The following is a 144179-nucleotide window of genomic DNA, read 5'->3' as shown; positions in this document are numbered from 1 at the left end:
ATCTCACCCTCTTTATCGTTGTTATCATACCGTTGATATGGACGGGATGACTGAGGTTGGTTCTTCGCAGTGTTGCCTTGAATGTTTTTGCCTTCTAGGTTTTCAATGATGGGATCCATGTCAAAGAACGCGTCTAACATCTTCTCCATCTCTACTTCTTGAAATGTGGAATCAGGTATTGGTGGGGTGGACTTTGTTTATGGTTGTTTCTTTGATAATCATCTTCTTTGGGATGAAGTTGGAGCAATATCTACTTGCAGAGGTTGATCTACTGCCTCCAAACCATGAGGTTGATAATGCAAGTCTTGCGGTTGCTCTATAGGAAAGAGGACATTATTGCGTATATGTTGATCATAGATTTTTGTTTTTGAAAGATCTGATGCTTGCAATGCGCACAAGGACACGCCATCCTATTGTCCATACTTTATCTACCAATGATGCAGCAAATAAATAAATCACTCTTGTTATAAGTACAACAAAAAATCTGATGTTTTTGAAAGATCTGATGCTTGCAATGCGCACAAGGACACGCCATCCTATTGTCCATACTTTATCTACCAATGATGCAGCAAATAAATAAATCACTCTTGTTATAAGTACAACAAAAAATAATGTTAGAGCACTCACATGCGGCCTATTTTGTGAGCAAGAAACAATTGAAAAAATTTCCTCAAACCTGCAAAAACACATAGACACTATGTTACACACACACACACAAGTGAACAAATCTACTAGAAAACTTGAAAAGAAGCTTACCTTGTTGAAGGGGAGCAACATATGAGTGAAAATCTCAACTTCGGCAAGTCGTGAGGCAACAATCTGTAGTAAGTGAGGAGGGGAGGATGACAAGACAGGAAGAGAAGAAAGGAGCAAAATGCGCAGGAGAAACCCGCAGGTTCTATTTTTGCAAAATCCATCGATACAGGCACCGGCATGTGCGTTAGTATAGACATCAACTTGCACGTCGGTATGTGCACTAGTATACGTGTCAAAAATTAAAAAATTAAAATTTTTAAAACTCGATCTTCCTCCAAATTTACCTACACACCCGCCATTGACGTCGGTAATTTGACGTCGGAATTAAGTGATCTCTTGTAGAATGAATCTCCTAAGGAGGCTTGGGACACTGTGTTGTCATTGGATGTGACCAACACAAAGGCAAGGAAGTTGCAACTGAAGATTGAGTTGAATACTGTGCAGAAGAAAAACTTGTCCATCAATGACTTTTCATTGAAGATAAAGAACATATGTGAGTCACTTGCATCAATTGGTGTTACAACCAATAATGATGATAAAGTAGAAGTCTGTTTGTTTGCAAGGTTTGGCTCGTGAGTAAAAATAGTTGAAACTAGGATCCATCTTTGAGAGAAAATTCCCTTGTTCGCAGATTTAGTGTCCTTATTGATTGTGGAAGAGAAGGAACTTGAGGAAGTGTCCTTTACACAAGGTGGAAACAATTTTGAATAGGTCCTTTTCAACAACAGAGGAAGAGGAAGAGGACATGGTACAGGTCATGGACGAGGCCAAGGAAGAGGCAACCACCAAGCACAACAGCAGAACAACAATCATGGTTAGAACACAGGTGGTGGTTGAGGAAACTTTTGAGGCAGGGGGATTCCAAGAGGTCATCAAAATGCGCAACACAATAATGCAGGTCAACATGGAAATGTAGTATGTTGGGGCTATGGAAGACATGATCACTTTGAATGTGACTGTCCAATAGGAGGTAGCCAAACAATTATGCAACCACTAGCAAGAATGCAGATAATCCCAAGAGACTATTTGTGGTGTAGCACATGCTAAATACTATGTCTAAAAATGTGGCAAAATCTAGTGACAATGTATGGTATGTGGATTCTGGTGTATCAAATCACATGAGCAGCCATGGTGAATGGTTGAAGGAAATGCAAACTTTACAAAGTTCTAATTATGTAGAAACTAGGAATGATATTGCACATCCTATTATGCATACAGGAAATCTTTCATGTCTATAGAAGATGGTAAAGTGAAGTACCACGCTAATGTACTACATGTACCCAACATTACAAAGAACCTAGTATTTGTTGGGCAAATGGTTGAGCAGGGTTTACAAGTCAGGTTTAACTCCAATGGTATCTTTGTCAAAGAGCATGAGAAGAAGCAGATGCAAGCTCATGTATGGTTGGTCAAGCTGGTTGGTCAAGCTCCATTCGTGTGTGCTAGAGATCAAAGAGTGTAGTTTGTAGATGACGTTGAAGCGGTAAAGGTGGAGCAAATCCCAAAGCTTGAGACAGAAGAAGAAGTGGAAACGGAGGATAGCAATTTTAAGGATGCTGATATGACATGGAAAACTAATTCATCCCACTCAAGGTATGATGAATTTGACCTTCTGCATGTGCATAAAGATGTGAAAGATGCATTTGAGGAGTAGGAGAAGTGTAAACCGGTGTTCTTGATGGTCCAAGTGGAGAGGTTGAGGCCTGCAGAGGTGGTTATGTAGTTTAAGATGTTATGCGGTGCTATGTTATTGACTATGCTGGTGAAAGTTGTAGTGGAATGTGCTACATTGAGTGTGAAGCAAGTACGAAGTCGTGCTGTGAAGATAAAGCAAGCTTGGCTTTGGAAGAAAATGAGGGCAGTGCAGTAGAGGATGATTATCTATCTCCTTTGGCTGAGGATGAAGTGGAAGAGCAGGTAGATGAAGATGATCAGGCAAAGGTGTTGGTTGATCTTGAAGGGCCTATTGAAGAAGAAGGGATTGATGATGCTAGAATTGACCTTGAAGTGGAGGTGAAAGAGATCATGGAGCCAATGATGGAACCAATTCAGTAGCTATGCTCTATGGCAGGTGAAGGAGATTCCCAGGTTGTGTCCAAGATTTCTAAAGAGGTATGCAATTCATGGTTGAAAAATATGTTTGTGAGTGCAGTAGTGCAGTATGTTATCCATCAGATATGGGGTTCCCTTGAGAGGAGCTCTACTTTACATGGTTGGGAGGGAGGTTCACATGTGTTTGCTAGATCAGATGATGTCCTGGAAGAGCTAGATATGTTGATGAGACAAGATGAATTTCAAAGAGGTGCAAAAGTGCTATGGGTCTATTGTGTACATGGATGGTTACGTGCTTGGGTAAATCACTGTTGGATATTGTTGCAGATGGAAGGAGGAGAACAGAGACGAGTGTTTGATCTAGGAGGTCATGCTATGTGGGGGTAGGGCAACCCATTTGAGGTCTGCTAGGAAGTAGGATTAAGGCCTTTGTACATATGGTTTATTTTTTTGTTTGCTCAGGGTGTCGTGTAGGTTTGCGGTTTTTTTGCAAATAAAACAAGTTTTTGGTTGAGCATGAATGTTCAACAAGAGGGTTGACAATGCTGGTGCATCCAAAGGTGGTCAATGCTACAAAGACTGCAAAGCAAAATTCTACAGGCTCTCAAGGGCTTTCCAAAGTGATCGGGCAGTTGTTGCAAAGGTGAAGAGCACGCAAGGAGCAGTAGATATGGTTCCTATCAAAGGTGCATGATGTTGTAACTAGTCGAACACATCCTTTAGGAAATAGATTTATAATTGACCATTGATCTAACACCACCATTTACTCATGCCCATTGCAGTATTGTTACATGTGTAAAAAGGAAACTTATGTTGGGGAAGATTCCCCTTATATGGATGTTCTACCTGGAATGGCTAAGTCTAACAACATGGATTGCGTCCACCTAGTGGCAATCATAGACATGTGGGGAAATGGAGGGACAAGACCTGTGTAACACCTGAGAGAAAAGAAATTCCATAAATCATACCTTTAAATATGATAAGATCAATGCCTATAGCTCCCGATGATATACAAGATGAAGGCTTGACTGACATTGAAACCAGTATTGTCTCAAAAGACTGCAACCCTTATGATTTATATTTGGAGCAGAATTATCAGTTGAAATTGACTCTAAGGATAGAGAATTTGAGTTTAATATTGGCACAAATATGGAGATGAACCATTCAGTGCCCAATAGTACCCTATATGACAATCTAACCTGGAGAGTAGAAGACACGAGTAGTGATTCATCTAGTGACTCTGCACTAGAGATAGACCATAATAAAAAAAATAGACAAGAGGATTAAGATATATAAGAGGCAACAATATTGAGCAAATGTATGTGCTAGGATAAATGAAAAGAAATCCATTGCACAATGGCTTAGTTATGTGGGCATGTGATGTTTATCAAAAGTTGGTATATAATTAAGGTAAATACCTTCAAAGTGTCATGTGGTGTAGTCCACACCCTTTAGAAATTGCACAATTAGAGATTACAACTTTAAGCCAAAGTTAAGGTGTATTGTAAGGAGACGCCAAAACCAAGAGTTAGCTCAACAACAAAGGGATCTCCGGGGGGTCACTATGTATAAAGTGTGTATATCACGTGCGTCCAAGGACTATTTCTAAAATTCCTTACCTGTGATTTTTTTACAAATAAAATACAGCCTTTTTCTATTCAATCCATATATTTTTTTCCAAATTAATATTAGAGTATCCTTCTATATGTGAAAATGTGAGAAAAATTGAAATTAATAACCCCTTCTAATGCACTCACTTGATAGACACATAATTATTAAGTGACCCTCTCGAGAAAGGGAAGGAAAAGTGAAATCACAGTCCACCACACAACAAGATCCCATGGACTTACACCTCACACCTAAGCATTTCAAATCCTACACCACGGAGGAGCGTAAGGTCAAAGGCCCAAAGAATGCCTACCAATGGAAGTAATGGATTCTATGATGGTCTAGTGATAGTTAAGGAAATAGAGTTAGCAGACCCAAGTGAGGACTACAAACCTATTTTAATTTCTCAATACCTGATAGAGACTGGGGAATTTGTACTTAGGAGCTCCTCAAGGAATTCAATGATATATTTGCTTGGAAATATTACAACATGAAGGGTGTTCCACCTTCCATAGTGCAATATACAATTCCAATGATTAGCACTGCTAAACCAGTCCAGCAAAGACCCTACCAATGAATCCTAAGTATGCAAATATTGCTCAGGAAGAGCTTAGAAAGCTTATTTAATGTGGATTCATATACACTATTAAGCTTTCAAAATTGGTGTCTTTAATATGTATTGTACCAAAAAAGAACAAGAAACTTAGAGTATGCATGGATCTCAACAAGGTTAATGCAGCCACTAGGAGAACCATTACCCCTTTCCATATTTGAAACATGTGCTTGAAATAATTGTAGACAAGGAACCTTATATCGTTTCAGATGGGTACTCTGGTTACAATCAAATCATGATTGCACTGGAGGACCAAGCTAAAACCACTTTTATAACAAAATCCGGAGTGTTCACATTTTGTGTGATGGTTTTTGGCTTAACTATTGCGCCTGCTACATTCCAAAGATTAATAACCAGTGCTTTTAGGGAATATTTAAGGGAGTTTTGTGAAGCCCTTTCAGATGACCTTTGTGTTTATTCTTCTTAGAAGGAACATCTATCACGTTTACAAAAAGTTTTCAAAAGGTGTAGATTGTATTGCATCTCATTTAAACCCTTTCAAGCACCAATTTTGGGTTAAACATGGAAACATTTTAGGGCATATAGCGTCCAATAATGGGATTTTCCATAGACAAGAGAAAAAAGAATCCATTTTCAATTTTCCACCACCTACAAACTATAAAGGAGTTTAAAGGTTCATGGGCCATGTTGGTTATTATCGGTGTTTTATTTTAAACTTTGTCGAGATAGCCCGCCCATTGTACAAGCTTCTTATTGAGTTTCACTCAAGCGCGGAGTGTGACCATGCTTATGAGTTATTAAAAATCACCTTCACAAGTGACCCAATCCTCTGAGTTCCAGATTGGAATGTAATTTTTCATGTGCATATTGATGCATCAAACTTTGATGTGTTCTAGCTCAACCAGGAGAACACAAATTCTATTAGCTTTGCAAGTCACCATTTGAATGATGCTGAGAGAAACTAAACCACTATAGAGCGAGAAGGTTTAGATATAATTTATATAGTAGAGAAATTTCACTGTTATCTTCTTGCCAACAAGTTTGTATTTTATGTGGATCATCCGGTGTTGTTGTATCCAGTAAACAAACCATGTTCCACGAGAAGAATTACACGATGGTTGTTGATTCTTCTTGAGTTTGATTTCACTATTGTGGTGAGACCCATTAAGAGACAAGTCATGGCTGATCATCTATCTCGCATACCCAACCCCTACTGGAATTGATGATAATTTCATAATACTTCCCTGAGATCATGCCTGAATGGAGTGAGAGAATGGTAAAATTTTTAGCTAATGGATTTTATCCAAGGAGCTTTGTAAGGATATAGCTCAAAAGCTACTAAAGGAATGTGAAACTTATTCTCTACAGGTAGGGAAGGCCCAATATTCTTAGATGTTGTGCTTATGAGGATGAGTATCTGTACATACTGCAAGAATCACATATAGGCATAGCTGAAGGGCATTTTTCAAGAGAACTAACTACTAGAAATGTGTTGTAATCAGGCTATTGGTGGCCCACCTTATTCAAGGATGCATCACTTTTTGCAAAGGGGTGTGATGAATGCCAACATTATAAAGCCACATAGAGGAAGGATAAGATACCCTTATATCCTATTAAAGTAACTCAACCATTTGAAAAATGGGGTTCAGACTTTGTAGTTCCAGTTAGTCCGATAGCTCGTAACACTGAATCTCGATACATTATTGTTGCCATTGACTATGTGACAAAGTGGGCAAAAGCTAAGGAGACACGCAAGGTTGATGCAAGAACAACCACTCAGTTTATCTTTGAGAACATTATTACACGATTTGGTTGTCCCTTTGAAATTGTGAGTGACAATGGTATGCATTTTATAAATGAAGTAGTAAGGGAACTCTCGACAAGCTTCGTGATATCCCACCATAACTCTATACCTTATTATCCACAAGAAAATGGCCAAGGTAAGAGTACTAACAAGACTCTAATCTCTATCTTGACCAAGACGATAGAGGCTCATCACACGGATGGGATTTTGAAGGTGACATTAGCTCTAAGGGCTTATTGTAATGCTTATAAAGTGGATGTTAATTGTACACCATTCAAAATGGTATATGGTCAAGAAGCAGTTATGCCATGGGAATTTGTCATTCCTAGTCTTCGAGTAGCTTCACAAGAAGGTTGGAATGATAACCTTTTAGTTGAGCATGTATATATCCTAGAGAGATTGATGAAGAGAGGCAATTGGCTGTGCAAAATTCACTTGTATAGAAAGATAGGTGAAAGAAATGGTTTGATCAGAATTTAAAGAACAAGGATATCAAGGTTGGGGATAAAGTCCTTATGTATGGAGTGTGTAACAAGAAGAAAAAGTTGACATGTACAAGAAAATGACCATATAGAATATGCAAAATTACCCCACAAGGTACCATTTGTGTGGAAATGCTTGATGGAGTTTAAACCATTGGATTCCTCAATGGGAGTAAATTTAAAATAAATTATGATCCTTTAAGCCAAGAATAAGGCAGCCAAGGCATAAGCAAAATTGAAAAAGATACAAGCTCAAGTTGAGGGTCAGGAGAAACAACAACGTATTAGGCACCAACAAGAGATCAAACTTGGAGTTACACATGCATTTCAACTTGACTCTAATCCACCTCTACAGTACCCCATTGAGTTAAATAGATTATATTGGAAAGTGCTATCCCTCCCTGTCACCTATAGAGCCATATAAGCCAAATTTTGTAACTCTAAAGTCAATTGAAGACCGTGGAAAGGCAAAACTCATGGAGTACTCCACACACGTTCTAGAGCTGTATCACGTAGCTCATGAACAGGGAAGTCAAATGAAGCTTCTAGCTCTTTATGTAGTTCATCCACATGAATACAAGCTTGTACACAACCTCCACCTACCAATGTAAATATCCATAAAAACAAGAAAGAATTAGCACCTCCGTTGCAAGTAAGATCATGAGAGAGTACCTTACCACCCTTGCAACTTGATGAAGCACCTAGGGTGCTGGAAAAACATTGGTCAAAGTCTTTTTTGTTACAACTTGGAACAAGTAGTTTCAAAAGGCGATGACATCTTTCCAAAAGATACAATCTACCCAAGGAAGGGGGGAGGATTTATTGACATCCATCATTTTCTTGCTTCCCTCTTAACTTTCCTCCCTGACCCCTTAACTCCCCAATCTTAGGGAATATATATATATATATATAACTTTATACTCAAACAAATCCCCCCAAAAAAAGTAAAAGAGCAAGAGCCACCAAACAGCAAGATTGAAACCTACAAGATCTGGTTCCTAAAAAAAAACTGACAATGACACATTATGCACAATGATACAACCCTTACGTTATTTGCAAACTAACCAAAATATATCTATGTGTATAGATATGGCTAGTTCACCAAAGTCATTCACTCCTACCTTGAGTGAGAGCCCAAGGCGTCCACTAGGAAATATGTAAGATAGCACACGTGAACAAAATAAGCTTTCACAAAAATGCATACATAAGGTCTACATATAATATTTGAAAATATACAAGTAAGGGATTATTTAAATACCTCTTGTTCACACGTTTATATACAATTTTTACATAGTGGACTCCCTGGGGGTGAGAGGTACCCTCTTTACTTTTCTCAAGTGTTTCACATGGTCTACTTTGTGCTTACCTCTGAATGAGATTTGGTACATAACTAGCACGTGAGAAAAATTTTGAGAAATAAGAATGGTTGATATGTATATTAACCATGAGTGATCCCTATTCAGTAGAGAACATATCTTTGATTCCACAAGCTTATCCTTTTGAGCAAGATGAATATCCATGCCTAGTGAAATTCTTAGTGAACCTATGTGCATTTGATGATGAGGACAATTTATCTAATTTCACAGATGGGACCCATGATCTCATTGCGGATGACTTTAGTTATCTTGAAGATGATGAAGATAGAGGTGTACCCTTAGGGCTACTAGATAATCTATAAATTATCTTGTTTCCTTGGCCATATAGGGTGTTGCAAATAGATATGTTAGGGTTCTTTATGTTGTTTTGATTCTGTTCAATAAGGGTTGGGGCATCTTGTCACCGATGTGCCTCCTAGAGGTATGCCATATTTTTTTCTAGCATGTACATGAACGTATTGCAGTAGCTGGGCTTTCAAAAATCATGCAATCTTTGTCAAATCCACTCATCAAATCGAGCATGATGATCATCACAAATAGGTGTTTCTTATCCATTATCATTGCTTGTTGTCCTTTTGAGCATCCATGTTTTTCTACCTTAATTGTGATTGGTAGCAAAGTATTCAACACATTTGTTTAGTATTATATAGTAGATTCAATATATTTTTATGTCATAGTCCCTTGTCTAGGTTTATTAATCAAGAATTTTGACTAAGCTAATTTTCCAAGGTAGAGCGCTAGAGATCTTCTCTTAATATCGTAGGAGATGCCTGCCTAATTTTCAATGGTTATTTTAGGATCCCAACCCGATATTATGAAGCATCATGCAGTGTGTCAATGCTTTCTAGTGGGCTTAATCCCTCTTGACCTTACACCTAAGTATTATAAAGGGAGTTTGACTATTGTGATGAGCCTAGGGAGGGTGATAGTGTCAAAATGACCCCCCAAAGTTACACAATTGAGCTGAATGAAAGAAAAATCCACTTTAAAAAGAAGAAAAAAAGAAAATAAAACAAAACAAAGAGTCTAGAAGATCAATTAAGTCTCTACGTTGAAACAAAGTATATATCATAAACACTTTGGGGGGTCAAACAAAGGGAACAATTGAAGTGATGATTTCATGTGTAATTTTCTTTATCGTATCTTAACTGATGGCACTCTAGGTATAGCCTCTAGTTAGTTCTCGGATATAAACACTATGTCCTTGTGAATTAAATAGTTTAATTGACTATGGAGGATTGTAGCTTGCCCATGGGATTAATAGTTGACCTTTAGTGCCTATGGGCAATTAAATCAGCAATGCTGACTTTATGATTCGTTGACCTTAGTGATTATGAGATTAATTATATTTCATTTTAATGTTCATTGCTCAAAAAATTCTATTACCAATCATTATGTGTTCTTATTCACTACATATGATTTTTAATTATCCATGTTCTTGTGAGAATGCAGTTATTGTGGTATTTTTGGTTGCTTTTGCAACGTTCGAGTGAAGCTAAGGAGTCAAGCTCTTACAAAGGACAAGTGCAGCCTCTTAGAGTAATAAACGTCTTGATTGAGATCACTTCCATGGGCCACTACTCTCATCAAGATGTTTAACTACTACAAGACTCATACAAGTGGACCCACCAGATTCCTACTTTTCAAACACACCTTCTTAAGTTCCGAGGGTGGCATTTATATCAGTAAGGGGGGCATGTTATTGTTAGTCATTCTTGTTATTATTATTTATATTGAGTTATGGGCCAGACTTGTCGGCTCCACATGGGTAGTCACTCGGTGATCAATCGCTGATGATAGGCGCACACTAGATTTAGTAGAGAGAGAGAGAGAGAGAGAGAGAGAGAGAGGGAGACAGAGAGAGAACGTGGCCTGTAACCCTAATTTTTGCACATCCTTGAATGTATGGTTTTGCTTTGCTCTCCCTCTCTCTTGTGTGATCTCTTGTGGTGTGTGATCATGAAAGAGAGTGTGTGTGTGAGCAAGCGATGATATGGAAATGATGAGGTGGTTGAGCAACAATGGTGAGATCCCTCTTCACAATGGCTTGAGTTTCTTGCATAAACAACTACACAGAGGGTAGTGACACACTTGTCTTAATCCATGAGCTTACCTGCACATAGGTTGTGTGTTTGTAGCCTCAGTGGCTCACACATGATGCACATCAACAAGTCCCCTACAATCAGAGAGAGAGAGAGAGAGAGAGAGAGAGAGAGAACATGTTCCCTTGTCAACTAAGTGTGGGTGCGCATGTGTATGGGACGACCCACCTAACGGGCCTGTAACCCTAATTTTTACTCATTATCAAATGATGGTTTTTCTTTGCTTTGGACCTTCTCTCTTGCATGATCTCTTGTGGTCTGTGAGAATGAAAGAGTGTGTGTGTGTGTGTGTGTGTGTGTGTGTGTGTGTGTGTGTGTGTGTGTGTGTGTGTGTGTGTGTGTGTGTGTGTGTGTGTGTGTGTGTGTGTGTGTGTGTGTGTGTGTGTGTGTGTGTGTGTGTGCGTGCGTGCATGAAAGAGTGTGTGTGCACGAGCAAGCAACAATACGGCAGTGGCAGGGAGCTCCCTCTTCATGATGGCAAGAGTTTCCTGCATTGATGGCTACACAGAGGTGAGTGACACACCTATCTACATCCTGAGCTTACTCTCACATAGGTTGTGTGTTTGTAGCCTCAGTGGCTCACACATGACACACAACAAGTCCCGTGAAATCTGACACCACTATTCACCTTGTTGCTTTTGTTGCTATCTTTTGTTAGATTGTTTTCCAAATTGATGTAGTGTCCACCTTTTTTATGAAGAGTGTGAAAATGCGGTGCATGTGCAGAGAGGGAGAAGGATGGTGTCATCTTTGAGGGTTTGTCAACTTGTAGATATGGTGCCAATAATTGAAGCTATGTTGGGAAAGAAGATACAAGTACAAGCCTATGTGAATGGTGGTGCCCAAGTGTGTGTCATGACCAAGGTTATCATGAAAGAAGAAAGTATCAAGATATCAATTAATGGTTCAATCCTTATAAGGATGGCCAACCACAAAAAATCAAGGTGTCTTGGAATAGATGAAGATGTCAAGATAATATTCTTGGGGATTGAATGCTTGGTTGACTTCTCAAGCGGTTGAAAATGCATACCCGATAATTTTAGGGATGCCATGTCTTATAACCCTTGGTGTGAAGCAGGATTGGGGCATGCACTTGATCACCATCCTTGACCAAAATAAAGGAAGAACCGTATTCTAAAATTACACACAAATGTTGCAATTTTATTTATTACCACCCCATACTCAAGCGATCAAAACACAAATCATAATGGAAACACACTAAAAACTCCCTCATTTTGGCCTAAAATCAATTAGGACATATATTAAGTCACACATTGTATATGAAACCGATGATCATAGTACATGCGAGCTTCAATTTTGATTTCAAAGGTGATTCTTGGCCAAAACTTTGTACACACACTATGTAGTTCAAAAAATTTGCAAAACCATATCCAACTATCATTCATTGCAAATTTGATTGCTATCCCATGTCAAAAAATCATCCAAATCCAATTGGATTTGTCATTTAGGTTTGCAAGGCTACAAAATGAGTGAATTCTAGGTACAAATTACACACACATCAATGCCTCTTTTCCATGTTCATCACATTGATCAATCATTAGAATAGCAATACAAACAAACTTCCCAATTGAATGATCTATCTCAACCTTCAAGCCAATTTGTAACACACACATCAACTATTTGGTCAATCCATCATCATAATTGGTTGAAAATACCAATTATTCATTCACACATTAGATTGCACATGCCATTGATTGGCACACCCAAATTTAGACCAACATTTCATGCATCCAATCAATTTATCCATCATAGCACTACTTTTAGTTCACACTTGATCAAGCATGTGTGAATGCATGCATGGTTATAACATTTATTTCAATCAACAATTGATCCAAATGCTACTCAATCAATCAATGCACACACTCAAAGATTAGGTACACAAGTTCAATTTTGGCTTAATTAACAATGCAATTAGGCCTATTCTTCATGCTTTCACGCACATTTGATACAAAATTATCCATCCAAATCCATCTAGGTGTCCCATTTTACCACAAATCATCAAATCAAGGTGGCCTTAGTATGAGCAGACACACTCAATATTTATCCAATTTCTTGGCAAATAGGCATAACCAATGATTGGGATTACCTTGCACACCCATTTGCAATCAATTTCTTGATTTGTAAGCATACACACTTGCAATCAATTTCTTGATTTGTAAGCATACACAACTGCAATCAATTTCTTGATTTGTAAGCATGCACACATAAGAATTTTGGTGTACGTACGCACTTTAATTCATTGCCAATTTCCATTGCACTTAGTCAATTTTCCTCTTAATTAAGCTTTAATTATGACACACACACACACACACACACATGAATCTTTGTCAAAAGTAAGCATAATTTTAGCACACACAAGATTCAAAGACCAAAATTAACTATTAATTTCATTCCAAAACAATCAAATTAGGCACACAAAGCATGTCGATTGATTTACTCACATACTTTTAGCAATAAATTAGCATCACATTGGAACCAAATTACGCACTCAAGAATTGAATGGAGTGGGTTAATGCACTTTCAATTGATTGAAAATGCAATGGTGGTGTATATTTGACCTGATTTTGATCACATTATTTGCAATAATGTGTATGGCATTGATTTCTCACACACAGACACAAGTTTTGTACGCAAGGATTGAGACACAACATAGGTTTTTCATCATTGTCTCAATGTATACTTATGTGCACTATACATGCTCTATGTGAGAGTGATGTAGTCATTATTTATATCATAGGAGGTTACATATACAGGTTCTACTTGATATCTATCTGTGATATGTCCTACGAGCTTGGAATTTATGTTTGACATTGTGTTAAGCTCTATGATTGATAGAAGCTAGCATGTGTTGACCATAAAATTTTCCACTCCTAAATTGAATTCCCGATGTGAGTATCAATTATTGCTTGCACTTTGATTGGTGCCTATTTGAGCACTTATTCTAGAGATTATCATATGTATGTTTATTGTGGATACTACCTTTGTATACATGTGTGGAGCCATCTTGTGGGGCTAGTACAGAAGTCCCAGTCATTTCTAAGACTTGGTCCAAAAGATAGTAATTTCTAAGACTTGACTATAATTGTGTCATTGCTTATCCTTTTGTGAGGCCATGTGTGAGGCTTTTTTAATTCAAAAACTAGGGGTCAGGTTACCAAGTGCAAGGTGGATTAGGTTGCTAGAGATCCCCATAGTGTATCCTCATCATAGGCCATGTATAGAGAGGACTAAATGCTTTGATGTCATGTTAACAGTCATTCGTCAATTTGACAATGTGCACATATACTTTGCTACACTCTATTTTATGCCTACTTCTCAAAGAGAATTTCTATGCATTTTTTATCTATGCATATTGCACTTTAACAGTCATTTTGGTTGAGATTTTCTTCCAATTCAAACACGACTATTAAAATTTTTCAATTTTTTGTGCTAGAAATCTTGTCCTTATTGCAAATTTCAAGGACAAAAATATTTAGTTTGATGGAGCAAACTTTACATTTTGGAAAGAGCACATTCTTAATTTCTTAGTATAAAAGATCAAAAACTTCCCATTTCATATGCTGAAAGGACTAACGAGATGAACATAACTTAGTTTTGATGGGAAGAGTTAGATGAACTTTGCAAATCTACAATTAGATTGCATCTTGTTGAGTTGGTTTATTTCACTATTTTGGAGTGTTCTAAAGAGCATTAAGTATGGTTGAAGTTATGCAGCATGTATGAGAAACTCTACTGGCAACAAGGCGTTCTTGATGTAAAAGTTGTATAGTCTTCATGTGAAAGAGTCAGCTAGTGTTTCCAGCCATATCAATGAGTTTGACTCTTTGTTTGCTCAAATTCATACTCAGTAGATGAAGATAGATGATGATATAAAAGATATTCACTTTCTTTGCTTGTTGCCTTCATTCTGAAATACATTTTGTTTTGCTATTAGTAATTCTCCACCAAATTGTATGCTAGTGTACAACGATATCACTTGTTCTCTTCTTTTAGAAGACGTGCATCATAAGACTATGGGTATCTCGCATCATGGAAAAGCTCACTAAGTGTAGAAACAAATCAAACAAAGGCATGCTTGTTCTTGGTAACATGAATCTTGAAAATATGGAAACAAGAGAGATACATCTCCTGATAGATCAAAGTCTCAATGCAAAAAGGACATTTAGTGTCATTTTTGTGAGAAGTATGGTCACATAAAGAAATATTTTCATGTATGGAAATGTGAGAAGGAAAAAGAAAAAGTAGTGATAATGATGCAAAATACAAAGAGTAAAATTTTAGTGAATATCAAAGAGATCAACTTGGTCACTGATTGTGATGATGCACAGGACATCAACTTGCTGATGGAGTCTATAGATGTGTTTTATGATGAACAAGAGACTCTATGCTTATAGAGTTTGTTGCTAGTCAAATTGTTCATTAGTGGTGAAGTGTCACATACATGGGTCGTAGATTCAAGTGCCACTCTTCATGTGACCTCAGACAGGTAGTGGTTCACTCATTATGAAGAGATTGTTGGTTTTGTCACATTGGGTGAAAACTATGCTTGTGACATAGTTGGCATTGGTGACATTACTATGGCCTTGTTGAATGGCATCAAATTTGCATTCACAACATTCATCAAGTGCCATGTTTGAATCAAAATTTGATTTCAATTGGCAGAATTTATGAGTTGGGCTATAAAGTCACTTTTTATAAGCAATCCTGGCATATATATATAAAGGAAGCTTGTTGATTGCTAGCTGTTATACGGCTGGCTCATTTATATAGTCTTTATGTGTCTAAAAAATAGTGTTCTTTCAGTAACTAGTGTAGAAGGCGAAGAAATTCCCAGTAGGTGGGAACTGTCTCTTGGGAATCCAAACAATGGATCAGTCACACGTCAGTAATTATTACGGCAGTTACTACAGTAACTTCTAGAAGGCTATAAATAGGACCCACTACATTGTAATCGGGCTTCTTGCTTTCTAGTTATCTTGGCTTAGCACTTATCTCTTCACCTTTAACTTCACTTTGTAATCATTACTGCTATAATCATTTGAGCTTCAACTTGTTACACCTTGTATTGGTTGTCCCTGAACTATGAATCTAAACCTGCAAACACTTTTCCAGTAGTCCAGTATGTCTCTCATTTTAGTTTACTATTTTAGTTCAGATAACTATTTTAGTTCAGTCTGAGTTCTCTATTCCAGTTTCATTAACTAAATTGACAACTTACCAGTATCCTCAAATTCTAATAGTGGAATCAGCTATCTAAAGAGATCAGCTCCAATTCCATTTTGGTGATCACGGTGGTTAAAGTTGTTTGCTTGTTGACCAGGAAACTCTTATCTCCTAGTTAGAATTTTTTGTTGTAGTGATGGCGCCCAAAACCAGTCGTGGTCGTAAACCGTCACACCATGTTGACCTTGTTCCGGAGGAATCAAAAAGAGACTCTGATCATAAGAAGGACCCGGTGATTGAGACTGAGGCTCAGGAGGAGCACAGTCATGCTGATGAGGCCAAGGACTCTGAGCACTCTAATCAGTCCAGAAGGAGAAGGGATGAGTGGGAAGAACGCAAGTCCAGGAGTTCTTGGACCACACATAGGGATGTTGGGGCCAAAGGCAGCAAGGGTAGTCGTCACAGTTCCAGTAGAAAATCCAGAGAAGAGACAGAAAATGAGACTGACAAAGAAATTGATTGGGATGCTGATAAAGACCATCATAAGAAGTCTTTAAGACGGAGTCAGGTTCTTAAGGTCAAAAGAGACAAAGACGATGTTGACCGGCATGTTATGCCACTTCAATGAAAATTTCTTTTCCAGTGTTCAAAGGTGGGAAGAAAGATGATCTTGATGTTCATATCTAGGCTTTTGAACAGTATACTGAGTTGAAGAATATTGATGAAGATGACTGGGGGGAATACTTTCCTCAGACACTAAAGGATGCAGCAAGGAAATGATACTACCATTACCCAGCTTGCCAACTCAGATCATACAACAAATATCTCAAGGCTTTCAGACTGGAATATTCAGACAATAGAGGTGATGAGGACATCCTTTGCAAACTGGATAAGATAAAGCAAGGGAAGTTATCAATCAAAAGTTATGTTGAGAAAATCAAGGAGCTAACCAGGCAGCTACAGGAGCCACCATCAGAAAAGAGGTTGCGAGCATGGGTTCCACAGTAAAAATCTTAGGGAACAGAGGTGCCCGCATCAACAAAGAAATTCAATAATTTGGTGAAGTAAGCCTTGAAGCTCAAATAGTAGGCAAAGAAGGACAAGAGTCACAAGAAGACGAGGTCTAGTAGTAGAAGTTCTTCCACTGAGAATTCTGATTCCAATAGGACCTCCAGTAGCTCTGAAAGCAGCTCAGATGAAAAGAGCAAAGACAAGGCCAAGAAAGGGTCTTGGTCCAGAAAGATTGATGAAATGGCTTGGAAGATTGTTGAAATCAATCGAAACAGAAAACCAGTTAGAAGAATGGAAACCTGATGTTCAAAGTGTAAATCTAAAGATCATGTTTCCAATGAATGTTCACAGTGTACCTATTGCAAAGCATATGGTCATTTATGGAACAATTGTGGCATTCGCATTCATCACTTCAAGAAGGGAAAAGATTTTCCTGTAGTGGCATTCACCAATGCTGACCCAGTCAGAGTGGAGACAACCAGTGTACCCCAAGAGGAGAAATCAGGTACCGATGGTATTGGTACTGGCACGGTAGATACCAAGGAGGTACTGGCCGGGGCCGAGGTTGTGGTAATTTCCAGAACCGAAGCCTAAACTGTTATACTTGTGGTAAGTATGGGCATTTGGCGGCTCAGTGTCTAGAAATACCTACTACTACAGCTACTAAGGCAAAGGCCCCATAGCCAGTTCTTGTACGAGCAGTTACATGCAACAAAGGGGTGGTCATTAAGGAAATTCCAGATGAGCCAGCAAAACCAGTCAGTCCATAAGTAGCCAATGGGCTCAGCAGAGAGAGGTGTGGAAAGCAAAGGGTAAAGAAAAGGTAGTTGATGAATGGAAGGAGCAAAGATAACTGGCAGCTAAGATCATAGAAGATTTAGCCAAGAAACTACCAAAGGGTAAAGAAAAGGTAGTTGATGAATGGCAGGAGCAAAGATAACTGGCAGCTAAGATCACAGAAGATTTAGCCAAGAAACTACCAGAGCAGTCAAAAAGCTCTCATGTCTGGGTCAGTCAAAAGATACGAGCCTAGTCTTCTGAGAAAGCACAACCAGATTAGTCAAGGTCTGGAATTCCTGAGACCATGTTGGTTGCAGTTCTCAGGGACTGGTAGAATAACTATCGAATGTTAAATCAGATACAACTACAACAGGAAACACTGAAAAAGGCACAAGAGGTACTAGAACAGAGGAATGGCATTGTGGAGATAGTCCCAATTCTTCAAGTTCTGATAATAACTCTGATCAAGAGAGAGAGAGAAGAAATTCATGTCAAAATTTGTGATAGAATTCAAAAACTCAGAGTTGAACTAGATAAAATTAGAAAAACTTTGCTTGAAGCAGCGAAATTCATCAGACAGTGAAGGAAGGTTGAAGCGGAAGCCAAAGCAGTTGACTTGGCTGTTGACAGAGATTATGAAGTGTTGGTGATCCAGGTAGACTATAAGGTTAGGAAACGGTGGAAGCCACTATCTGGGTGTCATACTGGATGGAGGAGCGAGAGTAAATGTCCTGGGGGCACACCTTCAGCAAAGAATGGGTATCACAAATCTGAAACCAGCGCCTTTTAAAGTCTGAATGGTGGATCATCGACTTGTGCAGGCAACTAAGATGATAGAGAGTATGCAGATAAGGGTGGGCAAAGAAAAGTTCAAGACCAGATTTCTAGTATTAGATGTGCAAGGCGCATATGGGATGCTATTGGGGCGGCCATGATTGCGAACAACACAAGCTGTTCACGACTATGCCAATCAGACTTTGACAATACAAGGTGCCAGTAACAGAATTCAAATACAAATGAACAACACTAGGAGCTAGAGAAAGGATCTGCAACCAAAAGAGCTTTTCCAAAAGTATAGGGTGAAGAAAATTGAGAGGATGCTGGCGGCAATGAATATTTTTCCCCTGGACAAAATAGATCTAAATACAGTATTATTGGACAAAGATCAGGCTGAAAAGCAAAAGAAATAATTTCCAGATCAGTTCACTGAACTGAATTCTGGGGAACGACCAGTTCAGCTAACTAGAAGGCCAAAAGAACCAGTTGATTCTAGTACGCCAGAGGCCTCTGAACAAGCACAATCTAGAGAAGTTACTGAAAATTAGAATAGCAGTTTAAGGCTTAGAGGTCCATCTTGGGATTATGTTGAGGAGTCAACCAAAAGAAAGGGTGGTGGGCCTAATTGGTTGCTTCCAGATGATCAAGAAATAGAGGAATGGAATCTAGGTTTTGAGGAAAATCCTAGAATGATCAAAGTCAACAAGCATCTGAATCTAGTAATGAAAGAGAAGGCTCGACACATGTTCCAGTAGTACAAAGATGTTTTCGCATGGGAACATACTGATCTCAAGGGAGTAGATCCAAAGGTATGTCAACATTGAATACCATAACAACCGGATGCCAAACCAGTGCGGTTGCAATGATACAGAATGAATCCAAATTATGCTAAGAACGTCAAGGAAGAGATTGATAACCTTCTGAAGTCTGGGTTCATTACTGAAGTAGCTAGTAGTGACCGCTTATTTCCCATTGTGGTGGTACCCAAGAAGAATGGAAAGCTTAGATTTTGTGTGGATTATCGGAAGCTGAATGCTCAAACCATCAAGGATCCCTTTCCATTACCCTTTACGGACATGCTGCTTGACGAAATTGCAGGTTATGAGATGTATAGATTTATGGATGGTTATAGTGGTTATAACCAGTTACAGATTGCTCCTGAGGACCGAAGTAAAACTACTTTTATTACTGAATGGGGAGCATTCATATATCTGGTTATGCCGTTTGGTCTTTGCAATGTTCCAGCAACTTTCCAACAATGTATGATGGAAATATTCAGTGAATTTCTCCATCGATTCCTTGCCATATTTATGGATAACTTCACTGTATATTCAGCAGAGGATAAATATTTACTTTTTTTGGAAATGATTTTCCAGCATTGTCATGAAAAGCAAATCTATTTAATCCATTCAAATGTGTTTTCTTGGTCTAGAAAGGACAACTACTGGGACATGTAGTGTCCAAAAATGGTATAGAAATGCCAATGACAAGATTCAGTGTGTCCAACAGGCCAAGGCACCCCGCAATGCATCAAAGTTGAGTTCTTTCTTAGGATATATCAATTTCTATAGAAGATTTGTGCACAAGTTTGCTTCCCAGGCATTACCTTTGTATGATCTCACAAAGAAGAACAACAAGTTCATTCGGACTGTTGAATGTGAGGAAAGCTTTTAGAGGTTGAAGAATGCTATTATGAGTAAGCCAATACATCGACAACCGAATTGGGAGGTCATTTTTCATGTACATGTAGACACTTCAGGACTAGCAATAGGAGCAATATTAGCTCGGCCAGAAGGGAGGACTGATTATCCAGTGTATTTTGCCACCCGGAGATTCAGTCAAGCTGAACAAGGATATACAACTACTGAAAGAGAAGCCCTATGAATGGTTTTTAGTGCTACTAAATTTCGACACTATTTGCTGGGCAATCTATTTCATTTTTATGTGGATCATCACGCATTATTATTTTTTATCAACAAAGTCATTATTCAAGGCAGATTGATAAGATGGATGATGTTCCTAATGGAGTTTGAATTTTGCATTCTTCATAAGCCCGGTAAAACCCATTGTGGTGTTGATTTCCTATCCAAGAGTTTAGATGGCTACTCTGAGACATCATTGAGAGATGAGCCAATGGATGCAAAACTATTTCAAATGACAGCTGAGGAAACAACTGGTCCAGAGTTGTATGATGTATATTAGTTCCTTTCTAAGGGAGGATTCCCAGAAAACTGGACTCAGAATCAGAAGAAGTCTCTGATTACTAAGAGTCTGCAGTTCACCATCATTGGCGGATTACTTTACGCATTGGGAGTAGATGGGGTTCTTCAAAGATGTGTGCCTATGGAAGGGAGAATGCAAGTTATTTCAGAGGCACATGATGGGGGTTCTAGAGGACTTTTTGCCACTGATATTACTTACAAGAAGATTCTACAGGCTAGATTGTGGTGGCAAACTTTAATATCTGATGTTAGAAGCTTTTGTAAAACATGTGATATATGCCAGAGGATGGGCAGACCCACAGTACCAAATATGATTCCTCTAACTCCAGTGCATCCACTGGGAGTATCTATGAAATGGGGTCTGAATTTCATGGGTCATTTAAGAAAATTACTCCAAGGAAGAATCGGTATATATTGATGGCCACTTGTTATGTCACGAAATGGGTGGAAGCTAAGTCTCTTCCTGACAACACCGCGAAGTCCACTGTTGTATTCTTATTTGAAAATATTATCTGTTGATATGGATGTCTTGTGGAGATTGTGTTTGATCAAGGAACACACTTTATAAATGATACTATGGACATTCTAATGGAAATGCTCTCAGTAAAGCATAGGAAATCAACACCATATTATCCTAGATGCAATGGGCAAACAGAGAGCACTAACAAAACTGTCAAGACTATTCTCACTAAGATGTGCAGAAGGAGCCACACCAGTGGGATTTGAAGCTCCAGACTACTCTCTGGGCATATAGGACAGCTTATAAGGTCAACACTGGACTAACATCGTTTAGAATGGTGTATGGTACTGAAGCTGTCGAATTTGTAATTCCCATTCTCAGGATGGCAGTAGAGTATGGATTGGATTTTAATCACAATCTTAAACAGAGACTGAAGGAGATAACACAGTTGGATGAGTTAAGACAGAGGGCTATGCTGGAATAAGAAATTGTTCAGCAAAGAAGGAACACTGGCATGATAGATGAATCAAGGTTAGGGAGTTTCAAAAAGGAGATTTGGTTCTACTCTATCAATCTAAACTGGGTCCTAAGAAACCAAACTTAAAGATAGCTTGGTATGGTCCATATGAAGTCGATTGGGTGTTTTCCAATGGCACAGTAAGGTTGAAAAATTTATTTGGATTACTGTTGCCAGGTGTTTATGATGGGGCCAAAGTCAAGCTATATTATTTTAATGACAAAGAGACTTCCAGGGATAATGATATTGGTATTCTGGAAATTGAAGTTCACAAAAATTCAGAATTAGTTATTTTAAGCCTTTTTCATGTACAACCAATACCAGAGCTAGTCAAAGGGTCAGAAAAGTATCAGCACGACAAAACCATGTCAGTAACAGAACAAGTAAAGTCTCAGAGCCAGTCTCAGAGCCAGTCAAAGGGTCAGAAAAGTATCAGCATGACAAAACCATGGCAGGAATCGAACCAGTAAAGTCTCAAAGCGAGTACCAGTTTTTATTGGAAAAAGGGACAGTGGGATTGTCTGTGGTAATCATTTTAAGGAACATGGAGAGTATTAGCCAATGCATGTATGCCACATCATTGGCGATGCACAAAACTCTAGGAACAATAAGTAGTGGAGCTTTTATGGCACGAACGCGTATAACAGTAAGGCGAGTAGGCATTTTTCTTCATAAGTCTCCTGTACGACGTCTGCTTGTTGTTGCACATTCGCCATCTCCAAGCTTTGAAGCTCCTTCACTACAACCACAAACTTCTTCATCCGAAGCATCTGTTGATTACTATCTATTTTAACCAGAGATGCCTGGATACGGATTTGAATTTTCAAGTAAGTCTTCCTCTTCTACAGATTCATTGTCCTCACTATGCATGGGTAGGAAGAAAATGTCAGAGATGCAGGAAAGCTTAGACGAAACCTCCGCACTTGTTGTTGCTGCTAAAGCTTCTCTACCACTAATTCCTCATAGCAAGATACAGTTGTATGTGTTTACTGAGCAAGCAGAAGCATTGCTACGACTGTGGGATTTGCATGTGGTTGTGCAAGCCAATCAAGTTTGACACGGCTATAATCAAGCAGGTTCTTGATTCCTTCAATGTCGATGAAGGCAACGTTGTTGTGTATGGTAGGAAAGTGTCAGCAACTCCAGATGACATTGCTTATGCTTTCAAGATGCCAAATGAGCCAAAGCCAACCATTGCAACTGCAGATTAGATAAGTGCGGCTCTTAAAGAGGATGATGCAGCCAAGAAAAAATGCAAGGCCAGTGCCCAAGGGGTTCCAATAGCAGTTCTGTACATCCCAGTTGCTTATCGGTTTATGGCTGAAGCTATGAGTCTAAAAAATAATGCCACATATGTCTCATAAAAATTGTTTGCTATGTTGCTTGCAAGGAAACTAGATGCCATGGCTTCGATCAACTTATGTCAGACTCTGTTTCATAATGTGCGTTTCTTTAAACTGCCAAATTTAAGTCTCAGACTGTTTTTAAAGCATGGTATGTCAGGCAGTTTCTTTATTGGGAAACTTCTCCTGATGCTCATGACCAGGTATGGATGGCATGGAGTCAGAAACCCATTTGACTTATCTTCAGATGAAGAAGCCCCAGGTGCTCAGTTGGCTCTTATTGGATAGAAGAGAAAGGCCACAAAGGTGGAGGTTGGTAGTTCAAATAAATCAAAAACTACATTCTCTAAGAGCAGCGCTTTCTTGAAGCAATTAGAAAGCCAGGTTGAGTCTGTGCCTACTGCAAAATTTTCGGCTAACTAGACTTCAGTAGCTAAGACTTCAGCAACATCTGAAGAACAAGCTCCAGCATGGATTACTGATGGGACTAGTCAGCAGAGCAAAATCCAGCAAACACCAGTGCTGCAAAAGACCAGCCAGAAACAACAAGTGTTGAGAAACTGGTAGTTCATACTGATAAAGAAAAAGGTCCAGAACATGTCAGTCCAAGCCAGTAAAGTTCCTGTCCCTTTTAGCGAATTGGCTTTAGTTTTAACCAAAAAGGATAGATTAGAACACCTACAGACTCACCCTCTCACAGGACGATTAGTTCTACAGAAACCTGACTTTACCACATTACCATATATGGCCCCTGTCACAGTTTATGAGTCAGTTGCCTCTGACCCAGTGACAGTAATGTATGGTTGCTCAGTGCTTATCTAGTCATCTTGGAATATGATTGTCAATGCTTTGGAACAAATGATGGATGCCTCAGCATCCACTGATGAAGTGAACAAGTTGAAAGAAGAATTGAGGATCGGTGTAACAGCAAGTTCAAAAGTTGAAACGGGATATAGGGGAACAACCCTTGCGGCATAGTGTTCTTGAAAATCAGTTAGCCAGGACAATTCAGAAAATGGGAAGTAAGATGTCAAAGCTTGAATTTGAAAATAGGTAATTAAATGAAAACAAGGCAGCCTAAGAGAGCTGCTGACAGATTTGAGACTATGCTAAGGTTAAAGAGGGTTGATTTCAACACATTGCTGACGAGCAACACTACATTAAAATCCTCTTTAACAAAAAGATACATATACATAACTTGGCTGATATTCTGAATTCAGAAGGCAATGCCATTTTCAATAAGGATAATCTGAAGGCACTTATAGAAACTATACATAGTGATTTGCCGGATAAGCTTTCTGAATATAACAGTGCTTTGGCAAATCAAGCTATTCTAGGCTACCTTGATAAGCAGAATAACCTCGATGAGGATTCTAACAAAGCAGAAGAGAAGGATAAAGAGAGGGAGGGCAAACCAACAGATAAACATGATGATGATGATGATGACTCTCTTCTATCTCCACCTTCAGCATCTGGTGTTGTGGATCAGCTACCACAGGAGGCAGTCAGCCCAACACAGACTAGCCAGCCCAGTACAAGGATCGACAGTTGGGAGATGAGGGGGCTGATGATTAGCAACCAGGTAACACTAAAGACTCCCCAGTACACCATTCCACAACACAGTTCAGATGTAAAAGGAAAAGCTAAAGCAATGATTGAGACTTTGAAAGGTGATGAGCAACACTCATTACAGCTCATCACACTGAACAAGAGGCTAAGACATCAGCAAGCTCCTATTACGAGGGTTTATCTGGAGGATGATGTTCTTCTTTCTAATCTGGAATGCTTTCAAAGACTATATGACGGTGCCAAAAGAAATGATCCAGCATTGGAAATCAGCTGCTTCAAGAGTGTACCAACTACCTGTACATCCCAGCAGCGTCTAGCTGCTGGACAGGGTACCTGAATAGGTACTAACCTCTGATGATAAGCTAGTCAATCCACACTGGCAACGACAGTCTACTGCAGACTTTCATTCCCTAGCCATTGAATTAGAGCTCTTGCTTGGGAACAGGCCTACATATAAATGCATGAAGGAGGTCAGGAATCAACTGAAATAAGTTCTACTGCAAATACAAATTGCCAGAGGAGTCTTAGAATAGAGAGTGCAGGCTATCATAGAAAATCATGCTTCTAGCAGCAAAGGACCTTGGGTTAGAATGATAGTAGGAGAACATGCAACTGCTCTCCAAAAACTTTTTCAGCTGGTTCAAGTCACCAGGAAGATAATGCAACAGGAGAACCAGGCTGTCCTCAAGTTTCTAGAGTTTGTCCATGATTTCCCATTTCTCCTGTATGCATTGCCTGCTAGAGAGACTAAGCTGCCTAGGTTTTTCCTCGCGATGTATCCTCAACATTTAGAAACAGTGGATCGGCTCACATACTTTAATATCACTATCTACTGACCTTCAGGACTGGTATGAGCGAGCCACTGTAGAATGGAAAACTTGGCAAACATTGATCAATGATGCTCTCCACTGAATGATGTTAGGGAATTGCAAGAAGCAATGAAGAGAGTCAGAATCTGTATCTGACAATGGAAGATTCAGCTCAAAGGTCTCACCAAGATCACAAATCAGCTACTTCAACTTACTGTGGAGTCCTTTAAGATTCTTGAAAAGGATATTACGGCTAAACCAGGGCTGGGACCACAGTACAGAGAAATGGCTGAGATCCTTTTTGAGGCCAGGATCAAACATTAGCCTCTTCCAAAGGGATGGATCCACACAACTTCACATTGTCATAAATTGGTTAGAACATGTCTGACAAAGGGTAGACGCACGCTGTATGATCCCGACACCAAAACATATAATCCTCTCACGCCGTATGAATTAGAGATGTTTGGACCACAACCGGAAACTCAGATGCATTCCTCAACACCAATTCAAAATCAGGCGGTGGACTTTTTTTCCAAAAATTTTGGAGTTATACCAAAATTCAAGAAAGGAGGGAAGTATGTAGAAGGCAAAGATAGTGCCAGTAGGCGGGAACTGTCTCTTGGCAAGCCGAATAGTGGATCACTCACACGTCAGTAATTACTACGGCAGTTACTACAGTAACTTTTGAAAGGCTATAAATAGGACCCATTACATTGTAATCGGGCTTCTTGCTTCTTAGTTCTCTTGGCTTATCACTTATCTCTTCACCTTTAACTTCACTTTGTAATCATTACTGCTGTAATCATTTGAGCTTCAACCCATTACACCTTGTACTGGTTGTCCCTAAACTATGAATCTGAACCTACAAACACTTTTCCAATAGTCCAGTATGTCTCTCATTTCAGTATACTATTTCAATTCAGATAACTATTTCAGTTCAGTCTCCATTCTCTATTCCAATTTCACTAAATGAACTGACGACTTACCAGTAGACTTAAATTCTAACACTGGAATCAGTTATCTAATATTAGCTCCAATTCCAACTAGCTACCAAATGTTGCTTTGTGGCATTGCTGATTGGGATAAATATCCAAGAAAAAAAGGAATGGAAACTCTTTCTTGTTTGGGTTATTTCCTTGCTTTATATTTTTCTAAATTTCCTTTCAATGAGCACTACCAGTATGGGAAGCAAATGCGTGCTTCTCATAGTGTTTTATTTGAGTGATGTATGTGGCCACATGGTGACTCAATCTCTTGGTGGCACATTGTATTTTGTGACGTTCATAGACTATTCCACACGCAAATTTTGGGCTTATGCATTGAAGTCAAAGGACGAGACATTCTCTTGCTTTAAGAGATTCTTTTCAAGTGTTGAGAAAACGCTAAAGGCTGTACATTCAGACAATGGTGGAGAATATATTTCCAAAGAGTTTGTTGACTTCTATGCATGAAATGTCCCATCCCAAACAATGTTTCCGAGAGAATGGATAGGATGATTCAAGAGACAATCATGTCTATGTTATCACAAGCAAGCCTAACGCAAGGTTTTTGGGTAGAAGTGGTTTACATAGTGGTCTATTTGATCAATAGATCACCACATGTATCATTGCAGTTTTGTGTGTTTGAGGAGTTATGGTCAAGACATAAGAAGTTGTATGACAAACTCGAGACATTTGGTTTTGAAGCTTATGCACATGTTTCTCAAGAACTGGCATTCTAAGCTAGATTCACAATCTTGAAACTGTATCTTTATTGGCTATGGATTGGATGGCCAATTTTTATATCGTTTGAGTCAATCCGTTATCAACAGTGATGATGTCTTCAAGGAGACTAAGATGTACATGCAATCAGTAAAAGAGTTTAAATCTAGAAGGTTACATTACTCAATGTATCACCTCCTATGTAGACAACTCAAGAGCCTATCATTCCGCAAGTCAATGCTCTAGATGATAGAGTTATTGAGAAAAAGAGCTACTGAGAAAACTAGTACCAGTCAGCCAGGAGACCTCAGAGAGCCTCACATTTGCCAGAGCAATTCATTCATGGAGTGGATTTTGTGTTGTTGATAGATAATAGTGGTGAGACTTCCTATTACAAACAGGCCATGGTAGCCAAGGATAAGACTCAATGGGAACTTGCAATGAAAATTGATTTGTCTAGGATTGAAAAGAACTAACTTGGATTTGGTTCCATTGTCAAAAGGTAAGAAAGCATTACCTTGTAAATGGGTCTACAAACAAAGATTGCATCCAATGTTGGGAGATACAAAGCTCGGTTAGTAGTTGAGAGATTCAATCAAGAATATGGCATAGATTTTGATGAAATATTTTCTCCAATGGTCAAGATGGAAACACTGAGATTTTTGCTTAGATTAGTTCTATAGAGGAGTCTTACCATGTCCTGAGCGATATTTTTCAAGCAAATACAAATCCGAGAAAATAATTAAGAAAGCACATAGGTTTTTTTCATGAGTGTGCACATGAATTGATGAAGCACTACTCTTAAGTGGTTAGAAGGGATTACAGGAATTATATCCAATAATCTATCCTTCTTGGATGAAACCATATCAAGGATACACGTTGACCAAACACTATCTGCTTCCTTCTATTTGCCTCTATCTCTACTTTGCTTTGTTGACTCTGACTCCTCTAATATCTATAATGATGTCTGGAAGCATCCTACTCTTAGGGAAATATTTGCTTGGTCTATTGTGACTGAGAAAACCTTGATCTCCTACGATTGATATGTCTCTCATCATCCTATAGGGTAATCCCTCTTGATGGCCCATCATATGAAATCTAAACCACAATCCTTTGCAGGTATAGCACTTCTACCATAGTTGAGAAGAATTATCTTTATTGCAATCAGTCTATCTTTGATGATCCTCCCCTAGCACAATCCCTCGAGAGATGGCCATCATATATCACCTATTTGTCTCCTATTTGTCTCCAAGACAAATGAACCCACATCTTCCTTGAGGACTTCAATGGTGTCAAGGAAGCTAATAAGTTTTAGTCATTGCACTATCCGATGTTGGTGGACGATTAATTAGGATGATTGAGGTTGCTAGAGATCAAAGATTTTTCCAAGAAAAAACTATCCAAAAACTGATCGTGTGACCATCCCTTTAACTAGCATTTCAAGATTCTTACAAACAACTACTACTAAGTGGGATCAACATTGTAGGTTGACTAACAAATTTCAAAAAGTTGTAGGCCATAAAAAACCGATACCTCAACAAATCCAACAACATGTAGCTTTGATGCCACCAATGGAGAGCTCCCTCCAGACCCACCTACCCCTCGCTTGATCTTAGACCCTGCGGGGAGAGAGAGAGAGAGAGAGAGAGAGAGAGAGAGAGAGAGAGAGAGAGAGAGAGAGAGAGAGAGAGAGAGAGAGAGAGATTCTTTTATCGTCCTCAGAGGTCAAATATGACCCATGGGACCAAAAAATGGGCATACAAAAGCATTCCTCTAACAAAGACGGTGTCAAATTTACGACAAGCAAGGCAAGTGTGGCAAGAAAGAAAAGTGAGGGGAAGAAAAATTATTGGGGGTGTTTACAGAAAAATTGCAACACATGTCGCTTATGTGATAAAGGTGGCCATGGAAACAAAAAAGGGGGGGGGGGGGGGGAGTATCCAAGAGGATTCTATGGGGCATTTTGTGCTCAAAACTCCTCAATGATGGCTCTACCACCACGGTAGATGGCCCATTTACCGGCAGCCCGTGCTTCTCTTACTTTTTGCAACTCTTGTTTTTTCATCTTGAGTTGCATGGGCGTTAGAGCTTCACTAATCTGGATGGTTGTACCCTTCAAAAGGTGAGCTTGTTTTAGGAGTGTCTACGGTCCTCTTTGGTTTTGAAGACAAGGCTCCCTTGGTTGGTGTGGTGGTCACAGTGTACGCACTCAATGGTCAAGGTATTGAACTTGATGGGTTGGATGGCCTTGTTGAGCTTGACTAGTGTGTCAGGAAAGTTGTCGCCCTCTTCCCAACAAGTGGAGGGCAAGCCACCAATGCGAACGGTCAATGCAAGACCTTTACAACGGCGGCACTCCTGCAAGCACTCCTCCACTTTGAAGGAGACAGCGGCAGCATTCTCTTGGATTTGAATGGCTAATGAGGCCACATTCTGGGTAAATGTGTGCTCTACCTCCTTGGCCTTGGCTTAAATGCTATATGTGTCTACTTGTTTTGAGATTCGAGGGACTGGAGTCGGGCTTCGAGGGCAGTGAGGTGCATTTTGAGCTCAGCATTCTCTACCTTCAACTCCTTGAGTTCAGCTTGGATGCAGTCTAGTGGATCCACCCGAGGGGGGACCACAAAGGATCGAGTGCGTCTTGGTGTCGAGGGTGCTCCTCTGCGTTCTGCCATGGAACCTACAATAGTGCAGATTTGACTGTGCGATCCCTTTGATTATCCCTTCACTACGCGGGAAACATCCTTTGTGATGTAAACATGGCTGGCGGGATGTGTCGATTGCAGAGTTGGGATCTTCCGTCTGCATAGCACAGAGGGTTGCTGCTATCGGGTACACAGAGCGGGCTCATAGGGCTACAGGGTCGCAAGGCGATGGGGTTGCAGGGCTACGAGGTTGCCTCAACGAGGTGGGTGGGCGTGGCTATGGAGCAGCCATGGGAAGCCAGGTGAAACCCTTGCACCCAGCAGCTGCTGCAAACAAGGTTAGGGTTTGACAAGAGGAAGCTGCAGGGTTTTAATGTTAGGGTTGAGAGAGAGAGAGAGAGAGAGAGAGAGAGAGAGAGAGAGAGATGAAATGAAATGATATATTAACGTCTTTAAGAGGCCAAAGTGACCTATGAGACAAAAGAGTTTACAAATGGTGAATCTGATACAATGTCTGTGTAAAAGATTGAAAATTGAAAAGTGAAAAATTAAAACTGAACTGAGCCAAAGTGAAATGGAATGGAATGAAATGAAATGAATTGGAAATTAAATGAAAGGCTGAGATGCTAGAATTAATATACTATCCTATGATATCCATCATCGATCTTTGGTGGAGCTCATCAATGTCCTCCTCGGTGAGTACTCTTAATGGGCGTCTCCCATGTCGTGCCAGAATAGTCCGAATTCTCTGGTGTAGCTTCCATTGATGTCTCAATGACCCTCGCAATTGTGGGTGTCTAGATTTCCCCAGCTCAGTGGCACTATCAATCAATGTACCTCTGGTATAGGTGGACTTCGAAGTCTATTGTGATGCATGCTCATCTGAATTTCACGCATGTAGTTTGAAAGAATCAGTGATCTCCCTCTGTGAGTGTCTCCTATTGTCTGGTCTCCTCAAGAAGCTTTGGGCCTATGTCTGCTCAGTGTTGGGGGATATGTGTTCAAAACATAAGACGAGAAGGCACCGGGCCTCTAGCTGTGGGAGGTGAGAGAGAGAACAAGAAAAACAGATACATATGGCTTTGGCAATCACCATAGTCTTCAATTAATCAATTCAAGCTTTTAGTACAATGTAATTGGTAGCCAAGGTGGGCTGTTAGTAGTACCGTCACTCGGATCAGCTGAAAATTAAGAGTTTAAGCTCCCTTTTTACAAAATTAACCGGGCCGTTAACAACATTGGGAATTAAGATGATGATTAATCAACCTTCGGACTAATGTCAGTGAAGAAATTTTTTGCTTGCCGCTTTACCGTAGCTCCGACTGCTCTTGGATTTTGCAAACTTAAATTTTGCTCACTGCCTCAATCATCATCCTTTAATTATTGTCAACTGTTCTGTAGCTTCTTGCTCTGTGTGCTTTGCACTGCAGTAATTATCACTTACAAGTACAACCCCTTCGTGCATTCTCCTCGCTTCCCACTTCAAGCTTTCCCTTGTTTATGTAACCTTTGAGTCCTTCTCCTCCATGCTTTGGCTTGAGAGAGAGAGCCCTTATTCGAATCGGTAACCCTCCTTGCTCTCCTCTTGATTACTTTTTTTTGCTCCCTTCCTTTGCTAACCGAGAACGACGAGAGAGAGAGCTTCTCCCTTTTCTCCTAACTGAGGATGAGAGAGAGTGAGAGAAAGCTTGAGAGAGATTTTCTTCCTTTGCTCCAGTAATACCCTTCTTCTGCTTCTCTTTGTTACCCTACTCCTCTCCCCTCATTCACTTGTTCCCCCTTTTAATAGCCCTCCCTAAGCAATGATGGTGCCGTCATTGCTAGGGGCATAAAAAACCTCCCATGATGACGTGGCAAGGCGGAGTCGACCTGCATGATTTTTGCCAAGAGAAGCATCAAACGGAGCTCGAGGGCCTACTGGGTGTTTTTCATCTCTTGGTCGTGCTCAGCTGAGCTCCTTGTTGCCCAGTGCGAGCCCTTCTCCTTACTCTTGCGCTACTCAGTCTCACTGCTCTCGCCATCACCCATGCTTTTCTTCCCCTTGGCTTATGATTTGGTGGACGGCCACTTGGTTGGCACCCCATTTGGTCTTAAGCTTGGTTAGGGCACCACATTTGGCATACATATCGGCCAATGCAATGCCAATCTCAACAACTTCCTCCAGCAGCCCCGTCTAACAATCTCATCAGGAATTCTCTCACCTTGGATAAATCCGGTAATCAATTCGCTCCATGAGAGGACATTTTGGACAAAGAGCTCATCAAGAACTTTTTGTGCTTCGTAACTAACGGCATACATAACCACATTTGGCATACATGCCGGCGTCAAGGCTCTCATTAGCCCTAAACTGACAATATCATCATGATTTCGTTTTCCCATTAGTGTCTCCTGCCCTCGAGATGTAAGTACAAGTGATTGGCTTTGGAGAAAGGCATTCCCCTCGCATCTGGTTAAATTTCCTAGAGCTTCCTTACTGCAACTAGGCTAGGTATATCTTGCAATCATTGTTCTTCATAAGATGAAATTCCCCAAATTGGTCAAAGTCAAAAACTCCTAGATGGCACTCCGACCAAGCGGGCCAGTCTGGTATAGAACCGGCCCCCGGTGAATCTTTAACTGCCCATATCTTGGCAACCATAACTCCGATCACTGATATGAAAAGATCAACGCACTCCACAAAGTGAGCACTTCAGGCCCATGCATTCATTTCATTTCTGTCCCCTTAGCTGTAGTTGCCCAATCAGGTACGGATCTGTAGTTTCCATGCCCTAGCCGGGTAGCTCATCCCTCCGGATTGATAATTTTGTTGGTCATTGGAGCTATTGCAACGATGGGACCCCCAACATTTGGCACCGTTGCCGGGGACGATGGCTTACGCTAGTGTAATTGTGTCATAAACGAATGCGTTTCCTCACTAATTTCACTTGTGCGTTTATGTCTTTGTGGATTTTGAATGTGTGTGCATGAAGCATTGTGTTCATAATTCCCTAATGTGTGACCATATCTTGCCAATTGTGTGTTTACACACTCTAATTTCTCACTAACCCCTTGCTACTTTGACTAATTTTTGCTAATTTACTAATGTGCTATGAAGGATTGGAGCATTCGACCATTCAATTGATCTTCAACGGAAAGGTAATTAAGGTGGTATTCTGAACCTCCCTAGAATCTAGAGATGTGTAGAATTGAGTAGAGATCCCACCATATTGATGCAATGTAATGCAATGCAATGTGGATTGAAAATTTTATGATTTTTCGTTTTCACGCCGTCATAATGCCAAAAAAATTTAGAATTGGTGGCGCATGAATTTGATAAGTTTCAATTGCTAATTGGTGAATGTGTATTGCTAATTGGGTGCCTAATTGAGTTAATTGCATGTTTGGATGGTCAATTTCAAGTGTGTGCACTAAAATCAAGTGTGTGTGCATTCTAATTGAGTGTGTGTATGCTAATTTTAGGTGTGTGTGCATTATTTTACCCATGTTTGAGCACCTAGAAATCAATGTGTGCGTTATGATTTTTGAATTGTGATGATTGATGTGTGTTGTGCTGATGCCCAACTAATGATTTGTGAAATCACATTGCAAATCTGACAAGTTTAACCCTTTTGTATGCGCACTTAAAGATTGGTAAAAACTGCCAATTTTTTAGTGTGTATGTGTGTGCTTAAAAAGTGTTAAATTTGCATGATTGATTCATATTTTGATTGCATAATTGATGTGTGTAATGATTAAATGTTGTATTTTGGTGCTTAAAATGGGGATTTACACACTCTAATTACGTCAAGTTTTTACCTAACTTTGTCGGTAATTTTACCGGTTTAATTGCTTAGTCTTGATTTTATTGATGAAATTAATTGGCAATTGAATTGATGTGATTTTAGCAATTTTATTTGGCTGCACTATTCCTCAATATGTGGAGAATTTGTATAATTTTTTTGGATATTTTTTGGATAATTTTTATAATTTTTCGGATTTTTGGGTGATTTTTTATGCGTTTCGGCTAATTTTTAACATAAATTCGGTTTTTTTCGATTCCCGAGCGTGCCTTTCGGTGCATGGACTTTCCTCATCGGATAGAGCTTTGCGTCTTTTGGGATAGTTTCCTACAATGCTAAAGTAATCTTCCTCTTCTTTCTTCTTCCGCTTTCGTCGTCGTTCTTATGCTTCGTGACGTGTGAACCCACCCTTACACACACAACACACAAGCTACAAGAAGACATTATAAATTTTTGGGAAAAAAAAAGGGACCTACTTGTCTTCTTTCTCTCTTTCCTTAACGGTTGTGGAGCCTGGCCTTTTGTCTTTACCCTTTTATCTTTTTGCTTTTTTTTTGTGTCATTGACTTTTGTATTGATTCATTTCATTTTGTTTCAATTTCATTTCGTTTTCTTTTCCTTTATATTTCATTTCAATTTCATTTTCTTTTTTTCCTCACTTTCATTTCATTAATTTGTATATTAGTTTAAAATATAATTTTTTTAATTAAAAAAACACAAAAAAAACCCATTAAAAATCATAAAAACAATAAAATTTTCAAAAACCCAATAAAAAATCAAAAAAAGAGTTAGAAATTTATTATAAAATAGAAAATTCGTTAAAAAAGGAAAGTAAAAAAAAAACACAAAAAAACACGTAGAAAATCACAAAAAATTTAGAAAAATTCACAAAAAAAAATAAAAAGCATTTAAAAAATCTTAGAAAATCCAAAAATCTCACAGATAAATCATAAAAATAGTAAAAAATTCACAAAAAGTCCAAAATCATCCAAAAAAAACAAAAAATTACCAAAAGTGCCAGTAAAGATAGAAAAAGCAAGAATGAGCCCGAAAAAAGTCAAAAATAGCCACAAACCGAGCAAACACCACACATCGAGCAAACTGTGCCGAAGCAAATCCGAATAGCTGGAAAAAGCTGAAAACAATCAATCCAAAGCCGTGAGGGACAGACAAATTTTTAAATTTGTCAAAATCAAGCTGAAAATCGATAAATCACGGGGGATTGTAGATTAATCTATTAAAGGCCCAGTTTTTCATCGTTTCAAAAGGTTGCAATCAATTTTGAAACTTTCAAGTTAGAGTTAATCAACTCTTGTGAGATTGAAGAGCAGTCAACTGCAAAAGTGCTTTGACACAAGCAGTTTTATCAAGCCGTGCAGGAAACTGAAAGGTTTTGTACATGGACTCAAATCAAACCGAGAATTTAAGTACAGCAGAGCATGCTAGTAGCAGTGGCAACACATGCACAACTACAATAGAGCAAATTTTGCAGTTATATGGCTACAATGGAGACAAAGTGTTGTACACAGATTCAGAAGGTCATAGATATCTAATGAGCAGTAAAAGAAGCACAGAAGCCAAGATCCTATTGATCAGAGTAAAGCCAGATTCAGAGAACTCCCAGATGTTCACTGACTTCAGTGGAGCCAGGTATTGCAAGCTCAAAAATGAAGTGCAGATAGAAGTGCAAAAGATTGATCCAAGTGGTTATCCAAAAATCTGCACAAGCCAGCAAAGCATCCATTTAGTGCATATACAATTAGGGTCATTGTACATGGATTACAATGGTCAAATCTATAGTCACGAGCTAGAATTTCAAGATCCAACAGATCAACCAATTGAAGCCAATCTAATTGGAGAACCGAGCCAAAGACAGTACAAAGGCCGAGATGGAGCAGTCTACAGCTTGATGCTCAGTGTTCTGAAAGAAGATGCCGACAACTTGGCAAGCATAGAAGCAGAAGCTTCTCAGCAAGAGCTTGACATGACAGAACCAGCTGAAATATCACCAGTCATGGCGTATTGCTCAGATTGTGGACGAAAAGGTGGACATTTTGTTGAAGATTGTCCAAGAAATCCTGACAATAGGGATACATCAACTGCCAAGCAAGGTACAGAGAAAATTGGAAATGCAAATCTCGACGTAAGTGCATCTAACTTGTCACTTTTAATGCAATCATATGATTCTGCATTACCATTAGAAGCACCACTAAAAGCACTGCAAGTTCAAAATGAGCATAAGGATGCACATGCACCTGAAAAGCTTAAAATTGATTCTTTGAACAACAAATTCTTGCATGAATTTAGTAAAGGTATCGGAGATATCACCAACGGTTGAAAAGACTGTTAGGTTTGCAAATGATTTTGCATCCACTGCCACAAGTGTGCAATCATTTACAAGTCTAAGGGACACATCAAACAGAATGATGTTAGCTTTGTATGGTACACATAATGCACACTACGTAGACCAAAAAGGATCAACCAGTGTTTGAATGGCCGACATACCATCTCATAGAAGTACGTCCAATGATAGATCAAAAAGCATGGTTCATTTCAGAAGAAAGAATCTATTATAGCCCATCCTCTTTAGAGTTGAAGGATATTACCCGAGTGAACTCAAAAATTTGTTCAGATCCAAACTCTCCTCCATTGGAAATCAAGCTTCGATGTTGTGACCAAACGAGCATATACTTTGACCAAAATAGTCGTAGATATAGACGGGAGTCTAGCATCTATGATGCCTTGGGTCCTGAAACCACAGAAGCTCATATCATAGGAGACCCATGGGATAGAAAGTATCAGGACAAAGATAATGCTATTTATAGCTTGACTTGGGGAATAATTTGTCATGTTTAAAGGAGATACATAGAAACTATGTAGAAGGTTTGCAGATGCCAAACATCAACAGTGCTATCCAAAGTGTACCTTCACAATCCCAAAAGGTGAGATTGTACCAGAGCGAAACAATTTTGAGCTCTTACAATGAAGCAGGCTATAGTAATCACCCTAGGAAGGGGGGAGTTGTAAATACATCAAGCTCAGCTTATGCACTAGGAAATGCTACACCAGTTAGAATCCCTAGAGCCTCTAGCCAACAGACCCCTTCAAGGCAAAAATCATTGAAAGACCATATGGTTGTTGGAAGTTTCCAATTGACCGAGGTTTCCTCAGAATCTACAGACAAATGCGTATATGAAGATCATCAAGGACGGAAGATTCAGTTGATCTCCACAAGTCAAAGCCAAAAGCCGACAAATCCAATAGTGTTCAAACAGTTACATGTGCCCAAGCTCACATATGCATATCAAGATGCACAGGGTAACAAATATCAACAAGGTCATTATCTTGTACAAACCCACACGGATGGCCCGACTGAAGTCAAAGACTATTCGAAGATGATGCAAAGCCTTAAGCTGCCAGAACAGGTGACAAAAAAGTCAAAGTCAATGGGAGCTAAAGTTCAAAAAATTGCACAAAGGTCACCACCAAAATCTCCTTCGAAGAGACAAATTCTGCCAAAAAAGTACCATGGATCTATTAAGATTAAAGGTTACTCAGATGCAGGTAGACAATGCTCAACAGTTGCAAAAAGGTGCAATGTTACAGCCAATGGAGTCAACATCAATTGAAGCAGGTGATCAAAGCAAAGAAAATGCAGATAAGGTCCAACCAAAGGATGTTTCCATAGCAAAAGTAGTCAATCCAGACACAAATCTCGAGAAGATCAAGTGCAACATAGTTGGTGAAAACGAAGAAAAGCTGTCAAGCGAAGTAAAGCTAGATTTTCAGTTAGACAAGAACCTCATGTCTTTTTGCACTTGGAAAAGATGTGGCCAACCACAGCTAGAAGATGCTCTTGAATTTGTGAGCATATCAGGAAATAAACGAGAAGAATGCTGGGGAATCATCTCCACCACCATTGAAGTAAGTTCACAGATCATCATAGTTCAATTTCATGTGACCACCGCAAAAGATATGCCAGATGACATCATAATGGGAATGCCAATGGCTCAGAAGATGTCAGAGATACATAATGAAAACATGAAGAATTCATCACAGACATCAAAGAATGAAGACCAAGACTGGTCACCCGCGAACGACAGCACAAAGTCCTCAAGCACAGTTAAAATGGAGACTGGTATTAAAGTAGATCTTATTGAAGATGATTCATCTCCATCAACCAGACCTTCAGAAGAGCTTGAAGAAAATCAAGCAATATCAAGTGCGGATCAAAGAGAGCACAGAGCAACCACAATAGCTATTAAGCAACAAATGCCACCAAAGCCAGAAGAAACGAAGATCAAAATTGTAGACAAAGGTAAAGCTAAAGTGGACCTTCCACCGACTAGCAAAGAAGTTGTGACAGCATATGCCTCTACATCAAAGAACCCTCATGGATCAGCTTCTTCAAGCAAGTCAGGCTTTCAAAACTTCAAGTCAATTGCTAAACCAACTAAAAACTTTAAGGAGACACCTAGAAAAGCAAAGATAATTCAGCCAAAGTACTCAAGAAAGCAAAGGAAAGTCAAGCAAGTGTTTGTTCCAAGAAGTTTCGTCAAAGTCAATGATCCGGTTTGGATTAAAGACAAGAAATCAACAAAGAAAGACAAACACATGGGATGGATAGCATCACAATGGAGCTTAAAAGAATAGGAGTACTATGAATGTAACAGACACATATGGGTACCAAAACCGAAGGTAATAGCATATGAAGTAACTTCAAGTCCCTCTCAAGAAAGAAGTCCCACAAGGTATCAGCCTCGACAATGTCCTAGAATACCTAAGCAGCAGGTATACGACAAAGCAACATCGAAAGATGCTAAAGTCAACCACAACTCTCAAGAGGATACAGAAAAAAGATGGATCACAGTCAAAGAAGGACAACCCAACCAACATGAATGCATATTCAAAGATGATAAAATAGGTATGGCAAAAGAAACCTTCAATGTCAACTTGGTCCTTCACTAATCCTCTCTTTGTGGCTTCAAGCTTACTTTTACTTGAGGAAATGTTTGTGGTAAGCACAAGAATGTAAAAAGTCGAGTCGCCAGGGTGCAAAAAACACTCTTTGGCATAGTTAAAGTCGGGTTGCGAAGCCATAAAATGAGCAAATCATTAGTCTAAAATCTTCAAGTCATATTAAACTATGTGCTAAGAGTTGTAGTTATTAGACTTACGCTCAAGCTGGAAGAGTTGAGCATATCTAAAGTCATATTGCTCATGCTGGATGAGATGAGCATAAGATTCAAAGTCTATTAACTTACAATTGGTGGAGTGTCATAGAGTCCAACACTCACGCACAGTGCACAGTAAGATGAGAGCACATATCCTCGTCAACGAACACCATTCTTAAAGGGGTGCCATCTTGCAAAGCCATGTCAAATGCTTTTATAGCTACACCATCTTTCTGAATAACCCCTCAAAATCTTTATTGCACAGCATATTGTTTCCCATGCATTTTTGTGTATGCATAAATAGGATGTCCCATCATTGGACATATGCATTAGACACTCTTTTTTGCTTCCACCTATGCACCTTGAGTGGACTACAATAGGCAAACCAATGTTCCATCATGCTACCCTCTCATATTTGCTGCCCTTTTGATTCCATATCTATCAGCAAATAATCCCTTGCGTACTTTATTAATATTTCCCATGCTAAAGTACTCCAATAATGCGCATATCCCAAAGGCACTTTTTTCCCACTAGGTTTTTTCCCTTTGGTCATCCAGGTATTAGACCCTAATTTAGAACCACATCATTCTACTTCCCTTGTACATACTTTTCATAAATAAACATCAGCCTCATCATTATGCTATTACAACGGACAAAGTCAACATCATCTCTCACAAACCAGACACATTTAGACCAATGAAAATGCTGCAAAAAAAATCAACCTCATCAACAAATTCAAAGACAAATGCAGACAACCAGCCCATCAACAACCAATCAAAACCTTCCACAGCCTCCAAGCACTTTTCAACGGTGCCCGAGGACGGACACTAAAATAGGAAAGGGGGAATGTTAACTGAGTCAACGTCAATTAACAGAAGCTACTAAAGACCAAAGACGTACGAATGCACATTGAGGATGAATGCAAAGAAGCAGTAAAGATTGGAGTTACACATTTTTCACGTTTTTCCAAAATGGTCACGTATTGTAAATTCCCGAATTATTTCAAGCCATTGTAATATTTTAATGTGTTACGGGCTCAATGGGAGTTCCAAGTTGTAAGGAATAGGTCACTTACTGTGCATAGGTTGCAAATTCAATAAGTGGTGAGCCCTAAAGGCCTTGGGTGCCCGGACATTGCATATTTTTAACCTAGGTATATAAGGCAGTGTGTAAAAGAAATTAGGGTTCTCAAGTCATTGGTTGAGAGCACTCTTTGGTGAGAGCTCTTGAGGTGTGTGGCTATGGATTCCTTGAGCTTCTCCTTGCTCATGAGACTTGATTAACACTAATCAATGATTCATTCTCTCTCACTATGCCTCTCTCTTTCCTCTTATGATTGCCTATGATGCTTAGATTAACTAAATCTTAACTAATTAGTGTTAATTCCTCTCTAATCTTGTGTGATTGCCCTCTTTTGCTTGTGTGTGCATGTAGGTTTGATTGGAGTGTGGTGCTCGATAGATCTATGTGTATGTGCTTGCGATTAGTGTGTTGCATAATAGGATTGTGTGTCTTACAATCATAGTGTGTGTGATTGGGTTGATTGGAGGTGAAGAGAAGTGGATATGGAGATTGCCCTTCATTGCGGCTTAGCTCCTCCATAGGCCGAGAAGCTCACCTCGTGGAGTTAACCATTTTTGTTGCCACGATTAGCTCACTAACCGTATGAGTGTTTCCATGCCCTAGCCGGGTAGCTCATCCCTCTAGATTGATAATTTTGTTGTTCATTGGAGCTATTGCAACGATGGGACCCCCAACATCTCTTGAAACATGCATGTCCTGATGCTTGCATGCCTACTCTCTTTGCCCATCAACTCAATTGTTGCTCAAGAAGAAGAGAACCATATAACATGGCCAGTGTGTGCCCAATCATAATGGTGCCATAATTCCTAGGCATCATTGGATCTCCTGCCTTGAAAATAGGCAAAACAATTGACATACTCCAAGTATCAGGAAAACCCTCACACGTGGCTCGATTGAACATCAAAGTTCTACAAGCATATCTCGGGCACGTATAAAAATAGCTGCCACTAATCCATCATGATCATATGCTCTCCTAGTCCTCATCCTGTCAATTGCTTTCTTCACCATCTCAACAGTATAAAAAAATGCATGTCTCCAAACATGGCATTGGGGGATCTGGTAGAGGCAACTGTCCTGGAACTATGTAAAGAGATGTTGCATACTCACCCCAAGTCTCAGTGGATGTGATAGCCGGTGGAGGGGGGTGCTCATGAAATAATCTCCATGCCTCACCTGAGTACTGGCTCAAAAATAGCTCATACAACTCCTTCTCTAGTTGAGCAAGATAAGCCCTTTTCTTCAATCGCACAAGCCATCAAAAGGAAATATGTGATTGCCTATGAGTAATGACTCAAAGACACCTCTCTCTGAAGTGTGTCTCTCGTTTCTCTACACTCCTCATCATACCAATTGTTCTGGGGCATGATCCTAGAACATCATCTATGCTTAGGATGGTTGTGTGGGTATGCCTCTACTGCTGCATCATGTAGTGTCTCTGTTAGTATCTAGGTAATCTCCTCTAATGGAAGTCCCAATTGTATGTGTGGATGTTTGTGTCAACAATCGAGTTGTGCTGGATTGAAAAGAGACGATAAACGTGAGAAGGGCATGATCGACTTCTAGACCGATAGGCCTGGGCCTGACTGTAAAATCCTAAATAGGGTATAAAACTAGGTCAAGCCAAAACATAATCCGTGCTAGCCCCATGTCTGTGAGGAAAAAAATTGAACCCACTTGATGCTGGAAATCTCTATAGACCGTTCAAAATGGACAGTCTGTGTGCAGTCCCCATGTCTATAAAATATCCCCCATAACCAGTGTTCTCCTCATCCTACAAACACCTGGACAAACCCATATCACTGACATCCAATTCTCTCAACATCTCCTCTGAGGTATTGTAGAAGACTGTCTGAGAGTGGCCCATCCTGGCATTGAAGTTCCCTAGAAAGATAACATCCCCATCTCTAGAGAACTCCCATATACCCTCATCCAAATCATATAAGGTGACTGTCCCTTGGGGGATGCATGGTGACTATGCCTCTTTGTCTTGTTTGCCATGGATGCACAACACAATGCTTGATCGCCTCTAGTAGGTGCTTAAGAAGCTTGTGCCCTAGTTGCTCTTTGATTCAAGGGATCTTGAGGTTGGTTGAAGGACTCTTGAGAGCTACAGTTGAAAGCCAACTTATTAAGGGCTATTGGAGAATGTATGCGAGGTAATTCGTTTGATACGAGGAGAAGTAAGATGGGGATGAGAAGCAATGGTGGTGGAAATTGGTATGGGAGACCATAGGCTAGGGACCTTAGGGGGGACCTCAGCGTAGGAAAAGAATCTTGTTAACAATATTTTTTTTTTGCAATTAGAGCGCACGATTTTGAAAAAAGGTCCAATTTGAAGAATCTTTTTGGATGCTCTCTTTTCTCTCTGTTTTTTCTCAATTGCGACGGCCTAAAGCCAGCATCTCTCTCTCTCTCTCTCTCTCTCTCTCTCTCTCTCTCTCTCTCTCTCTCTCTCTCTCTCTCTCTCTCTCTCTCTCTCTCTCTCTCTCTCTCTCTCTCTCTCTCTCTCTCTCTCTCTCTCTCTCCCCTACGCGAGCAGCTACGGTGCAAGAGGCAATGGGCAATGGAGGCATGGAGCAAGTGTTTGATCGTGAGGTGAGGATGAGAGAGGAGTCAAGAGACAATGCTGAGGTCAGGGGCAATTAGTTTTGTAGGTGGGTTGGGGGATTGGGGGAATTTGGAAAAGCAAATCTTCTTTGACGGCACATGTCTACAAATCTCTCGATCTTTCTTCTCGCGTAGTCATAGCCGCCATAGGCATGGAAAGCATGCAGAGATAAAGAAGAGGCAAGATATTAATCTCTCCAAACATGGTTACACTCGTCACATTAGACGAGGCCCACAACGCTTATTTTTGGTGTTGTGGTGCAAACCATGGTTACACTCGTCACGGTACTAGATGAGGCCCACAACACCTATCTTTAGCCACCGCCCAGGTTTGTCGAGCAATAGGGCTGCAACTACAAAGCTTGAGATCAGCAAGAGGCCTTGTAGCATGATGAAGCCGCACCAAGGGAGCATCATCCAGCTCGCAAAATTAGGATGTACGGCCATATCGCCAGGGCTTGACCCCCACTGTAGTACTACTCAACAAGCTGCCATTATATTTATATATCATTAACACTAGGTTGGTAACCTAATAGGACATAAAAGTGTCCTTTCAAGGTTTTGAAAAAAACCTCCAAAACCATAGTAGATCCACTCATTTTGTAAAATCCTTTCATGAGGTTATAGTTCAAGGCCTACTACACAAGGAAAAAATAAGAAACTTGTAAAATTTCTCATCTTTTGGTCACACCAAGCCTCCAAAGTTGATGGACCAGTACATTTTCATCAAAACAGTCATTTATTATGTTTTGTTGCATAAAAATAAGATTAGGGATTTTTGTAGGACTTGAGATAAATTCCCTAGTTAACTTCAATGGGTTGGTGATCAGAACATATGATTGCTTCTCACTCACTATTTTTTGTTTTGCCAAAAGAAATAGGTACAAAAAAGTTGAATTTTTACCATTCTGCAAACCTATCATCAAAGTTTCTATAGCCACGCTCAATACAAATAATATATGCATATTTTCTTAGTTCCCTATTGTCCTTTAGGTTCATAAGGAGCCATGGAGCATGTCAAAAGAATAATACATCTCTTACCAAGGGGAATCTTGGGGACAAAGATGAAGTGCTAAATACAGCAAACATGAAAAAACTGGGTTCAACATTATGAGTTGTAGAATCCCATAGAAACTATTCAATATCTAGCCAAATTTGATCCTTATGACTAGATATGGTTACTACCTACAAAATGCATGTAGTTGTCACAAGAAACTAACAATATTGGAAAAGATATACTTGATATACTAGAATGTTTCGTTTTCTTCTATAATTGAAAAAATCAACCACCGTTGTCTACTATGAAAAATAGGGTATTAGGTGCCCCAAAACTCAAGGAATATTAGCTTTAAGTTACATTATGCGACATAGAAAATCAAAACTGCATTTGGATATCATGAAAGCCACCATAAAAATCATAGAAGAGCTAAAATTGGCTAAAAAACAGGATTTGACAATTTTTGTAATTTGGTCATAACTTACAACTTTAACATTTATTTCTCCCTAGAAGCATCAGGACATGTTGACGACTACTAAAGATAGTTCTCTAGCATTATAGACCTCACAAACATGAATTCTAGAGTGGTATAGTTGCAAAAAGTTGAAAAAAGCCAAAAACAGGACCCGTTTTTTCACACAGTTTAGGTTGTGAAATATTGTGCAAGGACAAGGTTAAAGATGGAATTGATATTCCAAAAAAATGTCGAGTTTTTTTCAGCTCATGAGACAACTTTCTAGACCGATAGCACCTCAAAATCCATTTTGAAACTCTTGACATAATTCAAGGAAAATCGTCACTTAACGGGACATAAAAGTGTCCCAGGACATAATAGCTTCCCATTACCAACCTAGTGTTAAGGATGAACACGCTGCTCACAAGCCTTGCAGGCAATTTCAAGTACGTCCATGGCGGCCCTGACCGATCTAAAGCCTCACCATGCATTCTACAAGCGAGACGTTGCAAAGTGCTTGCATGATGGAGCCACCCCTCTTTTTCTTTGAAAATTGTTCTCTCTCTCTCTCTCTCTCTCTCTCTCTCTCTCTCTCTCTCTCTCTCTCTCTCTCTCTCTCTCTCTCTCTCTCACACACACACACACACACACACACACACACACACACACACACACCTATTTTTGTTAGCATTTAAATTTATAAGAAGATCTCCTTCAAGGACTTTGTAGGATGGAGGTTTGAATCTTTTGGCTTTGCCTTATAGGAAACACATTAATTTGCAAAGTATTCAATTAGGTCTCCCAAATCTTAGAAAAATAAAAATTCTTTCAAAAGATGTTAAGTGCATGAGAGAAGGGTGAGTTAAGGAAATGAAAAGGCAGATGAAAGTGGAAAGTCAAAAGATATATAAAGGTGGAAAGTCAAAAGACATGAAGATGGAAAGTCAAAAGACCTTGTGTGCCCATATAAAGAGGTGTTTCTCTTCTCCTTTATTTTTCTTTTAACGTTTTCTTTTCTTTTAAGTGTCCTCTCTCTCTCTCTCTCTCTCTCTCTCTCTCTCTCTCTCTCTCAATGTTGTATCCATTCTTCCTAGCTAATACTATTGTGAATCTACGTGCTTCGTCATTGCATGTTGTTACGTGATATAGACTAGCACATCGTTTTTGTTGTTGTTGAGGGAATCATTGAATTAGGAATACCTTTCAATTTTTTTTGAAGCCATTAGGAGTACCTTTTAATTTATGGTTGAGTCACATTTACATTTATTAGAAACTTCCATCCTAGGACTATGTAGGATGGAGTTATGATTCTGTTGGCTTTGCCTCATAAGCAACACATTAACTTACAAAGTATTTTGCATACGATTGACTATATTTTTTGTAAACTATTGATCAAAGCCAACAACAATGGGTTTGATTGTTTTCATTCTATTTGAATTAGTTCGCTCGGTTTAGTGCTCGCATGGATATGATCGCTCGGAGATTGGGATTCTTCCTATAGAGGACTTGGAGATTGTTCAGTGAGAAAACTAAAGAAGAGTCTTTATGGTCTAAAGCAAGCATCTAAGCAATAGTATCATAAGTTTGATACTTTTATGTGATCCCAAGGATTTATACATAGTACTAAGGTCTAAGGATCCATGTCTTTATGTAAAGACCATGGAATGGACAACTTATTTTGCTTATTCTTTATGTGGATCGCATGCTCATTGCTAGTCATTCTAAAAATGACATTGTTGACATAAAACAAAATCTACATAGTCAGTTTGACATGAAAGACTTGGGTAATTCCAATCATATTTTGGGTAGGCACATTACTGGAAATTGTAAGAACATATTGTTATGTTGTCTTAGAAGGAGTATGTGCAAAAAGTACTTGAGCATTTCAATATGTAAAACAGGAAGTCATTGAGTACTCCATTGCCTACATATTTGAAACTCAAGAATAATTATCCTAGATTTGTTGAGGAAAAAGCCACGATGGTTAAGGTTCCTTATGCTTTATCTTGTGCCAGTCTCATCTATGCCATGTGGCTACAAGACCTGATATTGCATATGCACTGGGAGTTATCATGTATATATCCAATCCTGGAAAGAAGCATTGGAATGCTATCAAATTAGATACTTGAGTGGCACAATGGATAGATAGTTTCGCTATGGTTTTGGAGAGTTATACATTAGGGAATATGTTGACAATGATTATGTAGGATATGTTGATAATGGCAAATCAACGATTGGTTGGATATACACCTTTGCTAGTTCTATAGTTTCTTGGAGATCCATTCTTCAAGGTTGTACGTCAATTTCTAATACATAGGTAGAGTATGCTGCTTTGAGTGAAGCATGCAAAGAAGCTATATGGATTATCCAGTAAGTGGAAGATCTTGGACTAGAGTAGAAGATACCAATCCTTAAATGCGATAGTTAGAGTGTTATTGCCTTGGCTAAGAATCTGGTGTTTCATGCAAGGGAAAAAAACATTGATGTGTGTTATCACTTTACTTGAAATTTCCTGGAAAACAAGAAGCTTGAATTGGTGAAGATATATACGTCAGAGAACGCAGTGGATGCACTCACTAAGAATCTCTCTAGCAATTAGTTTCAACACTATTGTCATTTTTTATGGGCATCGACTGAAGATGAGATATTCTTCACCAACTAACAGGTTGTATAGTTTTATGCCGTCCCACATTGGCCATCTGTGGGAGAACATTGGGTTGTTGACCATGTAGGTCGAGTGCTTATCACTAACTTATGTCCACTAACCTTTAACGATATAGATATACTTATGAACTACACAAAAACTAATGTGCTATTGTGTGCTACTATGAAACTCTTCCTCACCATATGTGTGTGTCTTGTTCTCTCACTCTCTCTCACTCTCTCTCTCTCTCTCTCTCTCTCTCACACACACACACACACACACATATCCAACTCCGTTCTTCTCTCTCTCTCTCTCTCTCTCTCTCTCTCTCTCTCACACACACACACACACACACACACACACACACACACACACACACACACATATGAAGCAAGTCAAAAGGTCCAAAAGACATGCAAGAGCAAAATACTAAGTTCGGGGTGGATGCTTGACATCAAGAAATGGTTTGGAAGAAGGGATGCATGTCACTTGGTCAAGGATGCATCGATCGACTCCCAAGTTAATAAGGCCTTCTTGTTGGTATTAAAGCCCAAGTGGCCTCTTTTACGGATATGGCCAGTCGCCCGCCTAACTCGCTTATCACTAACTCTTTGTATATACTCACTTCTACTTTTGTGAATAATAAGATTTGGGTGATAACCCTTCAACGAATTCTATGTGTACTGTGTAAGCTCTCTATCTGTGTGTGTGTGTGTGTGTGTGTGTGTGTGTGTGTGTGTGTGTGTGTGTGTGTGTGTGTGTGTGTGTGTGTGTGTGTGTGTGTGTGTGTGTGTGTGTAAGTCGATCTAAGATCCGCTCCGTGACTTCAATTGGTATCAGAGCAAGGTTCAGTACGTTTTCGCATAATCACGCACGTGCACACTTTTCAAGCAGATTCTGGATCCGGAGCTTGGAAATTCACACTCGACGTTCCGGGAGTATTTCCAGCAAGTGACCTGCAGTTTTACCCCCTTTCGAAGCTGTTTATGCCCTCAGAATTTCGTTCTGAGCACTACATCAAAAGATAGGTTTCAGCCGCAAAGAAACCCGTCTTGTGTAGATTGGCAAGCAGGAGGTCGTCGGCATCAATATCGGCATCGACATACATCACTCATTAGTTTTCAAAGCATCATCTATAGACCAAGTACACATATATATCATCAGATATATATATTGCAGTCTGCATTGCTACTTCTTGTGCTTGCCAGGTTCCAGGGGAGGTGTGGCCATACGACGGCTTGACACCACTGGCATGTATTGCAGATTGATGTACTGTGATTGTGAGTCTGCTAGTTGTGAATCACACTAGCAGACAGACCGCCGCAGCGGTCATAGGACAATGATTGGTCTATTGTAGGATGTATGCTAGTTCTGGGCAGTTTGTTGAGCCATCTGAGAGGGTCGTTGTGAGGTTTTTTGAAGCCAAGCACTGGGGGCTGGGTTACCCAGTGTGAGGTGGATTAGGTTGTTGGACTTCCCCTCTACACGCATCCTCTTTGGCGACTTTTATCCCATAGGATATATGACTTTGTGTAGACACTGGATTGCATCTTATGCGTCAGGCCGTTGAGGCATTGTTCAGGGTTCAGTCTTGAGACAGATACAAGTTCTGTGATTGCCCAGACATGAGAAAGTGTATGCTAACAAGATAGCATATTACATAGATTTTTAGATTTGTCACTGGTAAGCTATTTATGGTTGTTTTTGAGCTATCTTTTGGTTTCTAGAGCTCAGTTTACAAGGGAAACTCTGTCAAAAAATTTCAAAATACTGACAGTTCTTGAGGAGAGGTGTTCATCTTGTTGTTTACAGGCTGTTTAGGGGAAGCTCTGCTGGATTTTTCCCAGGAGTAAACAGTTTGGCAGACACGGCATCTTCTCAAAGTGAGACTCTTTACAACATAAAGAAGCTGGATGGCACAAACTTTCCATTCTGGAAGAAGCAGATTTGGCAGGTTTTGGTGCACAAAAAACAAGTGAAGCCACTGAAGCTCAAAGGGGACAGACCAAAAGGTATGGCCGAAGATGAGTGGGAAGAGCTTCACGACTTAGCTTGTTCCACAATCATGTTGACACTGGCAGAAAATGTTTACTTCAACGTAGCAGAAGATACTACAGCGTATGGCGTATGGCAAAAGCTATGTGGTATGTACGAGAAACAAAGTGCTGCTTCTCAGATTTACTGGCTCAAGAAATTGATGGATTTGAAGATGAAGGAAGGAACAGCCATGTCAAATTATCTCAATGAATTTCACACAATTTTCAGCCAGTTAACATCACAGGAGATAGTCTTTCCAGATTCAGTGAAGGCTATGTTTCTCTTAATCACTTTGCTAGACAGTTGGGATACTTTTCGCACGGCATTAAGTAATTCTGTCGTGCTAGAAGGTCTTACAAGTGCCAATGTAGAAGGCAGCTTGCTCACAGAGGAAGTGAACAGGAAGAGCATTGACAAAGGCAAAGGCAATAGTGCTTTGGTCATTCGAGGGAGACAATAGTCTAAAGAGAAGAAGGGTGAGAAGGCACAAAACCAAAGTAAGTCTCGTGACTCGAAGTCAAAGGATGACATAGAATGCTACCATTGTGGCAAGAAGGGTCACATGAAGAGAGACTGTACGAAGTGGAAATAAGAAAAAGGCAAAACAAATTAAGACTTTTGAGCAAGATGAAAAGAAGAGTTCAGTGAAGATTGAAGAGGTGAATGTCACTGGATTTGGTTCAGACAGTGATTCTGGTATAGCAGCTGGTGACATCTTTCTCACAAGCAATTTTGATTCTGTTTTCTTGACTGTAGAGGATGGACATCCTATGAGTGATTGGATTATCGACTCAGGGGCATCTTTACATGTTTCTCCGCACAAAGAGTGGTTTACATCATATGTGGCTACTAAAGATTATGTCAGACTTGGCAATGAGCAGGTTTGTGACATACTTGGAGTGGGAGATGTGCAGTTGAAGTTTCACAATGGCTCTTCTTTATGGATCAAGAATGTCAGACATGTTCCAGCAATCCGAAAGATCTTGATCAATACAAGGAAGTTGGATGATGCAGGTTATGTGACAGTTTTTGGGACCAACGCTTGGAAGATATCCAAAGGTTCGATGACCGTAGCACATGGCAGCAAGTCAGGAAATCTGTACACTTTACATGTTTTAGAGGTTAAAAACCATGTAATTAATGTGATTGAGCAGCCAAATGTATCACTCTAGCATCGTAGGCTGGGACATATGTCAAAAAGAGGAATGGAAATACTTTCTCGTTATGGTTATTTGCCTGGATTTTCATTTCAATATTTTGAGTTTTATGAGCATCGTGTTTATGGTAAGCAAACACAGGAGCCACACAGATCAAAGAGGAATCGTAGGGACGAACGGTTAGCTCTTGTGCACAGTGAACTATGCGGACCAATGCCTAGTTTGTCACTAGGGGGAGCAGCGTACTTTTGTACATTCATAGATGAATATTCTTGCAAAGTATCGGTTTATTTTGTGAAGCACAAGGATGAGATGATCAAGGTCTTTAAGACATTCTTGCAGCTTGTGGAGAATCAAAGTGGTCAGAAGCTGAAGTGCTTGAGAACTGACAATGGTGGAGAGTACGTTTCCAAGGCTTTCCAAGACTTTTGTGAAGCAAAAGGGATAAAGAGGGAACTTACTGCACCATACAATCCTTCACAAAATGGAGTTGTAGAATGTATGAATAGGACCATACAAGAGAAGGTCAGAAGCATGTTGTCAAATGCTGAGTTTCCTGATGGATTTTGGGCGGAAGCAGTGGCTACAACAATCCATTTGATCAACAGGTCTCCTAGTAGGGTTCTGGATAAGAGTGAAGTGGCCGAGATGCTATGGACAGGCAAGGCACCTTCGTATAAGCATCTCAAAGTCTTTGGTTGTGAATCTTATAGCCATATTTCTAAGGATTTGAGGAATAAGTTAGAACCAAAGAGCATGAAGTGTATATTTCTTGGCTACGGAGAATTGGGCGAGATGGGTTACCGACTTTGGGATCCTGAGTCCAGAAAAGTTATTCGTAGCAATGATGTGCATTTCAATGAAGCCAAGTTTCACGCTAAGCTAGAGAAGATAGAGGAGATCAGAAGAGTTTTCTTCAGGGAAGATGGACCTAGTGCTAGCACATCAAGACAACATGGTCAGGCTAAAGAACAGCCTATAATGGCTAGAGAGGCAAAATCAATTGTGGTGAGACTTTCTGAGCGTGTCTCCAAACCACCTGATCGTTATGTGCCACCTCTAAATTATGTCATACTCACGGATTGTGGAGAACCATCTTGTTACAAGGAGGCATTACAAGTGGTTGACTCGAAAAAATGACAGTTGGCCATGCAATCAGAGATAACGGCTCTGCATAAGAATCAAACGTGGGATTTGGTTCAATTGCCAGAGGGCAAGAAAGCTCTACCTTGTAAGTGGGTTTATAGGTATAAGCTTACTCCTCATGATGGACAGCCAAAATACAAAGCACAGTTGGTTGCTAAGGGTTTTAAGTAGGAACACAGAATAGATTTTGATGAAGTCTTTTCACTAGTTGTCAAGATGACAACATTGAAAAGTGTACTTGCTTTGGTTGCCAAACATGATCTGCATTTACATCAGATGGATGTGAAAATGGCATTTCTTCATGGAGATTTGCATGAGGAGGTTTATATGCAGCAGCTAGAAGGGTATGTTGAGAAAGGCAAAGAGAAATTGGTATGTCGTTTGAGAAAGAGTATCTATGGAGAATGGTACAAGAAGTTTCACCAATTTATGCTTTCTCAAGGATACAAGAGAAGTGAGCCAGATCATTGACTGTATACTCGACAAGCTAAGGATGGTAGCTTGATAATCCTCATCTTGTATGTGGATGACATGTTACTTGCTGGTAGACAAATGGTAGAAATTTCAGCTCTTAAGTCAAAAATGTCAAAGGTCTTTGACATGAAAGACATGGGTGAGGCAAGTCATATACTGGGTATGCGTATCCAATGAGATAGGTCAAAGAAGATGCTTTACTTATCTCAAGAAGAGTATATTGACAAGGTGTTGCAACGTTTCCATATGGACAGGGGAAAGGCATTGATGACACCGTTGCCGTCATATGTGAAACTAAGCAACCAAGATTGCCCATAGTCTGAGTGGAAAAGGTTGAAATGGATACGGTGCCGTATGCATCTGCATGTGGGAGTTTGATGTATGCAATGATAGCTACACATCCGGATATTGCATTTGGAGTGGGAGTGGTTAGCAGATATATGTCAAATCCTGGCAAGTAACATTGGGAGGCAGTGAAAGGTATCATGAGATACTTAAAACATACAAAGAGTATGCGCATATTCTATGGTAGTTAGGATTTGAGTGTCAGAGGATACACTAACTCAGATTATGCAGGAGACTTGGATAAGAGGAGATCTACATCAGGCTATGTCTTTACATTGGCTGGAGGTGCCATATCATGGCGATCTCGATTACAAGATTGTATTACGCAGTCTACTACAGAAGCTGAGTATGTTGCAGCAAACGAGGCATGCAAAGAAGCTATTTGGCTTGGTAGATTGGTAGCATATTTGGGAATCAAAGTAGATATGCCAGAGTTATATTGTGATAGTCAAAGTGCTATACAATTGGCAAAGAATCCAGTGTTCCATTCGAAGACTAAGCATATTGATGTGGAATATCACTTCATTAGGAAAGGACTTGAAGACAAGCAGATACAACTACTCAAGATCCACACCAAGGACAATCCTATTGATCTACTCACAAAGGGACTTCCAGGAGAGGGCTTTGTGCATTGTCGTGAGTTATTGGGCATTGGATAGATGGTAGCCATGTAAATCTTTGTACATTTATGTTCATAGATTTACAGTTACTTAAAGTGCCACATTGGACTTTAAGTGGGAGGTTGTTGGGATTAAAGCCCAAGTGGCCTCTTATACGGATATGGCCGGTCGCCCGCCTAACTCGCTTATCACTAACTCTTTGTATATACTCACTTATACTTTTGTGAATAATAAGATTTGGGTGCTAACCCTTCAATGAATTCTCTGTGTACTGTGTAAGCTCTATGTCTGTGTTTGTGTGTGTGTGTGTGTGTGTGTGTGTGTGTGTGTGTGTGTGTGTGTGTGTGTGTGTGTGTGTGTGTGTGTGTGTGTGTGTGAGTGAGTGAGTCGATCTAAGCTCTGCTCCGCGACTTCACTTCTTACAACGCCAATGTATCACGGCTTGGGAGAAATCCAGAGGTTCTCGCTTTAGCCATTACACCACACACATTGCCCCAAACTACAAATCTCTCTTCTTCTCTGAGCGCGGTAACTGAACCCATCCCTACATCCTTGAGCCCATCCCATTGAGTGCGATCCGCACCATTGCCTCCATTCGTCTTAGCCCCCATTCTCTACATTGCGAGACAGGATGTTGGGGTAGTGGCGAGGAGTCTCATTGACTTTGCACCTTATGCCCTCGTCAAGTGCGAGAGAGTGAGTACCACACACTACTTGAGTGCTCAGATTTTGACCACATTAGGTCCTCTTTTCCCCATGTATTCATCCACGAGATCTCCCTACATACCTTCCTCTCCCAACCACGATGTGGACTCTCTATTGCGTTGCTCATTTCATCCATGTTTGAGCATCAAGAGTCACTTATGACCTCCACTCACACCATGTGACACGTTCATTTGGTCCCATGAGTCATATTTGACCTCCAAGGACGATAATCGAACTCTCTATCTCTCTCTCTCTCTCTCTCTCTCTCTCTCTCTCTCTCTCTCTCTCTCTCTCTCTCTCTCTCTCTCTCTCTCTCTCTCTCTCTCTCTCTCTCTCTCTCTCTCTCTCACACACACACACACACACACACACACACACACACACACACACACACATATTCGACTCCGTTCTTCTGCTTTTGTTCAATCAAGGTTTGACATAGTCCTATCATTTGAAGATGCAAAAAAGACCCTCAACCCAATAACTTTAGAATTGGGGTTCAATATCCAAACTACAGTAGTAAAGAACCAAAAATACACCCTTTAATCCAGCAGTGCAAGGGTGTTTAGAGATTGTTTAATACTCTAGAAATACATCACTAGATTACAATTTCCAAGAAAGCACTAGATGTAGAGCCACATAATCAAATTCATCAAGAACCACTACCCTTCAGCCCAGCATTCCACTAAGAGAATCCAACCAAGTAAGGTGATATTGTAAGTCTAAGAATCCCCATCATACAAAGGGTATGCACTACCAAGTGAAAATTATACAAAATTACTTATTGAACCAACTTTTTTATTGTCAAAATGGTGTATTTTCCATACCCTCAAGAGCATATCTCCAAAAAATCCATAGAAACCAGGAAAATATAGGCGTTTTCATCCATTTTTAATCCCAACAAATTTCAATTCTAATCCAATATCAATAAAACAACCAAGTATGATATCCTCCACCTTTCAAAATAAATGAATCATAGAGAAAATTTTATTGCCAAATGAGGTAAAATGCTAGACATTTTTTTGTTCAACCTTTTAGAAAAAATTGTGTAGAAATTATTCAAATTTCTATCGAGGGTTAGAGAAACCATGATTTAAGAGAACAGATAACCATAAGAACAATAGCTTCTCAAAACAAAACCAATAAACAATGCTTTAGCAAAACATTTCTGGGGAGGAAGCATCTTCCACAATCTCCATGTTTCTTAGAGGGAGGGCATCCCAACAATCTCAAAGAACCCTTTGAATGTAGGAAAGAACCACCAAAACTTCTACCTCTCAATCTCTCTCACTTATAAGAAAGATTACAAAAAAAACACCAAGCATATGTGAGGGTGAATAGTCGTCGCCTTAAATAGGGAAGGCACGTAAAGGGCTAGGGCAGCCACCTCCTCTCCATGCTTGTTTCTAGCATGCCAAACTCCTATAGTAGAACTCTCTCATCATAGTTATTCAGCAAGTAAAATGAGCATATAGATACCATACCATGCATGGGCACTGCAAAGAATCAACAAATGAATCGGGAGATAGGTACATTATTGCATCATTGTCAAAGAACATACAGATTATCATGATGAGAAACCACCAATGAAGGCCATTGATTGAGTAGCCAGGGCCACCATGGATTTTATGAAGAATAATTCCAAATGTTTAAGGGACATGAAAGAGAACATATATACCCTCATCAAATCAATAAGGATACACATATTATGAATCTACATAAGGACCAGTCTAAGTATTCCAAGCTAATGAAGGATTGTACCTTTTGGTAGAGCAACGATTCTCTATAATTCCATAACATGCAGAACGAGTTGGAGGATAATCTATAGGAAAGGGTGACGTCTTTGTGGTGCAAAGAAGGGAAGAGAGCAAGTATTGAGTGCCATGCAAAATCCATGAATGCACCTCTTATGACCCCAAGGAAATTTTCAACTGCCACTAATGCAAGGACCCAGTCCCACAAGAGAATGCATTTCTTATAGCAAGGGGGAAGTCCCAATAAGTGAACCCCTCCATGAAGGGGAATAAAATAAAGAGGAAATAGCTAGGGTTTGACTCCCATAAAATCCAAAATGGTATTTGGAGTCTTTTTATCAATATAAGCACGGGGGAAATACCATTAAGACTTTCCCCATCTAATAGAAGATAAAAGGAGGAAAATCATGTAGGATTCAATACTTATAAATCCTAAACATGTCTTGATTCATGTAGCCAAAAGGGTTTCAACAAGGAGAGTAATCCTAGGATATGAGGGAGAAGATGAGCATGTTTGAGAGTATCAAGATCAATTCAACCATAAGATTGTTAGGGAAAAGGCTAAGATAATGCCCTACAGTAGCAATTTCCTTAAAGTAAATAGACAATGTGTGAGTGTATTTATGTGTGAGTGTATTTGTGTGTGTGTGTGTGTGTGTGTGTGTGTGTGTGTGTGTGTACGTTGATGGTGGGAACGAGCTACTCCACACAAATCCATGACATTGTCTCTATATTGTATCTTGGCTAAACAATAGTGGTACAATTGGAACCCTAGTGGTAGCACCGTGTGTATGTGTACACACAACCATGCAACCACACTCTGAATTTATAAAAATAATACTCCTACCTGCAGAGATTTAATATTCACGTGATCACGTGAAAATTTCTTGTGATCACAATGTTTATAATCACATTCACATAATCACAATTAACATGATCACAAAAAAGCCGATAAGTGGTGATGTGGCAATCACATTCACACGATCACAAAAAAGCCAATAAGTGGTGATGTGGCAATCACCCAAAACCCCATCGAGGTATGTGTTTTCTTGATGAGATTACTAGGAAACTATGTGAACCCTAAACCGAGCATGTTAAGAAATGAAAAAATCCCAGCGAGCTTACTAAATGGGATGATTTCTATAGGTTAAGGGGAAGTCACATGAATATTTAACATGATCACATATTTGAAACGTCACCACTCAACGTTATTAACATGTTCACCATGTTTGTGATCACGTTGATGGAATCCCTGACTACCCTGCTGCTGTCAAATTCTCAAGATCAAACCCCAAAAGAAAAATTGATCTTCTTTGCTTCTCTTCAATTAATGTTGCTTCCTTGTGTTAACTTCCCTTGCCCAATGCAGTGCCTTTAGACCCCCACCCAAATGCTTCATGCACTACTGAGATAGATCTAATTCTCTTGCCTTCAAAGCTCACCCAAGTTGCACTATCTAATCAATTCCCTATAAAGGTTTAAACAAAGATCATCATCACTTGCATGCTTTGGTGGATGCGTATATCTTCACAAGGAATACTACAATTAGACTACACCAATCTGGTCTACCTACCAAAGTGATGGCACACTCATCCATTTCGCTCACTCACTAGTAGTTCACAATACACTATTGTACTAGTTTCTCTTTATGTTGTATTTTCTTTTTTATGCATCATATAATTTTTATCTTAGAGTAAGTGAAGAACAAAGAACAATGTTTTTGCCTCCATCTTTGTGTGAGTGTGAGTGTGCGCACGTGCACGCGCTTGCAAGAGCTCAAGATTTTTCCTTCTCTATCTCTTAACATGGTATCAAATCCTGACTCTGTTTGAGGAGCTTGGAGCAGCATGTTGGAGAGAAAAAAGAAGCGGTCTATGGATTCTCAGGAGCCATCACCAAATGATCTCCATTTGAGGTGTCCTTCATTTGTGCAGACAAATTTCCACTCTGGGTGCATTTCACATATGGAAATGCTAATTAGAGCTAGGGATTTTGTAGATCTGCCTTTTGGTGGTGCAAAAAGTTCTAGTTTGGTTGAAGTGTTCATAGATACTCTTTAGTGTTATGAAACATGTGTATGTATGCATATTGTGGTTATAGGTAGTAATTGGCCATTTTTAGTAGGTTGCTCAAAAACTTGGTGAAGTGGTGAAAACATATCATCCAACAATGATGGAATTGACCAAATTGTCAGCAAGAAGCTAGACAAGAACAAATTCCATCCTTGAAATTTCAAAATGACCATTTTACTTTTGGCTAAAGGTGGATGGGAGTACATTGATAAAGAGCATGAGACAACACCAACGTTACCAGAGAAAGGTACAATTGCAATGCAAATCAAGGTATTTTAATATTACCCCTAAGGAGGCTTAAGATACCTTATTGTTGTTGGATGTGACCCAAAAAAAAGCAAGGAAGTTGCAATTGAAGACTGAGCTAAATACAGTGCAGAACAAAAACCTATCTAACAATGACTATTTTTTGAAGTTAACGAATATATGTGAGTCCCTTACATCAATTGGTGTTACAGTTGATGATGATAATAAGATGAAGGTATGACCACAAGGTTTGGGACCTTAATATAACAGTTTAAGACTGGTATCCATCTGCGAGAGAACATTTCCAGGTTTATGAATTTGGTGTCCTTACTAGTTATGGAAGAAAAGGATCTTGAGGAAGACTCCTCTACACATGGTAGAAATAATTTTGAATAAATACTCTTGAACAATAAAGAAATAGAAAGAGGATGTGGTGCAAGCCATGGAGGTGTTCGTGGAAGATCCAACCACCAAGTTGTTAAGTATAAAGGTGGTCGAGGTGTTCAAGGAAGAGGCAACCACTTAGCTATTAAGTATGGAGCCTGTCTTACCCTTGTAATTCTCATTCTAGGAAAGCATGTTTATAAGGCCCTATTATGATGAGAAGCCATCATGTAGGAAAAAATCAATCAACAAAAAAACAAAAATCAATACGCAGTCCCAAGCATTTTTTGTCAAAATATTTCTTTTTGATGGAATATATTGGTCGAACAATGGATGTGATCAAAAAGTGGTTTACAAATACATGGCCGGTGATTTTCTTCTTGCCTTAACACCGGTGTCTAGCAAAATCGTACCTTGCTACCCTGCTACCTCATTCCCGCAACCTTGCCTTGCGTTGTAGATTCAAGTGAATAGCAACCACACTGCTGGATAAATAATGTAGAAATATATAATCCTCACTAGTCACTCAGAGCAAGCAGGCTTTGACCGAAAGCTTGTTGAAACTTAGCTCATACACAATTGAAGTATTGTACCACATGGAACAAGAGTTTTGGTTCAATTTGGTTGTTTAGATATTATAGAGTTCTTAGAATTTGTTATTAAAATTATTAAATCGAAATTAGTAAATAGAATTCTTAAACACGATTCTCCAATTAGAACTCATAAATAAAACTTTTCAATTAGAGTTAGAAAATAGAGTTCTTAGGATAGATAAGATAGAACTTATAACTCTTAGATTAGTAACCACTTGTAGAATTCTTATCTTTAGAATTCATAGATTGAATTCTTTATACGGAAGATAAAAACCAAAAAAAGAAAGGCTCCACCAAACGACCACCCATCAAGAACCTCCATCAATTTAAGTCTGGTTCTCACCAAACTTGAAAGGCTTTTTGAAGATCCAGAGTATGTCATAACACAATGATAGCTAAAGAAAATAAACGAAGCCTCTTCTCACCAAACTTGAAAGGCTTTTTGAAGATTCAGAGTATGTCATAACACAACGATAGCTAAAGAAAATAAACGAAGCCTCGCAAGGATTGCAAAACAGGTAAAGGAATTCATCTTGTTGCATCAAGAAGAAATTCAAGAACCAATTAATGGAGACAATCGTCTTTCAGCATTAAAAGGAGTTTCCATTTCTATTATCCTAAAAATTTCAGAATCCCCTCAATGCAATTTTGGATACAGGAGCCAGCCTAACACTCCTTCATGAAAGGTTTGTTCCTGAACATTATTGGGAAAAGCTAGAAGAACCCTTTCTTATTAAATGTGCTAACAAATCAGAAGAGCTGATAAAATATCGGGCGAAACTATGGCTAATGCTTGGAAAAACCACAATTCCTATCTTTGTTTTCAACCAACAAGCTATGATATGATCATCGGCAATGATATTCTAGACAAATTGTAGCCAATCATATTCAATGATGGCTATTTCAAATTTAGATGGAATGAAATTGATTGCTTTACTGCAATCCGACATCAAATTCAATATACCATTCCATCACATGAATGGCCCAAGGTATATGAAGAAGAATTCAACCTAACCAATGCGGCCATTCAACAAGAAGCTACAAATTTAATCCAAGCAAATCCTTATCCAACTAACAAGATCACATTCTTCAAAAAATTTATACATATAAATCCAAAGGAGAAGCCGTCGGATCGAAGCCTACGGAGATCTCTGCTTCCAATGTCACGACGGATCGAGCCATCTCATTCTAGAGGCAGGGTGGGATGACATAATCACTTATCAAGGCGAGATAGAATCTTAAGATGACATAATCACTTATGCCACAATCCACACGATCATGCTAGCACTCAGTGTCTAGAAGAAAGCATGTGTGATAAGATTCTCCACCTACCACTCCTTATCCTCCTCCTCGCTCTACCTTTTGACATGTCCACTTTGTAAAGCAATAAACCACTTTGGACAGTGACACCCACTAGTGTAAAAGTGATACCCACTCATGTAAAGTGACATCCACTACCTTACCCACCAACGCGTTACTTTGAGCCTCAAGCCAAGCCTTTCTATATAAAGGAGGCCACGCCTCATTGTAAATACATCTCCTTGAGTCCTAGTGAGTGCATCTCCTTAGCTGGTAATACCTTTGTGCATTACACAAGTAAGGATAGCCTTAACCATTGTATAAAGCTTCACTAATATAATCTTTCCCCTTTTGTATTTTGATCCACTGCACACTCTATTGTTACCATATACATGTGGTAGTGATGTGTGTGAACACACTAGGACCGCCGGGGCATTTTTTCCCTCTTTAGGAGGTTTTTTCCCCCGTGCATTGTATATATGCCCATCACTCTAGGGCTATCTATCTTTCCATTGCACACTAAGGAATACACTCTCTATTGTGTGCCTTGAGCTTCCTTCGTCTTCTCCAAGCTGTGTGTGTTTCTCTGCAACCCTAATTCCAACAATTGGTATCAGAGCAGGTCACGTCCTCCCGGGCTTAGTCGCCAGCTGCTCCAGCACACGCCTGCTCACTTTCTCCGATTTCAGTGAGCTTTGGCAAGCGTTCGCAGGTCGACAAATATTTTGGGCAAGCTCGTAGAGCTTGGTCTGCTCAGAATTTTGATTTGGGCTCATTTCGTCCTCCGTTTCCACTACGGGCAGTACTGCACAGGTTATTTCGTCATTTTGTGCAGATTTTCTGTCAGTGCCGTTTTCTGCATAACAGGTGCCTTATAGTCTTCTACGGTTTGTGCTATATAGCACAAGTTGTTCCCGCTCCATTTCTCCTATTTTCGGGCAGTTTTCACATCAGGTGCAGCATTTACCATGGCTGACAACAACAACACAGATGTGTTCAAGATGTTTGCTGCTGAGGACAGGTTGGATGGGGACAACTACCCTATGTGGGCTTATATGATGCAACACGTTCTTGTGTCAAAAGGTGTCTGGAACATTGTGCAGGGCATTGATGTACGTCCTGGTTCTGAAGATGTAGGCGATATTGAGGATGTTGCAGGTCTTGCTGCAAGGATTGCAGCTGTTAGAGTTGTTTTGCCTACAGCAGAACAAGCTCGTTGGGATGTTAAGGATGCGCAGGCTCATGCATTGATTGCATTGTCTGTGAAGCGCACCATTATTCCTCACATCCGTTCAGCAAAATCTGCAAAACAGGCTTGGGATATTCTAGCAGGTCTTTATGCAAGCCGCAATGAGGCTAAAATTGCTTTGCTGCGTAAAGAGCTAGAGTCGAAGATTATGCATGAGGAAGATGATATGGACACTTTCCTTGCTAGTGTCAAGGATATCAATGAGCAACTCATTTCTGCAGGTGAAGTCATTTCTGACAGTTCCCTTGTGCAGACTGTTCTTGATGCCTTACCAGATTCCTACCAGACTTTTGCTAGTACTTGGAGACTGATGACCCAAGGAAATCCTGAAGTTGTCAAGTTTGATGCATTATGCACATTGCTGTTGCAAGAGTCACTTTCTAGAAAAAACAGGACTAGGCAGCGTGCAGTTGAACAGGCTTTTATTGCTTCTCAAAGAAAGGGTGGTAACAGTAATGCAGCCACTTCTTATGGTTCTGCTGCGAGTGGCAAAAATTTTGTTCCTAATGCTTCTGCTGGCAGCACTTCGTCTGGCAATTCTGGTGATAAGGGCAAAAAGAAGATGCGTTGCCATTATTGTAAAGCCAATGATCACTTGATCAAGTTGTGTCCTAAGTTGAAGGCCAAAGAGGCTAAGAAGAAAGAGGGTGGTTCCACTGCAAATGCTGGTTCCACTACAAATGCAGCCATTGTTGAGTCTTCTGTGAAAGGAGATTGTGATGCTGATGTTGATGCAGAATGGGCTTTTAGCGCAGAGTGCACTTACAATCCTGTTGTCCATGATGCATGCTTGTCAGTTGCTGCAGATTCACATGTGTGGTATTTCGACAGTGGTGCTACAAAGCACATTACCTCACATCGTGAATTGTTTACCTCTCTCGAGTCTGTCCCTCATGGGAATTCAGTCACTTGTGCCAACAACGCCTCTTATCCAGTTCAAGGAGTTGGAAAGATTGTGCTCACTGTTGCTAATGGCAGTTCCTTCACACTTGTTGATGCACTTTATGTACCTGGGATCAAGAAGAATCTCTTGTCTGTATCCGCACTTGCTAGACTTGGACTTGTAGTCAAATTTGTGGATGACAGATGTACAGTTCATGATCTAAGTTTTGGTGATGAAATTGTTGCATCTGGGCTTTTGTGCCGTGGGCTGTATAAGCTCACTTTGTATGACAAGTGTGGACAAAATTTTGCAAATGCTATTGCAGATTCAAGGGCTATTTCAGATGCAAAACTTTGGCATGCACGTTTTGGTCATCTGAATTTTGCCAGTTTGCTGCGTTTGCAGAAATCTGATATGGTTGCTTCTTTGCCGCCTCTTGAAGCACCTATCAAACATGTTTGTGAAGGCTGTATTCTGGGTAAAATGCAGCGTTCTAAGTTTCCAAAGGATGGTTCAGTTAGGGCCACATGCAGGTTGCAGCTTGTGCATAGTGACGTTTGTGGGCCCATGCAAACTCCGTCCTTGGGCAATTACCTGTACTTCGTGACTTTCATTGATGATTACTCCAGGCATGCGTGGGTATTTCCGCTTAAAGCGAAGTCCAAAGTTTTTATGTGCTTCAAACAATTTTTGGCTATGGCTGAAAATGTCTCAAAATGTACTATGGGCACCCTCCGTTCCGATCGAGGGGGGGAGTATATGTCTCATGAATTTAATGCATTTCTGGCTAGTCGTGGGATAAAACACCAATGTACAGTGCCTTATACACCTCAACAAAATGGTGTTGCTGAGAGGAAAAACAGGTCACTAACGGAAATGGCACGATGTATGGTCAAAAGTCAAGCTTTGCCGCATTCTTTTTGGCTTGAGGCCATCATGTGTGCCACTTATGTACTTAACAGGTGTCCTACGAAAGCTTTGCAGTCTATTACTCCATATGAAGCATGGCATGATAGAAAACCTTCTATTGAGCACATGCGTGTTTTTGGCTGTTTGGCATATGCTTTGGTGCCACAAGTGCAGCGCAGAAAATTGGATGATAAGGCTGTCAAATGTATTTTTGTTGGTTATAGTGTTGAAAGCAAAGGTTACAGGTTGTATCATCCGCAAACAAAACGTATTTTGGTTTCACGGGATGTAGTGTTTGTGGAAGATTCTGTTCAACCCTTGCTGTCATGTACTAGAGACAGCAATGTAAGCTCACAGGACATTTATGACACTTTGTTGCCTCTTTTCAGTGGTGGAAATACGAATGTAAGTTCCAATGAGGCAAATGTACAGCCTATGGGGGTTTCTGAAAATGTTTTAGAACAGCCTATTACTGATGCAGATGTACATGATGTACTTGATGAGGAAAGGGCTGAAAACGAGCAGGCTAGAGGTATGCCAAAATGGCTGGTGCACACTTTGCGTGACAGTAAATTGGATGCACCTTTATCTAGTCGTACTCGTTCAGGCTCTCCCCATGCATCTTATGCATCAGATTGTTATGCTTTGGCTGTGTCTAGTTTACATGATGTTGAGGAGCCTCTGTCTTTTGATGAAGCACAGAATTCAGAAAATTGGATTGCTGCCATGAAATCAGAATATGATGCACTTATAGAGAATGACACATGGACTTTATGTGATTTGCCTCCTGGCAAAAAGGCCATTGGTACGAAGTGGGTTTACAAGTTGAAACGCAAGCCGGATGGTGAGATCGATCGCCATAAGGCTCGACTTGTTGCAAAGGGTTATGCACAACAAAAAGGCATAGATTATGAAGAGACTTTTGCTCCCACTTGTCTTATGACTACTGTGCGTTTTCTATGTGCATTGGCAGCTCATTTTGGTTGGGATGTACATCAATCAGACATTGTTACTGCTTTCTTGAATGGTGACATATTTGAGGAAGTTTATGTAACGCAGCCTCGCGGTTTTGTCATAAAAGGACAAGAGGACAAAGTGTGCAAATGTAAGAAGGCTTTGTATGGGTTGAAGCAATCTCCTCGTGCTTGGTATGAGAAAGCTGACACTCATTTGGTTAAACGAGGCTTTCGTAATAGTCCAACAGAAAGCACATTGTATGTAAAGCGTGAGGATGATGTATTTCTCATTGTGGTTCTTTATGTTGATGATTTGCTGATCACTGGACCAAATGAGAGACATATTGCTGAATTTAAGGCTGATTTGAATGCTACTTTCAAGATGAAAGATTTGGGGCTGTTGCATCATTACTTGGGTATACAGTTTAAGCAGTGTGATGGTGGTATTGCCTTGTGTCAGAAAAGTTACATAGAGACATTGCTATGTAAGTTTGGACTTGAGGATTGCAAACCTATTGCCACTCCCATGGAAACAGGTTTGAAGTTGAGTCTACATGATGCTGGCGATCCTGCTGATGTCACTCTTTACCAAACTACTGTTGGCTGCCTCATTTATGTATGCAACACGAGGCCAGATATTCAGTTTGCAGTCTCGCAGGTCAGCAGATTTATGCATAGCCCAGGGTCTAAGCATTGGCAGGCTGTCAAGAGGATTTTCCGCTACCTTAGTGGCACTTTACATCTTGGCTTGTTTTATCCCAAGGGGGGATCATTGCCGCCAGACTTACATGCTTTTTCGGACTCAGATTGGGCTGGTTGTTTTGACACGCGAGTGTCCACAAGTGGTTTTTGTTTCATGCTTGGCAGTTCATGTATATCATGGTTGAGCAAGAAGCAACCTACTGTGGCCACTTCGAGTTGTGAGGCTGAGTACAGGGCAGTCTTCACAACTACGGTTGAGTGTGTATGGCTCAGACGCCTTATGGCTGACTTGGGTGTTGGACAGGACACTGCCAACACTATCTACACTGACAGTCAGAGCGCATTGGCAGTTGCGAGGAACCCAGTTTTTCATGCTCGCACAAAGCACATTGAGGTGCATTACCACTATGTCAAGGAGAGGCTCTCAGCAGGAGAGATCAGCTTGGCTTATGTGCCAACACAGGACAACCTTGCAGATCTTTTCACAAAGGCATTGTCTCGTGAGAAGCTTGAAGCTTTCCGCAAAGCTTTGGGCTTACTCCCCTTTGTGGACTGATCCTGTCCTCAGGGCATGGCACTTCCCTTTACTCATGTGCCAGCTCTCGTTCACCGCATCACTCCAGGGGGGATTTGTTACCATATACATGTGGTAGTGATGTGTGTGAACACACTAGGACCGCCGGGGCATTTTTTCCCTCTTTAGGAGGTTTTTTCCCCCGTGCATTGTATATACGCCCATCACTCTAGGGCTATCTATCTTTCCATTGCACACTAAGGAATACACTCTCTATTGTGTGCCTTGAGCTTCCTTCGTCTTCTCCAAGCTGTGTGTGTTTCTCTGCAACCCTAATTCCAACATCTATGTATTTACCTTCCGCCTATGTTAATAGAAATACACTACTTCCCCCCTGCAAATTCTTTGTGTTTGATTCTTGGTATCCTCGTTTGGGCATTTTGCGCACCGTTGTGGCCCCTCTTGTTGAGGGGCCCTGGGGCCTTTAAATTGCAAGTAGTTACAAAATTTAGGTGTTTGGCCATGATACAAGTTTTAGTTTTTTTTTTTTTGAAGTGTTGAACTTTAAGATTGTTTTCAATAGGTTGTAGCTCCCAATCGGCTCTGAATCTGTCCGGGCTTGTCTCACGTGAATTTGTTCATCTTGTAGGTACTCTTCAACCATTGTGCGATGCAAAAAAGATATATCTTGCTCGAATCTCCAAAAATCAACCTGCAAGTTGACAATTTCAAAAAAAATGATGTAAAACAGGTATTTCTTACTTTTTCATTAATCTACAGGCTCCAACAAGCATTAAAAACATGGAATATGAAAATACTTAAAGAACCAATGTTTTTCCTTGTGTTAAGGGCTATATTTCCTACATACAAAACGTTTCCAAAATCTCACCCTAACACCTTCAACAGTGGCTTCCAAGGAGTGCCCTCGGTCAAAATTTGAAACTGAAGGAAAACAATCAGAATGAACTCCTAGACTGTGTACAAACTTTAAAACAACCAAAATTTCCATCAAACAAAATTTATTGCTAAAAACTTGGAAATAGTCCCGTCTTGGACCCCCCACAATGATAGAAATCAAAGGGTTCAAGGAGAGATATGGTGTCACAAGTGCATGGTAAGAATCTCACCTATGTTTATTCCTTAAAGATGTCTTTTACTTTCTCATGTCTTCTCATGTAGAATCTTGCCAAACAAAAACAAATTTACACTTTAAATGACTACAAATTTTATAAACTTATCAAACAATCTCAAAATATGGTAGGCCTAGAGTGCTCTTACACATCAACAAACAAAAAAGTCCAAATTTATTCTCATTGACTTTGATAAGTATACATTCATGAATCGATTACAAGGGGTAGTGCGGTCATAGTTCTTGCATCCATTCCATGACATGGTATGCTCATGGGGCATAAAATTTAATTCTAACCAACCCAAATGATTTTCTCATATTAAACTGATCATTTAATGTGGGAGAATAAACAGGAACAAGGGTTAGAATATAGACATGTGCTTACAGGTTTATCTCAACACGGGGCCAATGGTAAAGGGGTCCAAATGAGAGATGATATGTCAAAGAGAAAGGCTAGCCAATGGAGCTTAAATACCTTAGGGTTAGCTTCATTGAAGACCTCCAAAGGTTAGTGTTAAAAGTCCTTTGACCTTAGGTAAGCTAGGGCAAAGCTTGAGGTGGGAACCCTACCCAAGCTTGAGGTGCTTGTCGTGTTTGATGACTAAGGTGCTTGAGATGCTTGTCGTGCTTGATGAGTAATGTTCTTGAGGTGCTTGTCGTGCCTGCTGACTAAGATGCTTGAGGTGCTTGTCGGGCTTGTTGACTAGGGAGCTTGAAGTGCTTGTGGGAACACTACCCAAGCTTAAGGTGCTTTGTCGTGCTTGTTGACTAAGGTGCTTGTGTCTTATAAGTCAAAGGCATCCCTACAAAGGAGGAGGCAAGCCTCAAAGCTAGGGGGATGAGAGAGAACACACACACACACACACAAGGTAATCCCGAGTCTCAAGAGGCAGCAAGGACATATGTCAAGCCCCTACCCATGTTGCCCTCCTAGTGTGCCTAAAGCCTATTGGTTAGCCTCCCAAGGAGTCCAATGCTAATTTGGTTGATTTAATTCATTGTTTTTGCATTTATCAAGTCCTCTCTCAAAGGGGAAAGGGGGACACTTGTCCCAAGACTACCCTTGTTACTTGATATGCATTCTGCATGTGATTGGCCAGCCTTGCAGGGGTCCAATGAGCTTCCAAGTTAAGCTAGAAGAGGGGGTCGACCAAAGCAAGAAGGGGGTTGCTTGGCGCACACACTCTCATTGTGTGAAGTACTATGTGCAAGAGTTCCACCTCCTTCTCCAAGCTAGTAGAGAAGTTGAAAGCCTACACCAACATTCTTGGCTATGGAATACAAATCCAACCAAGAGCCATGCTTCAATGCTTAAGCTTTCCATCTTCTCCATCTTCATTACTATGCTATTATTTATGCTAGCAATAAGAGTGATGATAAGTGAGGAACTATTTCTTTCTCATATGAATGTTTCTTCTTCCTCTTCCCTGCTCTAATTCCCTACTAGCTCTCTCCACCTTCAAAGGTGTTTGAGGCCTTGGGACTGAGGCTTGGGATAGTTAATGCTTTTTACAAAGTCTATGTTATGCTCATGATGCATGAAGCTTTCCATATTCATTGCATCACCTAGGTCACAAGGAACACAAAGATTGTATTGTACCAAGTCTCTCTTGATGGGAGAATCTATAATACAAATGCCTATTGGAGGGGGGACTGGCTCCACATAAATCCGGTCCTTAATTGTGGTCAATGTCTCTATTTCTCTCTCTTTTTCAAGTTATTTCTCATGCCATGTTAGTTAGGAAATGTGTTTAATGTTGCTTTATCAATTCAAACACTCTCTCTACCTACAAGAAGGAATTTCCTTAATGAAATGCTCACTATGTTATTCTCTTTCCGCTACAATCTAAGTTAATAGGCCAATTCCATTACATTGGTATCTGAGCATTTGGTTTCTCTTTTCTTGCTTCAGAAGAGAGGTCCTTAAGTAGCCTATTAATGGTTAATTTTGTTAATTATATTAGGGTAAGAGGGACTGGGGAGTTATTATCGGTTTTGTTGAGCTCACTATGTGGGATATGGTGCACACCTTGGGAGCTTTGGTCTTAATAATGGGGTCTTTTTAGACTTTCCTACGGCTTTACCATTATTGAGCCATAAGAAGTCTGAAAGGAGCTATCCCTAGGCAATTCTGCAATATTAGACCCAATCCACTACTCTCTATAATTAACCAATTCAAGTCGTGGGTATAGATACTTAAGTGCTGATTTTCAAAGGCTAAGAGGAGTAGCAACTAAGGTTTTGATTTGCCACAGAATACACTAACACACAAATTATGTTAACATGGCTGACAATAACCAAGAGAGTAGAATGAACATTGATAACTTTGATTTTGCACATGAAGGTGCTAATGATGATACCCCCATGTTTGTTAATTATCTTGCTACTAGGTTGCAGCAAGCTATGGGAAACAACCTTGCTTTGCAAGCCAAAGTTAACAACTTCGGGATTTTTCATCCTCTCCAAGAGGAGAGAGATCTTAGGAGGCCTCTTGATGAGACCCCCAAAAGAAGACTCTCTCCCATACGAGAGGAGGAATCCAAAAAACGGGAAAATAATGAATCCCTAAGTCCCTTTGAAGATGTGTCTCCACGAAGGCGATTGTCTAGACGGTCGCCAACCCCTCCCGAGAGGAAATCGTCGACCCACAGTCCTTCTCCTCGTCACTCCAAAAGGGAAGAGAGAAAACAAAGGAAGAAAAGGGCTAGAAAGAGGTCACACTCTTCTCCTCCTTCTTCACCTTCCTCCTCTTCTGATGAAAGCTATGGCTATTCCCCTAGAGAGTACAAGAGGGGAGGACATCGCAAATCATATCCTGCATGGCGAAGGTCACAAAAGCTCAAGAAGTTCAAAGAGGGAGGAAAGAGTATCTCTTTTCTCACCTATGATGGCACCTTTGGTGCTACCGACAAAGTATTGGCCTTCATCCATCAATTTGATTCGGCCTTTGGAAACAAGGGCTTCACAGAGTCCTCCAAGCTACACCATGTTGCTATGCACTTACAGAAATAGGCTCGTCAATGGCGGGCTAGTCTTCGTGGCAACAACGAAGCCCCAAAGACATGGAAAACTCTACGAGTTTCTATCATGAAGCAATTCCTTGCAAGCGATGCAAAGGACAAAGTGCTTACCAACTGGTGAAGTTTGAAGCTTCTCTCCCATGAGTCCATTCACAAATATGTGGGCAATTTTTGGGATTTACATCTCAAGGATACTGTCTTTCAAAAGATAGACTTCGCCAAGAAAAAGCAACAATTTTGTGTGGGATTGCCTGAAGAGATGGTTGAGTACGTCAACTCTCAACAGCCTGGTTTTATCACCGAAAGAATCCACCATACTATGGCTGCTTCGCCAATCAATTTTCAACAAGGGGCTAGACAAAATGTCAAGCCCATGGAAAGCAAAGACAAGAGTGATACAAAGGGGAAAACCAATGCCCAAAATTCTTCCCAAGGCAATTCCAACAACAACAACAACAATTGGTCTAAGGAAAAGGGAGTTTACAAAGGTAAAACAAACTCTCTCCTCGAGAGCTTGAAGCTTTTCGCAAGGACCATAAATGTGTGGGGAGCAAGGACATGGCCATTGTTCTTGCCCCAAGAGAAATGCCTGCAATGAGACTCCTAGATCTTCCACTAGAAAAGCTCCAAAAGAGGAAGCTCATTGCAAATGATCACCTCTCTCCCGGTTGAGACAAGAGAATGTCTCAACGCCAATAATCCATCTTCGGTATAAATTCAACACCAAGCAAATAATGCTTCCATACGACGGAGCTCGCATCCATCTTGAACTAGCCTTTTATAACATCAGACTTCAGCAATGTATTTGTGTTTTCCTTCACCATGTATGCATTTATTCATTGGTATAAGTTTCACTAATTGTTATACGCAAAAACAAAACTTCGTGCTTAATAATTAGTATATATGTATATTTTGTATTATTATGAATGTTGTTCTTGTTTTGCTAGATGTGAGAGAATAATATGTTGATTTTGTTTGATATTATTATTGTCCATCTTAGAGAGCATTTGTTAATTCCACACCTTATGGGTGTATTTTTATATATGTGTTGTCTTAAGAGCAATGTCACAAACCATGTCTTGACGAGACTCGTGTATAGACATATTAAAAAAACATTTTAATGGCTTTGATGTCAATTTATACTCTTCTCAGGTAAAGGTAAGCATATGAGCTAAGGCTATTTGGAATGGACATTACTATCATAAGTATTTTCTTTGTTGCTCAAACTTCCTCAGAAATTAAATTAGACAAACTTGTAGCTTATGCCCTCATTTTTACTCCATTGGTCATACGTGAACATATTCATCGATTTAGGCAATGCACTATTTTTTATCCTACTGCTTTTCCACGTTATGCAACAACTTATAGAGGAATTAAAAACCGAGATTGCAAATGTGCTGATTTAGGTAGCATGCTTTTTTGGTGTAGTTTTCCCTTCATGGAACACCATGCAAGGATTGGCTTTAACAATGTCGATTCTTAGTTCAGGAATCACTATATAAGGATGGATTTTATGAAAGGTTGTCAATGCTTACAAATATGTCGGTCAAAAAGACCCTCGGACAATGTTACTATTGGGATACAAAACATTTGGACTACTTTTGTGAAAAATGATACGTGGATAAGTCAAGATATGAGACCTACTTTGATGGGTTAGTTAATTTACACGTGCCAACATTTTTTATGGACAATGTTATGGATGGATATTTCTTGGTTATGGACTACTTTTGTGAAAAATGATATCTGAATAAGTCAAGATATGAGACATACTTTGATGAGAGAAGCAATTAGTCCATTTACACGTGCCAACATATTTTTAGAGCTTCGGTTCTTCTACCCAAGCATTGATAGAATAAGGACCACATGGCGCTAGCCACACAAATTCTTTGATTTTTCCTATACTATATGTGTTGCACGTGAAATGAGGGAGGGGGCGTAGCAACATAGGAGGCATAGTTCAATCAATAGAATGCATGTTCTGCAAGCATGAAGTTGTTGGAGAGAATTGAATATGTAGTATATGCGGGTGACGCAAGGCAGCATACAAATATTGCTTTCGTTGTGCATATAGAATTGATGAATCATATCTTCTTTATGCACTTTTTACAGCATTCTTTTATGTCATGTGCATGCTGGTATGTAAAACGCTATATTTTCCAGTTTGTTAGCTCTTGCAGCAGCTGAGGATGTTTGTTCTCTTAGCAAGGAGTATGTTACAATAAAAGGATATATTTGCTAATATGTATATGGTTGGCAGGTGAAGTCGATCATTACCAATCTTCACTCAAATTGAGCAGCTCACATGGAGTGCACATCTAGATAAGGCTATACTAATATTAACATAAACGTTTCTCTATTTTTGTAACCTATCTCTGTTTTGTGCCCTCTCTAAAATTAATAGATAAGAGCTTACATGGGTTCATTAAGGATGTAGAATGAGGGGAGTAGCATTGGCGTCAATCCTGTATCGTTCTCTCTTTTTAATCTCTCATCTCCTAGCTTGCATGCATGTATAACACTCCAATTTAGGAGGATCTATGGGGTACCTACGATCGTGTGCTCTCTTGCTCTCTCTTAGTCTCTCCCCCTCTCCACTTGTATGCCTCATCATACAACACACACACAACACAAGGTATAATGGTCGGTTCACTTTTCATATGTATTTGTGTGTATTTTTCTAGATTTGCCATGCTCTTGGGCTATTGCAATTATGATCCCCAATCATGCATTGTATGTGTTGAATACCTTCAATATGCTACATGATAAAGAACTTGATTTAGTTGATAAAACTCAAGTTTCAAAAAAATGGAAGGATGGTTGTTCTCAATGCACCATTCTGAAAGGGGAACTTTGTGGTCTCTTAGGCTTTTCCAATGTAGGAGGATCTATTGGGTACACACAACCACATGCTCTCTTAGTCTCTTTCCCATTCCACTTGTGTGCCTCATCATACAACACATACACACAACACAAGGTATACTGCTTGATTCATTTTTCGTATGCATTTGCGTGAATTTTTACAGATTCGCCATGCTCTTGTTTGTTGCAATTATGATCCTCAACCATGCATTGATTACATGCTACATGATTTTAAAAAACTTGATTTATTTAATAAAACTCTTGAGTTTCAAAAGAATGGAAGGATGATTGATCTCATTGCACCACCTTGAAAAGCAGATTTGTGCCCTCTAAAGCTTCTCTTGATGCAAGATGTGTGCATTCTTGCAAACACCAACTACTACAACTAGTTTAAGTTCTCTTGAGCTTCTCCTTTTCCGAACTATGTAGGCACTTCTTGGTAATGCTCTTCCATTGGAACTAACTACTTGTTGAGAGGCTTTTGAAATTATGCCATGGTGCCAAAAAATTTGTTCGAGTACATCATTTTGTTCTTGGGAACTTTTGTTGCAATTATTATCAAAACACAACAACGCATCAATAGCAAATGACAAACTTGCAAATAAGCAGGAAAACCATACAAAATGACCCAACTTTCAGAACCTACAAGCTAGAGACATTAAAATTTATACAAATTTGGCCTTGCCATTAACTGAACAATGAGGAAGGAGGACAAAAGGTAAGCCTTTTATACTTCGACCATAAACGGCCCCCATCACTTTCAAAGTGACGGGGATATCATACATGAAAATTGCCCAGTTATTCACATCTCTATTCAGGTTTAGACATTTTCGCTCGTCTTGCTTTTAGTTGCTGCTTTTCCTCTTCAACTTGGGCCAGCAAAGACTCCAACTCCGCTTCAGGTAGCTCTTCCAACCGTTTCTGGGTACCCCAAATATAAATTGAATATCATACTAACCAAATCAAATTGGCCTATGAGACAAACCATTGTACTAGAAGCATCCGTGTCTCTATGTATCATAAATCATAAAGCAGAAAAATGAAAAAATGCCATGAGATGCATGTATAATGTGCAGTATCTATATGCCCGTGCTCATGCATCCTACCTCTAATATGCTATGGAATGTATAAGTACGATCACCTAGGGAGACCACTATGCCTATCCTAGAAAAGAGTGCAAGAGAGTCCTATTTAGATTGCTAGCGAGCATTTTACACACAGAATGGCAATCATAGAATATGTACCTGTATGACTTTGTTCTCGTAGTCCCTTAACTGCTTGGCATATGTCATATCTTTTGTAGAGACCCTAAATAAGTAAGTGGAAATCCACCCGACAGTGAGACCAAGAACCATGACTAGCTGCACCACATTGCCGGCTTTGAGAGGATCAAGTCCGGCAAACTGCCAAGAATCACCAGAACTCAATAGATACCAAGTCAAAACCCAGGAAGGCTTTCTGCCTTAGTTCTCTCTGAGTTCAGAATGCGAATAGATAAATGCTCCGGAGAGCAGCTCTTTCACCAACAATTTAAGCACGCATGTGAATACTACCTTCACACCAATAATTGCACTACTGGAAAGCCATACAATACTGGCTCATCGAAACAATCACTGAACAGGAGTAAGACCTGCTTTTATATTTTATATTCAGAAAATGCCCATAAAAGCTGCACATTAGCACCAAACAGGAGAGAGCAGCAACGTTATATAGGATCCCTCACAGAGAAACCGAGTACGCTGGCCACTCCTCGCACCAAAATAGAGATCCAAATCACTGCAGAATGCTCTCTCAACATTCCCAATGCTCTTCAAACTCTCACCTGCTGGAATCCTGTATACCAACCAACATTCGCTCCACCACTCAAACCCTTAGTGACAATGATGCACTTTTCCTCCTTTGTTTTCTTCTTTCGCACCTCTGCATGGCTACTCCGAGCTTAGTTTTGTGTCATGGTTGATGCACAAGACTGAAACTCCATGCGGACGTTGGTCAACACATCGAGGAAATATAAGGTTCATAGCTGCAGCATAGAGTTTGTGTTGGTTAAAGCCTCTTTGTAAGAACTTAAGAAGGGCTGATTTTAGGGTTCTGAAGTTAACATGCTGACTCCCAGCTCACTCGTTTGCTGTTGTCCACGCCTTGCACTTCCATTCCAACCAAGCCCACATTTTCTTTCAAACCTTTGCCACCAATAAGCAAGGTTGAGAAATTGAAAGAGATATTGCTCCTGAAAAAGATCCGTCTACCTAAAGGAAGACTCCTTGAAGATATTTGACAGAATTCAAGAACTATTCCCCTATGGATGTGCAGTGGATAAGTTGTAATGACTTAACATCATGATGACCAGATATGATAGATCAAGATGCTCTTGATCTTGCAAGCTTTCTAAATGAATTACGATACGGCATTGTCACGTGCACATCTAACCCTATGTGCATGTGGACAAGCCGTTCCTACTTCTAGGGTTTAGGTAGCCTAGGAAGTGTTCTGGCACCCTTGTGAGCCTGTACGCAAGCCGTGCATGTCCAGGCACTTAGAGTAGCTGCATACCTTTTGATTGCACAACCCAGGATCATTAGCATCATGAGCATGTTCCACCACATGAACCTAGTGACGACCGCGTGAAACCATCTCTTATATCATTTAATTAATAAGTGACTTGATCACTTATTAATTTCCAGATCGTTGAGTCTCCTCTAGCACTGCTCGACCCATCTCTTGGGAGCTATACAGGGGAACCCAGGGCGCCAGTAGAGAGCAGAAGAGGCAAGAGGCACAAGGAGGAAGGTACCAAGCTTACAGGCAGCACCTCAAGCGTTCTCTAGCGTTTTCTCCAGAATCAGCCCAGCGTTTTTGCACCAAGAACACCAGTGTTTTCAGCATTGAGGACCAGCGTTTTCAGATCAGCCCTTCACCTTGTCGAACCGCTCCCACCCGGTAGTAGAACGTCGCTGCAGACTTTCCTGTCACAGCAGATTAGATGGCGTTTCCAGTTTCAGCCTCGATCAGCCAGCGTTTTCTGTTTTCAGCCTCTAGACAGTCAGCGTTTTGCATTCTCAGCCCCTGCAGGCATGGACAGCAGGAGATCAGCCCTTGCCTCGCAGCAGTAGCAGATCCACAGCAGTAGATCTTAGCATTTACAGATTTCAACCCATTGACAACGTCGTCGTCGTCGTCGTCGTCATTGACATCATCGTCATCGTCAAGTACCACAGCATCTAGAAGCATTGTACCAGACTTTGTGCAATATAAAGAAAATCCCTCTCTGGGGGGCCCTTGGAGGGGGGTTTGGGACCCCATCTCGTGTCGTCTCTTCTCTCTCTCTCTAGCACTCTCTTGCACTCGCACTCACAGTTTGCATTCCACTCTCTTGTTTTGGTCATTGCACATTCTCTCATTAAGTCAAGGAAGGCTCTCCCTTCCCGTCAATAAAAGGAACCTTGAGCATCACTGATCACTCATCGTGAGCCATACACCATCATTCACTTCCACTGCACATTATAGGTATGGCCCATGGCACAAGTCCATCATACACGGAGTGGATGCTCACTATGGCAGCTGCCCACGCACTTGGTATCAACAATCGCATCCATAGAAGTGGCATGCAATGGAAAAAGCTGTCAAAGCTTTACGCTCACCTTCCAGATGCTTTCACTCTTGCTTGCGGCTTTTCTCACGTGCACACACGCCCTTGGCTGTGCGTTGGTCGTCCTTCACCCTCTTGGTAGGGATTCTAGGTAAATATAGGGTTTGCACCAGGCATTTTGCCCATTTTATATTTATTTCCCAGTTTTGTGTATTTTCCGTGGTAGTTTTTAAAGGTTTTGCCCAACCAGAGCTGGCTCGCTATATCGGTGAAGCCCTAGTCCACCCTTTGGTCCATCTTTTAGCATCTGGGGTTATGGACTCTCTCTCTCTCTCTCTCTCTCTCTCTCTCTGAAACCTAGCCTCGTCTTTGCTCGTCGAAAACTAGCCTTCATACTCTGCACGTCTCCCCTAGGCGAGGGCGGCCCTATGGGGGGGGCGTTAATACACAAGCCCTGCCCCATGCCCAAGCATGACTCTGCTGCGACCTGCGTCCGACCCTGCTACGACCTGCTCATCAACGTACAAGGTCGATTTGGTTCAAGAGTGACTCTGCTGTGACCTGCGCCCTGCTACGGCCTGCTCGTCAGCGTACAAGGTCGATTTGGTTCAAGAGACTCTCTCCCTGCCCCCCCCCACCCCCTCCCTCCCTCTCAGCCCGTCGAAAACTAAGCCTCATCTCTGCTCGTCGAAAACCTTCATTCTTTGTTATCCCGCCTACACAGAGCATGGCTTAATGCTTCCACTCCAAAAATTTAAATCAAAATAAGCCCTTCATCTCACGCACCACTGTGTGTTTCAATAGGAATTCCCTTTTGTAGCCTGATGCCGTCCTTTGGTACCCATATTCCACGCAAGAGCTTTCTTGCGGTGGCAGCGGCACCAAGGAAGGACCCCCTCGCCCGCCAAGAAGCACGAATCACAGCCCTTGAGGCTCATATTCAAGAACTCGTCGGGGAGAATGAGAGACTCAAAGAACATTTACGCAAGCTTGAAGATGCGAAGGAAGTAGAGAGCCAAGCTCTGCTTGAAAAAGCACACGCAGTCAAACCAAAATTGTCGTCGCACTGCAGAAAGAATCACATGAAGCAACACATAAGAAGATTGACACCAAGATACAGGCGGCCCTACAAGAATGCAGGCTACAAGAATCTCTTGGCCTCAAGGTCAAGATTAGGGGACCACTCACTGTGGTGTACCACGGAGGGCACCCTTGAAGAAGCAATCACCAAGCTCAATGACATTCTTCAACATGTCTACATCAAGCACGAAATTGTTGCTTGGATCAACGATACACATAGACATGTCCCACCTGAGCACTGCATACTCACTTTCAAGGACAAAGATGAGCGTATGAAGCTGCTATGTCAATCTCGACTTCTCAAGGGAAAAAAGCTTTGGATTGCTGAAGAATTGACCATGAATCAACTCAAAAGTAAAGCGAGCGAGCTCAAGAAGATGCATGAAGCACGTAAGCAAGGCAAATGGGCAGTCTTCCGAGGTGGCAAAGCGACCATCCAAGAGCTTCGAAATCCCAAACCGGCTCTCCCCTCAACCGACCCTTCTTAGGTTCTTGTTTTCTCTTTTTCCCTACTCTACACTCTTGATGGACCCTCACTCCTTAACTGATATGTATCGGCCCACACTGAAAAGGAATTGTTGTAATGTTGTGTTTTTGGTCCCATGGGTCATATATGACCTCCATGGACGATAATTCTCTCTCTCTCTCTCTCTCTCTCTCTCTCTCTCTCTCACACACACACACACACACACACACACACACGTTCTTGCGTGTTCCCATATTCGTGTTTATCTTCTGCTGCATACTCTAACATGGTATCAAAGCACTAAGTGGTGCTTCTTTGAGATCCGCCCTTCCACCCTCCCCACCAGCTCTTGCGCACGCTCCACCTTTGTGATTGCATTCTACGCCAGCATTTTCTTCTTTGCGTAGCCTTTCAGCATTTTACTGCTATCTTAGGGATCCCCCTCCATCTCCTTGCAGCCAAGGTTGTCCTACTATCTCCATACCGACTCTTCCGGCCTCGGCCTCGGCCTCGGGAACCTTTTTGTTCTTTTGTTTTCTTCTCACGTGACTTCAACATCATCATTTAAATTCTCCAGTGTGTTGCAGGTTTCAGCCAGGTATCCCTTATCTACTCCCTCAAATTCCTAGTCGGATTGCTCTACCACCGGTCCTAGACTTGTGCTATCTGGCCTCTACTTCGACGCTTTGTTGTGGACAGCTGCTACTCTTTGCTCTCTCTGCAACTTCCCGGGTTCCTTGACTGTTTCTCGTCATGTACTCCGTCCACACGTCGGCTTTTTTGCTTTTTGAGCGTGGCGTTCAAATCTCCTTCGACACTATCCTCAGGGAGACGTTAAACCGTTCCAACTTTATGGTTTGGAAGATGAAGATCATGGTTATTCTTATGGCGACTGACTCAAGGGATTGGCTTATTGACTGCAACAACACCACGTGCCCTACCATTTCGGCTTCCTAAATTACTACTTCTACATTGGTGACTCTTTACCTCCTCAACTGGCTTATTATTTACTAGACCTTGTACTTCATCATCGGTTGTTACGCAAGCCATGGTTGACACCTGGAATGAGAGCAACCGCAAGGTGTTTTCCTACCTTTGCATCAACTGTACAGATTTTGTGATTTTGACTTCTTTCTAGGTTTGGGAATACCATTGCAACCTCTATGAGGTGGTTACCCCCAATCAGACCCTTGTTCTTGAGAAGACTACTCTCAACCTAGAGTAGTCGTTGTTCCGTCCTCCTCATGCTCTTATTTCCGTATGGAGCAACTCGAGACAAGCTTTTTGTTTGTGGCAAGGTGATCACTTTGAAGGATATGCCCACTCGACTATTGGCCAAGCTTCCCTCGCAGTATGTCTCTCTCTATATTACAACCTTGTTTCTTCTCCTCGTGTTAACACTCGGAAGAATCTCTTACCAACTTTGCTTTGCGGCAGATTTCTCAGCATCTTCAAGATTGGGATTTCCTTGAGCATGTTGCAGGTGACACCGTTTTAGTAGCTCATGGTGGTGGAGTGACTTCTCGACAAGAATAACCCGGTAATGCTATTACAACCTTGTTCCTCTCCTCGTGTTAACACTTGGAAGAATCTTTTACCGAGTTTGCTTTGCGGCAGATTTCTCAGCATCTTCATGATTGGGATTTCCTTGAGCATGTTGCAGGTGACACCGTTTTAGTAGCTAGTGGTGGTGGGGTGACTACTCGACAAGAATAACCCGGCAATGCTACCGAGTAAAATCGACCTAATGTTACATGTACCCATTGTGGAAGGCATAGACATATAGCAACTAGATCTTATGAAAGACGTGAACGTCACAAAGATGCAAATAGAACTTGTTCTTCTAGGACCAAGATAGCTTCTCCCCCTGTTGATCATGATGCCTCTGCCAAGTTATCTACTCCGAGCATTGCCCCTTTAGTCACTTCATTGGCCCCTTTGCCCTCCTATATTGGACTTGGGAGTGACTTGCTATCAATGTGGGTATAAAGGGCACAAAAAGCCAGATTGCCGATACTACAAGAAAGAGCAAGAAAGAAAGAAACAATAGGGAAAGAAAACTAAGGATGACGAGGAAGATGATGACAACTCTTAAAGAAGTTGCTAAAGACAATGTAGCTTCTAGTGTGGTCATTGAAGAGCTTCCTAACACTGAAGGAGTGCTTGTTGCAGCCTCATGCATTAATGGAGATGTTCTGGCAGCAACAGGTGATAGGCACATCATCAAACGGGAAGTGATTGATGCTTTACCTTCAGCCCATGATGGGCTGTCCCAATCTTGGATAGTGGACAGCGGTGCCTCTTTTCATGTTACTCCTCCTTTGGAGTCATTTTCTTCATACACTATAGGATGCCTAGGCAAGGTCTACTTGGGCAACAACTATGCATGTGAGATAGAGGATGTTGGCACCATTCATTTGGCTCTTGAAAATGGCCAAGAGCTGATTTTGCAGGATGTACGATATGTCCCTTGCATTAAGAAAAGTTCCCTATCTATGGGATAGCTGGATGCAAAAGGTTATTTCACTACTTTTGGTGGTGGGTCTTGGAAAGTACACGAGGGTTCTATGCTGATTGTAAAAGGCAACAAGAGGACTTTATATTACTTGTATTGCAAAGAATTACCTGGAAAAAATGGAAGTCCATTCTCAATTAGAACTTTGGCACAAAAGACTTGGCCATATAAGCCAGAAAGGCCTTTAGGTTCTCTCTTCTTCAGGGAGATTTGATGTAAAAGGCCTTGGTCTCGACTTTTGTAATGATTGTATATATGGAAATCCTCTGAAGTCTTCTTGTTACTGTGGTGTCGCTAAGAATTTCTAATGCTCTTGATTTGGTACACACTGATGTATGCACAATGACTGTTAGTTCATATGGGGGTGCACGTTACTTCGCTACTTTCATTGATCATTTTAGTAGAAAGTCATGGGTGTATGTGTTCAAGGGCAAAAATGAAGTGTTGGATGCTTTCAAACGGTTTCATGCTTTTGTTACCACACAAAAAGGGCTTAAATTGAAAGCAATTAGAACAAATAATGGGGGAGATTATGTCTCCAATGAGTTCAACAAGATTTGTGAGATGCATGGCATTTAGCGGGAGTTGACACCTTATAACCGTGCATCAAATGGCTTGGCTGAATGATATAATCGCACACTTTGTGAGAGAATCAGGTGCATGTTCTCCACGGCTGATCTCCCACAGGAGTTTTGGGGAGAGGCTCTTAAAACTGCAATTCATGTATGCAATCGCTCTCCGAATCGTGCTTTAAAGAATGGCAGTCCTAAAGAGGTTTGGTCTAGCAAACCTGCTTCATATGACCACTTGCGTGTCTTTGGCTCTGAGGCCTTTGTGCATGTATCTGTAGAACTGCGAACCAAACTTGACATGAAATCCATCAAGGGCATCTTCATGGATATGGAGATGAGGGAGAGATGGGTTACAAAATTTGGTTACCTCAGAAAAGGAAGATTGTATGCAGCCGAGATGTAGCGTTTGATGAGGCAAAGTTGCTAAATAATGCTACACAAAGTGATCTTGATAAGAAGAAGGTCAAAGTTCAACATGAACAGGTAGCCATTAATCAACCATTAGATGAAGATTTTTTCCTATTGATACTAGCAGCAACCCGTTGTGCTACCGCCAAAAGATCATGGGCACCCAATGGATGCACCGGATGGGGTAGTACATGATGAAGAATGTCACAAATTACTGACGTGTCAAGCCACTCAAGAACAGAGCCAACCTTCAGATCGCGGCCGAGGGGCCTAAACCCTAAGAGAAGCATAGCAGCAGCAGAAGAAGATCCATCTGATGGGGCCTAGAGTAAAGCACATGATGAAGAATGTCACAAATTACTGACGTGTCAAGCCACTCAAGAACAGAGCCAACCTTCAAATCGCGGCCGAGGGGCCTAAACCCTAAGACAAGTATAGAAGCAGCAGCAGAAGATCCATCCGATTGGACCTAAAGTAAAGCAACCCACACACACATACAAAAAGCATAGAAGATAATGATGTGGCATCTTGTACAGAATTCCAGATTTTACGTTGGCTGCCGACGTGGCAAATTGTACGGATTCCACGTTTTACGCTAGCTGTTGACGTGGCAGAGCTGTACGGATTTTCCTACTTTTGTGCTGACAGATTTTGGACCAGATGCTTTTGAGTTTATTGCTTTTCATGTAACTGCTTTCGAGGCCAAGGGCCTTTAAATATGTGCAGAGGGCTCATTCTCTGACATGCTTCAATACGAAGGTGGAGAGGGTGGAGCACCGGCATTGTATCGAGTTCAAGTAATATAAAGAAATACCGAAAGGGGCACCAAGGTTTGGGGCCAATACTCTCTAGGGTGGAACTTTGACACTCCCCGTGTCGTCTCTCTTTCAGTTCAATTGTTATTGAAGTGCTTAAAGTTGTTCAGTCTATTCTTTTCTGATCGCACGTGATGCCTGTCTTGTGACAGTGGTATGAGAGCTTCAAGTGTGTGCTTTTCTGAAAGCATACTAGTCCCACCAAAGAGAAGACAGAGCAATGTGGCGCTTCCAAAGTTCACTAGGATTGAATTTGAAGAATCATCGTGGGTCGTCCCCAGACTTATTAGTCACCCCCACCCTTACTTCATCGCGCATCGTGCGCGCTCTCGTTTGCATCGCTCATGTCTTACAGAGCCTAGACCATAAAGATCACTTGGAGAGAAGGATCAAAACTTTAAGCTGTCGTTTTTCTCAGAGGTAGTGCCATGCAATGGGTGGATGTCTATAGTTACCAAGCCACATGCTCCAAGAACTTTGCAAGCTTTCAAGAAAAAATTTACCCGAAGTCATATGGTTTCTGACATCTTCCTTCGGAGTGAAACTTCTGGCAGAGTGGGGTATCCTAAAATGCTTGCCATGGAAATCCTAGCAGATTTTAACTTGAAATTTCTTGACATCTCTCAGTAGGTGTCTCGTCTCGAGCTGATAACCTTGGAGGTCCGGTGTGATTGCTATCTCTTGGGACTACCATTACCGCCAGAGGAAGACCGTCTGTCCAAGAGCTGATAAACCATGTTGTGGTCGGCTACGACCTTATTAATTTTTGGTGCAAGTTTCAGGATGGAAAGTCAGTCGACTTTTTGAGCTCCACTGATCTCGAGAATGCTTTTTAAGTTTGAGTTCTATTTGAAAACTTGTTTGGTAATCCTGTTTGAAATTTGTTTGAAATGGATGGTATCTGTTTTGAACCTGTCTTGGTGCCGATTTGAATTGTTTGACTCTGGTTTTAATATTGGTTTCAATGATTGGTGATTTTACTCCAAGGTGGAAAAGTGGGAAATGTTGTTTTGCTATTGTCTGAATGTTAGAACGACGCAGACAGGATGTCTGGGGAGCGCTTCGTTGTATGCTTGAAAACCTCGGAACGACACAGACAGGATGTCTGGGAAGCGTTTCGTTGTATGCTAGAAAACCTCCGAACAACGCAGACAAGTTGTCTGGGGAGCGTTTGGTTGTACCAATCCTCTGAGCTCATGGCCCAAACCTTTTCAGGTTATTTGCGGGGGGAGTGACAAGGGTAGTCATTGAGCAGCTTCATACCGCAGATCGTTTGTCTCAGAGGAGTGTTCAACGGCACTGTTCATTGTGTCTTGTAACATGCATATCTGAGCATTTGTGTTGCATTGTGATGTGCCAACCACTGAATATTCCTTATTGGATGAGATACTTCTGGGAATCAACGACCCAAGATATCAAGAGTTCCGATATGGAATGAGACTCCTTATTGGATGAGATTCTTTTCGGAAGCCAACGACCCAGGAAATCAAGAGCTTCGATTTGGAATGAGAAAATTGATTATCCCTCGGAAATTTTTGAGCTAACTTGAGTTATTTTGCAGATATGTTGTAATCGCAGACGATTACTTTCTTTCAAGAAGGGGGGATGTCACAAATTGCTGACGTGTCAAGCCACTGAAGAACTGAGCCAACTTGCATATCCCGACCGAGGGGCCTAAACCCTAAGAGAAGCAACAGAAGCAGCGAAGATCCATCTGATGGGGCCCAAAGTAAAGCAACCCACACACACACACACACACACACACACACACAAAAAGCGTAGAAGATGATGACGTGGCATCTTGTACAGAATTCCCGATTTTATGTTGGCTGTTGACGTGGCAGATTGTACAGGATTCCGGATTTTACGCTTGCTGTTGACGTGGTAGATTGTATGGATTTCCGCGTTTTACGTTGGCTGCTGACGTGGCACAGTTGTACGGATTTTCCTGCTTTTGCGCTTGCAAATTTTGGACTAGATGCTTTTGAGTTTACTGCTTTTCATGTAACTCCTTTCGAGGGCAAGGGCCTTTAAATATGTGCAGAGGGCTCATTCTCTGGCATGCTTCACTACGCAGGTGCAGAGGGTGGAGTACCGGCATTGTACTGAGTTCAAGTAATATAAAGAAATACCGAAAGGGACGCCAAGGTTTGGGGCCAATACTCTCTGGGATGGAACTTCGCCACTCCCCGTGTCGTCTCTCTTTCGATTCAATTGTTATTCAAGTGCTTAAAGTTGTTCAGTCTGTTCTTTTCCGTTGGCATGTGGTGCCCGTCTTGTGACAAAAAGCATGCTGAAAATAGATTACAACAGCAAGGAAATGTTGAAAATCAGCCACTTAATGATGGTATGCACATTCCTAAGGATGTAGGCCCATTGCCACAAAACATGAACCACGTGTCAGAAGACACCCACAAAGGTTTCAACCATCTTTGGATTGCATTTTGTTGAAAGATGAAAATGAGCCTCTGACATATGAAGAGGCACAATCATGTGTGAACAAGAGTAAGTGGGAGCTTGCTATGCAAAACGAGATGAATTCTCTATATACAAATGATACATGGAAGCATATACCTTTGTCTTAGGGTAGGAAAGTTATCCCTAACAAATGGGTTTACAAAGTGAAATGTATTAACAGGGAGCCCAAGTACAAAGCACGGTTTGTTGCCAAGGGTTATAAATAAAAGGTTGGGGACAGCTAACACATTTTGGACATGCAAATTAGAAGAGATAGAGAAGAACGCTTGTTATTTCTCTCTCAAGACAAGTACATTCACAAAGTACTTGAAAGGTTTAATATGGCTGATGCTAAGCCTCTTGGTGTGCCTTAACCGCAGCTTAGCAAAGCTAATTGTCCCAAAGATGATGTAGCTGCAAAGGCTATCAAGGGTATACTTTATGCATCAGCTTGTGGATCTTTTATGTATGCCATGGTTGCCACACGGCCTAACATTTCTCGTGCAATGGGTGTTGCCAGTACATTTATGTCTAATCCTGGCAAACCACATTGGGAAGCAGTGAAATGCATTTTTCGGTACTTAAAAGGTACACGAGAAATGTATATGCTATGGAAAGGGTACATTGGAATTGCGGGGATTTTGTGATTCAGACATGGCAGGAGATCTTGACACTCGGAAATTCACCAGTGGGTATGTCTTCACTCTTGGTGGTGGGGCTATTTCTTGGTGTTCAAGACTACAGAAAATTGTGGCACTAAGTGCTGCAGAGATTGAAGATTTTGATCTTCATGCTCGTGCTCCAGTGCTTGGTTGTGATAGCTAGAGTGCAGTATATATGGCTAAGAATGCCACGTTTCATGCACGTACCAAACACATAGATATACGGTACCAGTTCATACGACAAGTCTTGGATGATGGTCTTGTCACATTGACTAAGAACAAAACCCAAGTGTCACATGACACATCCAACCCTATGTGTCCGTGGACAAGCTACAGCATGACAAGGGTTCACTCAGTCCAATCAGTCTAGCTTAGGAAGTGTTCTGGCACTTTTGTGAGTCTGTTCGCAGACCGTGCATGCCCAGGCACTTAGAGTAGATGCATATCCTCTAGTTGCACATAGCATGATCATCAGCATTACCATCAGAATCCAACAGAATCCATCAAGAGCATTTTCTAGTGCATTAAACCTAATTTCCCTATTTTTTGACATTTTTCCGTTATTATTTTAAATGACTTTTGTTGGGAACAGAGTAGGGCAAATTGGGTAAGATAATATATAAGCAAACCTAGGCTAGCACTATTGGGCAGAAGAGCAAGGAGAACACAGGCATAAGTGCAACAAGTTCCCCCTCTCTCTCTCAGCAAGACCCCCACCCTTGGCTGGCGTTTTCTCCCAAGCTTCATCAGTGTTTTATTCAGCCTATCCGGCGATCTCAGACAGCGCTTATAACCAGCAAATTCAGCAAGAACATAGCCTCTGCATACAGTGTTTCCTAGCCTTGCATTGGAGTCTCCAATCGCATCATTGCATCAGCAGATTCCCAACCACCGCCAGCGTTTTTCCACAGCATTGATTCAACGTTTTTTGGCAACCTAAACCAGCGTTTTTGGGCTTGCCATTTCAGTGTTTGAAGCAGCAGTTTTCAGCCACTCATAGCGTCTTTGGACAGCAGTACCGCAGTGGATTTCAGCTGCATTCAGAATACCACCAGATAGCGTTTTTGCAGCCACAGCATCCAGCCAATTCAGCGGTTACTTCAACACCATTTTCAGCCGAATAGAGAGCCAAGTCGTCGCCGTCGACATCACCCTAGTTGCACATTGCATCACAGTTCTCAAGTACGTCAGAGTCTTGTACCGGTTGTGCAATCAATAGTAGACCACTCTCGCCATCGAGAGTGGGGCCTTCGGAGGAGGGTTTTACAACATCTCTGGTTTTAGGTGCAGCGGAATGAATGCTTGCGCTTTGCTCAAGATGAGTGCTCCGAACTGTGCTCAAGGGTTCCTTTTAGTTCTTATGAAAGGGAGAGCCTTCCGTTCTTAATGAGAGAATGCTATGATCACAAACAAAGTGAATGGACACTGTGTGTGCAAGTGTATGAGACTGAGAGATAGAGAGAGAAGAGAGATACGACACCAGAGACGTTGTAAAACCCTCCTCTGAAGGCCCCACTCTCGTCGGCGAGAGTGGTCTACTTATGATTGCACAAAGTGGTACAATGATGATGCAATGGACTGATGCAATCTGGGACTATGCCGATGACGACGACGGTGATGAGGACGATGACTTTAGGGCTGAAATCTGTGGTCTTCTATCTGCTGAATTTCGGGGCTGTTTCAATGGCTGAAAATGACTGTTTTGGCTGCGTTTTCTATGGCTGAAAATGGGGGTCTTCTGCAACCAACTAGGGCTGAATCTGCTCCTGTCCAATAGGGCTGAAAACGCTGACCATCTGATGCGGTAAGGGCTAAACCAAAAACGCAGATTTGACTGCTAACGCTAGCAAAAACGCTACGGCTGAGAAAAAGTTGGCGATGATGGGGAATCTGCAAACGCTAGGAAACTGAAAATGCTATGGCGATCTGCTACTGAAAACGCCAAGAATCTAGGGGGAGTGCTGGCGCCATGCAAACTGGAAAACGCTGGGGTAACTGTGGCGAGGATGGAGAGTAAAAACGCCAAGGGTGCTGGGGGTTCTGCGGGTTCTTGCTGAGAAGGTGCCTGTTGAGCATGTGCTCCTGCTGCCTCTTCTGCCAAAAAGTGCTAACTTGGGTTTGCTTATATATTAACTTAGCAAAATTGCCCTACCTACTTTTGTTGGAAAGTCACTTACAAATAATAAGTGAAAAATACCAAAAAATGGGGAAAATAGGCTAAATGCACTGGAAAATTCCCTTGACTAAATCTAATGGATTCTGAAGGGAATACTGATGATCATGCTGTGTGCAACCGGAGGATATGCATCTATGCTAAGTAACTGGGCATGCACGGTCTACGAATAGACTCACAAAAAGTGCCAGACCACTTCCTATTCTAGACTGACTGGACTAACTGAACCCTGATCATGCTGTAGCTTGTCCACGGACACATAGGGTTGGATGTGTCACGTGACGTCTGGTGTCGTATTCTCTTCTCTCTCTATCTCTCACTCTCATGCACTTTCACGCACAATGTCCATTCACTTTGTTAGTGTCCATTGCACTCTCTCATTAAGAACGGAAGGCTCTCCCTTCCTTAAATTAAAGGAACCCTTGAGCACAGTTTGGAGCACTCATCTTGAGCAAAGTTCATCATTCATTCCACTGCACCTAACACCAAGATAACCTTGTTGATGCTCTCACTAAGTGAAACCGGAACATGGGGCGGTAGACGTTGGCTTTTACCTGAAATTCTTTACTTTAGACACACACACAGAGAACGTGCGAAGGAAACCTGTGACGGGAATTAACACTTAAGCACACACACGGCTCGGAAGCTAGAATGCTCCGAGCAGACGCCGACAACCTGTAGGCCCCAAAATTGGCGCCCCTTCCGGTATTTCTTTGTTCTTTAACAGAGGGAATAAAACGTGTGATCTCCTACGAGCTACCCCGCATAATCCAGGCTGAGAAACACCTGTTCTCGCCCGATTTCTGCAACATAACTGTACTAGGACGCTTCACAGTCAGTATCCCCACGCAATAGATGACTTTCCCCACGCATACGGACACTTTGCAAAACCTGGCGAGAATCTGCAGCACGCTGAATTCTCTGTTTTCTGCCCCGAAAATGCACCAGATCACCTCTATAGCGGTCCCCTCGCGTCCACGAACCTCCTGGGGTATTAGGGACCGTTTAGGGCCGAAACCCTAAACCTGAAAAAATACACAGCAAGCTGTAATTCCCTGTTATGGGCTCCGTTTTGCGTGCCGGTCGCATCTGTAGCATGACCTCGAGCTCCCACACCTGTAGGGCTACTTGCCCTTTGAATCGGACAAGATTTCTCACATGAAACCTCTCCGAATTCACCTGTACCTGCGGGGGATTAGCCACTAGCTAACCTAGTACCTGTGCAAGAGGCTCTTGCCTCGGCAATTGTGCATGAACCCACACAACTGTACATCAGTCAAATGAAAAGCCCTCTTGTGGGGCATCACATAACTGCACGTAAGAGAGAGAGAGAGAGCAGTGTGTAGCGTGCAAGGCATCACTCCTGGCACCACTGTACATGCAGGGAAAGGAAGAATTCCATATCTCTTAACCTGTGGCAGTTTGCATAATGAGGCCTCTCCCAGCTTAAATTTCAGCGCTACCTCTTCCTTTGTGAGTCAAGTGCACAGAAATGTGCCACTTGGCGCATTTACAAGCATTTTCCCGTTTCGGGTTTGCCGCCTAAAAATCTCTTGATTGGTTGCTCGGTTGACTTCGCGGCAGAGTTGTACAATGTTCTCCTAGTCATACCGGAGGTAATGACGTGAACACATTTCAAGGCCCAAAATAGCAATTCCCTAAATTTTAGGAGATGCTTCCGTTGGGCTCCCACTAGCCTTCTGACCATCCATCCTCATTGGGACCGCATCCAAAAGTGCAACGTGGCCCAACTGTCGGATACTTTCTATTAATAGTCCCACCTTGACTTTATGCCCTTATTGAGTTCACTTCCTAGTATCCACCAACTTGCAAGTGCGACGAGGGGACCTACATGATCTTGCTCTGAGCCTAGACATCCTCTTACTATACGAATTCCAGTGTCGACCACTTTCCGTCTGCAGGTGAAACTATTGTTCACATTGGCCATACAATGTCTGGCCGTTTGCTACTTCAAAAAGAGGGTCTCAAAAATAAAACAAAAATCATTGGAAAGAAACCAACAACTAAGGTTAGCAGTTGCCAAGTTCTCGTGACATAGTTAACAGCTGCCACGTCCTCGTGACATACCCCCCTCTTGAAATCGCAAACGTCCTCGATTCCATACCATCAATACACACCAATGATGATCTTGTGCTAACAACACTCTTTTATCATCGCATGTATCCGCAAGAAAGGTCATAACACATAGATACAAATGACTTAATGAGACCTTCATACTTTTGTCATTTCCATCTATTACACTGAATTCATATGTACATTTGATGTACTAGCTCTATCATTACCCCTCCTTTGCACACGTTGGGTTGGGGCATAGGTAGGTTGTAACCCAAAGGCTTCAAGGTAAAGCTGCAATACATTTGGTAACTCTGACAGTTCATGCTCTTCCATCCACTTTGCATCCATAGGCCGATAGTTCTTGAAATTCACCAAATAACTTCTTGCAACCTGTCCTTTAATTTTCTGTCCTTATGTGCCAAAACTTACTCGAGTACTAGGATCTCATCAAGTTCCTCAACTTCTGGCTGATCCTCATCTGGCATATCTTCTGGCACATCGCCCATGAAGGGTCTTAGTAGACTCACGTGAAACGCATTATGAATCTTCCACGCATTAGGCAATTTCAGCCTATAAGCCACATCGCTGATCTTGTCAAGCACTTGAAAAGGCCCATAGTAACGCATGCTGAGCTTAGGAAACAGCCGTTCCTTGCCGTTCATCTTCTTTTCGAACCTTAACAGAACCCAATCACTAGGTGATAATAGCAATTAACGACGGTGACGATCAGCATCCTTTCTCTGTTTTGCCCGAGTCTTCTCTAAGGCAACTTTAATTTTCTTGTACATTTCATCCATGTTCTCAACATATCGATCTGCCTCGCAAATCTTGTCCTTTGTATGCAAAATGGGAGGAACCTTTTTGCCACCTTCAACTGTTAGGTGCAACGGAATGAATGTTTGCGCTTTGCTCAAGATGAGTGCTCCGAACTGTGCTCAAGGTTCCTTTTGTGCTTATAGAAGGTAGAGCCTTCCGTTCTTAATGAGAGGATGCTATGATCACAAACAAAGTGAATGGACACTGTGCGTGCAAGTGTATGAGACTGAGAGATAGAGAGAGAAGAGAGATACGACACCAGACGTAAAACCCTCCTCCGAAGGCCCCACTCTCGTCGACGAGAGTGGTCTACTTAAGATTGCACAAACTGGTACAACTAAATGCAAGTGATTGATGCAAGTCTAGGCTATGTTGACGACGACGACGGGGATGACGAGGCCGACACTAGGGCTGAAATCTGCAATCTTCTACTGCTGTCCAAAAACGCTATGGGCTGAAATCTGCTACAAGTCCAAAAACGCTGATTTGGGGGGCTGTTTCTGTGGGTCTTTTTGGGTCCATTTGAAAGTGATCTCTTTCTTTTGCAAAGCGTGAAGAGACGATGCTATTTCTGCAAAATTTCTGATAAACCTTCTATAGTAGGAACACAATTTCAAGAAGCTTCTGACATCGTGCACAGTCTTCAAGTCTGGCCATGTCTTAATAGCTTCGACCTTTGCGGGATCCATTCTGACACCATCCTTTGAGACTATGTGGCCAAGAAAGTGGATCTCTTCTAGGAAGAAATCACTTTTCTTAGGATTGACAAGTAGCCTGTGAGACTGCGCAGCTCTTCGAACACAATGGTCAAGTGACGCCTATGCTCCTCTTCATTCTTCGAATAGACTATCATGTCATCGAAGAACGTCCTAACAAACTGTTGATGCGAGCGGAAAATCCGGTCCATCATTCTGTTGAGTGTGGCAAGAGCATTTGTTAGCCCAAACGGCATATCACTAGAAACTCATAAAGACCAAATGTCATTCTAAACGCAGTCTTGTGCACATCCTCTGGCCTTATACGAATCTGATGGTACCCACTCTTAAGGTCTATCCTGCTGAAAATTACAACACCCTCTCAACGATCGAGAATATCATCAATTCGAGGAATAGGAAACCTATTTTTTATGGTATTCTTATTCAACGCACGATAATCAATACACATGCGTCATTTTCCATCCTTCTTCTACACTAGGAGCATTGGGGAGCAAAAGTGGGAAGAACTAGGCTGAATCAGCCCCTTCTCTAATAACTCCTCAACCTGGCTCATAATCTCTTTCTACTGCGCCGCACTAACCCTGTAGGGAGGTCTATTTGGTGGGCTACACCCTGGCACCAAATCTATCCGATGGTCCTCGGGTCTCTCTGGCGGCAATTGCGACGGTAATGAATCAGAAACACACTCACTAAACTTTTGCAAAAATGCTGACCTTTCTTTATCTAACACAGATAAATATGACTGATCACTATCTGAGACATCACGTGCAAAAATCAAGTACACAGAAAGATGATTCTTTATTACAAAAGTGATAGCAGAAGCAGATACAATAGGGACTGACTCTCCTTTTAGCTTTACATCCAAGATGTGAGTTTTGCCCCTATGCTGTACAGTGATCTTTTTGTTGTAGGCATCCAAGACTCCATGCACTCCGAACATCCACGGGATCCCCAACAAGGCATCACATCCTTCCAGCGGCATGATATAGAACTCTTCTGTGTCCACATACGACTGAATATGCAAACGCAGCTTTCCAATGATGGAAGTAACACACTCTGAGTGGCCAGGACATGCCAACCCTGCCTGTGCTGTGTACCCCATCTCTTCAGCTCTCATGCCCAGCTTCATAGCTAACTCTGGTGAGATAAAGTTGGCTTTGGCACCTGGATCAAAGAAGTTGAGCGTCGTCTGATCCCTAACTTTACCCCATGTCCTGCATAACTCACTGGCATCTGTATTGGGCCTGTCACCCACCATGTCTAGCACCAAACCTGTCGTGGGTTTAGGCTTCTTGCCTTTCTGGTCTTCTTTATCATCTGAGTCAGCTGGTCTGTTAGGTGCAGCAGAATGAATGTTTGCACTTTGCTCAAGATGAGTGCTCCGAACTGTGCTCAAGGTTCCTTTTGTTCTTATGGAAGGTAGAGCCTTCCGTTCTTAATGAGAGAATGCTATGATCACAAACAAAGTGAATGGACACTGTGCGTGCAAGTGTATGAGATTGAGAGATAGAGAGAGAAGAGAGATACGACACCAGAGACGTTGTGAAACCCTCCTCCGAAGGCCCCACTCTCGTCGGCGAGAGTGGTCTACTTTTGATTGCACAAAGTGGTACAATGCGTATGCAATGGACTGATGCAACTTGGGACTATGCCGATGACGACCACGGTGATGACGACGACTACTTTAGGGCTGAAATCTGTGGTCTTCTATCTGCTGAATTTCGGGGCTGTTTCCGTGGCTGAAAATGACTGTTTTGGCTGCGTTTTTATGGGCTGAAAATGGGGGTCTTCTGCAACCAACTAGGGCTGAATCTGCTACCGTCTTCAAAGCTGAAAACGCTGCTGCATCTGCTGCGATAAGGGCTGAAAACCAAAAACGCTGAGGCTGCTCTGTAGCTGCTGATGAAATCCAAAAACGCTAATGCAATCTGGAAAACGCTGGGGTATCTGTGGCAAGGATGGAGACCAAAAATGCCAAGGGTGCTGATGGGGGTTCCTGCTGAGAAGGTGCCTATTCAGCGAGAAGCTCCTGCTGCCTCTTCTGCCAGAAAGTGCTAACTTGGGTTTGCTTATATACAAACTTAGCAAAATTGCCCTACCTACTTTTGTTGGAAAGTCACTTAAAAATAATAAGTGAAAAATGTCAAAAATAGGGAAAATAAGCTAAATGCATTGGAAAAATCCCCTAACTGATTCTAATGGATTTTGATGGGAATACTGATGATCATGCTGTGTGCAACCAGAGGATACGCATCTACACTTAGTGACTGGGTATGCACGGTCTACGAATAGACTCACAAAAGTGCCAGATCACTTCTAATCTAGATTGACTGGACTGACTGAACCCTGATCATGCTGTAGCTTGTCCACGGACACATAGGGTTGGATGTGTCACGTGACATTCCCTCCTTTTCAAAGTAAGGTACTGGTACCGAACTGTATGGCGTCGAGGGAGATCGCCAATAGCATCCGGAATCCTGGAAGGGACTCTTCGCCGGCCCACTCTGATGTGTGGGTCCTGCGGTACTTGAACTTCATAAAGGTTTGCAACGCTTGCTTTTTTGGGCCGCGCCGAAAGCGACACAAAGTCTTCTGTGGCTCCTTCAATGCTACATCTTTGTCGAGAGTCATGCTTCTTTCTTCTTCAAGAATCTCCGAGGCTGAAAATTCCTGAAACCGCTTCCAACACAAAAACATGAACATACCTATTTCATGTAAAGTGAGTGGAAAAAATCTTGTCTTCGCTAAAGACTGTGTATGCAATGTAGATGAACATAGAACACAACCCGTTCATCAAACACATGCAAACAATGAGATCGAATCTTTCTCTTATGATCTAGAGCAATCAACTGTGGCAAAACACACAGGAAATGCCCACGCTTGGTGCTCATACTTTCATGTGCTTTTTTTACAAATGTGTCATGCCAAGGAAGAGACATGGAATGTGACTTCCTTGAATGCATACTTTTCAGCTTTTCATGAAAAATCCGCATACATTCGTGCTCATCCATGAGAGAAACGTGCTCAACATACAATATGTCATGCCTAGGAAAAGGGATCACATAACGATGATGACTAAAATACAAGAAACGATCACGAATGAAACATTCGAACAATGCGTGCGTATCAATCATGCGAACACATAATACTTCCTGTGACAATTTTTTGGACCTAGGCTCGAGAGCCAAGATCACTTCTTCTTGAGGGATCGAATCGTCCTGTGGGGGTTCTTTGGACCTCGACTCGAAAGCCAAGATCGGTGCTTCGTGATTGATCGAATCTACAACCAAGTTAGTTTCGCTAGAAAAAGCATCCACTAACACATCATACTTGTGAACAATCACATCATCTTCATGCAACTCATCATGCTTGTGAGAAATCACATCTTGATCATTCAAATCATCATGCTTGTCATTATCATCCAAATCATTATCATTCAAATCATCATGCTTATCTTTGTCATCCAAATCATCATGCAAATCATTGTCAATCAAATCATCATCATGCTTCACACAATCATGCAAATCCTGTGTATCATGCTTTGGAGAAGAAGAGACTGAGAGAGTCTCCTTTCCCCAAATCTCTTGCATCTGTGCATGAACTTGAGAATAGTCACCAGAACTCTTTGTTTTGTCGGTCGCTCTGTTCTTGTATTGCTTTGGCTTCCAAGGCGTACTTACGCTCTATGGCGGCCATTCCTTCTTTGTATTCACGATCTATGGCTGGCCTTTTTTCTTCGTAGGCCTTTCTTTCTACTTCTCTTTCTTCGCGTTCTAACTTCCTTTCCATAGACAACTGCTTCAACTCCTCCATAGGAGTTAGTGCAATCCTTGACGTAGATGTGGAAAGGGGAGGGTCGGAAAAACCTCCTGGTGGGGAAAATTCTTCTTCGCCTCTCTCATGCTCATCACCTCCAAGTGAAGTATCCATTCCGCTTCGAGTGACGACCATTCTGAAGTCGTGGGTTCTTGTGGTCTTGGGTTCTTAAGTTCACGAGGAACTTGGGTTCTTCGGGATCTTGGTTCTTGGGTTCTTGAGGGTCTTGAGGTTCTTGAGGTTCTTGAGGTTTTCCTTTTGCTTGCAAATCACGTTTGAGAAGGATCTTCTCTTCACCCGAGTTCTACTCTTTTCCGCGGGCGCACCCCTTGGCGGCCTTGCGCTCAAACCAAGGTTTCCTTTTCCCACCTCACGTCGATTGGCCGGCCGCTAAGTACACGGTCCGCTCTCAATGAGTGAAAAGAGAGACAAGGGGAGGCTGGACAAGCCCTTCTTTCTTGGGATTCCTGTCACTCTTCAACAAAACACGATTAGGAATCGACACGCCCAAGCGACTTGGGTTCATGCGACCTCAACAAGCAAAAAAAATTCTTGTGGTTCTTGTGGTTCTTTCCTTGAGTGATACAGAACACTACCAAAGCTCTGATACCAATGTTAGGTGCAGCGGAATGATTGTTTGCGCTTTGCTCAAGATGAGTGCTCCGAACTGTGCTCAAGGTTCCTTTTAGTTCTTATGGAAGGAAGAGCCTTCCGTTCTTAATGAAAAGTGCTATGATCACAACAAAGTGAATGGACACTGTTCGTGCAAGTGTATGAGACTGAGGATAGAGAGAGAAGAGAGATACGACACCAAAGACATTGTAAAACCCTCCTCCGAAGGCCCCACTCTCGTCGGCGAGAGTGGTCTACTTTTGATTGCACAAAGTGGTACAACGCGTATGCAATGGACTGATGCAACTTGGGACTATGCCGATGACGACAATGATGATGACGACGGCTACTTTAGGGCTGAAATCTGTGGTCTTCTATCTGCTGAATTTTGGGGCTGTTTCGGTGGCTGAAAATGACTGTTTTGGCTGCGTTTTTATGGGCTGAAAATGGGGGTCTTCTGCAACCAACTAGGGCTGAATCTGCTACCGTCTTCAAAGCTGAAAACGCTGCTGCATCTGCTGCGATAAGGGCTGAAAACCAAAAACGCTGAGGCTGCTCTGTAACTGCTGATGAAATCCGAAAACGCTAATGCAATCTGGAAAATGCTGGGGTATCTGTGGCGAGGATGGAGACCAAAAACGCCAAGGGTGCTTATATGGGTTCCTGCTAAGAAGGTGCCTATTGAGTGGGAAGCTCCTGCTACCTCTTCTGCCAGAAAGTGCTAACTTGGGTTTGCTTATATACAAACTTAGCAAAATTGCCCTACCTACTTTTGTTGGAAAGTCACTTAAAAATAATAAGTGAAAAATGTCAAAAAATAGGGAAAATAGGCTAAATGCACTGGAAAAATCCCCTAACTGATTCTAATGGATTCTGATGGGAATACTGATGATCATGCTGTGTGCAACCAGAGGACATGCATCTACACTTAGTGACTGGGCATGCACGGTCTACAAATAGACTCACAAAAGTGCCAGATCACTTCTTATATAGACTGACTCGACTGACTAAACCCTGATCATGTTGTAGCTTGTCCACGGACACATAGGGTTGGATGTGTCACGTGACAGGATATGTCTAGCCATGTTTAGCCTTGAGTTTTGGCTTGGTTCCATGGTCATCTTCCATCTTGCAGGCTGGGAGTATTTTTCCCCAGCCTTGACACATCTTTCCCTTGAGCCCTATGGGTCTCCGGTGCTCCTTTCCATATTCTCCCTATTTTTCTCCCCCATTTACCAAGATCGTGGGGTTAGAGGACTGGGTCGGGCAGTCTGCCTTTGGGCATGTACATATGCAAAGGGGGGGATCACCTCATTAGCACAGCAGTAAAGTCCAAAGGGGTGGACCCTCCCTTGGGTGCCCGTGTGGGGCTTGTAGCAAATGTAAATCAGCCCATCGTTTTTGCTCAGCAGGACAGCCTTGGTGGTTTTCATGGGCAGCACGTGCAGTGCTTGAAGACCATCTTTACAGTGCAGCATTTCCTCGGGGCAGCCTCGATCATGCATTGGCAGGGTTTTTCATTTGAGATCCAGATCCAAATCTAGATCTAGCCAGGAGGAGGTACACCGGATCTATGCTCTCAGAGCATGTTGGAGATGGTACCCATGTGGAGACCGTGTCATGGTCTCTGTTAACCCTCACGGCTCACCGACACCCCATCACCTATGACGGACGTGTATTATGTATTTGGTAGAGTCAGGTACCGGGCTTGTCGGACCAATAGGAAAAGGGTAAGAGTGATCTCCGATAAGAGGCGCACTCTAACTGGGACATTCAAGGGATTGGTTGGCTAAGCATGGGCGCCCAAGTGTGAATGGGGTGAGCTCATATAAAAGCCAACTAAACCTAAAATTCACTCATTCTCTCATTTGTGCAATAGAAGAGTGCTCTTGCTCCATCTCCATCTCCATCTTCTTCTTCTTCACCTCCTTGTGTGTGTGTGTATGTGAGAGAGAGAGAGAGAGAGAGAGAGCGCGATCAAGCATTGCGGCAGCACGACGGCGGTGAAGCGGTTGAGCGCGACGTAGCGGCGTCTCCTTCTTCTTCGCGGCGAGGAATCCTCCACGGCAAGAGCATAGAGCGGTGAGTGACACACCATTGCCCTCTTTTGAGTTTACTAGTTAAGCTAGTTGTGTGCTTGGAGCCGTCTATGGCTCGCACACAGTGTTAGGGAAGGCCCTTGCTTCGACAGTGCGGCAAGGAGCGCACATTTTTGGCGCCGCTACCGGGGAATCGCCCTGCACTAAGCCCAAGAGGCACTTTGTGCTTCTCCTATGAGTTGTTTGTAGTAGGAAAGAAGAGGAAGAGGAAGAGGAATGAGTTATTTTTCTGCAAGTTGTTAATTTCTGTATTCTCTGCAAGTTCTGTGATTTCTGCATAATGTTGTGTTTTCTGTTTGCACACAGTCTTTGCACAATTAGTAGTCGTTAGCTTGTTCGCAGTGAATGAATAAGTAGGAAGGCAGTTAGCAATTTCTGTTTGCACACAGTCTGTACACAGTTTTCTGTCAAGGTTTGCTTGCACACAGTCTTTGCACAGTAAGGTAGTGAGAGAGGAAGTAGGTGGACAGTTAGCCCACTGTCAGTAAGCAGTTAGCAGAGTGGTTAACAGATTAGTTAGTAGATTAGTTAGTGGTTACCAACACTGTTAGTAAGTAGATAAGGTAGTGAGCTGTTGACAGAGAGGTTAGGTAGGTGTTGACAGTGTGTGTGGCCAAGAAAGGGTCACCTAAACCGCGCGCGGTTGTCGCCTCAAAAAACATAAACAAAAAAAAAAATTAAAAAATTAAAAAAATTAAAAAAATTAAAAAATTAAAAAAATTAAAATTAAAAAAAAAAACCGAAATATTTAAGCGTGAGTGACTGGGGGACTACACTAAAATTTTGATCAGGATCGGGATCATTTCCCCAAGCCCAAGCCCAGGCCTCAGTCTTCAGTCTTATGATATATACTAGACTCACTCTTATATATATACCCTACCCCCTCAAGAGGGAATGAGAGCATTTGGGGCAAGTCCTCCACTCTCCTCCCTTCTCTTCCCACTTACACCCTTAGACTTTCTAATTTGGGCCTAGTTCCCTACTAGAAATTGACGGTTTTAGGGATTCCGAGGGCATAAAGTGACCAAACGGAGGGCTGTAAAGCACGGCACGTCCCTCTGACCGAGACGCTTGTTTTGAGCTATCATACGTTCTATTCTATAGCTGGGTCAAAAAAAAAGGACCAAAAAATCAAAAAATAAAAAAAAATTTAAGAAAAGACTTGGGTTGCAAAACACCCAAAAATACTAGGTGAGCAGCCTTCACGGGCACTCACTGACACTTCTAGGGGATCCAAGTCATATGAACCTACGCTCTGGACGAGTGTTAGAGCACGAGCATATTGGTAGTGCCTCCATTTACGCGGGCACCAATTATTCCTCCACCCTAGGTTCTGGACCTTCGGCCGGGACTCAAGGTAGCGCGACCCAAGATCCTCATATCGCGTCTAGTGATTCTTCCTCTGACTACGAAGTCATGGAGGGGTATCCTACACCAAATCCTGATAGTTCAAGTCAAGACATGCATGCCATGGGCCCACGGCCCGGGTCCAGCGTGTTTAGCCACTTAAAAGAGACCTTTAGTAGAGCTACTCGCTCCGAACATGCGGTTAATGAAATAAATGAAGGGAGTGGGGAAGTAAATTCGTCATTCATGCCTAAAATAGACCCTATGCTTCTTGAGAGTGTGCATGTGAATATTCCATCCACTGCACCTCCTGATCCTTTAAGACTATCTCCCTCTGAGGTTCTACTACCCGATGGTAGGAGTCTTGCCAAAGTGCAAGAGATCAAACGCTATATGCAAGCAACAAGGGAGAGGGAAATTGAGAACCTACAAAGGCTAGAACAAAGTCGAGCCCTGAAAGCAAAGGCTCCTATGACAACAATCATGCCAGTCGAGCAACCGAGTGCTCCCAAGGTAGTCTTCACGGAGGGGCAAGCAATGGGGAGCAATAATGCTTCCACTTCGAGGGAAACCTCAAGCACGCCAGGCCTAGATGGGATATTCCTGAACGAAAATTGGGAGTATGACCTACAAGCAGAAGCTTTAACTGATCGGTACACAGGACACACCTATCATGTGGGTTGGTTAGATGTTCTACAATCCACATCGGGTGCTACTAGCATAGATGAGCAACAACAGAAAGTCTGTGATGTCCTCCATAGGATTGTCGAGTTAGAAAGACAGAACACAGGGATCAACATGCCTTCAACAGGCCTAATGAGATTCTTGGATACGGGAAAGGCCAACTAACCAACCCTATCACAAATGGAGACTCCCTCAGTGAGCCCCATTGATCCTCCATATGTTGTTTCGCCAGGAGCCTCAGTACAATCTGAGCCCACAAGTGGCAGCTTTACCTTCCCAGATCTAGCTCATCTTTCTCTTAATGACACTACGGCTACCATGCATATCCCAGTGGTGAGCATGACAAGAAGTACACCATGGAGTTCATTTGTTAATACTGCGCCGATGCCTAGTAGCACAGTGCCCCCAACTATACCTACATGTATGTATCAATCATGTGCACCTGTCGTACCTCAGCCTCATGTAGCTCCTACACCTCCGATTATTCCAAGAGCTTACAATCCACAATGGCATTATCCAAGCTCTTATACAAGTGGAGCCATGCCATTTAATAATAACATGCCATATCAGGCACCCCCTATGCCTAGGGCCACGCCTGTAAACTTTGGACCACCGTCTGATACACCACCATACGAAATATGGGACCCAAGAGCCGCGCGTATGCCAAGGCCAAGGCCAACTCCCATCTCACATGTGGTTCCAGGAGCACATACACCCATTATACCTACTCAAATAGGAGATTTGGCAGCATTTGCTCAAACTATCGATCGCTCTATTGCGGAAAGCATGCGTAGCGCACCTGATAGAGAGCCTAGGAGCAAGGCAGTTCAAGTAGCTAAGCTCACACAGAAATTCAGTGGAGACGGAGATGCTAGAAAGCATATGGAAGTCTTTGAACATGTGTGCGATTCCTTGGAAGAGCACAATGAGCTACATAAGTGTAAGGCTTTGAGTTTGACCCTAGGCGGAAAGGCTGGAGATTGGTATAGAACCTTAAGAGTAGAAGAGAAAACGATCTACTCTACTCTTAGGAGACTTTTCTTAAAAGAATACATACGAGAGGGAGTACTTTGGGGTGTAGCCTCTCAGCTCCAGAAAGCCCAACGAGAAGAAGGTGAATCCGTGAGAGACTTCATTAGTCGCCTAAAGAATTTGAATTCTCGATGCAATCCAAACGAGCGATTCAACAACCAATTGCTCGATAGATTCATTAGGGGACTACGACATGGAAGTATCTATAATGGCCTAGTCATTAGAGGTATCACTACTTGGAAAGCAGTCACCATGAATGCAATCCAATTGGAGGATAATTTAATGATTGCAAGAGAAAGAGTGTCCGCCGAGCCGAAGTCTAGTAGCTCGCAAGCGTCAGGGCATGAGCCAATGAAGATAAAGCCAATCGTGAAAGAGCAAACGATATCTGAGATGACTTTGGCAGATCTCACCAAGTCCCATGTACTATATGGAAGACCATTGGGGACAAATCAAACCGGTATATCAAGCTACTGCGCTAGCAGCAAGAGGCCAAAACATTAATAGTTTTGCCAGGAGACCACCTCTTCAGTGCTACGAATGTGGTAGACCACATCGAGTAGCTGAGTGCCCCATTAGAATGCAAAAGAATGCCGCACTAATGCAAACAAGTCAAGGGAGTGCATTGGCAATGCCAATACTCACTTGTAATCGTTGTGGCATAGATCATTTGATCGCACAGTGTCCTAACAATCCAAACGCACCGAAAATCACACCATTGAACATAATAGAGATTGTTGATGGGACACCACCAACTATAAACATAGCACCAGTGAATGCACTCACACGATCGATGCTCCAAAAGCAAAATTACATCCTCGAAGAGAGAGATGCTGCATCCATTGGCCGAGCGAGAAAGAAGAAAACACGAAGAAAGAAATCCCTTAATGCTTCTAGCTCAAAACCTAGTTCAAAGACTAACATAGGGACAGGAGAGGATCCCGTGTATATGAATGACCTTGAGGATGACTCAGATTCGATAGAGACCACGGAGACCAAAACTGTTAATACAAAGGAAAAAGCCAGTGAGGAGGATCACGAGAGGGAATTACGACGAACACCAAAAGAGTATTCAAAGTTAAACCACCCAGTTGCGAACCCCCCAGATAAGCCACGAGAGACAAAAAATGAGGATTGCAAGAGAAAGATTGGAACCTATCCAAACCCAACAGTGGAAATTGAACGAGTCCAACAACCGAGGGGTTTGGTGGAAGAAACTCAACGAACATTAGAACCTAAACCCAAACATATCCAAATGTCGGACACAATGTTTCCCACACAAGTTCAACCTCACAAGAACTACAGGCCGTTAGCTATACCCAGTATCATTCGGGAAGAGAGTGAGGGTAGGACATCTAAAAGTGGACCTTTCCTACTAGAGAGAATGTTTGGTGAGGGAATGTCCGACCCCTTGAGGAAGTGGAGATTCCATCTTCACCATTCTCTTGTCAGGGTCCTACGTCCCACAAGATGCCATTAAATGTTGCCAAATTGATGGATTTCATGTCTTCAGAAGTTAGAACCACCATCATGTCCAAACTGTATAAAGACCCCGAGCTAGTCTCAGCTCTTCGAGCCTTCCTCAATGGAGAATTACAGGCCGGATTACCACAGTTTGCACATATGAACAAACCTGACTCGGTAATGAATGATGAGGAACATTTAGCACCACCATCTGACCTAGCGGGACATGAATCTGTAATTGAAGTACCCGTTAACAATTTGGGGCAATACTTTGAAGGTGATGAATCTAATGCTACTCTACCAATCACTACTAAAGGATTAACTGTAAAGGGGGTCCTTGACGGTGGTGCGGGAGTCGGCATGGTGACAAAGAGTTGTTGGGAGTCTATGGGGCAACCTCACCTTGAAGCCACAAGCGTAGTGGTAAAAATGGTTAATGGATCTTTTGTTACGCCTATTGGAATGCTAAAGGATCTCAGAATCAAGGTCTTGGGACACAAGGTAAGGCAGACTTTCATTGTTATGGATTTTTCCAAGCATCCTATGTCATTTGAGATGATCTTAGGGCGTCCATTCATGAGGGAAGCAAAAATGGTGCATGACTGGTCCAAAAACCACGTCTACTTACAGTTCCAAGACTCTGTCATTCGAGTTGATCTTTTAAGTGGTCGAACGCATCCTCTAGGAAATAAATTCATCATTGATAATCGATCACACACAACAATTCACCTAGCTCCATTACAGTATTGTTACACGTGTAACGAAGACACGGATATTGGGGAGAACTCTCCTTATATGGATATCCTACCCGAAATGGCTGAGTCAGACAATGTCGATTGGGTGCACCTAGCGGCAACTATAGATACATGGGGAGCTAGAGGAACAACCTGGGTAACACCAGATGGGGAAGAGATACCACACATTGCACCAGTAAACATGTTAGGTGTAGCGCATGTAACATCCGATGACAAGAAAGAGGCACACCTACCTGAGAGTGAAACCGATGATTCCTCAAAGGCTTCAAGCCAATACACATCGGAAACGGAATCTCACGGAGAAATGGATTCAGAACCTAAAGAAACATCGAGTGAACCAAGTATAGAAACTGAACACTCAAGGCCTAGTACGGCCATCTATGGTAATTTATATGAGAGTGAAGAAGATACAAGCGAAGACCTATCAGGCGAGTCGAGTTCAAACATTTACCAAAATCAAAACCTTAACAAGAAACAAAGGTCATATAAGAGACGACGATATCGAGCAAATGTGAGAGCTAGGATAAACAAGGAAAGATCTACTGCAGAATGGCTTAGCTATCTAGGGGCATGTGATGCTCATCGAAAACTAGTAGACAATTGGGGTGAACATCTCCAGAGTGTCATGTGGTGCAGCCCGCGACCCATTGACCTCGCTCAATTGGAGGTTACAGAGCCGAAATTGAGTCGAACTATAAGAAGACGTCAAAACCGAGAGTTAGCTCAACAACAAAAGGAAGCAGAACTAAAAGAAAGGTCTCTGTCAGGACAAGAGCCTGTTGACTTACATACGGCTCCTGAACATTTTAAATCTTATACCACGGGGGAGCGAAAGGTTGTGTATGCCAAAGCCCAACGAATACCTACCAATGGAAGCAGTGGAGTCTATGATGGTCCAGCGGTAGTTAAAGAGATAGAATTAGCAGAACCAGGTGAGGAGTCTAAACCAGTCTTTATTGCTCAAGACCTTACCGAAACTGAAGAGGCTGTACTTAAAGAGCTCCTCAAGGAATACAAGGATATCTTTGCTTGGACATATCATGACATGAAGGGCGTTCCACCTTCTGTGGTGCAACATACAATTCCCATGATCAACACTACTAAACCCGTCCAGCAACGACCCTATCCAATGAATCCTAAGTACGCCAAAATTGTACAAGAGGAGATTGAAAAACTTATCCAATGTGGATTCATATACCCTATTGAGCACTCAGATTGGGTTTCTCCATTAGTCATTGTGCCAAAAAAGAATGGTAAACTAAGAGTGTGCATGGACCTCAAGAAAGTTAATGCAGATACTAGGAGAGATCATTATCCCATGCCATATTCAGAACATGTGCTTAAAAGAGTTGCGGACAAGGAAGCTTATAGCTTTTTAGATGGGTACTCTGGTTACAATCAAATCACAATTGCATTAGAGGACCAAGCTAAAACTGCTTTTATCACAGAGTTTGGAGTGTTTGCATTTCGTGTTATGGCTTTTGGCTTAACAAATGCCCCGGCTACATTCCAACGATTAATAAACACTACGTTTAAAGAATTTCTAAGGGAGTTTTGTGAAGCTTTCGTAGACGACCTTTATGTTTATTCTTCTTGGGAGAAGCATTTGTTATATCTACGAAAAATATTTGAAAGGTGCAGATTTTATCGCATCTCATTGAACCCTTTCAAATGCCAATTTTGGGTTAAGCATGGAGTCATTCTAGGGCATATAGTGTCCAAGAACGGGATATCCACAGATGAGAGTAAGATTAAAGCCATTGCCGATTTGCCACCACCTACTAACTATAAAGGAGTTCAAAGATTTATGGGCCATGTTGGTTATTATCGAAGGTTTATTTTAAACTTTTCCGAGATAGCGCGTCCATTGTACAAGCTTCTTATCAAGTTTCACCAGACGGAAGAATGTCATCAATCTTATGAGTTATTAAAGAAGGCCCTAACAAGTGCTCCAATCCTGCGAACACCTGATTGGAATGTACCTTTTCATGTGCATATTGATGCATCAAACTTTGCTATTGGGTGTGTTCTAACTCAACCAGGAGAACATAAATTCGACTATCCTATTAGCTTTGCAAGTCGCCAATTAAATGATGCCGAGATGAACTACACTACTACAGAGCGCGAAGGTTTACGCAGTAAAGAAATTTCGCTATTACCTTCTTGCTACCAAGTTTGTGTTTTATGTTGATCATCAAGCATTGCTATATTTGGTAAACAAGCCGTGTTCCACAGGTCGAATTACACGATGGTTGTTAATTCTTCTTGAGTTTGACTTCACCGTTGTTGTGAGGCCTGGGAGGAAACATGTCATGGCGGATCATTTATCTCGTATCCCTAATGGCGAAGCTCCTACGGGGGTTGATGATGAATTGCCTGATACTCCTTTGTTCATTGTTGAGACAATGCCTGAATGGAGTGAAAAGATTGTTAACTTCTTAGTTAATAGTTTTCCACCCAAAAAGCTGCGAAAAGATATAGCTCGAAAATTAATCAAGGAATGCGAATCCTATTGCTTACTGGCGGGAACTCTCTATAAGAGAGGAAAAGATGATGTTCTTAGACGTTGTGCCCGCGAAGATGAGTATTTATATATTCTACAAGAGGCACACATGGGCGTAGCTGGTGGTCACTTTTCAGGAAAGTTGACTACCCGAAAGATTTTACAGTCAGGCTATTGGTGGCCCACTCTGTTTAAGGATGCATCACTTTTTGCAAAGGGATGTGATGAATGCCAACGCTTCAAGAAGCCACAAAGAAGTGATAGGATGCCTCTACATCCCATCAAGGTAACCCAACCATTTGAAAAGTGGGGCTTAGACTTTGTAGGACCGATTAGTCCGGCTGCACGTAACACGCAATCACGATATATCATTGTGGCTACCGACTATGTAACCAAATGGGTTGAAGCAAAAGCAACACGAAAGGCGGATGCAAAAACAATAGCTAAGTTCCTCTTTGAGAACATTATCACACGTTTTGGATGCCCCTTTGAACTTGTGAGTGACAATGGAACTCATTTTATAAATAAAGTAATAAAAGAACTCACATCAAACTTCATGATATCTCACCACAAGTCTACACCCTATTATCCCCAAGCAAATGGCCAAGCTAAGAGTACCAACAAAACTCTCATCTCCATTTTGACAAAGACAGTTGAGGCTCATCGCATTGATTGGGACCTAAAGCTTACATCAGCTTTATGGGCTTATCGTACTACGTATAAAGTTGCTATGAATTGCACACAGTTTAAGATGGTGTATGGCCAAGAAGCAGTTATGCCATGGGAGTTTGTCATTCCTAGTCTTCGAGTAGCTTCTCAAGAAGGTTGGGATGGTAACCCCTTAGTGGAGCGATTATATATCCTGGAAAGGCTAGATGAAGAGAGGCAATTAGCTGTGCGAAATGCCCTAGTGGAGAAGGATAGGAGAAAGAAGTGGTTTGATAGCCATTTAAAGGATAAAGACATCAAGGTTGGTGATAAAGTTCTTATGTACGGGGTACGTAATGAAAAGAAGAAATTGAAATACGTTGGTAAGGGACCATATCGAGTGTGTGAAATTACCCCGCAAGGTACCATTCGTGTGGAGACTCTAGATGGAGTTGAAACCATTGGATTCCTTAATGGGAGTAAATTCAAAAGATATTATGATCCTCTAAGCCAGGAAGAGTTGCAAGCCATCCATCAAAAGAAGGCTGCCAAGGAACAAGCAGAGCTTTAAAAAATCCAAGCAAGAGTTGAGGCTCGAGAACGACAACAACGTCTTAGACGCCAACGAGAGGCTAATCTGGGAATCACGCAAGCATTTTTCGAGGACACAGATGACGACTCATTAGAATTTGAGCCACCGCTACGATACCCAATTGAGCTAAATAGCCCCTATGGAAAAGTACTATACAATGCCTTATTAGATACGGGAGCTAAACACAATTTGTTGTCCTATGGAGTTTGGTGTCAATTAGGGAAACAGACCCTATTCCCGAGTACGATGCAAGTCAAGGGCATTAATAAAAAGAAAACTGCTATTCTTGGAGTTCTTCAAACCCCTGTTGTCTATGACAATGGAAGCATAGTGCAGAGGTTTCTAGTCATGCCCGCGGGAGCTATGGAAGGTAACGTAAACCTGGGACGCACGTGGATGTTGGCAACCAAATGCACTATTGATTGGGATACTGGTAGTGTCACGACGCGACCACGGACTCTTACCCCTATCATTCAAGCAAAGTCACCTACGTTGCAAACTCTAGCAAAGTTGAAGGATAGCCAACATTCACAAGCCAAGGTGGTTAACTCGTCTTTGCCGGCTACCCATGAACCTAGCACTTCAACACTTGTAGTTGCAGCAAGCAGTAATATTGCAAGTACTCAATTTGCACGACCTAAGAGTACATATCAATGGGTCCCCAAGGCCTTACTTCCAACTACCTCAACCCTCCCATCCATTCCAAGAAAAAATTCCCCTGGAAAACCAAGAGCGCGCTCTAGGAGAGTCAAGACCAAATCACGATGGATTCCAAAACGACTATTAGAAGCCCAAGGCTACTATGATGGAAATGAGCAAATTTGGGTACCTAAACGTAAAATGTGTCCTTCCCTATCGACAACAAACCCATATGAGTCAAACAGTGTAACGCTAAAGCCAATGGCAGACCGTGGGAAGGGAAAGATCATAGAATGCTACACACCTAGTCCAGAGCTAGTTTGGGCTCCAAGGCAAAACCAATTTATTCCACCTAGCTCAGGAAGGGGGGAGTTCCATGAAGCTTCTAGCTCCTCATGTAATACATCCATAGAGGTAAAAGCTTCTACACATCCTCCATCTATAGTAGTGGACCTCCATGAAGCTACAAAAGAATCCACACCTCCCAGTGTTCAAGAATCACCTGATGAACCACTTCAAGTTCGATCCTGGGAGAGTACCTTACCACCCTTGCAACTTGACGAGGCACCTAGGGTAATAGAAAACTACTGGCAAAAATCCTCACCTATTACCAACTGGAACAATTGGTTTCAAAGGGTGACGAGCTCATTTCAAACGGTACGATCTACCCAAGGAAGGGGGGAGTGTTTGCTGACAATCATCACTCACTCACTTTCCTATCAACCTTTCCCCCTGACCCCTTAATCTCCAATCTTAGGGAATGTATATATAAAGCCTTATACTCACAAAAACAAGATAAAAAAGTAAAAGAGCAAGAGCCATAACACAAAATCATAAAAACAAATTATGCACAAAAATACGACCCTTGTAATATTTGCACTCTAACCATCATCTATTTGCGTGTACAGATATGGCTAGTACGTTAGAGTCATCCACTCCTGCCTTGGGTGAGAGCTACCCTCGTTACTTTTCACAAATATTTCACATAGTCTTTCCAGTGCTTGCATGTGAATGGGATTTGATAGGTACGCTAGCATGTGAGAGGAATTTTGAGGAGTTAGAATGGCTGGTACGTCTCTTGACCACGTCTGATCCATACTTAGTAGAGAGCGTTTCTCCCATTGCACAAGCCTACCCTTTTGACCAAGATGACTATAGGCGTCTAGTGACCTTCTTAGTAAACATCGGCACCTATGATGAAGAAGAAAATTTACAGGACTACACGGATGGCACATATGGTCTCATGGATGATGACTTTGTTTATCTCGACGACGAGGATAGGGGTTTAGCCTTATGGTTTCCCCCCAACCTCTACAATATCCTATTCCCTTGACTCTCTAGGGGAGTGCAAATAATTAGGTTAGGGTTCCTTATGTTTTTTGTTGTGTTCAATAAGTGTTGGTACCTTTTCCCACTAATGTGCCTCCTAGAGGTATTCCTTTTGTTTCCTCGTGTGTATAGGAGCGTGTTGCTATTGATAGGATTTGGACCTTCATGGAATCTTTATCTCGACTCACTCTTCAAATCAAGCGCGACCATCAACATAAACAGGTGTTTCTTGTCCATTAGCATTGCCCCTTATCTTTTTTGCATATATGATTGTCTACTTTAATTGTGATTGGTAGGATAATATCCAGCACATTTGCTTAGTAACAAACATTTAATTCAATGTAATTTTTTGTCATAATCACTTGTCTAGGTTTAAAAATCAAGCAGTCCGACTAAGCTAGTTTGACCAAGTTAGGTGTTAGAGATCTTCTCTTAATACCATGGGGAATGCCTTCCTAATAATCAATGGTTACTTAGGTTCTTAATCCGATTTAGGCAGCATTGTGTGAAATGTACTAGGGCTTTCTAGTGGGCTTGACCCTATTGACCTTTAGCTTAAGTATTATAAAGGGAGTTTACTAGTGTGATGAGCCTGGGGAGGTGTATCAGTGTTATATGACCCCCCAAAGCTACAAAATTAAAATGATGAAAATGAACAAACAAAAAATCAAAGTGCCACATTGTAAAATCTTAAGCCGGAAGAGAAATCTCAGCTTGATTGGGTACTTCACTCACATGTATCGCCTATGGTACTAGAGCCCTAGAGGTTCCCAGTATGGGCGCTTTTCCTTGAAAAGCAAAAAACCCAAGGCATACAAAATAAGCACACACATCAAATTGAATCACTGTGAAAAGACTTTGGGGGGTCAAAGAACAGGTAATCAGTCAGGCGATGATTTCATGAGAAATTCCTTTTATCGTAGCTTTACTACAAGGTCCTCTAGGTATAGCCTCTAGTCAGCCCTCGAACGTGAAATACTCAACTCTTGCGATTAAACAACTTAATTAACCACAGAAAATTAAGAAGCTTACCCATGGTATTAATAGTCGATTTCTAGTGTCTTTCGACCGTTAAATTAGCAACCCCATACTTGTTTAATTTTTTACCTTTACATCTGTTTATGCATTTGATTACATTGCAATTTAATGCTTATTGCTGACAAATTGTTTAAAATTCTGTTACCAATCAATTGTCTTCCTAAAATTGCATATGCTTTTTAATCGCTTATGAGAATGCAATTACTGTGCAATGTTGTTTGATTTTGCAGTGACTAATGAAGGCTAAGGACATTCATCTCAAATGCTCTTCCACCTCGACGAACGAGCTTCAACTCAATAGCTTCCGAGGACGGAATCTACATCAGGAAGGGGGGCATGTTAACCCTCACGGCTCACGGACACCCCATCACCTACGACGGACGTGTATTATGTATTTGGTAGAGTCAGGTACCGGGCTTGTCGGACCAATAGGAAAAGGGTAAGAGTGATCTCCGATAAGAGACGCACTCTAACTGGGACATTCAAGGGATTGGTTGGCTAAGCATGGGCGCCCAAGTGTGAATGGGGTGAGCTCATATAAAAGCCAACTAAATCTAAAATTCACTCATTCTCTCATTTGTGCAATAGAAGAGTGCTCTTGCTCCATCTCCATCTCCATCTCCATCTTCTTCTTCTTCACCTCCTTGTGTGTGTGTGTGTGTGTATGTGAGAGAGAGAGAGAGAGCGCGCGATCGAGCATTGCGGCGGCACGACGACGGTGAAGCGGTTGAGCGCGACGTAGCGGCGTCTCCTTCTTCTTCGCGGCGAGGAATCCTCCACGGCAGGAGCATAGAGGGGTGAGTGACACACCATTGCCCTCTTTTGAGCTTACTAGTTAAGCTAGTTGTGTGCTTGGAGCCGTCTATGGCTCGCACACAGTGTTAGGCAAGGCCCTTGCTTCAACAGTGCGGCAAGGAGCGCACAGTCTCGGGTACAAGAGCAGTTAGCAGAATCAATAGCAGTCGCAGTTGTGTGTACCTCTGTCAAGCCCTTCCAAAGAGCGCGCGTACACACACACAGCTCCACCACTCCCTTCTTAAGACCCGTGTGGACCGCCGCCCTGGTTTATGGGTAAGTCTTTTATTTTTTTGACACTTGGCCACCTTGACCCTTATCCATGCCTCTAGAGGCAGTTCCCACAATCATGACCTCTAGCCGAGTATTGTGCGTATGCGCTAGCTATTTGATACTTCACAGTGTCGTGCCCTTCCGGAGAGAAAACACACACACACACACACACACACAGCTCCACCACTCCCTTCTCGAGACCCGTGTGGGCCGCCGCCCTGCTGCATGGATAAATCTTTTTTTTTTTTTTAACACTTGTATGAGATCACCAGGCTCATCCGCCAGTTCTGATTGAAGCCCAAATACATGGACACCCACTTATCTCATGGGATACAATGTGCTATTGGCCAGATACACACATCTTCACACCAGCTTCGGATTGAGACTTGTAGATACAACGAGGTACCAACAAAGGCCAAGACATGTCCCCTATGTCACATGGAGCCTGAGACAAAGTTGCACTACACATATCACTGCCCAGTTTACTATGAGTTACGAGGCCGCTTTCATTGCCTATTCAGAGGGGCCTTTGGACCACTCTCTAGAGTCATGGGGTATGAGGACTAGAGATGTCTGGGTCTCTTTTTGCTCAAGCTACGCAGACACAGAGAGAGCCTCATGAGAGGAGAGGCTAGCTAGTCTCAGCGACGGATCACAGACTTCTATAGAGCATACATTGGGCAACCGAAGGAGCAGCTACCACAGCAGAGCTCACATTCTCCTCACACCACAGGCACGCTGATTGATCGAGCGATCGAGCTAGGGAGATTCAAACAGCCACGACTACGAAGGACTACACAGCATCGACAAAGGCTGCATCAGAGGATTCGGATTACTTTGGCCCAACATGCACGATGCCCGGTCAGACTACTGGCCATGGAGGAGATTGATTAGATCTACTAACAATCGATGATGGATCTCCTATGATTTAGCTCTATTGAGAATTGTACACCCTGCTCATCTTGTACCAGTCTTTGTATCCCATTATATCCACACGCATACCCATATTGTGTTGTATTAGCCCCCAGTCACTACTTTCACCCTCCTACTCATATCCTACACATTTCCACAAGCTACTTAGTTCACATCTAGCAGTTAAGATTTAAGTCTCTCACTTTTCTTCATTTTATTTTTGTACCCAGACATTGTATTAGATCCACCAAGATTGTATCGCTTTGGTCTCATAGGTCATTTTGGCCTTGGCCATTTGAAGACGTTTAATATAACATTTCATTTCATCTCTCTCTCTCTCTCTCTCTCTCTCTCTCTCTCTCTCTCTCTCTCTCTCTCTCTCTCTCTCTCTCTCTCTCTCTCTCTCTCTCTAAGGTGCAGCGGAATGAATGTTGAACTTTGCTCACGATGAGTGCTCCGAACTGTGCTCAAGGGTTCCTTTTACTTACGGAAGGAAGAGCCTTCCGTTCCTTTAGTGAGAGAGTGCAATGGACACAAACAAAGTGAATGGACACTGTGAATGGAAGTGCATGAGACAGAGATAGAGAGAGAAGAGAAATACGACACCAGATATGTTATAAAACCCTCCTCCGAAGGCCCCACTCTCTATGGCGAGAGCGGTCTACTTATGATTGCACAAATCTCTACAATGCTTGGACTTGCCGACGATGTCGACGACGACGAGGACGACGACGAGACGGGCTGGAATCTGAAAACTCCAAGGGCTGAAATCTGCAAATCTTCTATCTGCTGAATTCTGACTCTATGTCGATGACGATGTCAATGGCGACGATGTGACGACGCGCGCTGAAAACGCAGATGCTGAAATCTGCGTTTTCCAGGCTGAAACTATAAACCTTGCAGAAACTGACCGTGCGATGAGGAACTGCTGCGGGAAGGTGAGATCTGCAAGGTTCGGGACTTGATCTGCGTGTCTAAGGGCTGAAAACTGAAAACGCTGATGGTTCTTGAGGTTCCGTCGCGATGAACTGCAGAAACGCTGAGGTTGTGCTGCAAACCAAAAACGCTAGGGCTGAAATTTTGCTGTTGTCGCCGGTTGTTTTGCAAAATGCAAAACGCTAGGCTGATCTGATGTTCTACTGCAAAAACGCTAAGGCTCTTGCTGTCTTGGGGTAGTCGAGGCTGATCTGCTGAACAAAAACGCTAGGCTAGTCTTGATCCCAAAAACGCTAGTGTGTTGCTGTCTCTTGCAAACGCTAGGTCTCTGAGGGGTCCTGCTAAGAAGGTGCCTGTTGAGCGTGGGCTCCTGCTGCCTCTTCTGCCCATTAGTGCTAGTCTAGGTTTGCTAATATACAAACTTACTCAATTTGCCCTACCTACTTTCCAACAAAAGTCACTTAAAAATAATAAGTGAAAAATGTCAAAAATAGGGAAAATAGGCTAAATGCACTGGAGACTTCCCCTGAAGGATTCTGATGGATTCTGATGGGAATGCTTATGATCATGCTCTGTGCAACCAGAGGATATGTATCTACACTAAGTGTCTGGACATGCACGGTTTGTGAACAGACTCACAAAAGTGCCAGATCACTTCTAAATCTAGACTGACTGGACTGACTGATCCCTTGTCTGTGTTGTAGCTTGTCCACGGACACATAGGGTTGAATGTGTCACGTGACATCCCATCCTTTTCAAAGTGAGGTACTGGTACCGAACTGTATGGTGTCGAGGGAGATCGCCAACAAGGTCTGGAATCCTGGAAAGGACTCTTCGTCAGCCCACTCTGATGTGTGGGTCGTGCGATACTTGAACTTCATAAAGGTCTGCAACGCTTGCTTCTTTGGGCCGCGCCGAAAACGACACAAAGTCTTTTGTGGCTCCTTCAATGCTTCAACTTTGTCTAGAGTCATGCTTCTTCCTTCTGCAAGAATCTCCATGGCTGAAAATTCATGAAACCACTTCCAACACAAAAACATTAACATACCCATTCCATGTAAAGTGACTGGAAAAAATCTAGTCTTCCTAAAAGACTGTGCATGCAATGTAGATGAACAGATAGACAGAGTGCCAAACCGTTCACCACACACACGCAAACAATGAGATCAAATCTTGTCTTTCTGATCTAAATCAATCAACTGTGGCAATTCACAACGGAAATGCCCATGCTTGGTGCTCATACTTTCATGTGCTCGTTCTACGAATGTGTCATGCCAAGGAAGAGACATGGAATGTGACTTCCTGACATACATACTTTTCAGCTTTTCATGAATAATCCACATACATTCGTGCTCATTCAAGAGTGAAACGTGCTCAACGTACAATATGTCATGCCTAGGAAAAGGGATCACAAAAAGACACTGACTAAAATACAGAAACGATCACGAATGAAACATTCGAACAATGCGTGCGTATGAATCTTGCGAACACATAATACTTCCTGTGAGGGTTCTTTGGACCTAGGCTCAAGAGCCAAGATAGGTTCTTCTTGATTGGTCGAATCTTCCTGTGTGGGTTCTTTGAACCTTGACTCGAGAGCCAAGATCGGTTCTTCGTGATGGATCGAATCTGCAATGAGGTTAGCTTCACTAGAGAAAGTAGCAACTAACACATCATCCTTTTTGTAAACAATCACATCTTCTTCATGCAACTCATCATGCTTGTGAGAAATCACAGCTTGATCATGCAAATCATCATATTTGTCCTTATCATCTAAATCATCATGCTTATCATTGTCAATCAAATCACCTTGCTTATCATTGTCATTCAAATCATCATCATGCAAATCATGTGTGTCTTGCTTGGGAGAAGAAGAGACTAAGAAAGTCTCCTTTTCCCGAATCTCTTCAATCTTCGCCTGCACATTAGAAATGAGAGAGGAAGAATGAACAACGTGCTTGCGATCCAAATCTGTTTTTCTTTCTATGTACTAGCAATCAAATTCTTTGGCCTCCAAGCGTAATTGCTCTCGCTCACGCTCCATGGTTGCCATTCTTGCTTCGTGCCACGTTGTCATCATGTCCAGCATCGTCTTGCACCAAGCTTCCATAGAATCTAGTGTAATCCTTGGCGTAGATAGGGGGAGGGTCGAAAAAACCTCCTAGTGGGGAAAATTCTTCTTCGCCTATCTTATGCTCATCACCTCCAAGCGAAATATCCATTCCGCTTCGAGTGATGACCATCCCTGAAGTCGAGGGTTCTTGTGGGTTCTTGTGATCTTGGGTTCTTAAGTTCACGAGGAACTTGAGTTCTTGGGAGTCTTGGTTCTTGGGGTTCTGGAGTTCTTGCGGGTCTTGAGGTTCTTGAGGTTCTTCTTTCGCTTGCAATCTATGTTAGAGAAGGATCTTCTCTTCACCTGAGTTCTGCTCCTTTCCGTGGACACACCCCTTGGCGGCCTTGCGCTCACACCAAGGTTGATTTTCCCACCTCACGTCGATTGGCCGGCCGCTAAGTGCACAGTCCGCTCTCAATGAGTGAAAAGAGGCACAAGGGGAAGCTGGACAAGCCCTTCTTTCTTAAGTTTCCTGTCACTCTTCAAAAACAAGATTAGAAATCGACATGCTCAAGTGAACTTGGGTTCGTGCGATCGCAAAACAAGCAAAAAAATTTCTGTGGTTCTTTCCTTGAGTGATTCAAAACACTGCCAAAGCTCTGATACCAATGTAAGGTGCAGCGGAATGAATATTGGAACTTTGCTCGAGATGAGTGCTCCGAAATGTGCTCAAGGGTTCCTTTTACTTACGGAAGGAAGAGCCTTCCGTTCCTTTAGCGAGAGAGTGCAATGGACACAAACAAAGTGAATGGACACTATGAATGGAAGTGCATGAGAATGAGAGATAGAGAGAGAAGAGAAATATGACACCAGAGACGTTGTAAAACCCTCCTGCGAAGGCCCCACTCTCTATGGCGAGAGCGGTCTTTTTATGATTGCACAAATCTCTACAATGCTTGGACTTGCCGACGATGTCGACGACGATGAGGACGACGACGAGATGGGCTGGAATCTGAAAACTCTAACGGCTGAAATCTGCAAATCTTCTATCTGCTGAATTCTGACTCTATGTCGATGACGATGTAGATGGCGACGATGCGACGACGACGCGCTGAAAACGCAGATGCTGAAATCTGTGTTTTCCGGGCTGAAACTATAAACCTTGCGGAAATTGACCGTGCGGCGAGGAACTGCTGCGGGAAGGCGAGGTCTGTGAGGTTCGAGACTTGATCTGCGGTGTCTAAGGGCTGAAAACTGAAAACGCTCATGGTTCTTAAGGTTCCATCGCGATGAACTGCAGAAACGCTGAGGTTGTGCTACAAACCAAAAACGCTAGGGCTGAAATTCTGCTACTGTCGCCGGTTGTTCTACAAAATGCAAAATGCTAGGTTGATCTGATGTTCTACTGCAAAAACGCTAAGGCTCTTGCTGTCTTGGGGTAGCCGAGGCTGATCTGTTGAACAAAAACGCTAGGCTAGTCTTGATCCCAAAAACGCTAGTGTGTTGACGTCTCTTGCAAACGCTAGGTCTCTGAGGGGTCCTGCTGAGAAGGTGCCTGTTGAGCGTGGGCTCCTGCTGCCTCTTCTGCCCATTAGTGCTAGTCTAGGTTTGCTTATATACAAACTTACTCAATTTGCCCTACCTACTTTCCAACAAAAGTCACTTAAAAATAATAAGTGAAAAATGTCAAAAATAGGGAAAATAGGCTAAATGCACTGGAAAATTCCCCTAAAGGATTCTGATAGGAATGCTTATGATCATGTTGTGTGCAACCAGAGTATATGCATCTACACTAAGTGTCTGGACATGCATGGTCTGCGAACAGACTCACAAAAGTGCAAGATCACTTCTAAATCTAGACTGATTGGACTGACTGAACCCTTGTTGTGCTGTAGCTTGTCCACGTACACATAGGGTTAGATGTGTCACATCTCTCTCTCTCTCTCTCTCTCTCTCTCTCTCTCTCTCTCTCTCTCTATATATATATATATATATATATATATATATATATATATATCAGCCCACAACCCACCACCAGCCAGTCCACGCTATATCTCCCACCTGCTTAGCCCGCCATTTTTCTCTCTCCCATTAGTCCAACCCGCAACACCCCCCCCCCCCCAAAAAAAAAAATTGCAGCTCAGCTGCCATAGAGCCCTCCCCCTCTATTGGAGTTGCTTGTTGTCTCCTTGAGATACACCCCAACATGACGCAACTTGGAATTTTCGGTGAAGTTTCCATTTACAAAAGCAATTTCAAATTGTCTCATAAAAGACAGTGCCTTGGAGATATCTCTCCGTCTTGTGTAACTGTCAACAGACTTAACATCGTTGTCACCAAATTTGAAAACTCACATGTTGTGGTGACACTTGCAATTGTCCTTTTTGAACTTGGGCTTCTCTTTAGTGTTATGTGAAGTAAGTGTTCTCTTAGAAAAGGGTTTATATACTTTATAAGAAGTGAAGGTAGTATGATCAACAGAGTATGACGGGGAAGAGATAGAGACATCTTTATTGTCATTCAGCAAAGAGAGTTCTTTTCCCTAGCTTTTGCTCTTTGTAGGCCTGTTGTTCCGATCCCGACATCCCTTGTACACTGCAGAACTCTTTCCGCGTTTTCCTTTTATAGATTGTTACCACCGGTAGTGTTTTCTTGACGCTTGTTCCTTGTTGTTTATTGAGTCCGTCCTTTCAAGTGAAGTAAAGTGTCCCTTGTGTTTGTGCAGAGTACTAGATCCGAGCTAAATCACTACAACTCTGCTTGCCAAAGAGAGCCGCGCCGAACTCCAATGCAGCAACTTAGGGGACAAGTCCAAGCCAACCTGATATTGTACCGGAGTCCCTAGGGGATCCACCTGAAGCCCTCACCTGGCGACCGGAGAGTCTTCAGGAATATGACGCAGCCTTCTGACCATGATCCTGTGCGACCGCCGTTGCCCCCACCACCACTGCCACCAGGCTACAATGGTCGAAGCCCAAATGGATACCCTTATTATCCGTACCGGGGATACACGCCTAACCAACCAAAAGATTTCAGCGATGGTGGCATGACTGTCAAATTTTTCACCTTTTCCGGGATGAAAGATCATAAGAAAACATTGCAGTTCTTACAACAATTCGACAACATCTTTGCTTTGGGGAACTATACAAAAGAATCCAAGATTTCTCGAGCAGCGAGACTTCTTAAAGGTAATGCCATGCAGTGGTGGAGTTCCATCGCAACGCAACCGCATGCTCCAAGGACCTGCCAAGCTTTCAAGATATTTGCACGTAGTTATATGACCTCTCTTTGAAGTCCGGATCTTGGCAGAACGGGGCAACTTGAAAATGCTTGCCACAGAGACCATGGACGACTATAGCCAAAGGTTTCTTGACGTCTACCTTCCGGGTCCTTCTTTAAGTTTCATTTCCTTGGAGGACCAGTGCGTGCGATACACCATTGGACTACCATCACCGTTGCAGGAATATTGTCTATGCAAGCAAGTCTCAACCATGCAAGAACTTATGGGCATTGCCACGGTCAGCTACAAACTCATGAAGGAAAAGTTGGAGTTTACCACAAAACCAACTCCGGCCACCAACCAAAACTCTCAGCAACAACGAACAAATTCTCGGGAGTCTGGTGGAACCCAATCTCAAAGTCCCCCTCTGACACAGCGTCAACGAGAAACCCTTTTACAAGAAGGCCGATGTTTTCAAACATGACATACATTCACTACATGTCCTGAGCGGGCCTCGACGTCTTTAGAGCAACCTTCTACGACAAAAAGATCCGAAGGGCCACCTCCAGTAAGAGAGCTAGACACACTATTGGACTAGTCCCTCATATCTATGGATTGTGTCGAGCATATGGCAAAGTCAATGGCTTAAAAGCCCTCATTTTCTTTGACCCCAAAGCTACAGAGAATTTCATCCATCCAGAATTCTTGAAGCAGATGCACTTTGATTATGATGCAGAGGGTAGAGAAATTGAAGCCAAGCTAGGCTAGCCATGGGGCAAACTTAAAAAGTGATACCGCTCATCGGTGCTCTTCCAATGACTATCCAAGATTATCATGGAAAAGCCGATTTCCACATTATAAAGTTGGGCAATTGACCATTCTCTTGGGCATGCCTTGGCACGACAAGAATGATCCGACTCTCCACATCCGGAACCAAACCATTACCTTGATGCAAAAGGGCAAGCCAGTCATTTTCAAAGTTCGGTTGTTAGAACAAAAACCTAAATGAAGTTTCTAGTTATTTTGCAGTCAGATGCTTTTGAACTCTATTTAAGCAACCAGAAACGCACTCGCTGCTACTGGGCCATCGCCATTGCTCCTCTCCCTTGCACTCGCTGCCCCCTCCGCGTCTTCCCATCCCTACTTACTCTTGTACAACACACCCCCCCCCCCCCCTTTTTCTGTTTTTCTTCGCCGTTTGTTGCCTCTTGCATCCGTCCGTCAAGCGTATCGTGGTTTCACTTCAGCAGGAAGACGCCCACTCTCGCCTTCTTCACCAGTAGCAGTGTCACGGGACACATCCAACCCTATGCGTCACAAGCTACAGCATGACCACGGTTCAATTTAGTCAAGTCAGTCTAGAATAGGAAGTGATCTGGCACTTTTGTGACTTTGTTCGCAGACCGAGCATGTCCAGACACTTAGATTAGATGCATATCCTCTGGTTGCACACAGCATGATCATCAGATTTCCATCAGAACCCATCAAGAGCATTTTTACAGTGCATAGACAAATTTTCCCTATTTTTGACATTTTTCACTTATTATTTTAAGTGACTTTTGTTGGAAACTAAGTAGGGCAAATTCCATAAGTTTATATATATAGAAACCTAGTGCTAGCGCTTTCTGGTAGAAGAGGCAGCAGGAGCATTGCTCACAGGCAACTTCTCAGCAGGACCCCAAGATCCCTAGCGTTTTTGCTCCACAGCAAATGGGCTAGCGTTTTTGGACAAGAACTCAAATCGGCCAACGTTTTTGCATCTGCATCAGCCTGGCGACAGAACCACAGCAGATCAGCCCCAACGTTTTTGCATCTGCATCAGCCTGGCGACAAGAACCACAACAGATCAGCCCCAGCGTTAGCAGATTCCCACCGCAGGAAGATTTTCAGCCCTAGCGTTTTTGGGTTGCAGATCAACCTCAGCGTTTTTGCAGATCTTCACGACGGAATCAGCCCTAGACTCAGCGTTTTCAGTTTTCAGCAGTCAGTACACGCAGTAGAACCCCCGAACCTCGCAGATCTCACCTTCCCGCAGCAGATCCTCGCCGGACGGTCAGATCCCACGAAGTTTGCAGATTCAGCCCAGAAAACGCAGAGTTCAGCATCTGCGTTTTCAGCGCGTCGTCGCATCGTCGCCATCGACATCGTCACCGACATAGAGTCATAATTCAGCAGATAAAGATTTGCAGATTTCAGCCCTAGCATTTTCAGATTACAGCCCATCTCGTCGTCCTCCTCATCGTCGTCGACATCGTCGGCAAGTCCAAGCATTGTAGAGATTTGTGCAATCATAAGTAGACCGCTCTCGCCATAGAGAGTGGGGCCTTCGGAGGAGGGTTTTGACAACATCTCTGGTGTCGAATTCTCTTCTCTCTCTATCTCTCAGTCTCATGCACCTTCATTCACAGTGTTCACCACTTTGTTTGTGTCCATTGCACTCTCTCACTAAAGGAACGGAAGGCTCTCCCTTCCGTAAGTAAAAGGAACCCTTGAGCACAGTTCAGAGCACTCATCTTGAGCAAAGTTCAACATTCATTCCGTTGCACCTTACATTGGCATCATAGCTTTGGCAGTGTTCTGCATCACTCAAGGAAAGAACCACAAGAACCAAAGAATTTTTTTGCTTGTTGAGGTCGCACGTTACCCAAGTCCTCTTGGGCGTGTCGATTCCTAATCGTGTTTTTGAAGAGTGACAGGAATCCCAAGAAAGAAGGGCTTGTCCAACCTGCCCTTGTTTCTCTTTTCACTCATTCAGAGCGGACCATGCACTTAGCGGCCGGCCAATCGACGTGAGGTGGGAAAAAGCAACCTTGGTGTAAGCGCAAGGCCGCCAAGGGGTGCGCCCGCGGAAAAGAGCAAAACTCGGGTGAAGAAAAGATCCTTCTCTAACACAGATTGCAAGCTAAAGAAGAACCTCAAGAACCTCAAGACCCGCAAGACCCTCAAGAACCCAAGTTCCTCGTGAACTTAAGAACCCAAGACCACAAGACCCCACAAGAACCCACGACTTCAGTGGACGGTCATCACTCGAAGCGGAATGGATACTTCGCTTGGAGGTGATGAGCATGAGAGAGGCGAAGAAGAATTTTCCCCACCAGGAGGTTTTTCCGACCTTTCCCCTTCCCCATCTACGACAAGGATTGCACTAACTCCTATGGAGGCTTTCGACAAGAGGATGATGGATAGGGAGTTAGAATGCAAAGCAAGAAAAGCAGAAAGAATGGCAACCATAGATCGTGAATCCGCAAAGAGAAGGGCAGCAATGGATCGTGAATACGAAGCAAGAATGGAAGCCATAGCGCGAGAGCACGAGCAAGCACGCCTGGAAAGACAAGCCAAATTTGATCGTGAGAACAAAACAAGACAAGCAGAATTTGATTGCAAGAACAAAGCAAGAAAAGAAAAGAGCGACCAACACATGAAAGAGTTCTTGCGACTCTTTTGTATTGTGCATGCGTAGTTTGCACAGAATCAAGAAAAGAAGACGCTCTCAGTCTCTCTTCTCCAACGCATGACACACATGATTCGCATGATTATGATAAGCATGATGATTTGAATGACAATGATAAGCATGATGATTTGAATGATAATGACAAGCATGATGAATTGCATGATGATAAGCATAATGAATTGCATGATAATGATGAGCATGATGATTTGGATGATAAGGACAAGCATGATGATTTGCATGAAGATCAAGATGTGATTTCTCACACGCATGATGATTTGCATGAAGATGATGTGATTGTTCACAAGGATGATGTGTTAGTTGATACTTTCTCTAGTGAAGCTAACCTCATTGCAGATTCGATCAATCACGAAGAACCGATCTTGACTCTCGAGCCTAGGTCCAAAGAACCCCCTCAGGAAGAACCGATCTTGGCTCTCGAGCCTAGGTCCCAAGAACCCCCACAAGAAGTATTATGTGTTCGAATGATTAGTCAGTACGCATTGTTCGAATGTTTCATTCGTGATCGTTTCATGTATTTTAGTCAGCATCTTTATGTGATCCCCTTCCAAAGGCATGCCATATTGTACGATGAGCACGATTCACTCATGAATGAGCACGGATGTATGCAGATTACTCATGAAAAGATGAAATGTTTGCACCCAAGGAATTCACATTCCATGTCTCTTCCTTGGCATGACACAGTATCAGAAAGAGTACAAGAAGGATTGAGCATCAAGCATGGACATTTCCATTGTGATTTGCACAAATTAATTGATTTATATCAAAAAGTCAAGATTCGACCCCATTGTTTGCATGTGTTTGATGAACGGTTTGGCACTCCGTCACTTTGTTCATCTGCATTACATGCACAGTTTGTTCGAAAGAATAGTATTTCTCCAGTCACTTTACATCGAACGGGTATGTTCATGTTTTTGTGTTGGAAGTGGTTTCAGGAATTTTCAGCCTCGGAGATTCTTGAAGAAGGTAGACGCATGACTCTAGACGAAGTGGAAGCATTGAAGATAACTTTGTCGCTTTCGGCGCGGCCCAAAGAAGAAGACTTTGCAGACCTTTATGAAGTTCAAGTATCGCACGACCACACATTAGAGTGGGCCGGCGAAGAGTCCTTTCCAGGATTCCGGATGCAATTGGCGATCTCCCTCGACGCCATACAGTTTTGTACCAGTATCTCACTTTGAAAAGGAGGGGATGTCACGTGACACATCCAACCCTATGTGTCCGTGGACAAGCTACACCATGACCAAGGTTCAATTCAGTCAAGTCAATCTAGAATAGGAAGTGATCTGGCACTTTTGTGACTCTGTTCGCAGACCGTGCATGTCCAGACACTTAGATTAGATACATATCCTTTGGTTGCACATAGCATGATCATCAGATTTCCATCAGAACCCATCAAAAGCATTTTTACAATGCATAGACATATTTTCCCTATTTTTGATATTTTTCACTTATTATTTTTAAGTGACTTTTGTTGAAAACTAAGTAAGGCAAATTCCATAAGTTTTTATATAGAAACCTAGCGCTAGCGCTTTCTGGCAGAAAAGGCAGCAGGAGCATTGCTCACAGGCAACTTCTCAGCAGGACCCCAAGATCCCTAGAGTTTTTGCTCCACAGCAAATGGGCTAGCGTTTTTGGACGAACTCAAATCAGCCCCAACGTTTTTGCATCTGCATCAGCCTGGCGACAGAACCACAACAGATCAGCCCCAGCGTTAGCAGATTCCCACCGCAGGAAGATTTTCAGCCCTAGCGTTTTTGGGTTGCAGATCAACCTCAGCGTTTTTGCAGATCTCCGCGACGGAATCAGCCCTAGACTCAGCGTTTTCAGTTTTCAGCAGTCAGTACCCGCACTAGAACCCCCGAACCTCGCAGATCTCACCTTCCCGCAGCAGATCCTCGCCACACGGTCAGATCCCGCGAAGTTTGCAGATTCCGCCCGGAAAACGCAGATTTCAGCATCTGCGTTTTCAGCGCATCGTCATCGCATCGTCGCCATCGACATCGTCACCGACATAGAGTCATAATTCAGCAGATAAAGATTTGCAGATTTCAGCCCTAGCATTTTCAGATTGCAACCCGTCTCGTCGTCCTCCTCATCGTCGTCGACATCGTCAGCAAGTCCAAGCATTGTAGAGATTTGTGCAATCATAAGTAGACCGCTCTCGCCATAGAGAGTGGGGCCTTCGGAGGAGGGTTTTGACAACATCTCTGGTGTCGTATTCTCTTCTCTCTCTATCTCTCAGTCTCATGCACCTTCATTCACAGTGTTCACCATTTTGTTTGTGTCCATTGCACTCTCTCACTAAAGGAACGGAAGGCTCTCCCTTCCGTAAGTAAAAGGAACCCTTGAGCATAGTTCAGAGCACTCATCTTGAGCAAAGTTCAACATTCATTCCGTTGCACCTAACAAGCAAACACAGATGGAAGCTCGTGCTCCGACACAAAGGGACTCTGTTGAAGCCCCTGCGCCCAACCCCACCGAGCCCATCCGACTTGCTCTGTCGCCAGCAAAGCAAGCGAGCCTTGCAACAGAGGAGGAGCGCCTTCAGGCCACCTCTGTCATCTGCAAGATTATCGGCAATCGTCCCAATCGTGGAGAGGTACGTGACCTTCTACAGGCCCGCCTTTTAGAAGAGGTGGGAAAGATCATTGACATCCAGCTTCTCACGCAAGGATACTATCAGATAGAGTTTGAGACTCCCGAGATGGCTACCAGGGTCATCTCAATGAGACCGTTGGCCATCCGAGCGGTCAAAGCTCATTTCCGATAGTGACGCCATGGCCTGGCGGATGTTCTTGTCGAGGAGGCAAACTTGCTTATTTCGGTCTGCTTCCCTGGCTTGCAGAGGGAGTACCTACCGCTTCTTTCCAGGATTGGTTCTGAGATAGGAACAGTCTTGGAGACCCCACGAAGAGCAGCTTCAATTGCAACTAAGGCTGTCAGTGTGCCTTTAGTACGCATCTAAGAGGGTGGAGTATTCGGGACTCCTGAACCAATGCTTCATTTGCAGGCAGATGGGCTACTTAGCAAAGGCCTGTCCTCGCAGGAGATCTCAACCCACAACGCATGCGCAGCCTTCCAAGGCTGATCATGCCCAGCACACGTACCCACGACACATAGGCTGGTGGACCGTGGTTCCTTGACAGAGGCCAGTGATCAGACAGCTGACGGTTTGTCACAAAAATACGGAAGCGTAAACTGACTTTCAATTATACTTCAAATACTCAAGAGAATTGAAGAGAGAGAGAGAGAGAGAGAGAGAGAGAAAGCTTGACACTTCATTGGGTACCTGAAGATGGGTTGGTCCCCCGCATAAAGAGATTATCTTTATTACTAAGTGAGAATCTTTACAAGCACAAGAACGCAGCATAAGCCCGTTCTCTATTCTTTCTTTTCTGCTTCTGACTGAGAGAGTGTGAAAGCTACTCTATGAATACTAAGAGGATTTTTCCTCTGCTATGAGATTTTGGAAAGCTCTCGGAAGGGAGAGCCTTCCGTTCCTTTAGTGAGAGAGTGCAATGAACACAAACAAAGTGGTGAACACTCTGAATGAAGGTGCTAAAACTGAGAGATAGAGAGAGAAGAATTCGACACCAAAATGTTGTCAAACCCTCCTCCAAAGGCCCCACTCTCTATGGCGAGAGCGGTCTACTATTGATTGCACAAATCTCTACAATGCAATGGACTTGTCGACGACGATGAGGACGACGACGAGATGGGCTGAAATCTGAAAAAGCTAATGGCTGAAATCTGCAAATCTTTATGCAGCGGATGTGAATGTTGAACTTTGCTCAAGATGAGTGCTCCGAACTGAGCTCAAGGGTTCCTTTTACTTACAGAAGGGAGAGCCTTCCGTTCCTTTAGTGAGAGAGTGCAATGAACACAAACATAGTGAACACTCTGAATGAAGGTACTGAAATTGAGAGATGGAGAGAGAAGAATACGACACCAGAATGTTGTCAAACCCTTCTCCAAAGGCCCCACTCTCTATGGCGAGAGCGGTCTACTATTGATTGCACAAATCTCTACAATGCAATGGACTTGCCGACGATGTCCACGACAATGAGGATGACGACAAGACGGGCTGAAATCTGAAAACGCTAATGGCTGAAATCTGCAAATCTTTATCTGCTGAATTCTGCCTCTATGTCAATGACGACGGCGATGACAACGATGCGACGACGACACATTGAAAACGCAGATTTCGGCATCTACGTTTCCTGGGCTGAATCTGCAAACACGACCGTGCACCGAGGATCTGCTGCGGGAAGGTGAGATCTGCAAGGTTAAGGACTTCTACTGCGGGATCTGACTACTACAAACTGAAAACGTTGATGCTTCTGGGGGTTCTGTCGCAAGGGAACTGCAAAACGCTGAGCTGATTTGCTGCTCCAAAAACGCTAGGTCTGATTGGGGGTCTCATGCAGAAACGCTAGGTATCTGCTGAGTCTACTGTCGCTAGGGAATCTACAAATGCAAAATGCTGGCTGATCTGCAATGCTGAAAACGTTGGGCTTTGTCTTGGCTGAAAACACTAGGTTTTGCCGCGGGGGAAGGAGGGGGGGGGGGGGGGGGTTCTCTTGCTGAGAAGGTGCACTGCTTGATATTTGGTCCCTGCTGCCTCTTCTGCCAGGAAGTGCTAGCGCTAGGTTTACTAATATACTCACTTGGCCAAATTGCCCTACCCAGTTTCCCAGCAAAAGTCACTTGAAAATAATAATTGAAAAATGGCTAAAATAGAGAAAATAGGTATGTGCACTGTAAAAATGCTCTTGATGGGTTCTAATGGTAATCTGATGATCATGTTGTGTGCAACCAGAGGATATGCATCTACTCTAAGTGCCTGGACATGCACGGTTTGCGAACAGTCTCACAAAAGTGCCAGAACGCTCCTAATCTAGGCTGACTGAACTGAACTGAACCCTTTTCATGAAGTAGCTTGTCCACAAACACATAGGGTTAGATGTGCACGTGACAGAAACAACATCCATCTAACAAAACCGGCCACCCGAAAAAAGGCAACAAAGGAAAAAATTATTTGAATGGTCACCATCCTTGCAGTCAGTGCAAAGGTCTTGTCATAGTCCACACCAGTTTTCTGAGAGAAGCCCTTAGCAACTAGCCTTGCCTTGTGCTTGTCCAAAGAACCACTAGATTCGTACTTGGTCATGTAGACCCATTTGATATAAATCACTTTCCGCTTGGCAAGCCACAGAACCAACTCCCAAGTGTTGTTGTTCTTGATGGAATCAAGTTCTTTCTGCATGGCCAACTTCCACTCCGGTTGTGAAAGCGCCTCCTCAACTGTCAGAGGATCTCTGTCCTTGATCATTGTAGACATCAAAGCATAGTTCACCTATATAAAGTCCCATCTGTCTCAACAAGTCAAAGTCATTGACAGAGCACTAGGAGATCACACTCTTGAAGGAAGGAATCCACCAAGAGGCTCCCTGACGAGACGCATGCCCATGTAGTACAACAATTAGTATATTTAGCAAAACAACAAAGACAAAGGCCGACGGATGGCAGGATTGATTTGGAAGCTTTGCATAGTTATTTGAGCACCTTGAATCCCCCTGCTAACCCCGTTATGCCACCCCATCCTTCCCAGATTTCCTCCTCTGATCCTCCCCGAAATTACCCAACTACTTTTTCACAATAGAACTCCAAAGATGTCTCTCAGTTTCTGGGAGGCATTTTCAAGAACATGGCTTCACGAGAGCGACCACGTGTGGTTTCCAAAGTACCACTACAAATCCCTACTGCACCCTTCCCCCACCAACAACTGCACCCACTTATGTAGCGGATGGGCACCATCACCATTATTATTATTACTCAGCACCTCCGATGGCACAATCAGGTCCAAAACCTTTCAAGGATGGCGATGCTACAGTTAAATTTTTCACCTTCTCAGGCATCTAAGATTCCCACAATGCTCTCAAGTTTTTACAATAGTTTGACGTCCAGTTCAGTAACGGGAATTTTATAGCAGAACCCAAGTTGCTACGAGTCACTTCTTTTCTCAAAGATAGTGATTTGACATTGTGGGCTACCCTAACCAACAAACCACACAGTCCAAAGACCTGGCATGACTTCAAGTTTGCTTTCTACCCAAGCTTTTTTTATGAGACGTTCAAAGTAGATATAACTGCAACATGGTTTGATTTCACGATGTACCCTTCGAATGCTCTTCAACTTTGCAACCAAAGATTTTGGGATGCCTGCCTGCCAATTTCCACCTTTTGACATACTTTTGCAGAATAGATTTAGAAGTACATTGTGGGTCTACCTTTTCCATTGTGACATTACTGTATAGGAAAAGTGGTATCAAATATGCGACACCTTACGTCACAGAGAGCTAGTAACACATAACCTCTGTAACCACTGGCTACACATGAGACCGAACCTTTTCTCTGGACATATCATGTCACGTGCACACTTCACTTGCGCCACATGGACATGCTTATGCTACAGACCAATGTCGGTCTTAGCTTAGGACCTAGTCACAATTAGGCAAGTCATAGTTGCATACGCTCTCTTGCACAGTACAACATTTCAGCATAAAGGCATATGAGCAGTCACTTAAGTCATTTATTAATAAGTGACTTTTGACATGACATTTATTAAAAGCAAGTAGGAAAAATGGCTAAAAGACCTATTAAAGAAGCCCTTTGGGTGCCAATAGAAGGCAGAAGAGGCAGAGGAAGAAGCAAGACCCACAGATGCGCCTCATCTCAGTAGTACCCAACGGTATTGGATCTCAGCCCCTCAGCGTTTTGGCATCCAGAGCCTCAGCTTTTTCAGCATACATCCCTAGCCTTGTCGCAATCGCCGTCTTCGCCGCAACTCCATCAGCGTTTTTCAGTTTTCAGCCTTAAACCATCAGCGTTTTCAGTTTTCAGCCATCGTTGTCCTCGGCGATAGCATATCAACCCCCAGCCTCGTCCTCCTCCTCCTCCTCGCAGCACCAAGCATCTCCAGCAGTCTCCATTAGAACCTCAGCAACACCGCAGCACAAGTACCCCTCGTCGTCGTCGACGCAATACCCCAGCATCTAGCACCCCTTGTGTTTTGGCTTGGCTCCTGCCTAGCTTAGCGTAGGATCTTCACGACCTCCATGTCCTTAGCACCCAAGTACCTTCAATATTCAAAGTACCCACAGTACCAAGTACCTTCCATACTCAAAGTACCCCACAGTACCAAGTACCCACAATACCTAGCACTTAACCTCTCAGGTACGAAGCATACTTAGCAGTACCTCTCAGTATCTTCCGCGGTACCCTTCAGTTTCTCAGCATTACCAAGCATCTGCATCAAGTACCCATTAGCATCTCAACATTAAGAATCATTGTATCAGTATTGTGCAAGTAATAAAGCAAGTACTTGCTCTGGCAACAGAGCAAGGGGCCCCTTGAGGATGGTTGGGACCCGAAATGCCATGTTGTCTCTCTATGTGTCTCTCTCATTCATTGCGTTTAGTTTAGATTCTTTTTTCAAGTGAAGTAAAGTAGCCTTGTGTTTGTGTGGAATATTTAATCCAAGCTAAATCCTTAAACACTTTTGCTACACCTGACATATCATCAATAAGCTGATCAACAATAAACAATGCTCAAAACAATATGAAGTGTGCAAAGAAATCCTTATTCATCCTATCCGCTTTGGATATCCATGTTGAGACTGAAGCATGAGAGGCGAATTCGGATTTCTCAATCTGAATGTGATTGTCTCTCTAGTGTCAACCTCGAGCTCTCCCAGGAACTCATCTCCTGGAAACTCCCATAGTTGGCGGCGTATGCAACTCAAACGTTCCCGTAACTTTCGCTTACTGAGGAACAAGGATCGTCCCCTCTCTGCAGCTATCTATGTACGAGCCTCGAAAGACGCAATGATGCATGTAACAAGATGGGATGTGAGGTCAGTAGAACTAGTGCGTGTCCAAGCATCCTGAATCAACTGAGACTCTCTCTCTCTCTCTCTCTCTCTCTCTCTCTCTCTCTCTCTCTCTCTCTCTCTCTCTCTCTCTCTCTCTCTCTCTCTCTCTCTCTCTCTCTCTCTCTCTCTCTCTGTGTGAGTTCAAGCTTGGCAGCCGCTTTGGAATCGGTAAGCGTACTTACATGGAACGTTCACAAAGTGATCCTAAGGTCCTTCTAGGAAGGGGGGAGCTACACGGTTAGCGATGTATCATCTCTCAGCAAATTCCTCAAAGGTGACCTAAACTACATGCCTAAGAAACATAAACACTAATGGGCGGGGATTTCACACAAAGATTGGGATGTAAGTATTGTGGATGGTAACAGCATCTTAAAAATTGCCCACATCTACAAAGGAGTCACTAGATTAGAGCCACAATCTTCTCAATAGCCTCAATATAAAAGCCCGCAAGCTCAAAACCATACTACATCATCAACAAAAGATCTTTGAGGAGCAAGAAATTCTAAGGAGATTCCAAAGTGTGGACATTGTGACATTAAACATGTGTTTTTGGAATGCCCCTTTAGTAGGCTTGTTGAAGGAAAATGCGAAAGGTGTGGAATTGAACATATGTTCTTGGAGTGTCTGCAAATCAAGGTTGAAGCAGCTCAAGGGACTAGGACAGACCTCAAGGTCCACGATAAGTAGCTACAGGAAAGTTTACAAGAAGTTTAAGTTTGTAGATTCCTTCTGTTGCACTTTGCAACTAGTGATCAACCAAAGAAGTTCTTCAAGATAGTAAAATGCTGACCTTCAAGTGTTACATATCTCTTGGCTAAAAAAGGAAATCTTTGGGGTCGAAAACACACGTTAATCAGGCAAGATGGCTAATTATCTAGCACATTGGATGCACTGTCAAACCCAATAGCAAAGCAATCCAAAAAGCACTTAAGCAACAAATAACAAAAACTACCTCAAGCCCATACTTAAGGCCCACTCCAGTAAGGGTTAATCCAAGACCAATCAGAAGGACGTCCTTTCTTGTGTACCCAAAAGGTGGCTGGAAAGACAGAGAAAAGAGAGAAGATTAATGAAGCAATCGTGCGTGTGTGTGTGTGTGTGTGTGGAGAACAACCTTCTCATCAGCACTTCCATTGCTGTCGCTCCTGATGCAGAGAGCAGAGGCCTTTCTGTGATTGTGCAAGTAATTGAGCGATCTCCTTGTGAGTAGAGATGCTGAGGAGCAACCGACAAGGAAGGTGCCCTGGAAACCAGAGAGCTTAGTGGGGCTTCTCGATAAACATGGCGCGAGCGGCGGGGCCAAGCAAACACACGGTGCAGTCCCCATGCTCGACTACTGATCAGCTAGCTCTTAGGGTGGGTTCAGACGGGGCGGCGGTAGTACAATGCATTTTCCTGTTCCGCCACCCATAGAATTCACACAAAGCGGAGGGAGGGTGAGCAGTTTGAGTGGTCAACACCAAATCAATGGCTGGAATTGCACCAATCTCCTACGTGGCTGAAGATGTGCAGCTTTCGGGTGGAAGTACCTCATTTCCGAGGGTGGGAGGGTCGCTCATGAAATGGTGGGTCCGGAAATACCTTTGCTTTTTGCCAGCCAATGAGATGTTGCCATGGAGGAGGCACGCCCCTTTCTCTCTCTCTTCCGCCGCCCCGTCTGAACCCAGCCTTAGAACTGTCATTCTGCCATTTTGCCAAATATACATTATATGGGTAAATATCAAGCTAAGGACGATGTCACACTGGAACACCCGACCGCCTTCGTTTCGTGGGTAGCCGGCCCATGTTGGTGTCACACTGCATTTACTACTGTTATTATGCACATCTTTTTTTCAGAGAATCCTCTTCAGGATGCTAGCAGCCACGTTACTCATCGGCTGCCGGGTAACGTCCGAAAAGAGCGGGAGGCATTTCCCCTCTATTTTCCTTTAGCCAAATGGTGAACGTCCAAGTTACAATTTGAGAAAGAGAGTTCGAAATGTTTGAGATGCATTCGCGCACTACTTTTGGAAGATGGCCGCGCCCATGACGCTTGGGCATGGCCGCCTACTACCCGTCCTAGCGTGACGCTTGGGCATGGCCGCCTACTGCCCATCCTAGTGTGACACGTGCCTAAATGACACACCACCTTCAAGAAGAAATATGCAAATTGACACCTCTATGGTCATGCTGGAATTTGCAACCCTTCCTTTGAGAGTTACCCTACCTTCACATGCATGACAAAAAATTTGAAGCTCTTCCCAACGGTGGCCATGTTGCACAACAAGCCCTTCCAGGTGTTTCAAGAAGGCTATGTCACAATGAGGCCTTCAATGATCAATCCTTCATCAAACAAACAAAATAGATAGTGGTTAATTCTCTTGTGGATGACAACCATAAGTTTGAGTGGCACGAGAAAGTAAGCTTCAAAAAAAATTTAGTGAGCCCTAGCTCAAGTGTATATGTTAGAGTTACAAGACCCAAACATAGTGTAGGAAGAATATTCTGACTTGCAATACTCTATAGAATTGGGAGAAGCACAATTTGATTGCATCGTAGCTCAACTTGATATTTTCTACCATTACAAATTTGTCACATTTGTTGTAGCATTCAAACTTGTTATCTTTAATAATGGTAACTCTTGATGGTCATGACAATGAATTCCAATTGAGTGGGTTGATACAACACACAATGGTTTTGGTTTATCATCTTGTGTGTTTGAACATGCATCTTTTCTCCATAATTAATGTATGAGAAAGTAGGCAAGATGAAGCTATATTAGGGCTATGTTTAGGTGAAGCTGGTCCTCAAGGATGAGGATGGCAAAAGATTATACTCTAAGAGGCATTGATATTTTTCATATAGCACTTGGGGGATATTTGCAAAGATGAGAAGACGAAAGATTGAAGCATGGTTGCATTTCGAGGGAGCAAGTGCATACCTATGTTCAAGGCAAGTTGTGGAATTGATATTGGATGCTTTTCCATGAGCTTTGCATGTTGAAAGGAAAATGCTTGGTGCTTGATGTTTGAGCGCCAAATGCCTATTGGGAAATCTAGGCCCAATGTGCAAATATTGTGCCTCTCTTATCAATTTAGGCCCAATGTGTCATGGATGCTTGAGAGTCAGTCGCTGCCTGCATCATCACCTGTGTCATTGCCTACATCATCTCTAGAAGGCTCGAGAAGAATCTAGAAGGATCTAGAAGGTTCTAAAGTATCAAGGAGATTCTAGAAGTTTCTAGAAGCATGGAGAAGATTCCGAAAGAATCTCGAAGTTTCTGGAAAGCTCTAGAAAGTTGAAGAAGGATCCAGAAGGTTCTAGAAGAACTAGAAGGATCAAGAAGGTTCTAGAAGATTCTAACCTCCTCAAGAAGAACCTAGAAAGTCCTAACCTCCTCAAGCTCTAGTATAAATAGGGGTCTTGAGCCACAAGCCCCTCAGTCTTTCCAACCCCAGTTGTGAGGATCCTATGAGGAAATCCCTCTGCTAGTTCTTATGTTCAAGTGTTGTCCTTGCAATCAAGCCTTGTCTTGTACTCAAGTCATGTAATCCAAGTCTTGTATCTAGCTCTCTTAATAAAGTATTAAGTCTCGTAATTAATATTAAGCTTAACATCAAGTCCAAGTTCTTGTACATTGTGAGCGCCTCCTCTTGCTCTCCTCTAGCTCTATACGCACTCATAACAGCTTGGCAAGACTGCCATCATGGCTTACCTAGCCATGCAACAATGTATTTTGGAAAGCATTGCATCCACCTTGCAAAAGGTGCAACAACAAATGGAGGAGCTACATGCACAACAGAAAAAAGAGCAATCACACTTGCCAAGTCTAGTGGTGCAAGAGCTTCAACCCCCATCCCATTCCCAAGAGCTTCAACCCCCAGCGCAAGAACTCCATAAAGCCACTATATTCCAAAATCAACCCATGATTTTGGCTAGTCCAAGGGGTTAAGTAGAGAAACCACACTTTCCAAGTCCAATAGTACAAGAGCCTCAATCACCAGTCCAAGAAGCCAATACGTTCAAAAATCTTCTCGTGGTTTCAACTAGTTCACCACAACAAAGGAAGGAGACCAAGGACAACTTACCTGAAAACTATGATGGGATAGGATCGAAATTTAGAGGCTTCTTCCAACAAGCAGAGATGTTTATATGCATGCAACCAAAGGTTTATTCGGATGGTGCTTCTCAAAATTAATCTCATCGACACGCTTCTCTCAACATGCTTTGCAGAAGTAGTTGTTAAAACCAAGCTTAGCAAGCTACGTCAAGGCTATCACCCTTCTTCATTCATTCGAAAAGAAATGGAGAAGCTTTTCTTTGAGGATATTTACCGCTATCGTGGACTTCCAGGTGACATTGTTTCAAATCAAGGAACAGAATTGCTATCAAGCTTTTGGAAAAGCTTATTCAAGCTACTCGGAGTACAAATCAACCTCTTCTCAGCCAATCACTCACAAAGTGATGGGCAAACAGAGAGAGTGAATAAAGTTTTGGAACAATATCTCCGTTGTACAATCAATTATCACCAAGAAAATTGGGTCGAGCTCCTACCGCTAGCAAAATTCTCCTACAATACAATTTTCATGCCTCCACCCGTCACACTCCATTCTTTGCTAATTATGGTCAACATCCCAAACAGGATATCCACAAACACCAACAAGTCAAGAATCTAGCTACTATTCATCTTACACAACAATTATCTGCAATTCACAAAGAACTTACAATTCATATCAAAGAAGCTCAATCCAAGTGTAAGGAAAGTGCAGATCTCCATCACATGCAGTATCCAAAATACAAAGAAGGGGATAAAGTGTGGCTCCTCCGGCATGATCCGCGTTCATCTCGTCCCTGTCAAAAGCTTGATTATTGAAGTCTTGGCCCGTTTAAATTATCCGTTAAGTCAATCCAGTCACCTACCGACTCCGATTTCCCTCATCCATGAAAATCCATCCTGTCTTTCATGTCTTAGTCCTAGAACCTTGTCACACATCTAAGATCCCAGGAAGAGCCCTACAACCACCTCCTCCGGTTGAGATTCAAGGACATGACGAATATGAGGTCAAGAAAGTCCTAGATTCTCGAGTTTCGTGTGGCAGGTTACAGTACTTGGTGCATTGGAAAGGCTATGATGTTAGTGAACGAACCTTGGAACCAACACACAATCTTCAGCATGCATCTCTCAAAGTCCAAGAGTTCCATCAACAGCATCCATGGAAGCCCCAGTCAAGGAACACCACTGATCCTCATGGAACTCGTCGGTAGAGGAGGGGGTAATGTCATGGATGCTTGAGAGTCAGTCGCTGCCTGCATCATCGCATGTGTCATCGCCTACATCATCGCTAGAAGGCTCTAGAAGAATCTAGAAGGATCTAGAACATTCTAGAAGGTTCTAAAGTATCAAGGAGATTCTAGAAGTTTCTAGAAGCATGGAGAAGATTCTGGAAGAATCTCGAAGTTTCTGGAAACCTCTAGAAAGGTGAAGAAGGATCTAGAAGGTTCTAGAAGAACTAGAAGGATCAAGAAGTTTCTAAAAGCTTGGAGAAGATTCCATAAGAAACTAAAAGTTTCTGGAAAGCTCTAGAAAGTTGAAGAAGGATCCAGAAGGTTCTAGAAGAACTAGAAGGATCGAAGGTTCTAAAAGATTCTAACCTCCTCAAGAAGAACCTAGAAAGTCCTAACCTCCTCAAGTAACCTCCTCAAGCACTAGTATAAATAGGGGTCTTGGGCCACAAGTCTTGCCAACCCCAATTGTGAGCCTCCTATGAGGAAATCCCTCTGCTAGTTCTTATGTTCAAGTCTTGTCCTTGCAATCAAGCCTTGTCTTGTACTCAAGTCATGTAATCCAAGTCTTGTATCTAGCTCTCTTAATAAAGTATTAAGTCTTGTAATTAATATTAAGCTTATCATCAAGTCCAAGTTCTTGTACATTGTGAGCGCCTCCTCTTGCTCTCCTCTAGCTCTATACGTGCTCATAACACAATGTGCCACTCACTTTGTAAATAAAGATTGGAGAAGAAGAGACACCTTAATTTTCCACCAGTAACACATACACACGATTAGGCATTAAAAGATATTGAACTGTGCCAATAGTTTATCTTGCATGAAATGGTCCTTGGGAGTGCATGATTGTTCATTACATGACCACATGCTCAAAATCCACCATCCACGCCCACTTCAAGAGCAAGTAGCACACATGGCAACAAAGAGCTCAAAAACCTGCATCCTCATGCTCATCATGTTATTGACCAATATTGCAAATATTTCTCTATAAGTTGAAGATTTCCTTTTTTGTGTTCATACATAGTTGTTGGTAGGCTATTTCTGAAAACATAACATGAGCGGGGTCACCTTTTAAGAAAAAAGTTTACCTATATACTTGTCACATGTAGACAAAAGAGAATCGACGAGATCTAGCAATCACACAATAATAAGCCTTATGTTCCTTTGCCTTAATGATGGTTCCTTTGTGTTAATATTGATTACCACCCAATATGGAAGAGAGATCTCGCTATAGATCAATTTTCAAGATTTTTCCTTCATCAAATGGCAAAGGTGACAAGGGAAGTGTCCTCTAAAGACATCACAAGACTCGTGTGTTTCTCATAGAGGTAGGTGACAAAAGTAAACATAACATGCACACTGTAACATAATTGGACTAATAACATTGAAAATGGAGAAATTAGGATGATTGTAGTGAACATTTCTTTAAGAGAATTCATCATGAGCATAAGAAGAGTACTTGATTGGTGATACCAAAATAACCATATCACCTAGTTAGCTTGGCATGAACAATACTTGTAAAAGAGAGAGAGAATTAGAGAAATTGACAACAATTGAGGACCGGATTTACTTGGAGCCGGTCCCCCCTCCAAAAGGTTTTTGTATTATAGATTATCCCATGAAGAGAGACATGGTACAATACATGCTTTGTGTTCCTTGAGACCTTGTTGGTGCAATGAAGATGGTAAGATTCATGCACCAAGATTATGCCCTTAACTACCTTGCAAAAACATTAGCTTGTCCCCGGCCTCAATCCCAAGACTTCAAACACCTTCAAAGGTGGAAAGAGCTAGCAGGGAGTGACCAAGATTATGCCCGTAACTACCTTGCAAAAACATTAGCTTGTCCCCAGCCTCAATCCCAAGACCTCAAACACCTTCAAATGTGGAGAGAGCTAGAAGGGAGTGAGGGAAGGGAAGAGGAAGAAGAAGTAGCATACGAGAAAGAATTAGTCTTCTCACTTATCATTACTCTTAGATCATAGCATAGCATAGCATAGTAATGGTGATGAAGAAGATGGAAAGAATTGCTTTGAAGCATAGCTCTTGGTTGGATTTGCATTCCATAGCCAAGAAGTGTTGGTGTAGGCTCTCAACTTCTCAAGCTTGGAGAAGGAGATGAAGCTCTTGCTCAACACAATGGGAGAGTGTGTTGAGTGTGGGAGTATGCACAAAAATGAGTCCCCCTCATTGCCTAGGTCGACCCCTCTCTCTCTCTACTCATGCTTGATCCCTATTGGCCCTTGCCAAAGTTTAGCCAATCACAGACCATGGTCATTTCAAGCAATAGGGGTAGCATTTGGACAAGTGTCCTTCTTTCCCCTTTGAGAGAGAGGGCTCGAAAAATTCTTGGATAATTATTTAATTAATCTAAATTTTCATTGGACCTCTCTAAAGGTCATCCAATAGGCTTTAAACACAATATGAGGGTGTAGACAGCTGGATCGTTCACTGTGTGGGAACGTCTTCTTAGAGGATGGGCAGCGAATTACTTAGTAGTTGCTATGGTAATTACTACAGTAAACCCGAAGTGTATAAATAGGGCCCATTACATTGTAATTGGGTTGGCAGTTATTATCATTTGGGTTAGTGCCTTGGCTATACTTGTACTTGAGAATCATCGGCAGTATTGTCGGCTTTACTTTCACTTTGTAAATCATATCACTGTAATCCTGATCTGTAATCCCAATCATGGCATATATTTCAGTTATACTTACTTCTCGTCCAATATTCTGAATCTAAACCTTATTTCCAGTACATAAGCCTGATTCTTATTTCAGTATCCACATTCCAGTCTAGTCTCTGATTCCTATCCAGTCTGCTCTCTGAAATCTTCCTACAATAGTAGCTGAAATCTTCCAACACTGGAATTAGCTGTCTCAAGAGATCAGCTCCAATTCCATTTTGGCGATCACGGTGGCTCAAGCTGAAGCTCGTTGACTGAAAGACTCTTCTCCCAGCTCGAAGTTTTTAGCAATGGCACCAAAATCCAATCGTGGCCGGAAATCAACCATTCGTGTTGACCCCATTCCTGAGGAGTCAGGAAGAGAATCTGACCCCAAGCAAGAGAAGATGACTGACACTGAGGCTCAGGAGGAGCATAGTCAGGCTAATGAGGCGCAGGACTCACAGCACTCAAGTCATTCTCGACGCCGACGGGCAGAACGGGAAGCACGGAAGGCAAAGAGTTCCAAGAGTTCTCGGTCTCGGCAGAGAGATGAGGATACCAAGGGCAGTAAGGGAAGTCACCGTACTTCTAGCAGACAAACCAGAGAAGACACTGACACTGAGACAGAGACAGAGATTGATTGGGATGCTGACACTGACAATTGCAAGAAAGCTCCCAAGCGTCATTTTGAATCCAAGAAGAGAAGTGGCAGGATCAGTAGTAATCGGAATGATTACACAGCTTCCCTGAAGATTTCCTTTCCAATATTCAAAGGGGGGGAAAAGGATGATCCAGATGTTCACATACAAGCTTTTGAGAAGTATACTGAACTAAAAAACATTGATGAAGATGATTGGGGGGAATATTTTCCACAAACCTTGAAGGAGGCACCAAGGAAATGGTATTACCATTACCCTGCATGCTAGCTCAGATCATATAACAAATTGCTCAAGGCCTTCAGGTTGGAATATTTCGACAATAGAGGGGACAAAGATATTCTCTGTGAATTAGATAAGATCAAACAGAGGAATTTGTTAGTCGGCAGCTATGTGGAAAAGATAAAGGAGCTAACTAGGCAATTGCAAGAACCGCCATCTGAGAAGAGATTGAGGGCATGGTTCCTGAATGGGTTCAGAAGCAAGAAGCTTAGGGAACAAGAGGTACCAGCCCCTACAAAAAAATTCAATGATCTGGTCCAAAGGGCATTAAAGCTGGAACAGCAGGCTAAGAAGGAAAAGAGCCACAAGAAGCGAAGGACCAGTAACAGTAGCTCTGCTACTAAAACTTCTGATTCCAGTAAAATGTCAAGTAGCTCCGAGAGCAGCTCTAATGAACGAGCAAAGCAGAAGTCAAAGAAGGGATCCTGGACCAAGAAAATTGAAGAGATGGCTAGGCAGATTGCCGAAATTAGCCACACAAGACAGCCAGTTCGAAAAATGGAGACTTGGTGTTCAAGATGCAAATCCAAGGACCATATCTCCACTGAATGTCCACAATGTACCTATTGCAAAGCCTTTGGTCACCTATGGAATAATTGTGGCATCAGAATTCACCACTTTAAGAAAGGAAAGGATCTGTCAGTGGTTGCCTACACTGAACCAGTGAAGGTAGAACCAGTCAAGGTAGCTCAAGAGAAGAGACCAGGTACCAGTGGTACTGGTCAGGGACGTGGCAGATACCAACCAGGAATGGGCAGAGGCAGAGGAAGAGGCAATTTCCAGAACAAGAGCATGAATCGCTATACTTGTGGGAAGTATGGTCATTTTGCAGCCCGATGTCCAGATGCACCTGTAACAACTACTACTAAGGCTAAGGCACCAGAGCCAGTCCCCGTCAGGGTAGTTACCAGGAGCAAGGGAGTAGTCATTGAAGAAATCCCAGACACTTCAGAAGCACGAGTCAATCCTAACAGCAGCAAGTGGACTCAACAAAGGGAAGTTTGGAAGTCCAAAGGTAAAGAGAAGGTGGTAGATGAGTGGCAAGAGCAGAGGGAACTAGCAGCTAAAATCACGGAGGATTTAGCTAAGAAGTTGCCAGAGCAGCCAGAAAGTTCCGAAGCTAGAGTCATTCAGAGGACACCAACCCAATCGACTGATAAAGATCAGTCAGTACCGACCATGACCGAGACCATGCTGGCTGTGGTACATTGACTAGCTGATGAAATGGGAGTGGATGGAAAGAGTGGAAGCACTGCAAAAGAAGAATGGCAGTGTGAAGATACCAATTCCTCAAGCTCTGACAATCAGTCTGACCAAGAGAGAGAAGAAATTCATGTGAAAATTTGTGATAGAATTCAGAAGCTAACTGTAGAGCTGGAGGATATAAGAAAAACCTTGCCTGAGGTGGCCAACTTTATCAGACAGCGCAGGAAAGCTGAGGCAGAGGCCAGAACAGTGGACCTGACGGCTGTCCGAGATGATGAAGTTCCACTTATTTAGGTAGACTACAAGGTCAGAAAGCAATGGGAACCTCTCTCAAGCGTTATCCTGGATGGAGGGGCAGGAGTCAACATAATGGAAGCCCATCTTCAGCAAAGAATGGGTATCACTAATATGAAACCAGCACCATTCAAAGTACGGATGGCAGATCATAGAGTCATGCAGGCGACGGTATGATTGAAAACATGCAGATAAGAGTTGGGAGGGAGAAATTCAAAACTAGTTTCCGTGTCTTGGATGTGCAGGGGGCATATGGGATGCTACTAGGGCGCCCATGGTTGAGAACAGCACATGCTGTTCATGACTATGCAAACCAAACTTTGATCATAGAAGGGGCCAGTGGGGGGCAGAATCCAAATCCAGACCAACAATACCAGGAGGTGGAAAAAGGAACTGAGGCCAAAGGAGTTGTGTCAGAAGTACAGGCCAAGAAGATCGAGCGAATGCTAGCGGCTATGAACATATTCCCTTTGGCAGAAATCGACTTGAATGCAGTCTTGTTGAACAAAGAGCAGGCTGACAAGCAGAAGAGACAATTCCCTGATCAGTTTACTGAAGTCAATACAGGGGAAAGAACAGTTCAGCTAACTGGAAGGATGGTGGAACCAGTTGATACTGGTATAGTAGAGGAACCAATATGTTCTGAAGAGTACCCACTGAATCAGAAACGAATGGACCATCCTAGGATTACGCGGAAGAATCGACCAAACGAAAAGGAGGCGGACCAAACTGGTTTCTTCCAGACGACCAGGAAGTAGAAGAGTGGAACCTAGGATCATAGGAAAATCCTAGAATGATCAAGGTTAACAAGCACCTCAACCCGGCAATGAAGGAAAAGGCACGAAAAATTTTCCAGAACTATAAAGATGTGTTTACCTGGGAACATACAGATCTGAAGGGAGTAGATCTCGAAGTCTGTCAGTACCGAATACCACTGAAACCGGATGCAAGGCCAGTACGATTGCAAAAATACCAAATGAACCCCAACTATGCAAAGAAGGTCAAGGAGGAGATTGATAATCTTCTCAAGGCTGGGTTCATTACGGAAGTAGCAAGCAGTGATTGGCTATTTCCCATAGTCTTCGTCCCCAAGAAGAATGGAAAATTGAGAGTTTGTGTCGAATCTATTTTTCTAGTCTGGAAAGGATAGCTACTGGGACATGTGGTTTCCCGCAATGGAATAGATATGGCCAATGACAAAATACAATGTGTTCAACAAGCTAAAGTACCTAGAACTGCTTCCGAGTTGAGTTCTTTCTTGGGTTATGTGAATTTCTATAGAAGATTTGTACACAAGTTTGCTTCTCAAGCAGTACCACTATATGAGCTTACAAAGAAGACCAGAGTTCAACTGGATTGCTGAATGTGAGGAGAGTTTCGAGAATCTGAAAAAAGCCATTACCAGTAAACCAGTCCTTAGGCAGCCAAATTGGGATATTATTTTCCATGTACATGTCGATGCTTCGGGATTGGCAATGGGGGCAATATTAGCTTAGCCAGATGGAAGAACAGACTAAGGCTATACGACTACTGAGAGAGAAGCCCTTGGAATGGTTTTTAGCGCTACAAAGTTCAGGCATTACCTGTTGGGAAAGTTATTCCATTTTTATGTGGACCATCAACCTCTTCTGTTTCTGATTAACAAAGTCATTATTCAAGGCAGGTTGATAAGATGGATGATGTTCCTTATGGAATTTGAATTCAAAATTTTCCATAAGCCTGATTGTGGAGCTGATTTTCTTTCAAGAAGTACAGAAGGATATTCAGAATCACCCTTGAGAGATGAAACAGTGGATGCTGATTTATTTCAGTTAGAGGCAGAAGAATCAGTGGATCCTGAATGGTATGATATTTATCAATTCCTTTCCCAAGGTGCCTTTCCAGAAGATTGGAAGCAGAATCAGAAGAAAGCTCTGATCATAAAAAGCCTGAAATTTACTATCATAGGAGGATTACTTTATCGACTGGGTGTTGATGGTATACTTCGACCATGTGTCCCTATGGAAGGAAGAATGCAAGTGATTTCAGAAGCGCATAGTGGTGAGTCGGGTGGACACTTTTCCAACGAAGTAACCTATAAGAAGATTTTGCAAGTTGGTCTATGGTGGCAAACACTGATTGCTGATGTCAAAAGTTTTTGTAAAACTTGTGACATATGCCAAAGAATGGGTCAACCAACAGCTGCATATATGACTCCCTTGATGCCAGTACAACCACTGGGGGTATTCATGAAATGGGGACTGGATTTTATGGGACCTTTTAAGAAGGTTACTCCCAGGAAGAACAAGTACATAGTAATGGCTACTTGTTATGTTACCAAGTGGGTTGAAGCTAAGGCTCTTCCTAACAACACAGCCAAGTCAACTGCAAGGTTTCTATTTGAGAATATTGTCTGCCGATATGGATGTCCAGTAGAGATTGTGATCGATCAAGGAACACATTTTATCAATGACACTATGGAAATCCTATTGGATATGCTTTCAGTCAAGCATCGGAAATCTACTCCTTACTATCCCAGATGCAATGGACAGGCTGAAAATAGCAACAAGACAATAAAGACTGTTCTCACTAAGGTGGTGCAAAAGAAACCAAACCAGTGGGATTTGAAACTTCAGACTGCTCTATGGGCTTATAGGATAGCTTATAAGGTAACTACTGGAATGACACCATTCAGAATGGTGTATGGTATTGAAGTTGTGGTTCCTATGGAGTTTGTGATCCCCAGTCTGAGAATGGTTGTGAAGTATGGGTTAGACTTCAACCATAATCTTAAAAAGAGGCTAGATGAACTGATGCAATTAGATGAACTTAGGCAAAGGGCTATGTTGGAACAAGAAATTGCTCAACAACGAAGGAAGCACTAGCATGATCGTCGAATAAAAGTTCGAGAATTCCAGAAAGGAGACTTAGTGCTTCTGTATCAGTCTAGACTGGTTCCAAAGAAGCCAAACCTGAAGATTGCCTAGGCAGGACCATTTGAGGTAGACTGGGTCTTCTCCAATGGCACAGTCAGACTGAAGGATTTATCTGGATTGTTGTTGCCAGGAGTATATAATGGGGCAAAGATCAAGCTTTACTACTCCGAGACCAGAGAAACTGGGCCAGAACAAGGTACTAATGAACTGGAACTTACTGATCAAGAGATATTAGAATCAGACATTTTTGGACTTTTTCATGTGCAACCAGTTCCAACTTCAGAACCAGTACCAGAAGGACCAGATCAGGCTGACCTTAGAATCGGTACCAGTATGGTCGAGCCAGACTGGAAATCAGTCCAGTACCAGTGGGGACACACTTTCCAAATTTTAAGCGCCCAACGGTCAAATGGCACGCCAGTAGTAATTATTTCAAGGATGGGTCGCAGTCTTGTCCAATGCATGTCTGCCACGACAGCAGCGACGCACACAAGTCTAGGAGTGGCAAGTGGTGGAGCTTTTATGGCGCGAACACGTATAACAGTCAGGAGAGTTAGCATTTTTGCTCATAAATCCCCTGTGCGACGCTTTCCTCCTGTTAACCATTCGCCATCGCCAAGCTCCGGGGTTTCTTCGCTACAGCCGCAAACATCGACCTCTGAAGACACAGTTGACTGTCAGCTAGCCTTGCCAGCAACACCAGGGAACGACTTCGATACGACAAGTAAGTCATCTTCTCCTTCGCCTGTTTCATCGTCATCATCCTCACAGTGTATGGGTAGAAGGAAACGCTCAGAGAAGATGCAGGAGTCTCTTGAGGAAACCTAGGCCATAGTGGCTGATGCAAAGGCAAGCCTTCCCATTATCCCGTACAGTAAAATCAAGCGTTATGTATTCACTGATCAAGCAATGACTCTGCTACAACTCTGGGATCTTAGAGTTGTGTTGCAAGCTACAAGAATTGCTTTTGATGCAGACATCATCAAGCAAGTTCTTGATTCCTTCGACGCTGAAGATGGCAGTGCCATGGTAAATGGTAGGAAGGTGTCAGTGACACCAGAAGCCATAGCATTTGCATTCCGAATGCCCAATGAGCCCAAACCTTCTGTGGCAACTGCACAACAGATAAGTATAGCTCTGAAGGAGGATGAAACGGCTAGACGAAAGCGCAAGGCAAGTGCTCAAGGAGTTCCAGTAGCAGGACTGGAAGCCTCCACTGCTTACAGGTTTGTAGCTGAAGCAATAAGCCTTAAAAACAACCCAACGTATGTATGCGAAAAACTGTTTGCTATGTTGTTGGCCAAGATATTGGATCCACAGGTTCCTATTAATCTTTGTCAAATTCTCTCGCACAATGTACTCCAGCAAACTGCCAAGCTAAAATCTCAAAATGTTTTCAAAGCCTGGTATGTTTGGCAATTCCTGTATTGGGCTATTGCAGCAGATGCTAATGAGCAGGTAGAGAAGGCTTGGAGTGAGAAGCCAAATTCTGAGCCGAAGAACATTGAGCTGTCCTCATACGATGAAGAAACGGACAGTCAAACTATATCAACAGACTTGAAAAGGAAAGCAACTACAGAACAGGCTGGCAACTCAAAGAAGCCAAAGACTATATTGACAAAGAGCAGTGAGTTTTTGAAGCAGATAGAAAGCCAGGTCAAGACAGTAAACACTGAGAAAGCTGTAGTGAGCCAGACAGAGAAGCAATCTGCTCAGAAGACTGTGCCTAACCAGTCAGTAGCAAAAAGTGCAGTTGCTACTGGTTCTGGGAAAGATCAGGCCAAGCCAGCCACTTCTGAGAAGATAGCAGACCAGTCAGGGGACAAAGGAAAGAGCCAACTGGATAAAGGGAAAGCTCCAGTTTTCTCAACTTTACCAGGTGGAGTTCCTACTCCAAATACTGGAAACATCCTGCAACTGGTAAAACAGGACAAGTTGCAGCAAATGCACACTAAACAATTGAAAGGGCATCTTATGCTAACCAAAGCTGATTATGCAACTTTACCCTACATAGCTCCAGTGGCAATATATGAGCCTACTGATTCTGATCCAACCACAGTCAAAGACAGATGTTCAGTCCTCATACAGTCTTCTTGGAATACCATTGTCAGTTGTATGGGACAACTGATGGAGGCTGCTGGATCAGAAGATGAAGTGAAAAAGCTCAAAGATGATTTGACAGAGGCACAAGATCACATTGAAAAGCTCCAGAAAGCCCGGGAAGATCATAACATACAACACAGGATACTGGAAGCTCATTCAGAAAGGACTAATGAGTTGCTAAACAAAAAGTTAGCTAAGGCTGAGTCTGAAATAATGATCATCAAAAATCAACGAAATGAAGCATTGAGAGCTGCAGAGTGGACTAAAACAATGCTCAGGATGAAGCGGGTGGAATTCAAAAATCTGCTAATGCGCCATACTGCTCTGAAGGCCTGTTTGACTGAAAGATATATCTATAACAGCTTGGCTGAAATTTTGAATCCATCCGGCAATGTTGTTTTCAATTTAGAGAATTTAAAGTCCTTGATGGAAAGTATGCAGAGTGATTTGCAGGACAAGGTGACTGAGTATAATAATGCTCTGATGAATCAAGCTATATTAGATTATATTGAGCAGCAGACTTCTCCGGATGAGGAAGAAGAAGACCAGGAAGATGAAGCTGATCAAGAGGAGGAGGATCAAGAAGCTGGGCATACAAAGGATGATGATGATGCCCCACCACCATCTCCACCTCCAGGACCTGGTACTGGTGGGACAGGGTCGACTAAAGGAGGCCAGTCATCATAGCCAGGCCAGAATGAGGGCCAGCAGGAAGAACAAGCTGAAGGACACCAGT

The 144179-nt window shown here is 42.2% G+C and overlaps 1 protein-coding gene across 1 annotated transcript; it reads right to left on the bottom strand.

Moving 5' to 3' along the window:
* Window positions 1–72140: 72140 nt before the first annotated feature.
* On the bottom strand, window positions 72141–129467 carry LOC147464417 (uncharacterized). Its single transcript, XM_086514813.1, has 4 exons — window positions 129173–129467; window positions 129011–129097; window positions 72807–72965; window positions 72141–72483 (listed from the first exon to the last, which is right to left on the bottom strand). The coding sequence occupies exons 1-4, from the start codon at window positions 129383–129385 to the stop codon at window positions 72373–72375; spliced, it is 570 nt and encodes a 189-aa protein (XP_086370939.1). The 5' UTR covers window positions 129386–129467; the 3' UTR covers window positions 72141–72372.
* Window positions 129468–144179: the final 14712 nt, after the last annotated feature.

The sequence above is a fragment of the Adiantum capillus-veneris genome, chromosome 1 (assembly GCF_014529385.1).
Source record: "Adiantum capillus-veneris isolate H3 chromosome 1, ASM1452938v2, whole genome shotgun sequence".
NCBI classification, from domain to species: domain Eukaryota; kingdom Viridiplantae; phylum Streptophyta; class Polypodiopsida; order Polypodiales; family Pteridaceae; genus Adiantum; species Adiantum capillus-veneris.
This window is presented reverse-complemented; position numbering and strand designations above follow the sequence as displayed.

Coding starts and splice junctions, on each gene's coding strand:
- LOC147464417 (XM_086514813.1), bottom strand. CDS start 129,385: ATGGGGACTGCACCGTGTGTTTGCTTGGCCCCGCCGCTCGCGCCATGT. Junction 129,098..129,172: donor ATGGAAGTGCTGATGAGAAG/GTTGTTCTCCAC, acceptor CTGTCTTTCCAG/CCACCTTTTGGGTACACAAG. Junction 72,966..129,010: donor GCCTTAAGTATGGGCTTGAG/GTAGTTTTTGTT, acceptor GATTCTTGGCAG/TTTGCCGGACTTGATCCTCT.